Source organism: Trichosurus vulpecula, chromosome 1 (assembly GCF_011100635.1).
Source record: "Trichosurus vulpecula isolate mTriVul1 chromosome 1, mTriVul1.pri, whole genome shotgun sequence".
Classification (NCBI taxonomy): domain Eukaryota; kingdom Metazoa; phylum Chordata; class Mammalia; order Diprotodontia; family Phalangeridae; genus Trichosurus; species Trichosurus vulpecula.
The window spans coordinates 406,688,327-406,832,505 of NC_050573.1; the positions used below are offsets into that span (position 1 = coordinate 406,688,327).

A 144,179-nucleotide genomic window follows, 5' to 3' on the forward strand; every position below is an offset into this window, starting at 1 on the left:
CTTTGGGAACACCCTGTACAAACAGTTTCTGTGTCAGTTTGGTAGTGTTTCCTTATGCCACTTTAGCTGCCTATAAGCACGAATTTCCACCTGTCTGCTGGACTGCCAAGCTGCTAGGCTTGGGACCCTGACCTAAGCCACAGTTGGGCTCCTTATAGCTCCTTACAGACAGAGGAAAGGGGACCCTGTCAGGAACAGACTGGGGTAGAGATTGAGATAAGGATTGTACTCTTAGTTCATTCATGTCTTGGGGGAGGAAGGAGACAATGAATTCCTAAGGGATGTGGATGACACTAAATTGCTTCAGTCATGAGCTGTTGAGAAATTCCACTTGGGCACCAGCCTGTTGGGGAACTGACGAAAACAGTGGCAGATGAAATTTAGTTTGTGTAAATGGCAAGTAATGCAAAGAGACCAAAATAAACCAGTCGAGCCTGATTCATACCCCTTGTGTGCTTGTGGGAGTTCTTCTCTTGAATTACAATGGAAATGAATCAGATGCACCAAAAGCCACGACCAGCTCATGCGTTCAGAACTTTTCTGAGAATAGAGAATAGATCGTGAGCTTGTGATGAGGAAAGCAGTTGTCTGAGCAGTGGTTACGTATTGTTGTAGTTCAGTCATGTTTGATTCTTAGTGACCCCATTTAAGGTTTTCTTGGCAGAGATACTGGAGTGGTTTGCCATTTCTTTCTCCAGCTCATTTTACAGATGAGGAAACTGAGGCAAGCAGGATTAAGTGATTTGCCTAGGGTCACACACTAGTAAGTGTCTGAGGCCCGATTTTGAACTTAGGCCTTTCTGACTCCAGATCTGGTACTCTATCTACTGTACCACCTAGCTGCCCTGTGGTAACATGTAATGAGCATAGAAGGCAAGCTGGTTTTATGGAAAGAGAGCTGGGCCTGAATTCAGGAGAGACCTTGGTTTAAATTCTACCTCCAACATTTACTTGTTGTGGGCTCACTGGCAAATTATTTAAGATCTCTGAGCCTCAGAATGGGGATAATCATGCCTGTGATATAATGTACATAAAACACTGCAAACATTAAAGTGCTGTATAAACATCCAGTATTATTATTAAAAAGCAGGCCGGCCATTGAGTCTCCTTCACAATGAGTAGGCCACAACTAAGTAAATGGCATGTTACCCTAATCAAGTGCAGGTTCTCACTTCCTTAATCCATCTCAGAAAGACAAAGCTGAATCAAAAGAGCTGAATCTCTCAATATGATCCCATGCACTGGATTAAGAGGGTATTGGTCCTCTAGGTTTTGAATAACTCCTTAGACAAAGTTTCAAGATGATGATGATGGTGATGGTGATGATGAAGATGATGATGGTGATGATGATGATGGTGGTGGTGTGTGTATGTGTGTAATATCAATTAAGTTGGGACTTTTTTTGATTGAGCCTTACCAGGTGCAAAGCCCCAGGCCCAAACCCCTATCTACTAAGTGCAAAGCCTATGTGGGCATGAAGCCCTCAGTGTCCTAAGGGGGGTTGCTAGGACCAGAGCCAATAGTAGGAGCCTAAGTTCTGGTCACTCAGATGACGTTTGATGACGGCTAAAGAGTATATAAAAAGAAAGAACAGAGCTATTTGCTACGGGCTCTGAACCACAGGAGGAGTGCCTCTGGGCCAGCCATTGTTATGAGCTCCTGGGCTCCTGAACTCAGATGTTGGTTTCTTGGTAACTATGAACTGTATATAATCTGTTTATAATATATGTTTGTAATTTGTTTGCATTTGCTCTGAAGTTCAGGGTGCTGGCTTTTTCCCCTGAATTAAGTGAGTGATATTTGTATGTTGGATTGAAATGAGATTGTTAACCTCCTAATGCTACTTTCCTTAGTAAAGCATATCAAAGAACCTGTGCTGGCAGCGTTCTTGTTGTTGGGCTTGTGTTGGTCTTTCACCCCCACTACAGCTACTAGTTGAATCGTTGCAACAATGTGGCCATGGAGGGAGGGGAAGTAATATCTTACTAAATACAAGTTAAATGTGCTATGGAGCATGCTTTTTAAACCTATGGCAATGAATGCTTTCTGAATATATTTTCCAGAATTATAGTCAATAATATGCTGACTTAAAGCTGAGGTATCGAACATACTTCAGATTAAAATGTAGCTGGGAAACATTTAATAAAATAAATAAAAATACAATAGGCCATAGATAATGTTAATATATAGTTTCCCAACTCAATTTTCAATCTGTAGGTATCCTTAGTACGATTTAGTGTTCCTCTTTCTGTTTGAGTTTGACACCACTGACCTATAATATGGTTCTAGCTTCCTTTTTACTGCTTTGTACTTTATTCTATTCAAGATCCTTGCTAGACTATAGGGAATCTCTTTGCTATTTGGACTTTTGGTAGGGCGTCTTCCACAATAGTGTTGAATATTTTTGGAGAAATTTATTTCTCTTAGATTCTTAGCCTCACTTGATGCTGATGATCAGAGATTATTGTTAAATCAAGTTAGATCTGTTGTTGCTTCTATCAAGGATCCTTGTAGTAAAGTCTTAGTAACTACTTAGAAGATGTTTATGTGGAGGAAGACTTTTCAGGCTTTTAAAAATTGTATACAGTCAAGTTCTATTTTTGTAATCAGAAAACAACCAATTGTTGTAGTAAAAATAATGGCAATTTTGGGGTCAAGTGACCATTCCTGATAAAACCCATAATAGAGAGGAAAGTCAGGCAAATCCCAACAGATGCCCAAGATTTTGAAAAAGCAGATTTAAAAGGATTCACTTAAAGCATAAGAAAATCCAGTGGCTAAATATTCTGTAGAAAAAGTCAATCCAAGAGGGATGGATGCTCTGAAGCAGAGGTTCTAAAGACACAAGCAGAAACCACTCTGATAAGGAATAAAAGGGGGAGCTACCTAAAGAGAAAACTGCTCTTGTGAATTTTTTTCTTCACTACTTCCTTTTTTCTCCCCCAAACTGAGACTATTAACTCTTTTGTCTCATGTAGTTTTCATTTAGGATTTCTTGAAATATGGCTCTGGGAAACCAGGCTTTGATAAAGCCCATTGGGATTCAAATGAAGCTACTTGACTATGCCTTTGTACCCAAATCACTTTGGCTCTCACTGATTGGTCAGTAACAGGTCCTAGCTCACACCTCGCTTACTCATTGTTTGGGTCTGATGGCTCAGAGTGAGTGTAAAAAGCAATTGTTTCTGTTCTGGCCAGAAACTCTGAGGTCTTCCCCTACCAAACTGATTCTTTTGTGCAGGCAAACTAGGCCATCTTTTGCCTCAGTTCTTACCTACCCTTTAATTACTGAATGCGTGTTGCCTCAGACAAACTGAGACCTGGGAAAGACCTAGCTTGAAAAGGCCAAGGTCTCCCACTGCGTCTGGGAGCATCTCCAGTCATCCTGACTTATGTCTTGCTGCTGGACTCCAATGACTGTGGAGAAGAGAGTACTGCCTCACTTAAATCCAATTCACTTGCAAACGTCACCCTCCCGATGTTATTGCTCCTCTTTGAGAATGAAGGATGGACAACAAATAACACGGCTGCTCTTGGAACTTGTATACCAAATTTGGTTTTAAAGAGGACCTTCACAAGGTCTGGGCATGAAGGTGACTTTGGGTTCTCAGTTCAACATTACTAAACTCTGGCAAGGTTAGAAATGCTAGAAAGGTTTCAGTGATTAAGAATTAGAAGGGATGTTAGAGACCATTGAGTCCAACCCCTTCATTTTACTGATGAGAAAATCGAGACTCATATAGGTTAAGTGACTTTCCCAGGATTATAAGTGTTTAAGGCAAGGTTTGAAGGGAGGTCTTCCTGACTCCAAGTTCAGTGCTTTTTCCTCACTATACCACATTGCCTTCAAGTAGGTTGTTAACAAAAAAACTGTTTTCTTTCCTAGGAAAGACCTAGCTAAACATGGAAAGGCTTGCAGCCTATGTTCACCATTTGGTTATGAATTCTCTGGTCATGGCAAGCCACAAAACAAAGAAAAATACCAGATGGACCTCAATCCACTCTGCGGTGATGGTGGTAGAGTGACACATAAGTGGGAATAATGCTTTAGGAATAGCCCAGTTTTTAGAACTTAGCTTTTTTTTTACCCTAAATGTGACATCTTTGGCCGATGACCAAGATCTCACCATGCTAGTTGCTAGTGGATTATTTAAAAAAAAATTACTTTGACACATTCCTGAAAATACAGCCTTACAGGTTTTGCCTCAAAAAAGTGTCACCCACTATTTCTATGTCAAAAATAAATGTGAGATTCCTTGAAAGATGAAACAAAAGAGAAAACTTGGTTCAATGATCCTCTGATATTTAAAATCAGACAAGGCACAAAACAGGTAGTTGTATACTTGTCAAAAGGTGTTTGGTACTATCATGGAGGTTATCTACTACACAGTCCTAATGGAAATGGCATTTCGTATATAATTGTGAGGTCCTCTGGATGATCATCTTTGAGGATATAGGCTGGTTGCATCCAGACAGCATACTGCAGAGCCTCCTAAGTGAAATCTATAATCATTCAAAAGAATTTGACCCAATCATCTACACAGGAAAAATCCAATTAATGAATATTTATGGTCTAGTCTATGATATGCAGTTGGATGAACAAGTCATCGGATTGATTAGCAACACATGTATCTTGTATAGATACTTAATATCATCAATAAAGTAGTTTCAGTATTTAATTGGAGCGAGAAAGTAGGATGGATTGCTTTTGGGAAACTGTACAGGCCTTTCAATGACCCTAGGATTTTCTCTTAAAAAAATTAATTTTTTAAAAACATCAGTGTTTTTCTAGTGATTTTTATAGTTGTTAGTCAAAAGAGAGATATATGGTGGGCATAAGCAGGCTGCAACATATTACCAGCAAATAATTTTTCAGAAAAAGCAATATAAAGGATGTCATTAGACAAATTTATGACCTAAAAAGGAAGTGAAGCAGTGGATTTATTTTCACTGGAAGTCTTCAAGCTAGATGATCACTTGGCATCTATACTGGAACAGAGTTTGTTTTTTGGTGGTTGTTTTGCTTTTGGTTAAGTATGGGTTGGCTTAGATACCTTTTGAGGTCCTAAGTCTTAGATTTTGTGATTCTATGACACATAGATCTTTTATTTTCCTTCCCTTAGTTAACTCTGTGACAACAGATAAAATAGTCTGCTACTGCTTATTCGTATTTTCATCCAGGATACACTTAATACATGCATAGACCATTCTCACGAAGATTTTAAAGAGATGAGAAAATACGCACGTTTTGGGTAGTTACTGCTTTATTTTCAGTTTCTTTTTGGTGCAGTAGTTCTATCCCTGATGTTTTCATTTCTTGTGTAATTATTTTCCCTGTGCGGCTTGAAAAAGTACTCACTGAGTGCCTTTGAGATTATGCTCTCTTAAAAAACATGGATTTCTTTTGTTTCCATTTTGTCAGCTCCAACCCCTCTGCCTAATTTCATTTTTACCATTTCTACTTTCTCATATATAGCAGATTTCATGTTTGGATATTAGTCTCTAAATGCGACTTCATCACCATTGTTGTCAAGAATAGTTTGCCATAGGAAATGGCAGATCTTTAATATGCATCTATTTGTTGTCCTTTTTGTATTACCTGCAATCTTGATTCTATGTAAATCATGGTTCATGATGCTGAGTAGAGAGTCATGCTAAGCTTCCTATAAGCTTATTTTTTTTTCTGCTGATTTTTACTGTTTAATTTTGTCTTTTAATTTGATTAAACTTTTTTTTTCTCTAACCAGTCAACTGATTCCAAGAGCTAATTCTGAAATAATTCGCATTTTAGGAATAAGCTGTTCCTTGAATGTAAAGTTATAGTTAATTTCGTTTTTGTGTGTGATTCAGCTCTTTTGCACTCTCTTCCTGAAGAAAATTTCCATAATATATAGGCATGAGTAACTTAGATTTTGGCTTTTTTTCTTACTTTTGATTCATATTTTCCAATATACTTTCTCTTGTTCTCATCTTCTAATTAATGTCACTGAATAGCCATCAAACTACATGTGGTATTGGTTTGAAAGATTTTATCAAATTCCTTGTAGGATTTTTCCATTAATTCATCTCCTGCAACCAATTTTGATATATAAACTGTAGCTGTGTTCACTGTGGCACCTTTAAGTATGTTCATTAGCAGTGCTACAAGGAGAGGACAAATACTGCATGTAGTGGTATTTCTTATGGACCCCCTTGCTTCTCCCTGGGGAACTTGTTAGCCATCCTTCTACATACACGTAATTTCTTTGTCTTCTGGTTTCATTTGCGGGGAATATTAATGTGGACATATGTTGGAAAAGGGTCTCACATTTAGAGTACCAACTAATGTTTATAGGTGGCATAAAAGCTATAGTTTTATTGCTTTATTAAATAATTTCCATAACAGGGTAGCCAAAAGAGTCCAGAAATTGCCCTTTTATATTCCTTACCACCATCACTGTTGAAGTAGAATGGGATCACATAGGATCAAGGGACATTTTTTTACTGTTTCATAGGTCAGGGTCAAAATGTCCAGCACGTATTGGTCAATTTGTTGATGATGAGCCTTTTCATACTTAACCTGGGGGAGACTTTGAAACCAGAATTTTTTTGGCTAAGACTGTACTTAAAACTCTTCCAGGTTGGGTGACCCTGCCAAGCCCAGAACATGCTTTTCTTTCTCTTTCTTTCCCTCCTCTCTCCTCCCCCTCCCCTCCCCCTCCCCTCCCTTCTCTTCCTGAAGTTGAAAAGAAGTTGGTTTGCTGTCATTTGAACAATTGTTTCCTCTATAGGTAAAATTTCAATATTAGCTTCCAAATAGGATTAACCATGGAATTCCATAAATGGAAGTTGGAGAAGATCCCCTGAGGGAGATCAATGGCAAACCTCTCCAGCGTCTTTGCCCAGAAAACCCCAAAAGGCCCATAAAGAGTTGGATATCACTGAACAATAACAACAACAAGGGATAAATAAGGCCAGAAGAGCAAGAGGTAGAAAAGATATGCAGCCTTCCAAATCCTAACTTGGCTCTGGTTTTGGATGGAATTCTTTGTTCTCTACTAGATCTTGCTTCTTTTGATTTTCCTCTCCATTTTTATTATAGTTTAAGGATGTTAACGAACTATAATAAATTAATAGTAAAGGAAAGAAACCAAGAAGTGAGAACCTTCAATCAATAGTACACTTGTCAGAGTGGCGCCTTTCTTTTGGGCTTTCAGTGGCTTAAAGTCACAACTTGTGCTTATCTTAAAAATTCCTTCCAACTCTAAGCACTCTAAGGATACAATGGGGTGAGGGATGGGTCAAATAATGCCGACTGGAGATCTCTGTCTATAGTCTCATTCTCGGCTTCTACAAGGGGCATCAGAAAAGGTTCGTTTTCATGTACTTTTATTTTGGAAATGATGAAAAAAGTGCGTAGAAAGGCCAATTAAGCAATAGTTCTGTTTTTCTCTGGACCTTTGGTCTCCTCTTTCCTTTTGAGCTAGGTCAGCCAAACCAAATGCTCGTGATTTACGAGAAGGCTCCTATCTCTCACTATGGGGTTAAAGGGCAGAGTGAAGGATTGCAAAATAACATGAGGGCAGAGCTCTCTGGGACTGTGGTGTACTTGTAAGTTGTCTGAGCACACAGAGCACAGCAAGTCCAATCTAAACATTATTTATAAATTCATTAAAGGGCTAAACAAGATGATAAGCAATAATACAGACTGAAAGTCACATGGCTGCTCTTCAGGAGTAAGTCAATATGGGGGCCTCTGTTGATAAATTTCAGCAAAATTCCTATAGAATTCCTACCTGTACTGTGGTCCTGGAGGACAAATACATCTTGTTTTTCAGATATCTGTGGCCCCAAAGTCTCAGTTTTTTTCTTGGGGGAGGTGTCATCTTTGTTGTTTTTTTTTAATTGTCCTTATAACCTTGGGAAAATTTCTGCACAGGGCAGCTTAATAGGTTGGTACCAGACCCTACTTGCAATCAGACTGACTACAAGGTTTTGAAAAAAAAGGAAAGAGAAATAAACAAGTCACTTCTATTCAAGAGAACTGGAGTTAGAGGCCTGAGAATTTGGGTGTGAGTCCTGGTTCTGACTTTTGCTAGTTAGGTGTTATGGTAATTAGGGTGGGCCTTTTTTGTTTTCTCTTTTAGAATGCTAAGGTAATCAAGTACCTTTGATGAGTCTGCCTTTCAAATGTTATGGCAAGCAAAGTGGACTCTTTGTTGTTTTTTTGTTTCTTTGATTGAATCAAGTGTCTTTGACCAGCTTAAGAAACAAGAAAGCCTAGTTCACATAGATTTGAGTCAAATGGTTATGATCCCCTCTGACCCTGAGAAGGGTATATAAGATCTGAGGTTGGAGTTTTGTTTTGGGGCTCTCACTCACTGGTAGAGGGTCCTGTGATTTGACCAGATGAGACTCTGGGTAGCTATTGTTAAGAGCTTTGAAAATCCAGATGTTGGTGCTTCTCTTTTTGGTAACTGTATGTAATGTTTTGATAAAAGTCTATCTGTTGATCCGTTTGTAGTTTCTGTTTGTATTTGCTCTGAAGTTCAGGATGCTGACTTTTTTTCCCTGAACTGAGTGAATGGTATATGTATGTTTAATTAAACTGAGATTGTTAACCCCTTAAAGTTGCTTTCCTTAGAAAAGCAGATCAAAGAACCTGTGATGAGCAGCCCTCCTGTATGCTGGTGTTACTGGTCTTACACCTCCACAGCAGCTGCTGGCAACACTGTTGTTACACTATGTGACCACAACAAAGTTATTTAATCTCTCTGAATTTTACTTTCATCTTTGTAGAATGGGGATAATAATATTAGCATCATCTGCCTCCTATGAGGAAAGTGCGTGAAAATCTTAAAAATACTACCTGAAAATGTTATTATTTTAATCCTGAAAGACGTGTAGTCTCACTTGAACTTATAGTCAATATTTTCAGTATCCTATACAGTGTTTGTATTACCTCTCTGAAATTCAATCCTCTGTGCTGATCCCATGGGGTCTGCTGTGCTTTTCGCTGCCATTAGCTGTCAAATCCTCATTTGCTTCCTCTGCAGGTATTGGCATTCTTTCTTAAGCACAAGCATCTGGTCACCCCAGGTACTAGTAGAGGAAGTCTGAGTTTCTCTTCCAGTTTTGCCCGGAATTATAGTTATTCCCTACAGAGCTCACTATGTGGTGCCTAAAAGAAGCTTTTATCTACACCTTTTGGGTCTCTACATGCTTATTGTCAGGACTGCTTCCAAAACTACCCATGAAAGATATACTAAACCCACAACAATGGTCCTGAGTGTCACATCTAATTTACTTTCCAGGTGGATGTAAAGGGCTGTGGGAAATATTGAAGAAGTGCCCTCATGGAGAGAAAGAGATCTTGGTGAACTGGGAAAATAATGGTGTCATTAAAAGAAATAGAAAACTCAGGAAAGAGTTGGTTTCAGGAGAGAGATGTTGTGTATAGTTTTAGGCATATTGAGCTGGAGGCAACAGTAGGAAGAAGGAAATAATCATTTATTAAGTGCCCACTATGTGTCAAGTCAGGCAGCTAAGTGGCACGGTGGATAGAGAGAAAGTGAAATTTTAGAGGAAAAGATTCAAGATAGAGAAGAGGAGAGGATTTAGAACTTCAGTCACTTCTGTGGACATCATGTGATTGATGGCCCCTCAACACAACTCTTGCTCTTGGGTTCATATCAAGTGGCAAGAAAAGTTTAAAGAGGGACCTATGCAACATGCTCTTGTATAACCCTGATTCTCATAGTGGTTGCTTCTGTAATTGAGAGTGCCCAGTGTTGCACTGGACAAAGCACTGGGCCTGGAGTTGGGAAGATCTTCAAATCTGGCCTCAGAAATATACTAGCTGTGTAATCCTGGGTAAGTCAGATAACCTCTGATTGCCTCAGTTTCCTAAACTGTAAAATAGAATAATATGATAGCACCTTTTTCACATGGTTCTTGTGAGGATCAAATGAGATAATATTTGGAAAGCATTTGACCAATGGAGCAGCTAGGTGGTGCAGTGGATAAAGTGCTGGGCCTCGAGTCAGGAAGATTCATTTTACTGAGTTCAAATCTCGTCTCAGACACTTATTAGCTGTGTGACCCTGGGCAAGTCACTTTAACCCTGTTTGCCTCAGTTTCTTATCTATAAAATAAGCTGTAGAAGGAAATGGCAAACCACTCTAGTATCTTTGCCAAGAAAACTCCAAATGAGGTCACAAAAAGTTGGACATGACTGAACAACAAAATAAAACAGACACAATAAATATTTGTTCTTTACTTTCTTTGCACTTATGGTGTCAACTTGCATCACTCCCCTTCCTCTATCATCCCACGTCCCCAAACACAGAGTTCCCTCCCCCATGTTGCGAAATTTGTTTTCAGCTCCCTCTCACTTCCTACTTTGATGTTTCCCTTAGCATAGCTTGGGTTCAAGTGTCCTCATGTCTCTCAGGTCATTGATGCAATAACCCAATGGCATCTTTTCCTTTGACAGAGCATTGTCAACATCACAACTTGTCTTCTCCACCATTTTATTCCTTCTCTTCTCAGGCAGGTAACTTTGCTTTTCTGAGCCTCAGTTTCTTTAGGTAGAAACTGAGAGATATAATTTCTAAAATTCCTTTAAGTCCTAAATCAATTATCTTATGATCTAAATATATTGATCTACAAAGGTGGGGGATATGGCCTGACTCATGTGTGTCATCAACCAACTGAATGACGGGAAAATGAGTTTCATTCTGCCATCCCTACAGTGGCTAATCATGGACTTATTTTTAATTCAACTATGCTTTAAAATATCTCCCAACCCCACTCCCCCTTGCCCTCACTTTCTCTATGTAAGCTCCCAGCTTCCACCTTCCTAATACCCACAGCAAAAGCTTCCTGACTCCTAGCTGGTCAACCTATAACACCCAGATCACCTTGTGGCTTTAGCAGGTGCCCTTTAGGGGGAGGCTTTGTGTCCTGTGGATAGTAACTGGCTCATAGATTATGCAGGATGGATTGTGATCTGAACTGCTGTTGAGGATGCTATTCTAGTCATTCAGATTCAAGATCTTGGTGTTATCCTCTACCTTTCACTTTCCTTCATCACACATATCTAATCAACTGGCCCATCTTCCTATCTGTACCTCCATAACATTTCTCACATTAGACCCCCTTCCCCTACTCACACAGCCTCTCTACTAGTTCAGGCCATCTTCTGGCTGGTCTCCCATTATCAAGTCCCCCTGCCCCCATTCCAATCTGTTCATCCTCCAGATAGCTGCCAAAGCAATTTTCCTAAACTACTGGTCTGACTGTGTTGCTTCCTTATCCAGTCTTACCTGAGAGTCCCATTGTAAACACAATCTATGCTCATTATTGGTTCCCTGGGTGACCTTGGCATACTAAGGCTGCTGAGTATGAAATATGATAAGTGGCAATGGGTGAGATCTATCTCCTTGTTCTTATAGTGTCTACCACTAAGTAAACGGGCAGGCAGGATTTCACTATGCTGTGCAAAGATACTTGCTGGTAGCCCTGTTCATAAGGAACTTAACTGTGGCAAGTTATATCTATGTGAGTAGTCCTTTGGGTAGCCTTTTGTTGGTGGTGCCTCAAGACTGGCATGGACTAAAATCAAGGCTACCTTCTCTAACTTTTTGCTTCTATTAAATCTTGTCTGTCTTATGCCGTTACCAGGGGACTTTATGTCCAAGGTTTCAACTGGCTACTTTGTTATAGCAATATCTAAGGTTTGTTTATTTTTTTTAACTTTGATTTTATTTTACTTTTTGTCAAAATTAAAAAAAATCATTTTAAACAAATTTAACAATTTTAATTAACATGTATTGTGTTAATTTTCTCTTTTCTGTTGGGGAAATAAAAAATGAAAAGAACTTTTATAATACATATGCATAGAGAAGCAAAACAAATTCTCACTCTGTCCATGCCTAAAAATGTGTCTTATTTTATATCTTGAGTCCATCACCTGTGGATCCATAGGCGGGTAATATGTATACTTTGTTGTCATATGCCTTGAATTGTGATTAGTCTTTGGATTTATCAGAGTTCTTAGGTCTTCGCTTCAGCTGAAGCCTAATTAACTTTGCTTTAGCCGCTCATTTGAACTTTGCGGGAATCTCTGTTTTAAGGATGTTTCTTATAATCAACATGTTGAATTATGCTTTCTAATCTAGTCTGCTGTCTTCTTCTGTTTAATGGTGAATTCATCCCTTTCACATTTACAGTCATGATTATTGCATATTTCCTTTCATCCTATTCTCTTATACCTTTTCTTCTCATTGGTTCCTGCCCCCTCTTTATAAACAAGGAGAAGGTGGTGAGAGGGAAGGAAGGAGTGTGCTCAGCATCAGTGCTCTAGGTTTGGTATAATCTCCTTCTATTTCCCTTCCCTTCTTCTCTTTCTCTTACCTAAATCCCAGTCACAGCTCCCTAAACTTTCTTTGCTTTCAAATCATTCTTCAAGATCTTCTCTGCTTAGAGTTAGTTTTGCTTAGGACTAATCTCTCCCTTTTATTCTCCCCTCTTCTTTTCCCCCTCTCTCTCCCTTCTTCTCCCCACCCTGCCCTTGTTTCCCCATTTGGTGAAATATATTTTTTTTATTCTGTGTTCTGGGTGTGTATGTGTATGTGTTTGTTATGCTTCTTCCTTTGACCACTTTGAATGAGAGTGAAATTTGAATTTTTTTTTCGAACTGGAAACTCAGTATTTTAGCTATAATGTTCCTAAGAGTTCTCATTTTGGGGTTTTTTTTAGGAGGTGACTGGTAGATTCTTTCTATTCTACTTTGCTTTCTGGTTCTAAAAGATATGGGTAGGTTTAAAAACAATTCTTGAATTATGTCTGTCTTTTTGGGGGAGGGCAGTCATGGATTTCAAGTAGTCTAGTGGTTCTTAAATTATTTCTTCTAGATCTGTTTTCCAGGTCAGTAGTATGTGTATATATAATTTTTTTTTCTTTTTCAGTTTTTTGACATAATTCTTGATGTTTTATTGAGGCATTAGTTTCTATTTGATCCATTTTGATTTTCAGTGAGTGTGTTCCTTGGGTAAGCTTTTGTACCTCTCGTGCCAAACTGCTAATTCTATTCCTAGTTATTTTTTTGAAGTTTAGCTTGTAGGTATTTTGGAGTCATTCTGTTTTTCTGCATTTGGCTTTTAACCATCCCTATCACCATGATAGTTCTTTTTGATGGTTTTCTTTGTTTGCTTATTTTTCCAGACTACTTCCTGGGTTGGGATTTCATTAGGACTGAGCCATGTATGCTACTTGATGGGATATATGGGCTGAGCTTGTGTTCTCTTGGGTTTTACTGCTGCTTTCTTGGAATACTGAGTGTTTTGGTATTTCAGGATCTCAGAGACAGTTCAGGCTGGGGACCTGCCAACTTTCAGTGCCTCTAAATGATCTGATCAATGCCTTCCTGGTCTGAGCTCTGCAAGTTCCTGACTTGGGTTTGGTTCTGAGCAACAAGTCCATGGGCTTGCTTCTTTTAAGAGTTCCAGTAGACTGCTGCTTGACCTAGCCACTGTCAGCCAGTTGCAAAGCTCTGTTAGTTCAGAACGACAGCACTAAAGGCTTCACTTTGGTTTGGTTTCTTTCATTGCTTATTCTCCTGCAGGCTTCAGACTGGACTAGACACTGAAACTGAAAATCTTGATCTGACTTGTTGCCAGGATTAGAGCCATATGGCTGCTGTTTGCTTCTGAATTTGCTCCTTTCTCACTACATAGTTTAAGGTCCACCATTGTACCTCCCTCTGCAATGCCACTTCTAGGCATAGGTCCCCTCTTCAGTCTGCCCTGTATCTGTGTCCTTAAACAGAGTAGTGAGTGACAGAGCTACCAATTGGCACCTGTTCTTGTTTCTTGCACAAGGTCAAACTCCTCTGTGTGGGTCTGGGACCTCTTCTTGTCCTGCTGCATAGCTTCAGCTCTTTTTCAGTTCTGATGCTAGAATGGCAGGATACTCTAGGGTCACCTAAACATATAAAAGGCATTTTCTGGCACTTCAGAGGCTTAACTCAAATGCCCCCCCCCCCCCAAAAGCAATGATATGGGCAAGTTGTTAGAAAATCAAGAGCAATACCATAAGGCTAGCGATCTTGCTTCTGTTGGAAGAATGTACTTTATTCCCATCCATCGTAAAGGCCTTGTTTGCTTGGGAGAGTAGTTGAATACTGCATATATTTTTCTGTGATCAAATTTGGGACCTGAGACAAGTGATGTTTATGATAGGTCTGACCAAGGATCTGAATTCTTGTCCTGGGTCTGTCACAAAGTAGTTTTGTGACTTTGGGGGAAAGTTTTGTAAACCTTCTGTGTTTTTTTGGTTTGTTTTTTGTTTTGCTGGTAAAAGAAAGGATTGGACCATATGATCTCTAAAAACTCTTTTCCAAAACCCAGTGATTCCAACAGTGGATACTTTGGGCACTGTGTTAGGCAAGGGCTATTGTGGCTAAGGGTTAATTTTTTACATTGTATTTGGTGCCTCATTTGTTTACTTCATAAGTCTATGAGGCCCTGTAATCTACAGCAGTAGTATGAAACAAATAGAATAGCGCCACTAATCCATCCATAAGGATCCCTGTGGCTAGCTTTTAGACTTAGTTTTAAAATATATTATCTATGTTTTATTTTATTTTATTTTTTTGTTATATATGTCCCAATTACATTTTAGTCTGGTTCAGACCACATCAGGAGTGTTGTGGGCAGCGTCCTCTGGTTCGAGTGTTTGACACCTCTGGTTGAGTGTACTTTATTTGGAAGAATGGTATAATCGTAGTCCGGGGTACCAAAATCACATACAATGGCTGCGCAAAACAAAGCAAGCAGTTATTTGGCTAAGGTCTATTTTAATTCTACCATATCCCAAAGGTCCAAAGGTCAAGTGAATGGATATGCGGCACAGTACTTTCTAATACTCAATAAATACTAAATGGAATTGAAATCTGTAGGGAGGGTATTAGAGATCCTGGGCTAGTGGAACAGTCTTTGACTTAAGTGCATGGGGAAATCAGCTAACCAGTCAGGCAATAGTTCTTACGTGCACAAGACTATGCTAAATCATTGTGGGGCTTACCGAAGAAATCTAAGTCGTGGAACACGTCCTTGAAGCGCTTACAGTCTTACTAGGGTTTTTCTCTTGTGCCGAGGTAGTTGAACATAACCACATAAATAGCTCTCACATTGTACCTTGTCATCCCTAAAAGTCATCTAACTGAAACCAACCTGTAAGGCAGGTCAGCCAAACCCATATGCCTTGCCTCCAAGTGTTCAAATGGGTCCCACTTAGGGAGTCTTACTTGGTCCACGGAAGGTTCTGGGAAGCCAAACATATCCCCAGGGCTGGATGATTAGGTGGGGTTCAGTCTAGTAACAGAGTCTAGGAAGGATATTAGGACAAAGTAGGAAAGCAATCATCAATGATGTTTGATGAAGAATAGAGGAAAGAGAGTAGTCTTGGAGGAATAGACCAGGTAAAGACCAAAAACAAAAAAAAATATCCCTTACCAAGCTCTAAAATATAAAGAGGGCAGAAGTTTTGGGATGCAGATGAAAAGGAGGCCTATTAGACTTTGAGGTCCTTGAGAAAAGAGATTGTCTTTTCCCTTGTTTTACACCCCTACTACTAAATACAGTGCCTGATACATAGTAGGCATTCAATAAATGCTTACTGAATGACTTTTAGAGCAAAGTTTCTTTCACAAAAAACAAATGATAAATCTTAGCTTATAAATTATATCTGAGAAGAGAGAGAATGTTGTGCCCAATTTGGTAGTCAGGAAGATGTGAGTTCAAATCCTTTTACTTTACTAAATTTGTTTAAGACAAATAAGATCTACCTTGGAAAATTGATTGACCTCTCTGAGTTCCAGGCAAATGTGTTCCATTAAGTTATACGTTGTTGCTATCTCAGTGTAGGGAGATCTCATGATGACAAAACCACAAATCCTTGAGCTACTGAAGACTTAGGGCTAATTAATAGTGATTGTAAGACTACTTGTTAGATGAGAGAGAGGTGGGGACAAAGATGGAAGAGGAAAAGATTCTGTGTGAAGAATGATCATGACTTCTACTTGTGAGTCTTAAGAAAAATATTTTGATATTACAAGATCTTCTGAAATTTTCTGGAGTTTGAGCTCCCTGGAAGAAAGGACAAATCTGACAAAAGCTTGTTGGAGAGGAGGTGCTACCAGGTGAGTCAAAGAAGTGCCCCAGACATGGAATTCTGGGGGCACTAATTGTGTCAGAAGTCAGACTGGTATGGTGGAACCTGAATCTCAAGAGGATTAAGCTACTGCTGTGACAAGATCCTCAGCTCTCACATGCTAGCCTTTTCCTAGGACACTGCAAAGTTATGAGGGATTAGGATGAAGACCAGTTTCAGTCATATAAAAAGCCCAGCAGTTTATTTCCTGACAGTTTATGAACGGTTGCCTATCTCTCTACATCTTCTCAAGAAGGTCTGCATGGCAGCTTCAGCGGCTATCTGGACACTGACACAGGGATCTTCCCTAAGTGCCTGGAGACCTGAAATAGAAGGAAAAGGAAAGGTCAAGAAATGAAGAGGCATTTAGAGACCATAAGTGGAGAGGCAACACAAAACCCAATCTAGCCAGTGCCGCCTTGCAGGGCCAACTCCCCAACTCGGGTCTCAGGTATTAATGACAGCAATTCACATTTATGTAATACTTTTAAATTTTGCAAAACACTTTCCTCACAACCCTTAGAGGTAAGTACTGAAAGAATTATATTTAGTTTATGGATGAGGAAATCGAAGCACAAGGTCATTCAACTAAGGAGTACCAGAGATGAGATTCAAACTTAAATCTTTCCTGATTCCAAGCATAGCTCCTTCCCTCCATTCTTCATTTCTTTCCTCCCTCCTTCCCTTCCTTTATTCCTCCTTCTCTACTTTGCTTTCTTCCCTTCCTCCCTTCTTCCCTTTCTTCCTGTTTTCCTCCCTTCCTCCTCCCCTTCTTCTTCCCTTCCTTTCTCCCCTCTTCCTTTCTTCTGTCCTTCCTTCCTTCTTCCCTTGTTCTTTTCCTCCCTTCTTCCTTTCTCTCTTCCTTCTTTACTTCTTCTCTTCTTTTTTCTTCCCTTCTGTCTTCCTTCTCTTCCTCCTTTTCTTCTTCCTTTCCTCTCTTTATCCCTTCTTTTTTTCCCTCCACTTCTCTTTCTTTCTCTCTCTCCCTCCCTGTTCTCCTCCCTCCTTTCTTCCAATGTTTTTGTAGAAACCTATGTTATTTGCCAATGCTCTCTCCCTCCACCAAATAGAACCTGTCTTTAGAATTAAGAAGGTACAGAGTAGAAAGACTAATACTTATACTTTCTACAGAGTAGAAAGACTAATACCAAATACTAAGAATGCTTGGCCCTGGGTGTATCATTCTGTACCTATAATCTTCCACCACTTTCTGGGGCAGGCATATTGATTGTATCACCACTCTTGGAAAATAAAGATTAAGCATTGTATTGCTCTGAGTCTGAATGTTTCCATATTGCTCTTCTTTACCTTACTGTGGTCACTATGTGACCGTCCTTCACATGCTCCATTCTGCCTCCCTAGTAGTCACTACAGCTCACACTGATACACCACTTTAAGGTTTGCAAAGCAGTCATTATTTAATTTGTCCCTCACAACCCTGTGAGATACGTGTTATTATTATTCCCCATTCTACAGATGAGGAAACTGAGGATCAGAGAGGTTAAGTGAATTTCCCAGAATCACAAAACTGCTAAATGTCCCACCTTTATTCATTACCTCACTTAACCTGTTAGCAGGTGGGTGAAAGGATCCTCCGTTTGTGGCTATGAGGAAGAGAAGAGCCTGGCCTTAGATCTTAGAAAGGGGAAGTAGGTTGGCAATGACTCCTGAGAGTGGGGCTCACTAAATGGTCTTGGACTCTAATCTGAGTTTGGAGTTCTTGAGAAATTTCATTCTCTAAGGATTCTTTAACTTTGATTCAAGTGCATCAAGTAGTGCTATCTTTTTACAGCTTCTAGGTTGACCCAGAGCTCAAGGAAGCACAATATGGCTTCCTTTTTGGATACGTCACTGAGCTAGGCAAAAGTTGTATTTACTTGTACTTACATGAGTCCAATTGTTCTCGGTCCAGCATCTCCAAAAATTGAGGTGTCACATTCTGAATAATGGCATCTAAGTGCAAGAGGAGGAGGAAATATTTACTTCATTACTAGAGGTAACAAATATTTAAATGGGATGGTAGTAGGGGAGGAGGAAGAAGAAATGGGATCTTATTAAAAACAGAGCTATAATTTGGTTATATATGTGGAAGGCAAATTTTCACTTTGGACTTCTCAAGGAGATGTGAGGATGAATGATCTGGATGGAATCATTCAACAAATATTGAGTGGTTTCTATATGCCCGGAACTATGCAAGGTGCCAGGGTGAGAGGCTATGTGCAATCATGAGGGCATTACAAGATCTCTGTCCTAAAAAAGTGCCAGTTAAGTGAGGGAAGATTAGACTAATACCTATGAACAATTAAGTATTAACTAAAGATGCTGTGGGAATTCAGATAAAGAAGAGATCAAGGTGGACTGGGGGATAATTGGAGCAGGTTTAGTGAAAAAAAAAGTGGAACTTGAACCCTAGCATTTTAGAACCAGAAGAGACCCTAAAGAAATCATTCCCTACAGTTCATGGAGAAGGAAGCTGAGATCAAATTCATTTCAGCGATTTAGCCAAGATCACATAACAAGTGCTAAGTGATTCTTAGAGAATGCAGGCTTCCAGTTAGTCAGTCAGTACATAAGCATTTATTAAGTGTCTGTTATATTGTGCTAAGTGCTAGGGATACAAAGAAAGACAAAAAGGAGCCCCTGCTCTCAAGAAGCTCACAGTCTAGTGGGGGTGAAAGCATGGAAGTGACTGTGTACCAACAAACCGTATACAAGATAAATTAGAGATAATCAACAGAGGGAAGGTACGAGGATTTAGAGGAATCAGGAAAACTTCTTATAGAACCTGAGACTTGAAGGAGGCCAGGGAAGTCTGAAAGCAGAGATGAGAAGAGAGAGAATATTCCAGGTATGGGTGATAGCCACGGAAAATATCTGGAGTTGGGAGATGAATTGTCTTGTTTGAGGAATAGTAAGGAGGCCAGTGTTGCTGGATCATAGAGTACATGTTATGGAGTAAAGTATAAGGAGACTAGAAAGGTTGGAAAGAGGCCAGGTTATGATGAATTTTGAATGCCAAACAGAGGATTTTATATTGGATCCTGGAGGTGATGGGGAGTGACTGGTATTTATTGAGTATGACAGAAGAATGGGCTGGAGTCAGGAGAGACTCATGGCATAGAGAACAACCAGCAGATTATTGCAATAGTGCAGGCTTGAAGTGATGAGGGACTGCGCCAGGTCAGGGACAATGTCAGTGGAGAAAAGGGGGTTCATAGGAAAGATATACCTTGTAACTAAAGGTAAGAATCAACAGGACTTGGCAACAGATTAGATATGGGGGGTATGCGTGAGGATCTGAGGATGATACCCAAGTACCTACCAGATTCCCACTATATTACTCTTTCCATAATTGAGAGGAGAGGTCTCAAGAAGGAAGGCATTCTGGCTTGTAGGAGGGTTTGAGTGTTGTGGGCAACATGGGAGACTGGAATAAGCCTAGTATATCAGAAGAGCAGTGAAGAGCAAGTTCTAAATTGAACTTGGAGTTCATGGTGGGGACTAAGAACAACTATGTAAATTTGGATTATAATCTAAGAAACAAGACCCTTGGAGGGAAGGCATTTTCATACGATGGGTAGCAGATACATAAGTGCAGTCTTAGTTTTAATGTAGGAAAATTTTCCTAATCATTGGAGCCAGCCCAAAGAGGAATGTGCTGTCTCCAGGGGTTGTCCATCTTTGGCGATTTTTAAGCAAAGACAGGTCAGCCACTGTCAGGTACACTGTGATATATTGGTGATTCTTGTTCAAGGTTGGAGTAAGCTGCCTCCAGGGTCCCTTCCAGCTCTAAACTTCTGGGATTCTCTGACTCGGGGACTCACAAAAGGTACCCACAAAGGGAGGCAGCCAGGATCTCTTTGTGGGGAAGGGAGATCTTGCCTATTTTTCTGGGACAAGATCTCTTTATCACATTGGGGTTTCACTGGGACTGACACTGAGAAAGGAAGGATCTAGAAGAGAGGGAGGAGAGGCAAGTGGGGCATGTGAGTGACGAAGGAGGCTTGACCTGACCTGTTAGTTTGGCTGCACCACTTCGGATCCCTTCCCAGGAACTGTTGAAGTAGGCAAATGTGTGCGTGTGGAGGATCCATAGCAGGTCCTGATTCTTCTTTGCCTAGAAGAAATGAATTAAGCAGGTAGTATCTGGAAGAAGGACTAGTTGACTCTCTTCTCTCAAGCCAAGATTTAAAAGGGATTGAGAAAATAAGAGAACCTTTATATAGCCTCTATCTGGCACAAAAAGATCTTCACCACCTCTCCCCTTCCTGTCTTTCTAGTCTTCTTGTACTTCACTCCCCTCCATACATTCTGGGATGAGGCTGCACTCAAATGTCTCCATGCTTTTGGAGAATCCTCTAAGACTTTAAGCTGCAGAAAAGATAGCATCCTTCATTGATAGATTTTCCCTCACTTGGTGGTCCCCTATACCAGTGAATGATTTCACAGGTATATAGTCTCCATCCCTACACTGTCCTAAATTCAGTAGTGACACACTGGGCTTGGGGAGGTAAAGAACATTAACTTCAGCTAGGATGTCAGAGTGGAAGGGCAGTGATGGCAAGGGCAGAGAGAAGGTACCACTATCCCTCATGACCGTTTTCTCTCTGTGGTCAGTGTTCATCTGCTCCATTTGCCAACCTGCAATTTTCCCCAATCATTCTGGAGAAGTATGTGACTTATCAGCCTGATGGGCCCCTTTCCTTTCTTAGACCCTGAGGCATTCATTAGCATCCCTGCCCCTTACTCACCAGCTTCATGCATAGATCTCCAAAGAATTCCTTGTCCTTTGGCATTTCCTGGCAGTCAACAAAGCGGTCCAGTAGTGCATGTAAATCTTGGATGCCAAGAAATGGAATACAGGCAGCCAGGGCATCACGGCAAGCCTGGAAAATAAAGTTTCCTGCTTACTCTGACTCCTGACAATTAGAGTGTCTCCATCCCAGCCGAGAGAGAATCCTGGGGAGCAAAGGGTGTCAGAAACAGGAAGTGCCAATGGCACTATGAGTCTTATTATCATTCATTGGTGCTGGTTGTAAAGATGGAAGAGGAAACCCTGAAAGAGATTTGGAGAGACCATAGATATCACAGAAAAGACTCGGAGATTCTGTCACCTGAGTGGCAGTAACAGAGTTGATTCTTCAAGCCAGCAGTGTAGGGGGTCAGCAGGCTCTCTGTTCTCTCTCGGGGGGGGAAGAGAGTAAAGAGGGGTGGGTTTCTGTGCTATTTCACTTACCGTACCTATCTTTGGGTTGGAATCCCAGAGGTGGAGAACGAATGAAATCATGCTCTTTTTAATTTCTTCAGTAAAAAACATTTTCCACCTTTTTCCTGTTAGAGATGCCAGATCTTCAAATAAGAAGAATGCAGTCAGCCTCACATCATCCTGCTCCTGCAGCCACAAAGACATCCTCTAGGTGAGTGAGACTTTAAGCTCCTGGTTCCTCCTCATACCCATCCCTACAGTCTGCAAAGGAGGTACAAGTCCAGGGATTCTGACCCCTTTATGTGACATGGACCTGTCTGGATGTCTAGTGAACCCTTTCTCAGAGTATTTTCAAAAGCAAAAAATAAAATACATAAGATTACACAGGAAATATGTTGAAATAAGCATCTTATCTTATATCTATCTATCTATCTATCTATCTATCTATCTATCTATCATCTCTCTCTCTATGTATCTGTCTGTCTGTCTGTCTATCTAGGCTATCTTGGTTATGGATATACCTACTCCTTCCTGATGCCCCTTTCATTTCTGGAATCTTTTATGCCTGGATCCTTCCAAGTTAGAAACATCCATCTCCAGTGCATCCACTCTAATTGGCACTTTCCTGCTTGTGGCATATGAATAAAGCCAACCATATATACCTGCTAAAGAACCTGTTCCTACCTATAAATCCATAGCTCTCTTCAGTATCCCTGAGATGCTCTGATACATCTAGTGATGGACCCAAGAATCCTATTCATATTCACTGAACCTGGGAAGGCTAAGAGCTCTTAGTGCAACAATGCACTGAGTATAAACAGTGACCTCTGTAAGGTGCTGGCTGCTGCCCTTGTTTGCGGGTTGGTACTGTCCTGGTTTCTTTCCCTTGTTGCTCTGGAGAGGCAATTGTGGTCCAAATGTTGTTCTTGGCTAACCCTTTATGTTGCCACCTTTGCGTATCTTAGGTTAAACTACTTCAAGGTCTTCTTTTGTGTGAACCAAAAATGTGCCAAATAAAGGTCTATTGCTTTGCATTGAATGACAGGTCTAATTCTTCCATAAAGTACCCTTTCTGTCACACTGGTCTGCGGCAATACAAATACTACCTCATAATCATTCATAAGAGTGATTATTTCTGTTGACATAATAGAAGCTGTGGCTGATCATCCAAAAGGCATAAGGAGGAATAAGAAATGGTAGTCAGGGCAGAAAATTGAAGGAGGCATTGGAGATTGTACAATTTACATACTGTAAAGGGAAATTGGATAAAAAAACTGCCTTTCTTTCTTACAAGAGGAGAGCAAACTGAGATAATGATGCAAGAAAAAGCAGTCATATAATCCAACAATTTCTATAGCTTTAAAAAGGACAAAATTGTCTAGGTCAATCTATTGCACATAATTCTACCTGTTGTCTCTTGCTTTCCCACTCTGCTGCTCTGCCTTCCTACATATACCAAGACTAATTCCTGACTCAAGGTGATTTGTATAACTACCGTTTTTGGGAAATCCTAGAGCAATGGGGCTATGGGGATTGAGGCAGGGACAGAGGGCATCATGTCTGGAAATTAGAAAAGAGTGATACAGTATCTATATTTTGAGAAGAAAGATAATAATTCAAAATTACAAATCTATTCCAGAAACTTAAATAAGACAGTGATAAATATAGGCTGAAATAAATCACAAAATAAGTTTGTAAACTCTTTGAAGAAAACAGGCTACATGCATAACAAACAAAATGGCTCTGTGAAAGCCCAAGGCCTATCAAACTAATCTAATTTCCTCCTGTGACAAACTGACAGCGTAGGTAGATCTAGGCGAAATGATAGGATATAATCTAACTTGAGATTCTGTCTTCTATAATGATACTGAGAACATCTCTATTCTACAGCACACAACTGTTATGTAAATGCATGATTGACAGGAAAGTCAGACCCAGAGAACTGATATCAAGGGATCATGTCAAACCGGGGGGAAGAGTACAACAAGTGGGTCTCTGTAGGGGTCATTCTTGGGTCCTGGCTTAAATCTGGTCATCAAGGATGTGTGTGAAGGAAGAAAAGAAGCATGCTCATTTATTTTGGAGAACACACTGGACTGAGTGGGATATGGGCTACGCGTCCTGAAGGACAGGATTCAAATCCAAAATGACCTTGGTAAATTGGAGGTAGTTAAAAGCAAGCAAAATGAAGAAATTTGTTGAGGCTAAATGCTGGACAGTACACATAGGTTGGGGGAAAAAACAGTTTCATGAATATTGACTGGAGGGTAGATTATGGGTAAGTGCAGCAAATAATAATGGACAGGTCATTGAGGTTAACAACTGACCGTAAGTCCAGATTATAGAGCAATGACCACAAAAACAAACAAGAAATCAGAAGGAGAAGGGATGCTTTTGTTCTGCCTACGTGTAACCCCACTGCTTAGCAGAGTACCTGGAACATAGCAGGTGCTTAATAGAGACTTGTTGATTGATCGATAAACAGGAGAAGATTGGAATTGTGAAAGAATTTTACCTTCCGTGTTACATTGAGTCCCACTCCAACCTTATCTAGATTACTTTGTGCAATTCTGGGTTACAGAGCTAAAGATAGACTTGGGAAATTCAGAGAGGTTTCAGAGCAGAACCACAAAGGACTGGGCAATTGGTGCTAGGGGAAAAATGGAAAGAATAGGAGATTTTTTAGTTTGGAAAGAAGGCAGATGATGTAATTATACTTTTCAAATGCTTTAACTCTTATATAGAGCCTGGTGACTAGCTGTTTTCCATCTCCACTGATACCAGAACAAGAGGAAGAAACAGGATTTGGGTTAGACAAATATATGATTTCCTGATATTGGTGGAGGATAAACATTGGAATGGATTACTGAGAAAAGTTACCGAATCTTTTCCTCTGGCAGACTTTAAATATAGAAGGATTCTCGCCTGCCTGGGATGTTTTAGTGATACTTCCTGAAGGCAGGGACATGGAATAGATGAATATTTCCCCGGTTCTATGATCTGATGAAAACTTAGGAGGAGGAAGAGCTAGGATAAATAATAGAAGGAGGGATGCCATCCATCAGGCTGCCCTTCACTCTGCCCTGAGCCTCTCCTGGATCCTGTCTCCACGCTTGTCATCCCGCTCCTCCTGGGGGAGGATTCCTGGATTTGAATCACTTACGTCTTCAAAGAAGGTTCTCGTTTGCAGCACTATTTCTTTGAAGTAGAAGCTCACATCTCTGTCTGTGAGCAGTTCTAGGATTTTTTTGAGTGCCTTCAGGCTTTCACAGATGACTTCTGTGCGGGTCAAATGGTAGAGACCCCTAATGACTGTTTCTAACAGCATCTGCTTATTCTTCTTCACCTGTTGAGAAAAGAGGCCTCTTAATGCTAACAGCTGCCATAGGGGCAGGGGCTATAGGAATTAGGGAGCAAGAAACCTGAAGTTCTATCGGGGCTTGTATGGATTCAAGACCTCCATTTCAGCATTTCACTCGGCATTTCACTTACTTCATTTACTTTTGGCAGCCAGTGGATACATTTGAGAAAAATAATAAAAATCTCAGCTTAAAAAAGTGACAAGATGATGTGAATTCTCTTTAATCCTCATAACTTCTCTTACCTTTTGTGGTGATCCTATGGCCACATTCCCAAGTCCTCTGATCGCCATTTGCCTCAAAGTGGTGTTGGTATCCCAGGCACTCTGGTCTATTACAAACAGAACTTCTCTCAGATTTCCCTGTTTCCAAAGGAGTGGCTCTTTCATGAGCTGAAATGAACATACTCAGCATTAGCCTTGGAATTAAGAGTTTTTCCTTCCTTTTTTTTTAGAAGACAAGGAAGCAAAGGAATTAACTAGCCCATGATTTAGAAATGGTTTGTCATTACTTTGGGGGACAAGGAAGAGAAGAGCTGGGTCTAGGTATGTTGGTTAGCAACTTGGTGGCTGTTTGCAGAAGATGAGGTTTCTGGATATGGACAGTTCTGAGGATGAGGGTCCATATAGAATTCTTTCCAGAAACTTTGTGATATGACAAGATTTGCTAGTGTTGTTGCAATCAGGCAGTAGATTTGTGAAACAGGAAGGCAACAGCTGCTGTCAAGAACTCCAATGAGGGCATCAGCTTTTCTCCCTCTCTGAGGGTGCCTGTTATATGGAACCAATAACACAGAAAGCCTGGACTTCCAGGGTGCCATGAAGGTGGCACATTATAGTTCAGCTTTGTGTTTTGGAAGGTGGGAGAGCCAGAGAGGCAGGTAAGGTCTTTTTGTGATAAAAGAGCACAACTTTGTAGAGTGTGGATACATGTGTGTGTGTGTGTGTGTGTGTGTGTGTGTTTCTTTGGGGAGTGGTTGTTTCCACTGAAAATCTTGCGCATTGGAATGTGCTATAAGAGGCCTGGGGTTTTACACCATCCACCAAAGGGCTGGGCAGTAACGTCTCTATGCTACAAGCAAGGTCAATGACAATTTTAGACTCGACAGTAAATTCGGAGTATTTCTGTCTTTTATCCTGCGTGCCACCGTCAGAATTCATAGAATCCTGAAAGTCAGTCTAACTGGGAAGACAAAGTTCGGGAAATAGTAGTCCATGACATTGTTTTTGTTTCTGACTTGGCTACAAAAGTGGGAATCTCAGTGACAGAAGAAGTCTTAGAGTCTGGAAAACAACTCAAAGTGGGAAAATAGCACGCTGTGAGCCGCGCTGGGCCTTGCCTCAGAGAAGAACGCTGTGCCTGTTATTCGGAGGTTCTCCGACGTTGAAGAAAGTGATGAAAACATGTACTGCATGATGCCTATCATGACGTCTTGTTGCCAGGTGACCAAACTCCTAGAAAAGGCAAGGCCGAGATGTTGACATAGACAATGCACTCCTAAATAGTTAGAGCAGAGCTTCTTAACCTAGGGTCCATGGACCCCAGAGAGGTTTGTGGATAGGTTTCAGGGGGTCGGGAAAAATTATGTCTTTATTTTTCCTAACCTTGAACAGAAATTTCTTATTTCCTTCAGTTACTTAAAAACATTATTGTGAGAAGGAGCCTATAGGTGTCACCAGAATGCCAAAGGGGTCGATGACGAAAAAAGGCGAAGAACATCTGAGTTAGGGGAAACATCAGATACTTTGGAGCAGACAAACTTTCCATAAGAGTGCCTTATAGGAAAGGGAAGTCAGGTGTGGGACTTCTAATGACCTATCTTATAAAACTACCCACAAATAACTCTCGTTTTTCCTGGGTGGGTGAACGGGGTTTTTGACTGCTGATCCTTATGCTTTTCTGCTTCTTCCCACTCCTTCCATTGTGCTCCCTAAGTTTTTCTTTCTTGATCCTGAGTGAGGCAACCAATATAAATAAAGCTAATTAAGATCCCTAATTGAGAGCCCAGGTATGTTAAGTTTTTCCTCCCTGTTTTATTCATTCATTTGCTTAACATTTATTCAGCCTCTAATGTGTGGAAGCAATAGGAAGTTTATAATTGCTTCTTATTTTCTCCCCAGCACCAACCCTAGAGAATCTAACTGTTACCTGGCCAGCACACACACTCCTATGTGGTGTGAATGGGGGCTACTCAGTAGATTCCATAAGTTGTCTCCCTCATCAGACTCTTTAGCCAGGCCCTCTTTTATGGCTTGGTTCTGCACACATCTCAGTGTGTTAGTTGAAAACCTAAAGAAGAGAGCCAGAATTAGAGAAATGAGCTGGCTTAGACTCAGCTCTTTTCACAAATATAATTTTTCATCTTAGGATTAGTAAGTGATGTGTGGTGGAAAATACAACCAGACTGATCCAGATGGACCTGCTGAGATGAGTGGAGGCAGTAAGCAACATCACAATTTCTCACCAGCCTTAGAAATCACCAAAGCTCCAGGGATGGAATGAATGAAATATTGTCTTATTCCTTCTTTGGAAATCTTGGTTAGCAGTGAAATTGAACTGATCTGGAAAGTGGAAGCAAAAGGAAATACCAAGTGCTATTCCATGAAGAAAACCTTTTGTTGGAATATTCTGAGTCCAAGTAAAAGAAAGGGGTGGGAGTGGGCCAGGGGGAAAGGAGAGAGAGAAGTTGAAAGCTCACTATGAGATTTAATGATAATAAAGGGAAGAGAATGAACTAAGCCCATCAAAACAAAAGGGAGGGTGATGAGGGAAATCAGATGGATTTGCAGTAAGCTGCAAGGCTGTATCAGCCCTGGGGCAGAGAAAGAAAGGAGATATTGTTCCATAGGTTGGGTTGAGAAAAAGGCCAGAGGGTATTTGCGGTCACTGAAAAGGCAATTAAAAATATATGAATTTATAATTCATATAATTATGTATGTATACACAAGTATAATTATATAATTTATCATATATGTCTATTTGGAGGCAACTAGGTGGTGCCTAGTTAGAACACCAGGCACAGAGTCAGGAATACCAGAGTTCAAATCTGGTCTCAGATACTCATTAGTTGTGTGACTCTAGGAGAATAACTTAATCGATGTTTGCTTCAGTTTTATTATCTGTAAAATGGGGATAATAATGATAGCACCTACCTCCCAGGGTTGTTGTAAAGATCAGATGAAATAACAAATATAAAGTGCTTAGCATAGTGCCTAACACATAGTAGATGCTGTATAAATGTTAGTTGTTATTGTGTAGGATATTGTAACTCCTGTTAGTAATTAGTAAAGTTAATTGATTTACCATGATATATTCAATTAGAAGCATAAAGAATGATCCAATATATCTTTATATATACATATATATATACATACAGTGTGAGTGTGTGTATGTATGTACACATGTCTGTGTATATACATATATGTGTATCTATCTATATCTATAAAACACAAGATAGCACTATAATGTGGGTAGGATGGTCATTAGGGCTCGGGTCAAACACAAGCCTTGCTTGGGGGTCATTCTCTCTTCTTGGGACACAATGAAACACCAAAGTAAACCCCCACAAGGGGAGTCTGACTAGCATAAAGCAGTAACAGCTACTGCAAACGTGAAATAGTTTCGCTGGGTGATAGGACTGTGGTAACAGATTCAGAGGTACAAAGGGTCTCAGAGGTCATCTAGTCTGACCCCCTCATTTTACAGATGAGAAAAATGAAGGCCAGGGAATTTAAGTGACTTGCTGGAGGACACTTGGGTAGTAAGTGGCCAAGATGGGATTTGAACTTGAGTTTCCACTCCTGGCCACAGAAGGAGTGTATCTCTGCTGGGAGCCAGAATCTACTTCTCTCAAAAGGTCAGACACCACTCAGTCTAGACAGAACTGTGTCCTCTGGTGAACAAACACTCTTGGAGCAGGGAGTGGGAGGGAACAGAAGGGAGCAATAATACCCACTATCAAAATTTCAACTTATCATGGGACCGCATACCTTATAGCCCTGGAGTAGAGATGGGGGTCCCCTGAGGAACATCTACCATACCAGCGCATATGGACAGGCATAGTCAGAGACCACACACACTGTTCTCTTTCCCTCTAGAAATCCAGCACTGTTTAGTCCTTTCTTCTTCTCTGCAAAGGTTCCATGTGGCCAACCAGGCACATGAAGAAAAATTATAGCCTGAGACTATGAAGTCCTAGCCAATTTCACAAAAATTTATGAAGTGCCTATTACGTATAAGGCACTGTGCCGGGCATGGGGAAACAGATATGATTAAAGCAATCGCTGGAGCTCCCATACTGCTGGAGCTGGTGGGAACTGTGTGGAGGCTGGAATGGAGAAGGCACAGACTGGAGGCAGGAAAAACAACTAGGAGGTGATTATGGCATTTTAGGCAAGAGACAATGAGGTCCTGAATTAGACTGGTGGCTGTGTGGAAGGCTAGAGAGGGATGGATGGGAGAGATGGTATGGATATAGAATCTGTTTATAGGGAATCTGGTCCCTCATGGTGAACCACCTGCTAAATGGACAGGCCCTTATATTTGTTTTGTTCCATGACAGAGACAAGGTCAACATCTAGTACCCTGGAAAGAGCAACACGTTTGTCATCGGAAGACTTATGTTTGAATCTGAGTTTCTTTTATTTACTGCCTATGTGACTTTGGGCCAATAGAAGTAGGGTAAGCTTCTATTTCCACATCCATAAAGTGAGGGGACTGGATGAGCTAGGTAATTCATCTCTAAAATCCCTTCCAGCTCTTAATTTCATGAACCTATGATGTGATGAAAGCAGTTATAGGAGACTCCCTCATATTTGTCATTTACCTGCAGGGATCTCCCTCCTGATGTCTCTGTCCCTGCTGCAAGGCCCTCCTTCTATCATTCGAGGTTGGGGTTGGCATCTTTTGACCCAATGTGTAGCTAATGAGCTTCAAGAGTAGGTAGAAAAGCTCAGCATATGACTCCTTGATATGAATGCCCGTCGATACCACCTCATATATAGCACAAGCAACCTATGAGGAGAGAAAGAATCCCCTTGTCAAGAGGTGGGTGACTTCTCTTGGGAAATTCTGAGGAAAAGAACAACAGATATTATTGAAGTGCCTACTTATCAAGGGCTTTGGGCTTTCTGACTAGATCTTCTGAACTCCCTGTATCCTTCATGCTCATCTTGTGCTAAAATCACTTAACTAAGGTAGGCTTTTGCCATGTTTTTTCTTCTGAAAATGGTCTAATCAATACCAGAGTTTTCCCCATTCCTTGAAATTTTGAAAAGGGAAGGATTTTTGATGTTGCTACTGTTGTTATCATCGTTGTTGGTTCGTTTTTTATAGGGTTGTAGATGAAGCAGAAAACACAGGCTTTCTTCGGTCTGATGGAAAAATTGGCTTCTCAGTTTGAATCATCAGGGTCTTTATCCTAGCGCATCGTCCACAGACAAAACTATTGCTGCACCTGTTCCATAGACATTGGTGCTGAAATTGGATCGGCACTGGAGAAAGGGTGTGGATAGCAAGAAGCTGCAAGTAGATGAGACTGGGGAGATGATTGAGCTTGGGTACTCATTCAACTTAGCGATGAGTAGTCTAACTTACTGCAATCGTCTCTGGTTCTGCTATGTCATTCTCCAGCCCACTCTCCAGTTTATCCATTAAGGCTCTTAAGAGCTGGGTGTTGGAGGAACTATCCTCAGCCAGCGCCTTCCACAGTGCTTTTATGTCCCTAGAATTGTGAGGAAGTGGAAAATCCATGAGGTAGTTCCTGAGTACCACAAAACCTACCATTAAGTTACTAATTATATTTTAAAAATTACCAAGTTTTTTAAAAAATTTGTTAATTCCTTCCCACTTTGTCCTGGGGAAAGGGGAAGAAAAACCAAACTCTTGTAATATATAAGCAGTCAAACAAAATTAATTCCTATATTGGCCAATGTATGTATCATTCCATATATTAGTTTATCACTTCTCTGTTAGGAGGTAGGTAGTATTCATCATTGGCCCTCTGGAATCATGATTAATTATTGCATTAATCAGAATTCATGAGCCTTTAAAATTTTTTGATGTTGTAGTATGGAGAGTTCTCCTGGTTCTGTTCACTTTACTCTGCATCAATCCATATAAGATTTTGCAGGTTCCTCTTTTATTTCTTATGGTACAATAGTATTCTGTTACATGAGTATATATAGTCAATCTTTAACGTTCTCAGGAGGAATGTTCCTAGAAAATGGCATGAAAGTAAAAAATGCGTATGTGGATACATTGAACCTATGGGAAATGAGGGCTAGGTTCTTATGACCACTAAAAACTTTAATCTTTCACTAGAGATTGCTGAAAATACACTTTTCTGTGTATCTATCTTTATAATAAAACATTAATTCTGATAGTATGCACTTTTCTTAACACAGTAATCATGAAATATCTGAGAGAAGATGTAGTACACAAAATAAAATTGGTAACATGTAAAACATTTTTCTTGATAGTAATTCCTTAAACTTCTGTAACCTTTTGTATTAACATCTTAATAAAAACAACAATATTGATTTCAGACAATATTTGCTTTTCACTATACATGAAATCTATAGTATCATAAATGGCATACAGCAGATAAAATTCTTAAAACTAAATAAAACATTTTCAAACTTGAATCTTACTTTTCATTGTGTTGGATGGTAGTGTGAGGGCATTGCACTATATTGCTGTAAACCTCCCTACCTTGGCCACCCTCAGAACACCAAGGGAGAGGTTGCTGGGACTTTAACTGCTGCTTTTGGGAGGTGTTGAGACTGTTGAGGTCTCGACATTACCTTGGAGACCAAAGGATTGCACTGTGATTTCGGTATGTGATGGCAACATAAAATTTGAGTTTTAAAGGCAAACGATCAGTATATGCAACAAATGCATGGGGAGCTTTTTACTCTAAAACAGTAAGGTGAACAAGAACAGTGAAGTGTCTAGTAGAATACCTAGCCCTTCATAAATTTGTGCATGTTACACCTGTCATTTTTTTCTACATAGCCACAAATGTGCATACTTGTCAATGTGAAAATGAGGTTACTGATAAAACCACACATGCTTGAAGTCACAAAAGTTAAACGTGCAAGTGATGAAGATTGACTGTACCCAAATTTGTTCAACCATTCCCCAACTGGTGGCCACCTCCCTATTTTCCAGTGCTTTGCCACTACAAAAAGAGTTTCTATAAATGTTGTTGTGAATGTAAGATCTTTTCTTTGATCTCCTTGGTGTGCAAGCCCAGTCATGTTATCACCCAATCAAAGGCTATTTATAATTTATTAATGACATTTTGAGGAGGAGACAGACCATACTCTTCACATGGGAGACACTGAGGATTTTTGTTTAACCAACCAGAGTGCTCTCAAGAGCACAAAGAAGAGATGATTACCCAGTCTATATGTTGACCCTTAATCTTTCTCTTGAGGTACAATTATGAATCACCAATTGCTTGTTGCAGGTCTTGAACTGGATTTCCCATAGACATCTTAAACTCAGCATGTCCAAAACAGAATGCACTATTTTTTCCCCCAAAGCTTCTTCTCTTTTTGACTTTCCTCTCAGCCTGTGGGCTATCTTTGACTTCCCCTCTTACCCAGCCAATAGATCTAACATTTCCACATTTTTTTCATTTATTTTTGCAGCATCTCTCATATATTTCGCTTTCTTTCCATTCATATAGCTACCACCATAATTTAGCCCCTCATTGACCTTCCAGACTATTGCAATAGCCTTCTAATGTCTAGTTACTGATCTAATGGTTGTAGGATGCTCTTTTCCCATTCCAAATCTATCTTCCGCTAAGTTACCAAAGTGATTTTTTAAAAAAAGGTGTTATTCTGACCATGTCATCTCCCTATTCAATGAGCTCTAGCGGCCAACTGTTTTTTAGTAACTCCAGGATCAAATATAAACTCCTCTGTTTGATATTTAAAGCTCTTTATGACCTGGCTCATTCCTATCTTTCCAGTCCTCTTACTTTTCCTTATGCACTCTATGATCTGGCTATACTATCTTGTTATATATTCTGTGATCCAGTTATATTGGCCTTCTATGCTTCCTCAAACATAACTCTCCATTTCCCATCTCCCTGCCTTTGCATTAGCTATCTAAATTTCTGGGAATGCTTCACCCCATCATCTCTGCCTCTTGGTTTCCTGGCTTCTTCTCAGATTCAATTGACATCTCACCATCTGCAGAAAGCCCTTTCTAGTCCCCCAGCTTTTTTCCAGTTGCCCTTTTCTGATTATAGAAATTTTATTTATTTTTTATTTATTTTAAGTTTCATCTCTATTTTATTTTATTTTAATTTATTTTTTAATTTTTAAATTTAATTTATTTTTATTTAATCTCTTTATATCTTGTACATAATTACCTATTTACATGTTCTCTACTGCATTAGAATATAAGCTCTTAGAGAGTAGGATTGTTTTTTAAACTAAATTAATTATTTTGATTTAATTTTAAATTTAATTTAAATAAAGAAAGTAATTTATTAAATTTACTTTTATTTAATCTCTCTATATCTTGTATATAACTACCTATTTACAGGTTCTCTATTAGAATATAAGCTCCTGGAGGGTAGGGACTGGTTTTGTTTTGTTTTGTTTTGTTTTTACCCTCATTTATATACCAAGCACTTGGTAAATCCCTGGCAACAGTGAACACTTAATAGATTGTTGATTGTATTTTTGGGGTGGCAAGGATGACACCCACAGTTCAAGGTATAGAAAGACAAATCACAGCTCAAAACCAGAAGAACTTCCTAACAATTAAAAAACCATTCAGTTCCCAACTGTGTAAAAGTGGCGTAGTCTGCCTTAGGAGGCAGTCAGTTCTCCATCTTTGGAAGTCTTCAAGAAGAGGCAAGATGGTCATCTGTTTGGCAATGTTGTGGAAGGCTTCAGGAAGGAGTTGGACTAGATGAATCATGAGGTCACTCCTAACCCTAAGATTTTATGACAAAAATCTTTATCAAGCATGGAACTAAGAAAGAGGAGGAATACAAACTGCTAAAGATATATCTCAGGATGCATTTTTTATATTACATTATATCTCATCTACTAATATGTATATGAATAATTTAGATAAGATATTTTTCTTCTAATGACTGAAAAATTTCCCCGTATTTTATATCTATTGTTATTTGGCTTTTCTCTAATTTACTCATTTTTTTTTATCCTGGGGAGATTGATGCTCCATACTAGGACAGAAGGAGAAGTGTCAACTAATACCTACCTATCAAAGGGTAGAGGCTTATTCAGGAGATTGCAAACAACTGCCTCAAGGTGGAAATTTGCTATCTGGGTGATAGCCTGTAGAACAAAATTGAAGTTTTGTTCCTTAAGCCTGAGGATGGGCATGTGACGATAAATTGAGCTCAAGATATCCAACAACTGCAAGGAAAAAAATAATAAAACTAATTACCACTTTTTTATGAATGTGATTTTTGCATATAAATAGTGAAAAATGGCTAGGCTTCGGAAAGTCCCATCCATTTTATGGGTCCAATAATCTATAGTTGGTTAATGAATAATAATTATCCAGACATATGGTAGGTGTATTTCTCAGTCATGAGCCTTCTTCCTGAACCAACAGTTGGCACTCTAGACAAAGATAGCTGAAACGATAGTAACTGAGATCATGAGCTACCAAAAACCATGCTATTCTTTGCAAGGTTCTTGAATGCAAGTTCACTTTCTTGTAACATTCTTGTCAAATCATCTGTGATGATTGTTGTCTATAGTTAGCTTTGGAGGATGCTCACCTTTGGCACTTTTTGGGCCATTCCCATCTCAAATCTCATTTGTCTGGTTGTAGTATGGTACTTGAATATAGTGAAGGGCTTATTGGTCCTCAATACCTTACTTTTTTGCTTGGTATTTCTTCTTTTTAGTTCCAAGTAAGAGAACATCTTTAGGAATCTTAAAGCTCAAAATGGATTAACAGATGATGCTTCATTTCTGAATAATAATCAGTGTTTATTTATGCATGTGTATAGCTGGGAATTGGAGATAGTTTCTACTGTCAGGAAAAAGTCCTCAATGTGTGGTTATGTGAGCCTCTGAGAGATGCTGAAATGGCACATCTTAAAAGGACAGCATTACTTTTCCCTTGACTTGGAGGATAGGAGGATAGGCAGGCTATGCACATTGGTATGGGGGTGAGAAGAGATGCTGGGTTCATGATTCGAGAGAATGACTGAGAGAGATGGAGGGGGTGTCTGGAAGCCAACCACCACTGCTACCATGAATCACCAGAAGAAGGTGATGGCTTTCAGGTTTGCCAGTTCTTAGAATTCTCTCTGTCCTGTTCCAGACACATTCTCCAGATGACGACAGACCTCTCTGATGTTTCTATCTACTTTCAACAAGTAGCTGCCTGGGTATCTCTGAATAGGGAGTCCCCAGTCACTCTCACTCTTCTTTTTTCTCTGTCAATTATTGGATGACTTTTCACTGGGTGACAGGGCACAAGAAGCTGCTTCTTCTGTAAAGGTCCAGCTCACTGGAAGGGATACAGTAGTCTCCCCAACTCTTTTGTGTCTACATTTTTTTCTCTTCTTGATTTCCCCCTTGAAGCCCCAAGTAAGCTCAAAATTCCCTGACTGGGTAGCTAAGTCACCCTGTCAGAAAAAGTCCTGGTAGTAATGACCCAAAGCCCCTTCCTTGAATCTCAACTAGCCTCTAGTTCCCTTGGGGGGTGGGAAACCTCTTTTTATTGCTATTATGAATAACACCAGTCCTCAGATCCAGGCTCCTTGTTCCCTTCTCCCAGTGCCTGGTGCTGCTAGACCCAGGTTAAGAACACCACAAAAATTTACGAGACTACCGATTTGGGAGAGGTTGCCCAGTCTGTCCAGGGATCCACCAGGGTACCTAATTCCACCCAGGACTCCAGTGGGCCTAATCTGTTTCCATCTTTAACCATGACTGCCCTGCAATCTTTCTTCAATAAAGCTAGCTTTCTTTACTGTCTTATGAGTTCCATATTTCCTCATACTGGACACTGGTATTCTGAACCTTCATAAATCTGAATTAAGACATTCTTCCTGAAAGTAGTCTGGCAGAAACTAGGCATACCTCAACATCTCATACTGTATACAAAGATAAATTCAAAATGGTTCAGATTAGGCATAATTAGCTTAGATAAAATGGTTTAGACAAAAATGGTTTGGATAGACATTTAGACATAAAGGGTTATATCATAAGCAAATTAGTGGATCATGGAAGGAATTTCCTGTCAGAACTATAGACGGGGAAGAGTTCATGACTAGAGTTAGGGAGATTCACAAGAAGTAAAATGGATAATTTTTGATTACATCAAAAATGGTTTTCCACAAACAAAACCAATGTAGCTGAAATCAGAAGGAAAGCAGGAAACTGGGAAAAAAATTGCAGCAAATTTCTCTGATAAAGGTCTTATTTCTCAAATATATAGGGAACTGGTCAAATTTACAGGAATCAGAGTCATTTCCAAATTAATAAATGGTCAAAGGATATAAATAGATAGTTTTGAAAGAAATAAAAACTATCAATAGTCATATAAAAATGGTCTATCACTAAGAATCAGAGAAATGCAAATAAATACTCTTGAACTACTACTTTACACTCATCAGATTAGACAAAAAGAGAATCAGACAAAAAAGAAAAATGACAAGTGCTGGTAGGGGTGTAGGAAAGTAGATACACTGTTGTATTGTTGAGGCGGGGGAGGAGCAAACTAGTCCAACTATTTTGGAGAGCAATTTGTTATTATGCCCCAAAAGGTATGAAACTATACATATCCTTTGACCCAGTGATACTGCTACTAGGCCTATGCCCTAAAGAGATCAAAGAAAAAAAAGGGCTGATATGTACAAAAATACTTATAGCAGCTCTTTTTGTGGTGGCAAAGAATTGGTAACTGAGGGGCTGCGCATCAGTTGGTGAAATGGTTGAACAAGTTATGGAATATGAGTATGAGGAAATACTATTGTGCTGTAAGAAATGATGAAGATGATGGTTTTAGAAAAACCTAGGAAGACTTATATGAACTGATACAAAATGAAGTGAGCAAAACCAGGAGAATAATTTATGTAGTAACAATATTGTGCCCACGCAAAGATTATAGGATCATAAATTTATTGCTGGATGAGATCATGAAGCTAAGTTCAAACCTCTCATTTTACAGTTGAGGAAACTGAGGCACAGAGAGGTGAAATGACTTCCTCAGGGTTACATAGTTACTAAGTGTCAGAGGTGGGCTTTGACCCAGATCTTCCTGAATCCCAGTCAATTTCCCTATGCTTCTCTCCCCCCACCCCTTTCTCCTCACCCTACTTCTCTTCCTCCTTCATGCCACTCTCCCCTGCCCTCCTCCCATAACAGCTTTCAGGCTTACCTCTTTTTCCAAGGTAGCTCCTACTTCCTTTAGGATAGTGATTACCCACACGCTACATGCCTTTGAACATTCAGAGTTGAGGTTCTCCATACCATCTAGTGATTCTTCTAGGAATGCTAGGATTTCTCCGTTGGGGATGTATTTGCTAACAATCTAGGATTTCAGTCAGAGATATTGATTGGTGTTATTAATCATGCTTTCTCACTAGATTGAATTTGATATTGCTTCAGTGTCCTAACATTTATTTGATTTTTCTAAGCCTCTTATACACACAGTATACCCTTTGATTCCCATAAAAGGGCTTGAAAAAAAACAAGGCATTATTGCATTCATTTTGCAGATGAGGAAACTGAGATTCAGGGTAGTTGGTTTCTGGCTCAGGGTCAGGAGCAGTGAAAGGATTGGCAGATATCCTTCAATTACAAGGGATTTTTCTAAGTAGCTTTTCATTGAATCAGAGTTACGGGTGGAAGGGAACTTATAGGTCATTTAGTCTACCCCCTTATGTTAGAGATGGGGAAAGTGAGATCCAGAAACATCAAATAATATATCCAAGTCAACACAGTAGTACATGGCTGTGTTGGTAAGCAAAATGGGCTCCTTAGCACATAGTGCCCTTGAAGAGTTTGGCTTTAGTTTGCTTTGAGTAATTCAGTATATTTCATTGAGCCTTACTAGGTTCTAAGCCCCAGGCCCAAACCCCTACTAGGTGTGGAACCTATGTGGGTGTGGATTGGTGACTGGGGTGGGGCCCAAGGTGGGACAGGCCAAGGGGAGGTGCTAACTCCAGAGCCATGCCCTATTAGGTGTTAACCTAACCTATGTGGATGTGAACCTTCCAGGGTACTAAGGGGAGGGGCTAACTCAAGAACCTGAGCTCTGGTCATTCAGATGATGTTTGATGACATCTGAAGCCCTATAAGGAGGGAGGACAGAGCCATTTGTGCAGGGCTCTGAGATGGTGTTGATGAGGAGACTCCGGGCAGCTGTAGCTAAGGAGCCCTCCAGCTTGTAAACCCGGATGCTGAGACTTTGTTGAACTCTGGTAACTATGTATTGGGATTTGAATCAGACAAAGTCTGTGTGTTGATGTTTGTAATTACTTTGTATTTTGTTCTGAAGTTCAGGGAGCTGGCTTTTTCCTCTGAACTAAGTGAATGATATTTGTATGCTGAATTAAAGTAAGCTCATCAACCCCTTCACCTTGCTTTCCTTAGTTAAGCAGATCAAAAGAACCTGTGCTGTTGGCAGCTTTCTGGGTGCTGGCTGTGGGTGCATCTTACACCCCCACAGAAGCTGCTAGCTAGATTGTTGAAACAATGGCAGAGACTGGCTTTGAGGCAGCGGTCTTTTGCCTCCAAATCCAGCACTTACTCTATCTACCCATCATGTTCTGATATAAGTTCAGATTTATTGAAGGCCAACAAGGCTGAGGAGGGTGGTTTTTTAAAAAACATTTCTAGCTGCTGCAGATTCCATAAGGGGAGACAGATATTCTTTAGTGGGAGAGGAGGATAGGGTTCTTAACAATGGGCACAATTTGGCAGGATTTGGTGTTTAAAAAGAGACCACTGCCTCTAAGAGAATGTCATGTTTCCATGGATAACATCCTTCCTCAGAAAGGGAATCAGAGCATCTGGAGGTAACTGATAGACAGAGGGTTGGAAAGCATGAGCACAGAGATATTTCATGGCAAACGGGAAGAAATGATCATGGGGGAAGCAGGGAGTAGTAATGAGCTGCATATTCAGGGACACAGGAACATTTCTGCTATAAGGACATGCTTTTATCCTCTCTGCCTCCTCTAGGAAGGTGAAAGGGACAAGATCTACAAGGCAAAAACATATAAACTGTTTAGAAGAGGGAACTCAAAATAAGTACTTTGGTAGCTTTAATTCTATGCAGAATTCAGAGAATAAAGATGGAATAAATAAGTATAATGACCAGGAATCAAAGAATAGCAATAGACAGAATAGACAGAAAAGGAAGAGAAATAATTAAGAGAATAAGGGAAATAAATCCCTTTTCAGAAAAAAGCACAGAAATTAAGAAAAATGATAATTACTGAAATAAGTTAAATGGAGAGGAGAAAGAGTGGATTTTACTTGACAACTTAGCTGATAGGAAAAAGGGAAATAAATAACTAGATTAGAGGAAAAAATAAATGGAATTATCAAGTTAAAATACTCCAAAATAGGGAAACAGGAGATAAACAAGAAGGGGTGGGACTTGAAGGTGAGGGGAAAAAGCCAGTGGGAATAGGTTTGGCTTAAAGGAGATTAAGCAAAAATAGAGTTGAAGTATTGTCTTTACAAAGGAAGAGGAACAAAAACAAAATCTAATTTTGAAAAAAAATAGACATAAATGGAAGAAAATAAAAACCATACTCTCATAACTTTAAATATGAATAGATTGAACAATCCAATAAAATGGAAAAGATTGGATAATATATATGGACCAGAGGAATGTATTTATGGGTTCTTTATTCTAAGATCCTGCTTTTGGCAGATGAAAGCAGAATCCTGTGAAGCTTTCAGGAGCCATTTCCAACTAGGCAATACTAGCGATGAGACAAAAATTTCTTAAGGAGAACTGAGGATACCTATTAAAATATGAGGTTTGGTTACTTAAGGTTAATAACTTTAACTTTACCATGTCTAATAATAAAAATCAAAGCTAGTATTAGGGGTAGTTTTCATTGCACCTTTGCATTAGCATTTACACAGCTCTTTATGGTTTGAAAAACAACTAACATATCATCTCATTTGATATTCCCAACAATTCTGGGAGTTAGGGATTATTATTTTCATTTTCAGTTTACAGATGAGAAACCTGAGGCAGAGAAAGGTTAAGTGACTGGGCCAGGGTCATACAGCTAGTAAGTGTCTGGGAAAAATTTGAACTAAGATTTTCCTGACTCCAAGTCTAGCATTCTATCCACTATGCCACCAAGAGCTCTACTTTAGTGTTTGTGACAATCATTAATCAGTCAAGACCAAAGCAGTTACAATGCTGAATTGTGTGTACAGAGGACATTAAAGAATGCTTGTCACCCAAGACATTTGTATGAGTGTAGTGTGGAGTATTTCTGGCAAGTTTTTATAGATGAGGAAACAGCTTCAAAGCAGTTGACATCTAACTCTGGCTCAGGAGTAGGGACAGAGAGGTATCATCAATATAATTGCAAGCTGCTTTCCAGAGCATAGGACAATCATAGATTTAGAGCTGGAAGACACCTTAATGGTCATTGGGTCTGATCTTTGAATTTTTCAGATGGAAGAAGTATGAGACTGAGAGTGATGATATCCACAACTAGCTATTTTAATGATAAAAAGTTCTTTTCAAGTCTGATTGCTTTGAGGCAAGGGGGTCCTTAGCTTGTAAATAGCCAGATCAAAGATGGGGAGTCTGTAGCCCCAAAGCCACCTGTGGCCCTCTAGGTTCTCAAGCGTGGCCCTTTGACTGAATCTAAACCTCAAGACCACAGGTTCCCCACCCCCGATCTAGATGATTTTTATAGACTTAATCAGGAATAGTATTCCAGGATTTAAGAACCATTCCTTAATTAATGAGTGGTCAAAGGATATGAACAGGCATTTTTCAGATGAAGAAACCAAATCTGTAAATAGTCATTTGAAAAATCCTCTCAATCACTAATAACTTGAGAAATGCGAATTGAAACAACTCTGAGGTACCACTTCATATCCATCAGATTGGCTAAGATGACAAAAAAGGAAAATGAAAATTGTTGGAGGGGATATGGGAAAATAAGTACACTGTTGGTAGAGTTGTGAATTAGTCTAACCATTCTGGAAAGCAATTTGAAACTATGTTCCCCAAAGTATGAAAGGTTTTACTAATACCCTAAAGAAATCAAAGAAAGAGGAAAAGGACCCATATGTACAAAAATATTTATAGCAGCTCTTTTTGTGGTGGTAAAAAATTGGAAACTAAGGGGATGCCCATCAATCCGGGGATAGCTGAACAAATTACGGTACATGAATGTAATGAAATGCCATTGTGTTGTAAGAAATGGTGAAAGGGATGGTTTTAGAAAAACCTGAGAAGACTTCTATAAACTGATACAAAGTGAATGGAGCAGAATCAGGAGAATTTATACTGTAATAGCAATATTGTAAAGAGAATCAACTCTGAAAGGCCTAGTGACTCTGATCAATACAATAACCCACAACAATGCAAAAGGGCTTATGATGAACCAAGCTGTCCATGTTGGGATAGAGAGCTGATAAGATTCAGACTGCCGATTGAAGCACATTTTTCTTTTTTTCTTCCCTTTTACGGAGGGAGGGAGACATGGCTAATGTGGAATATTGTTTTGCAGGACTATACATATTTATAAAGGGTTTTGTTTTCCTTGCCTTCTCAATGGGTGGAGGATGTGGAGGAGGAGGGAAAGATTTGGAACTGAAAATAAAATTGAATTAAAAAAATTATTCCATTGTATTCAACAGTTAGGAAGTATTATGCCTGCCATACTTTACCATTTTATTTATGTTTATCATGATATTTGCTTACTGGTCTGGACATATGTATCAATTTTGTACAGTATTTAACCCTTGGGTACGATCTAATCTTTACATTTACCTTCTTTGTGGCCTTCTGGTTGTTCCCTTTACATGACATCTCATTCTCCCCCTTTATGCCTTTGTACATTTGGTCCCCACTACAGGGGCTCCTGCACCTCTTTGAATTTGCAGCTCTATTCAAAGCACAGATTAGAATCTATATTATATATGAAACTTTTCTTTGTCCCTCTAGTCATGAGGATTCTTTCCTTCTTAAAATTACTTTATTTCTATTACTTTGTCTTTATTTAGTTTTGTGTGAACTATATCCTCTCTGCAGGCTTTTTGAGGACAGAGACTGTTTTCTTTTTGTCTTTATGTCATAGCCGTTAGCATTTTGTCTTGCATACAATAGAAACATAATAAATATTTGTAGAATGAATGAATTTTGGTGGGCAGCCCAGTGACCCCTCTTAATCCAGTGGATCATTTAGGGTTGTGGGATGATTACTAATAAAGCTGTGTTCTGGGTTACTCAGAGGCACAGTTTAAAAGTGACTGTGGGTGAAAGAAATATCTCATGAGCTAAGAAAGAGTTCCCTTTATTCTCCAGCTCCATTCCTTCACCAAAATTACCTTAGCCATATTAGATACAATCCAGAGCTGGATGTGGTTATCAGTAGACTGCAATCCTTCCTGCAGATGCCTTAGTTTCTCTGTTTCCTGGGGCAGATCTAAAATCACCAGAGGAAAAACAGGGTCAGAATTCAGAGTGTGTTAAAGTTAGAGCAAGAGTTCTTAACCTTCCTGTGTGTGTCGTATTCCCCTTTGGCAGTCTCATGAAGCTTACTGATTCCTTCCCAGAATCAAGCTTTTAAATTAATAAAATACCTTCAATTGAAGGGAAACCAATTATATCATAACACAATTATTAGAATATAAAAAAAAAACAAGTTCATGGACTCCAGGTTAAGAATCCCTGGTTACAGAGACTACTTATACTGTGATTTCCCAGCATATCAGCTGTAGCAAGACTTTGGCATCTTAGTTTAGGGCTGGTTATTATGCTTATAAGTCTCTATTGTGTGTGTGCAGTGCTACACGTGAGATGTGTTTCAAAAGCATTAGATAAACAGGCAAAGGTCATTCTGAGATGGGTTTTCCAGAAAAAATTTTATACGTACACACAAATATATACATACACATATGTATGTACATATGTGTGTGTGTGTGTGTGTGTGTGTATGTATATACCAGAAAGGAAGCTAGTGTCTTGCCAACTTATCTGAAATATGAGCTGACTAAAATATTCTACTCTAGTCAAAACCAACCAAGATTTCAACTTTCTTCCTGCTGGGTCCCTCAAATGTCCTCTGCTATATCATTCACTCAGTTTCAGTCTCAGTCATGATTCAGAAAAAAATATTTCTTCAATAAATAATAGCACCATTTTCCAAGGGAATTTTGAATCTTATTTGTTTATCCTTTTTCACTTTTCAGTCATCCCCAACATCTCTCAGCTTATATAAACTGAAGTTTCCAATTTAGAACATCAATACCTCTGAATGATCACCCCCATTTGGATAGATAGTTATAAGATTATTGGTGTTTGTCCTGTCTATTTGCATGTCAGAAATCTGCTCTCTCTCTTTCTCTCTCTCTCCACAACACACATAAATGCATATTCATATATGTGTACATATATATACATATAAACATGTATTTACATATCATACATGTAAATTGAAAATATACTAATTGAAATCTCATACCTTCCCCCCACATATATATGTATAATACCCATCCAATGACACACAAATATATGTGTGTGCATACATGTATGTTTGTGGTAAATGTATATGTATGTGTGTATATACGTACACATACATACATAGTGTGAGATCGCAATTAAAAATGGAGAAACTGGTGTTTTCCCCCCAGTTCTTCACCCCTTGGTCTAAATAAATGGTGCAATATGCACATTCCGATGTATGTTGAGAAGCTGTAAGCAAGAGACTTTTCTCTTTAGTATGGCCAGACTCAATAGAAAGCTCTATTTGGCTGTTGGATTCTGCATCTGGCCTCTGTCCAGGGTTATACTTTGAATGCTTATTTTAGATAGAATTTCTTTGCCTATACTTAGCGATGTTCATGTAGGGTCATGCTATTCAAGTAAAAAGAACCCACAAAGGCATTTTTTCATATTCAACTTTGAAATACATCTAACCTTTGAAAAGTAGTGCAATTTAGTATTAAAGAAAACCATGTAGCAGAGGAAGTTATAATATGACCGGCTGCACTGTGCTTTAATTTGAAACTCATAATATTTAATATCTACTTACTAGTAGAAATTTACAATGCTTGGTTAGGAAGAGAAAGAAGGAGTTGGGAGGGGAGAAGGAGAGAAGGAATATTTGACAGCAGAAGAAAAGAGACAGTCGTCTTTTTATCAAGTGGTTTCCTCATGTCTTTCCTCTCACCTTTGAGATACAACAGACCAATTACAGCATCAGCAGCCCATAGACGGATGGTAGGTAGGGTATCACCACAGTGAGGTGCAAAAAGTCCAAGAAGAGGACCCATTTTAAATCTCTCTGGTGACTATAGAGAAAGAACAAAGATAACCTCAAGATTTCTCACACAGGAAATGACATTCCACTATATCCTGGACATCACATTTAATTCCACTCATTTCTTTCCCACAAACCCCAAGGATTAAAATGAGATTCAAATTTTCCCTTAAAAAGAGGTTAGTGGTCCCCTCTCATAACAGCAACCATTTAAGGTCCACGGGGAGAGTCATCTCATTCTGTGCTTGTCATTCTTGGACTCATGAGTTTGGGGAAATCCTCTCTTCAGTAAAAATATATTTCCTTTGGGGGTAGAGATTTCAAAAAATAAAAAAATAGAAAAGCCTTTTATGTTTTCCTAAAGACTTTCAGTTAAGTTTTCTTCAGATTCATTCATCTAAAACAGACTAGTCTACTTACTTCATTACTACTGGTCAATGCCTTTGAACAGATCTGCAAAGCTCTTTCTCTTTCCCATTCTTTTGATGAAACAAACCAGATTCGCAGAAGCTATTGGTAATTAAGAAAAAGAAGTAGATTGTTTAGTTTTAGTTTTCTTCATCACAGAACTCTCTATCCTTATTTCTCTGTCTTTCTGTTTCTCTGTCTTCCTCTCTGTGTGTCTGTCTGTGTCTCTGTCTTTCTGTCTCTCTGCCTGTCTGTCTCTGTTTTTCTCCTAACTCCCCTGGCCTTGCCCTCTCTCTAACCGTGGCCATGGGGAAAAAGCTCAGCATTGCTAAATTATGAGTATCCTTAATTTTTTTTTAACATGTGGAAGGAATCATCTGTCTATCACTGGGGGGAGAGAGTTGAGGCTGACAGTAATTGTTCTTTGTATGAATGTGTTATCTCTTCTTCTAGGTTGTGACGATTGAGGACAAGGACTGTGTCGTTTACTTCCTCTTTATTATCCATCATACACAACATGCAACATCATGCTGAGCACAGAATAGAGGCTTAATAAATACTTGTTGGACAGATGAGTGAGTGGCAGGAGCAGGAACGTAATCTGAAAGGAGGAGGATGTTATTTCTCCCTTTTCCCACAAGTCAGAGAAGCCTGTGAAACAGGTGGTGTGGAATAGGAAGAAATAAAAGAGAGTTGGACAGAGGGGGACCAGAAGGGGAACAGAACAGGTTTGGGGTAATGGGTGGAGAGTCAGAATGGAAATGAAAGAGAATAGTCATCAACTCAAATGGGGCCAACTTACATTAAACATTTCATGACATTCTTCTGGGTCTTGGCTACTCCACACCAGAGTTCTCATAAGTTTCCCAAGGGCATCCATGGATCTTCCATAGAGAAACTGAAACCAGAAATGAGTCTGTGGGGCTCAGCTTGAGCCAAGGTAGCTGTTGTCTTACCATGATTTTTTCAGAGAATGCTAAAGAAGATTATAAAAGCAAGACTGCTAGACTTACAGTTGGAAGACTTGGGTTCAAATCCCAGTTCTTCAATTTACTATCTATATGATTTTGGACAAGTCACCTAATCTCTCTGGGTCTCAGTTTCCTCTTCTGTAGGAGAATGGGGCTGAATTGGAAATCAGGGATTCTTAACCTGGGGCCCATGAAGTTTTTGTTTTAATTTTGATAAGTGTATTTTAATATAATTAATTTTCTTTGTAATCCTACATATTTTATTTTATGAATTTAAAAACATTATTCTGAGCAGAGGTTCATAACATCCCCCAGATTGACAAAACATTTAATGACAAAAAAGGGCAAAGAACCCCTGAACTCGAAGATTTCTAAGGTCCCTTCCAGGATCAATCTAATGATACTATTGTATTTGTTTAAGGAACCCAGACCTCCTTCCTTCATACTTGGATGTGTGCTTTGTCCTCGGCAGTCTGTCCATCTTCTATGAGTTGAGTTAAATGAGGAAGGAGAACGAGACTCCGGAGACTCTCTTCAAGGATATTTAGGTTGTCATTTATAGGTAACTGAGGTTTCAGTTTGCTGAAATGAAAAAGATATAGGGGGATGCATGTTAGACTAGGAATTATGGAAAGTAGGAAGAGGAGGTAAATGTGACAAGAGTCACTTCTCTGATCCTAAGAAGAAAGGGTATATTTTCTTATAGATGAGAATGGAGAAGGAAGTAGTAAGGACAGGAGTAAATGTATAAACTGGGCAATATTTGTGATATCAAAGAGAGGGCTATACTGAATCTGTCTTACTCAACACATTTTCATTACAGTTTATATTTAACTGCTAATTTTCTCTTGCATTTGTTCATTTTTTTTCTTGTATAAAAAGCCTACAATCTTGGGAACAAGGATGCCTATTTGTTTTGTATCACCAACTATGTTTGCACTAGTGTTACGTATGCTTTCAGTAAATAATGAACATCTCTATGCAATGAATGATAAAGTTCATGCCAGTTTTCTTTTTTAGGCAAATAGAAGGTGTTGAAGCTAATCCAAAGGAATGAGAACATTTTTTAACCTAGAAGATTAAAGTTTGCTCCCAGGCAAACCCTATAAAGAATGTGTATTTGTACTCCTTATTTCATTAAAGTTGACTCTTCTGACTGGTTAGTTGCTCCTTGATAATTATCCCATACATTTAGTTTGTTATCCTTTTGAAAAGAGAAGCAGTTTCCAATCCAAATCACATTAATGGAATTCTGGTTTTTTGTTTTTGCCGGGGCTAACAAGCAACCCACTGATCTGGGATGAGGAAGGAAGACAAGAGCAATGAGAGTGAGTCCAATACCTTAGGCACTGAATAGCAATTAATGCTTTCCATCGAACAGGGCTAGCTAAGGAATCCAGAGGTTCTTCTCTGATTAAATCCTGAAACACAAGCAAAGAGGTGAAATGGACTATAAAGAATTTTTTTGGGGGGAGGACTCATCCCCTTGATTCCTACTTCAACTATCATGGTCTCCCAGGTGCTGCTGCCTCCTTGCAGCCTCGAGGAAGACTTATTAGTGGGAACTGAGGCACTGGCTCCCTCATCAAATGAGATAATATTTATAAGGCTCTTAGCATAGTGCCTGGAACATAGCAAGCACTTAACAAATTCTTATCCCCTTCCCCCTTTCCTCCCTTGGGGCTGAGCAGTTTCAGTGTTTCATATTTGTCCATTTTTAGACAGAAAACCCTGAACTGTTAAACAACAGAAACAACAAACAAAAGTCTAAGAGATGGTCCAGTGCACCTTTGTACACTCACCAGCATGTGTCCAAGGAGTACTTCCTTACTGGTAAAATTAAAATTCAGTAGTTCTTCAGTGTCCCGAATAGCAATACAAATTTCAGTGATACTTTTTGTGAAGCTCATTTGCAGATCCATGTTCTAAAGGGAAATAAAGCATCATGTATGATAAATGAATTACTAGTAATGAGGTACTGGATATAAAAGATATCTTTGATGTCCGTCCCAAGAAAATCCAACCCACCCTTTTCATGTATTGGGTTCCTTGCCTTGCTTCTACATAGAAGAGTCCAACTTTCAAACTCTACTGAATGAAAAAGTTGTGAAGCCCCTTGAATTGCTTTAGAGCAGGCTCAGGTTCCACGGCTCCAGAACAGGAGATATCGCTAATTACTGATTCTATTGTTGGGAACCAAATCAAGATGATATATAATTCTGAATGATTTTTATAATAGACACTTATATAGATAGAACAACAGAAGCATAGAATTATAACTCACCTTGTTTAAAACAGTCATTCCCAATATCTGAAAAGTCAAAGATGAAAGCAAAAGCTCAATGAGTGGTTATGGAATAATCAAGTCTTTTTGAAACTAGCTCCTGATAGTTCCTGGTAGGGAACAATGAAGCATGATTCTACATCCTATCAGTGGCTTTTCTCAATTCTCTCAAATTTGGAATCCTCAGAGTCAAAGTATCAAGGGCTAAGTATACTTTTCAGGGTAATTCTTGACTAACTAACCAGCGAAATGCAAGTTAGAGAACTATTCTAAGAACGTCAGGGTTCAGAATCAAACTACAAGTGTGAGCCTTTGGATTTCAGTGCCATATGATTAGTCTAAAAAACTATTTCTGATAATGGGAGGGAAAAGGGTAAAGTTCTGTGGGAGAAAAAATGGAGCTGGAAGTTCATGAAATTTAATGCAACTGGGTAAATGAACAGAAGAGAAACAAACAAAACCAAAGCTATAAAATTACAATGACCTAGCATTACCCCCCAAAAAGAGAAATGAGAATGTACTTCCCTGCCTTCTTTACAGAAGTGGTGGTGTGGTCTATGGTTATAGAATAGTGTGTGTAAAGTTAGACTTGGTTGATGAGTTGTTTTCAATTTTTTTTGTTATTGTGACTTTCTAGCAGGTAATTTTTTTAAAAAAAGCTATAGGATTGTAGATGATGAGGGAGAGATGACTCCAGAATTTTTTTCTTTGGAGGCAGTTGGGGTTAAATGACTTGCCAAGGGTCACATAGTTAGTAAGTGTCAAATGACCAAGATCAGGTTTAAATTTAGGTCCTTCTGACTCCAAGGCCGGTGCTCTATCCACTATACCACCTAGATGCCCTGACACCAGCATTATTGATGGCTATAAAATTTAAACTGAAATTTTTCAGTGAGTGTGTGTGTGTGTGTGTGTGTGTGTGTGTGTGTGTGTGCTTGTGTGTGTGTGGTGGACCATGATTTTTTCAGGGCTAAATTTCATGCAACACATCAACTTTTTTTTTCTTTTATACTTTTCAAATAATATTTATTCTTTCTATATTTTCACTTTTTCATCATACACCAAAAATATCAGTAACAAATAGTAATTAGTGCACAGTGCTTATGCTGTGAGGAATAAGCTACAGTTATTGTTCTCAAGGACCTTACAATGGAGTTGAATGGACAAGACACAGATGACTATAATGTTAACTAACCCCTCCCCCAATATAAGATGTATCAATAAAAGATTCATTGCTGAAGGAATTATATACACACATTAAATGCAGAGGTCAGAGGAAGATTAGATCAACATGAGCCAGATTCCTTTGGGACAGCATCATAGAGAAAACTGGGTTTTGAAGGACTTGAGTAAGCCTCCAACCTTTCTTACAGAGCATTTCCTTATTTTTGCCCCATTCCCTTAGGTTCTTTATCCCAGTTTTCTTGAGGCTGAGCCATTAGGGTTCACAGCCCGAGCAATCCTCCTTTGACTCTAAGGAATGAATGCCTGTGAACTGAAGACCCACATGGTTCCTTGAACCTCACTTGGGAAAACCCTGAATTAGACCCCATAGGCGTACTGATGTTGCTGATTGTTACCTGACAGCTGGAAGTATAGAGATTCAGTACTTCAGTCACAATGTCTTTTTCCACAATAGGGAGAAGTTGTCTTTTAGGAGACTGGAGAGCCACAAATCCATAAATTGCCATGAGGTCAATCTTGGTCAATATCTTCTTTCCATACAAGATAGACTAAACATTAGGAAGGGGAAATACGACAAAGATTACTGAGTCAATTTCTTTTTTCTCAGGCTATTTTCTAATTTAGAAAGCCCCATTTTCTGCTAACTATAAAAGGGTTCCCCCCAAAAGAATTGAGGTGATAAAACATTATTCTCCTATTTATAGTACCTATTTAGGGTTAGGTAGCTTGTAGACACTCAATACCTGGTAATTGATAATGAGAGTTATACTAATTGGGACGCTTAAACCCTTTTCACCAGAGAAGCCCTGAAAGTGGCATGCATATTTGAGTGGGTTTCAGGGTTCCTGAGAAACCCAGAGAAAGACAGACACATACCAATCTCATTTAGACTTTCTTTACTAGTATCGGTAATAGAGATGAAGGGGAAAATTTGTTATTTGTCGTATAATTCCATATAACATCACTGGGAAAATACCAGTATTTGGAACACTAGGAAAAAAAAGACAAATACCCCACTGGACAATAGAAAGATGAATGGTGGGCGTAAGCAGGTTACAACCTGCTACCAACCATTTTTTTTATAAAGGGAGCTTCCTCAATAATATATTTTGGTACATATGATTGAAAAAGAGAATAGTAGTTCTCCTAATAGGAATGAGAAAATTCAGTCCAACAGGTATTTATGTAAGTGCCTACAATGTGTTAGGTCGTGGATGGGAAGCAACATTTAGATAAGAAGCAGTCCCTACCCTCAAGGGTGTTATAGACTGGGAGGAGAATAAGACTCATAGAGAGATGACTATGACAGGAAACTTTTAAAGAATGTGTGTCAGTGGGACAGCTAGGTGGCACAGTGGGTAGAGCACCAGCTCTGGAGTCAGGAGGACCTGAGTTCAAATGAGGCCTCAGACACTTGACACACTAGCCATGTGACCTTGGGCAAGTCACTTAACCCTAATTGCCCTGCCTTTGACCCTCCAAAAAAGAAAGTACATCAGTGCATTAATCAAGAGCAAACCAAAATGCTGCATTGAAGCCTGAGAACACTCATTACCCAACAAGGATGTCAAAGGATAAAAAGAAATTTTAAGAGAAGGAGGAGGGAGGACACTCTGGGAAACATCACAAAAAGAAGGCAGCATAAGCTGTGAGAATAAAACATGGAGAGTAGGACAGTTTCGCTCAAGTGTAGTGTTCATGAATGTTAAAAGATGAAGAAAAAGGCCTCCAGTAGATTAGGTGAACGTTCTGTGGAGTTTGTATGGAAGGACATGGACAAGTATAGCATAGGATGAGAAGGTATGGAGGGCTATGATTATGCATTGGTGGAGGGAGTACCCACCCTGGTGAAATGATGGCTACACTAAAACGCTAAGGTGCCATAATCCAAAAATTAGAAGAAATGTTACCTGATTCAGGCCTCCTCTCTTATATTCACCAGTAGGTAGTCTTCTATTCCCCTATCTGAATACCTTTGGTGGTGGAGAACACACTACTACTCCCTGAGGCCTTCCATTTCATATCAGCAATACTGTGTTAGGAAGTTCTTCCTTGTGGTAAACCCAGAGCTGTCTCTCTTGTATTTTCAGACCATTGATCCTTGTTAATAATAGCTGACATTTAGATCCTATTTTATATTTCACTCTATTCTCAACCCTTTGCAACCTGGCTTCAGATTCCACCATTCAACTTGAATTGCTATCTTTAAAATTAATAATAATAGTTTTTGTTCTTAAATCCAATAGTCTTTTCTCAGCCATGATTGTTGATCTCTGTTGATCTCTAACACTTAATTACCTTCTTTTCCTACTGAATTCTCACTTCTCTCTGGATTTTGGTGACATTGCTTTCTCTTGGTACTCCTCTTATCTATTGGTTCTCAGGGTTTTTGCTTTGGGAGGTTTTATTTGGTGGTGGTTAAACAATTTTAAAAATCATTATTGGTGTTTTTTGTTGTTGAAGTTTTGCTGGATTATCATCCATGTGCTTCCTCCTGTACATTGGTATTCCTCAAAGCTCTGTCCTTCATCAGTCAACCAGTCAAGTCAGTCAACAAGCATTTATTAAACACTTAACTATGTATCAGATACCATGTTAAGTGTCATTACAAAGAAGGGCTAAAAAAATGTCCCTACCTTCAAGGAACTATATTTTAATGAGAGAGACATGTAAACAATTAGATTTTAAAACTTTTAAAAATTATCGATATTTTTTGTTTTTACATTACAAACATTTACAAACATGAGACACATGTTCTTGTACATATAATATCTTTCCTTATTTCTTTGATCTCTTTTGAATGTAGAATAGTGGTATGGTTGGGTCAAAGGGAATGCACTATTTAGTGACATTTTGTATATAATTCCAAATTGATTTCAGAATGATTAAACCCATTCACAGGTTCACCAGCAGTACATCAACGTGCCTATTTCTCTGTAGACTCTCAAGCATTTATTGTTTTCCTTTATTGTCATCTTTGCCACTCAGATGGGCATGAAGCAGCATCTCAAAATTGCTTTAATTTTCATTCTTCCAACCAGTAGTGATTTGGAACATTTTTTGATATGGCTATAAATAACCTGGGTTTCTTTCCATGAGAGCTGCCTATTTATATCCTTGGACTGTTTATTAATTGGGAATGGCCTTTGTTCTCATAAATTTGAGTCCTTAGAAATCAAAACTTTATCAGAGAAATTTTCTACAAATATTTTCCCAGTTCTTTCTTCTAATCTTAATTAATTTTAATTTAATTTTCTATAATTTTACTATTGGTTTGTTAAAATTTTTTATAACAAAATCTATTTTATTTTCTGTAACGTTTTCTGTCTCTTGTTTGGTCATGAACTTTCCCCTATCCATTGATATTCTAGGCAGTTTTCTGCCACATTTTTCTAATTTGTTTGTTGTGCAACCTTTTATATTTAGGTCATGTATCCGAATGGAGTTTGTCTTGACGTGTGGTCTGAGGTGTTACTATTAATTCTAATTTCTTTAATACTGCTGTCCAATTTTCCCAGCAGTCTTTGCCAAAATAGTAAGTCCTTGTCCTACTAACTGATTTTTGTGATTTTTAAATATTTGAGTACTAGGTACATTTGCTTCTGTATGTCATCTTTCCCTCTAAACCTTCTTTTCTTCCTAATTTCCCTATTAATGTTGAGGTTACCACCATCCTCCCAGTCAGCTAGGCTCCCAACTGAGGTTGTTTTATCCTCATTTCCTCACTCTCTCTTTCTCTCCTTTTCCAGTCTGTTGCTGAGACCTGTTAATTTTCTCTTCATAACAGCTCTCACCTATGCCTGCTTCTCTCCTCCGAGCCTGCCGGCCATCCCGGTGTAGGCCCCTCATCACGTCAAGCCTAGACTATTATAATAGCTTACTGATTTTTTTTCCATGCCACAAGTCTTTTTCCACTCTAGTTCATCCTCCATTTTGTTGTCAGAGGGATCTTCCTGAAGCAGATATTTGACAATGTTACCCTGCACCCTATCGCTTCAGGGGTGGAATTGGGGAGATCTTGGGAGAGGAGAGATCTTCATCTTCTGGCTGGTTTCTGACCTAGTTCCAGACAGATTCTTTTCAGGGAGAATTCCCTGGAGAGACAGAGAGGGGGAGAGAGATTTGGGGTGGGGAGAAGAGAGACAGAGAGAGACAGAGACACAGAAATAGAGATACAGAGACAGAGACCTACAGACAGATTCTAGGAATCTAGGAATAAGCTGACATGTAGAGGAGCCTACACCTTAATCATGTATGTTCTCATCCCCAGTCTACTGGTTGAGCTGAGATATTCTGCTCCAGTGGGAAAGCTTATTCACTCGGTGAATTGTTGGGTATATTATCATTTGTATATATTTTCTGATTTCTTATTGTTATTGGTTTGGATAAATATATTTATTTGCTATTTGATCTGTGTTTTCTTTGTGGAACTGGCATTGGTATCAAGGGAGTCAAGCATTGAGTATACAGCTTGGGGCATTCCTTCCTCTTTAAGTGACAGTGATCAGGAGCTCAGTTTGAACTTCAAATTTACCTTCCCTGCACTAACAATACTCAGAGGAGAAGATGGACGTAATTCTAGCCCAGTCCTCCCTCTCTCTGAAGAGATCAGAGTAACCAGCCTTTGGTACCATCCTCCTCCTTCCTCTCCTTGCAGGAAACAGATGGTAAAGGTATCTCTTCATGTCTCCCTCCAATCCACATTTGGAAAGACTGATCCATGTAGGCACACATAAGCTATGTGGGCAATACAACACAAACCATCCATCACATTTTCTATCCAGTAAGTTTGCTGAAGTTACTGTTTGTTACTTTTTAGTTGAATTTTTAGGGCTTTTAAAATATGCTTTAAAAAGAGATAATTTTCCTTCTTCCTTACCTATGCTCATTCCCCCAATTTCATTTTCTTGTCTTATTGCTAATGTAGACACTTTTAGCGTGATATCGGACAGGAGTGATGAAAATGGACATTGCTGTTTTAGCGCTGATTTTGTTGGAAAGGGATCTAGTTTTATTTTCTTTCAAATAAAAAACATTATTTCTCTCCTTCCCACTGCCTATACTCCAACTGAACAAAAGAAAAAGAAAAACTGAACTCTTGTAGCAAATATGCATAGTTAAGCAAAACACAGCATCGACAATGTCAGAAAATGTTTGTCTTGTTCTGTTAGTTGAGTTTGTCCCCTCCTTATCAGGAGTTAGGTTCCATGCTCACTCGTTGGTCCTCTGGAATTGTGTTTGGTTATTACATTGATCAAAAATTTTTAAGCTTTCAAAGTTCTTTTCTTTACAAAATTGTGATTGTATAAAATGTTTAAGTAGTTACATCAAGATATGTCAGAGTAGATGGAAGATTATTTTATGAGGGGAACCTCTTGCAGCTGAGGTGTCTGGCAAAATCATCCTATAAGAGGTGGCATCTGAGTGGTGTCTTGAAGAAAGTCAAGGCTTCTAAGAGGTGGAATTGAGGAGGGAGAGCATTCTTGATATGGAGCATGGGGTGTCATGTGCAAGAAATAACACCAGTGTAACTGGATCATAGAGTTTGTGGAGAGGAGTAAAATCTAAGACTGGTTATGTAGGAAGAGCCCACACATTGATGGGCTTTAAAAACTAAAAAAGAGGTGCTTATATTTGATCCCGGGTGTAATATCTCCCTCTAGCTCCACTGCTCCTCCAGGACATACCTGTACTTGCATTTGATTAGAGGACTGGATGAAGAAAAACAAAACTCCTCCCCAAACCTCCCTTTAGAGGAAAGCCCAGAAGCTCAGCCAACTCTTTATTTGCCTCCAACTGCACTGTGTGATTTTGACTCCACTACCATCATGCTCTTGCACTGAACACCCTCCAACCCATCCTCTTTTCAGCTGCCTTTTGTGTGTTATCATCCTCCATTGAGGCTCCTTGAGCAGAGAGATTGTCTTTCTTCTTCTTTGTATCCCCAGCATTTGACACATAGAAGGTATTTAATAAATGTTTATTGTATTGTAATATGGAGTCACTAAAATTTATTGAATAAGGGGGTGACATGATCAGACCTAATTTTAGGAAAATCACTATGGCAGCTGAACAGAAGAGGGATTGAAGTGAGGAAAAACAAGGCAGAGAGACCAACTAGGGGACTACCTTAGTAGTCCAAGGGAGAAGTGATGAGGGCCTGAGCTAGACTTGTGGCTGTGTGAGTAGAGAAAAAGGTGTTGGAGGCCAGGGCATCGGTGAAATTGGGGTGGCTCTGGTTAATCTTCCACACCACCAACAGGAGCTGTTGTAAGCCAAGAAACTTTAGAGTAGACCTGGTATAGTTTGAGGTAAGTTTGTCTTCAGTTGTATTGGATTGGACCAAGCTGTGAATCTTTTGGACAAGGAGAATATAAAAGTGATTTTTAGGACTTTGGTGGAGGAAATCTGGGTGACTGGGAGGATGATGGAGACCTCATCACAACAGAGACATTCAGAAGAGGGGATAGTGTGTGTGTGTGTGTGTGTGTGTGTGTGTGTGTGTGTGTGTGTGGAGACAATGGGTTCTGTTTTGGCCTAATTATTTGCTGATTATTTCCACATGGATATTTTGTAGGCTTCTTAAACTCAACATAGCCAAAATGAAACTCATTTTTCTTCCAATTCCACATAAACACACTCATGTTTCTACTTCACGTTTCCTGTTGGAGTACTACCATCCAGTCACCCAGGTTTGCAGTCTTGGAGATATTTTTTTCTTTTCACTTTCTCTTACTTTCCACTTACTCAAATATAATTGGGTGCCAAGCTTTGTTGACAACATCTTTCACATATATTCTCTTCTCTCTGCTCACATATCTACTTCTTAGTCCAGGCTCTAATTACCTCTAGTCTGGACTATTGTGTTTGTCCTTCGTTCACAAAGAGGACCATTACATCAGGGAGATGATGATATGATTTGCAGTTGACTTTGATTTGAGTGAGTGAGGGTTTCCTCCTAAATAGTGTCACTATATCAAGGTTTCCCTCTCTACAATCAATCACACAGCTGCCACAATGATATTCCTTAAAGATTAGATGGTATTATATTACTCTCCTGATCGAGAAGCTTTAGAAGCTTCCTCTTATGTCTAGGGAAAACAGCATCAAATATGTAGGGCATTTAAAGACTTCCACAGCTGGATTTCAAACTGTCTTTCTAGATTGATTTGACATCACTTCTCATATATTCTATGTCCTAGCTACACTCTTACTTGCCCTTGTACTTGATGTTTCATTTCCTTCCTGCCTCTATGACTTTGTCCAAGCTTCTCCCCACATCTGGATCCCCTCCCTCCTCACCTCTGACTCTGGGAGTCCTTAGCTCCCTTTCAGGCTCAGCTTAAGTGCTTCTGCCTAGAAGAGGGCTTTCCTGATCCTGCCTCCTTCTTCATGGTTAGTGTTCTCTCCCCCCCCCCCCATAACCTTACATGCACTTTTCAGATAATTTACATCTCTCTGTATATCTGTTTTCCCCCTCTCTTCCACTCCTGACCAAGTAGAATTTAATAAGTTCCTCAAGGATGGAAACAGTTTCGTTTCCCCAGTGCCCAATACAATGCCTTGTACAAAGTAAGTACTTATTAAATGCCTGTGAAATTGAATCTTCAAAATAAACCTGGGAGGTAACAGGGATTATTATGTTCATATTAATGATGAGGAAACTGCAGTTCCGAAAGTTAAGATAACTATTGTCAAAGCGGAGATTTAAATCCAGATCTTTTCCTGATTCTCAGTCAGAGTTAGCTCTAAGGAAGAGTTTACTCAAACTATACTAGGTCTACTATATAGCTTCTTGGCTCTGTTACAACAGCCCCTGTTGGTGATATGGAAGATTAACCAGAGTTTCCCCAATTCCACTGATGCCCTGACCTCCAATATGTTTTCTCTACTCACACAGTCACAAACCTAGTTCAGGCTCTCATCATTTTTAAACCGTGGACTACTGAGGTAGCCTCCTAATTGGTCTCTGCCTTATGTCTTTCCCCACTTCAATCCTTCTTCTGCTTGGTTGCTATGGGGATTTTTTTTATTACATCATCCTAACTTTTTCTATTTTATGGTTCTTTTTTGTATAACTATCCTTTAAGAATTTGAAGACAGCTCTGGTTTCCCATTTAAGTCTTCTCTTATAAAGGATAAACATCTTCAGCTCTTAGAAAATTATAGTATTTCATGCATAGATCTGGAAATCACTATAGAGGCCATTTAGCTCAATTGTTTCCTTTTGCAAGTGAGGAAATTTGAAGTCCAGAGATCTTTAGTGTCATGGCCAAAACAAGGAGGAAGTCCATACAATCTCATCCTTGACTCCTTTCCTACTGAAATATGTGCCCAGAAATGAGTGCAATACTAAAGAGATACATACTGGCCAATATAGAATACATTGGGAATATTTCCTTGCTTATATTAGACTTCTATTTATATAGCCTAAGATTGTATTAATTTCACAAAGCTAATTCCCATTAGTTTGCAGTCAACTCAAATCCAGAAGTCCTTTTTAACAGGAGCTCTGATCTAGCCATATCTCCACTCTTCTGTGCTCACACTTTGGGTTTTTGAAGTATAGTACTTAAGATTTCTACATTAGCTCTGGTCTTTTTTTCCAACTTACTGAGGTATTTTGGGATACCTATTCTGTCATTCAATGAATTGAGCCTATTTCCTAGCTTCACATTATCTACAAGGCTCAAATGTGTGTTACCTATGCCTTCTTGCAAGGTATAGGTAAGCAAAAAAAAGTCAAATGTCATAGGACAAAGGACAAGAGTCTCATAATATGCCCCTGAAAGCTTCAGTCTAGGTCAGGGATTCTTAGCCTTTTTTTGCATCATGGACCCCTTTGGCAGTCAAGTGAAGTGTATGGAACCCTTCTCAGAATGATTTTAAATGCATAAAAATAAAATACATAGAATTATCAAGGAAATAAATTTTATTGAAATATAATTATCAGAATAATTTTTTTAAAAGCCACAAGTTCACAGGTCCCAGGTTAAGAACTCCTGCTCTAGGTAACAGTGATTCATTAGCCAACACACTGACTTAGATCATTTAACTGGTTACCAATCCACCTGACTGTACCATTTTATATTTCCCTATCTTGACCACAGGTGTATAACTAGAGAAGCTAACAAAATATATGCATAGCTTCCCACTTCCCATTCTCATTTCCAAAAGACCCTGTTTTGGGCTATATCTCTGACATGGTAGAAGGACGTAGGTGTTAGTCTAAGGAAGCAGTTATGGTTTACTCCTGACATTACAAAGTAGTTTAAGGGGAAATTGTGTCTTTTACCTTGCAGCGACTTGCGAAGGACTTCCGATCCGCTTGGAATTCTTTAAGAACCTTTAAAACAATATCCATATGATTCTTGGCACAATATCCCAGAATAGAAACAGTCCCCTAGGAATTGAGAATCATAGAGTATTTATTTTAACCTAACGTACACCATATTTTACACTTGGGGGGCTGGTAGTTTTCTTCCTAGATTTGATAAGTTATTTTGCACTCACCTTTGAATTCCTCTGGACCCTGCTGACTCATCCTCATCCTGACCATTTTCTGTCCTGCTGTTGCCATTCCACCCTCTAAATTGGACTTCTAAAGACCATACCAGAAGAACTTAATACCTTCAGCTCTGAACTCCCTGTGGCTATGCAGTCTCCTATTTACTCTCACCCTTTTCTTTCCTGGTTCCCTCCAAAAATACAATCAGGTCAACATTACCCTGACCTCTCCAGAAGCCACATCTACGGACTGCCTTCTCATTCCACTCACCTTTTCCTGGCCACTACTCGCCTATCAATGTCTTCTCTATTAGAATTCACATTCTTTCAACCATGATTCCAGAGGACTGGTGATGCTAACATGCCAACCAACTCTTTACAGAGAGGTAATGGACTCAGGGGGCAGAATAAGACAGAGATGTTCAGACACAGCTGACATGAGAATGTGCTTTGTTTGCCTATCTATGTTTGATTTGAGTGTTTTGTTGTTTTTGGTCGTGTTTTGTTTTTGTTGTTGTTGTTTTCCATTGGGGGCTGGAGTAGGTGGGAGGGCAAGGAAGGATAGCGATAGTTTGGCAATAAAGGAGAAAGGAAAGAAAAAGAAAAAAAAGAAAGAAAACAGGGTCATTGAGGCATAGATATATATTTAAAGCAGAGATAAGAAGGAAGACCAGAAAGAAACAGAGGCAAGCAGGGCAGCTTTGAAAGCTTTAAATACTTAAACAGAAAAGCAAACTGTATATACTAGAAATCTGCATTTTCATGTATAACTCTCATACCATTCTACTATGTTTATGGAAATGCTTATTTTTATTTTAAGTTCAGAGTAAAAAAGAATTAAAAGTCATTAGTATAAAAATGAGTGCAAGCTCCTTGAGAGCAGAGACCATTTTACTTTACCATTTTAACAAGATTAGTTATGTGGCTTCCCAACTCAACAGATTAGCAGCAGCAAATTAGCTGGGGCTCTGCTCTAGACAGGTACATTGACAACAGTAGAAAGGAAGAGTTGGCAGTCTATTAGTAAAAGAGGAAGCAGGAAAAAAATCTATGAAAAGCAGATACAACTCAAAAAGCATAACACCTGAGGGGGTGGGGGTGGGGTGAGTTTCATGGGGAAGAAAAGAGTTTTCCAAACTTCATCAGTCCTTGAAGGTATCACTATATTACAATAAAGGATAATAATTCTTTTCATAAGGGTTGAATGATCAATATACTGCTGATCACCATACCCTATGAAGGCAGAAAGATGTGCAATACTTTTTAGAATGTTTTCCATGAAAAATGTTGTACAAAGTTGTATGGTTCAGTTTTCTGGAAAATTCCCTAATGTACAATAGCTAGAGGCATGAGATTTTATTGTCATTTCAGTGGGAGGTTTGGAGGATATGACTCAAACCCACGAAAACAAGGAGTGCATGTGTGGAGAGGAGATAGAAGGTTCCTCTACCTCTCTCTGGTCCCCCAGCTGGCTGGCATTGAGTAAGGTATACTTCAGCTGGGCAGTTACAAAGTTCACATCCTGGCAGCATGACAAAGTGGTTCCCAGAGCCTTCCAAAGGAATTTCTGGGGGAAAAAAGGGAAAGACAAGCATCAGGAAGACAAATGTTTCTGTTCCTTTTAATTGTTATTCTGTTCCCCTTATGCCTTCACTTGCTTTATTTTGACTCTGTAAAAAAAACCTTTAATGTATTTTTGGAAGAAGGTGGGGAATATACATGAAATAATAATCATTTTTGAGGATAACAAAGATTGCCAGAGGAAAAGCAAAGAGTTGAAATTATTGTTTGAAGAGAAGACTGTGGTTTAACTTAAATGTTCAACGATAGGATCATTTTAAGCACAGTTTTTACCAGCTGTTCTCCATCTTGACTGAGGACAAGTAAAAATAGGAATGTGAGCCTAATTTGGGACAGGAGAGATTTTAGTTACTTTAGCCTTGATGATCATATCTGACTATAGACAGCTCCACATCCATCTCTATCCCAGGAAGGGGAATAAGGCAGCTGGAAATGTCAGGAAGAGGTGGCACCAGAGTCTAGCATGTGCTGCACGGTAGCCACCTCTGTGTTTTCCAAAACATCTCTCTCTTTATAATGACAGACATTGCTGAGTGAAAACTGCATAGCAGAGGAACAATTGAGGGTGAGGAAATATGAAATATTTCTGTTGGTTTAAAGCAACTGCAGGTTTGAAGATAATGGCTTCATTTACTCCATCTGCTTTAGCCTCTTCCTAGCTCTGTCCCAGCTGCTTCTGTGAATTTCTAGAGGGAGAGAGGCCAAGTTTTCTTTTTCTCTTCTACCAGAAGTCATGAAGAATTCAGAGCTAGGGCATAAGAAATCAAAGGAAGACTTGTCTTTTGTTAATAAGATCCTGTTATAGGTTAAAAAGTTATTTTCTTGATGAGGCTAGAGATATAGAAGAACTTCATAGGGTCAAAGATTTAGAATCGAAAGGGAACTTAGAGATCAATCCCCTCATTTTGCAGGCAAAGAAACTGAGACACAGACAAGTCAAATGGCTTGCTCAGCATTAAATAGCTAATAAATGTCAAAAGCAAGGCCTGACCCCCAGGTCTCCCTGACTCTAAGTCCAGTGCTCTATCCATTACACCATGTTACCTCTCAGAAACCTTAGTGGAGGATGGTTCCTCACAAGAATATTTATGGAGTTTAGGAAATATTCTTCAATGGAATTTTTCAGTAACACAGTGGATACAGAACCTAAGATAGTTTAGGCACAGGTATTCTTGGATACCTGGAGCTCAACTTGATGGTTTCTTGTTTTTTTCCCCAGGTTTAAGTCTATGAATTTATTCCAATTATACTGGAAAATAATCCTTATTAAGAGCTCGCCCATCTAAATCTGAGAATGAGGCATCTTAAACTAGAATGATGGAGAACAGAGGTTATCACCAAGAAGAGTTTTATTCTCTGGTTTGACAGCAGACAACTGTAAGCAATAATTTTACATTCCAAATAAAATGCTGGGTCACATGGCAACTACTTTTCTCGAATACTAGCTTGCTAACACCAGGAGCTAATTTGGGAATTTTAGTTGAGAACTGACCTTCTCAAGTGAGGTGTTGTAATAGGCCCCCATCTGCTGCATGAATTCATGGGTCAGTTGAATACTCCAATTTTTGTCATTGATCTTCCATAAAGATTCCCTTAGAATCTGTTAAAGGAAGCCAGAGTTGGAAATAAGGCAAAGTTTATTGCTGTGGGCTATTTTTATTTTTCTGGTACCTCTGGTTTTAAAAATTACATATATAAGAAATGAGAGATATAAATAATCCTAGTGGAACAAACTGTCACTTTGGAACTCTTCCGCTCATTTCCCAGACTTTTCCCTAAAACTTGGTTTTACATGAGAGGACAAAAATGAAAAGAAGACCTCCTCTTGAGTGTACTTTTTTGGGGACAAGTTGGAAAATAGATTAGAAACAAGATCTAACTTAATTTCAAAATCAAGTTGAATTTTTTCAAAATTGGAAATAAGTTTGGGAAAATGCATTTCTCAAGATTAGTTCTTTTAAACATAAAAAAGGAAGAAAAAGTTTTGAATCATAACAGTAATAGCAAACATTTATATAGTGTTCCAAGATTTAGTAAGTACTTTATATAAATAACTTTACTCACCAATCAGAGCCCTTATTACTCATCTTTAAAATGTATATGTGTATATGCATATATACACATTTATTAAATATTTCCCAATTACATGTAAATTTTTTTCATTCATTTTTAAAAAAATTTTGAGTTCCAAATACTCTCCCTCCTGCTCCTCCCCCTTCCCTTGAGAAGACAAGCAATATGATATTGATTATACATGTGAAGTCATGTAGAACCTATTTTCATATTAGCCATGTTACAAAAGAAAGCACACACAAAAACCCAAAGAAAAACAAAGAAGCCCTCATTACTCATCTAATAATAACTGTCCTGTTCTATTTACCATCTTTGTGACTTCCCAGACCATACCAGCTTTCCCTACCCACTGCTCTCCTATGTGTGTCCTCTCCCCCATTAAAGTGTAACTTCTAATGTCCTAGTTTTGTGTTTTTATTCCCAGTGCTTAGCCTAGTACTTGACACATAGTAAGAGATTAATTAATTAATTCATAGAACAATTCAGTCCAATGATCCATTTATTGGCCATGAACTATATTAGGTGCTAGGTATAAAAAGACAAAAACAAAACAATTCTTACCCTCAATGGAGCTTACTTCTTGTCCCATTTAAGGACAAGAAAAACTCATTTGTATTTTCCAAAATCTATGATTCTTCCATTTAAAAGAATTCAATCTAAACTCAGAAAAAAGGAACCTGTTAAAAAATGAAAGGTAGTGGGGCTATTTCCAGATTAAAATCCTCCATTCTATGGATCTTCCAAGTGGCAGAAAGGAAGGATGGTCTATGGAGACTGTTCATGAATAGTTTAGGATGATAACTTGCTCAGGAAGCTATTTGTAGATAGTTAAGGAGAAGGAAAGTTATTTACTATGAAGATTAAAAAAGAAAATGTCTGTCAAAGATACTCTCTTTATGGTAGAATATCTATATCTAGAGAAAGCAAGGCAGGAATTTTGCATAAAGGAAGAAATGGGATGGCAATGAAGGACATGTTAACTGGACAGATCACACATCTGGTCATGGAGGCTACAGAGTCATTTTCAGATGCCACAGGCTGAGGAAGAGAAGGTTAGAGGTGAGAATCCTCTCTTGATCTGGCACAGAACCATCATATCTGTTTTAGACACAACATCCTCCTGCTGTCAGCGATCAAGCATACTGTCATGATTTGGATGTCATTCTTGGTTTATTCTATTTCTCTAAAACACTGTTTTGAGGATTGTGATTGAGAGAGGAAGATTCCATGTGAGGAGTTTGGATTTGTGATTCTCTCTGATTCTTGGGCTTTGGTTACAGTTGAGAATGGGTTAAAAGTAAGAGTTTAAGCTCCCTTAGGAAAAGGACTGCCTCAGTTTTGTATTTGCATTCCCTATTTTACACACACACACACACACACACACACACACACACTCTTGTTGCTGCTGTTCAGTTGTTTTCAGTTGTGTCCAATTCTTTGTGACCCCTTTTGGGTTTTCTTGGCAAAGATATTGGAATGGTTTGCCATTTCCTTCTCCAGCTCATTTTACAGATGAGGAAACTGAGGCAAACAGGGTGAAGTGACTGGTCTAGGGTTACGCACTTAATAAGTATCTGAGGCCAGATTTGAACTCAGAATGATAAGTCCTCCTGACTTTAGGCCTGTCACTCTATCCAATGCGTTACCTAGCTGCTGTATATAGGTATGCACACATATGTATGATGTATGTGTGCATATGTACACACATTTGTATATATATATATATACACACACATATTTGTCTATCATAACGTGTTTGAACTTATTTCCTTTCTTTGTGTGACTAGATGAAGAATGTCTATGTAAGGAGGGGAAGCCTAGAAAACAAAGATAGGGAAAACATAACAAAGGTATAGAGAGAGTGAATTGACATTTAACTTCAAAGTCCACACTCACTTTATCAACATGAAGGTTATAGGTTGATGTACAAGTTGTCTAGCTCTGTGTCAATTGAGAGAATCCTTAAGCAAACAAGGAGACCCCAAAGTCAATAGGAACTGACAGTGTGATAGAACCTCCAAGGAAGCTAGCATGATGTGAAGTTACATTCTGCCTTGGTCAGACTGCATGTGGAATGAATACTCTGTTCATTTTTAAGTGTTATATTTTAGGAGGGACATGAAAAAGTAGGAGATCATCCAGAAGGGAACCACTAGTGCTGTAAATGGCTCTGGTATGGTGCCATGCAAAGCCGAAAGATCTGGGTATATTTAAGCTAAAGAAGAAATTCCTTAGGTGGGCATGGTATCTTTTTTCAGGTATTACAGAGATTAGACTTGTTCTGCTTGGATGCCTTGTGTGTACAGAAGATTAGATAATCTTTTGAGGTCCTTCCCAATATAAAATTCAGTGAAAGACTTGATGTCATATCCTATGGAATTATATTTTTTAGGTGGGAGTTTACCCACTTCTTGCCCTTTGGACTTGAATTCTCTTGTGTAGATATTAATCTCTATCTAATTTCACCTGAAAATATCTGGCATTCTAACCAAAAGCCCCGCTCACCTCCAGCAGCATTTCCTCCCATAGTGTGACTTTATAACAGTTTCCTAGAAAAAGAAGTTGATTTGATGACTGCAAAGTAATCACAATTAGAGCAGATTCACAATGTCCAATTTCCCACCATAATGGTTCATTTATATCTAATGAACATAGCTCATGCTTAGAGGGAACTTAGATGTTGAGGTTAAAACAAAGGATAAAAGAAGGACATAGATTTTGGCATGGTTCATGACTTAACTTAGACCTCCTTTATTCTAAATCTGTTCCACACCACAGTACCCAGGAAGCCCAATCAGGATTTGTCCAGTTTGTCAGTATTCCATACTGACTTGGGTAACCTTTGAATGTTGTCATCATTGGGGGCATGAAAAATTCCTTTGTATTTTGCAGTACTTATAATTTTTTTTAATTCAACCTAAACTGGGGTGGGGGGGGCGGGGGGAAGAAGGACCTGTTATGACAGTCAGTGAAAGGGAGTGGGGCTATTTCTAGATTAAAATTCATGCCCTGAAGTAGGGATTCTTTGAGAGGGATTGGATCCCTTTTTTTCTAGGACAAGTATATCAGGAGCCTTTTGTAAATGCACCATTCTAAAATAAGCTGACCTTAGGGCACCTTTGAATCATCTATCTTGAGTAAGTTTGTTAGGGATACAGATAAAGGTTGGTGAAAGTCTGCTGGTGCTCAGGAACTATAATTACAGAGTCATTGGTCATTTTGTCTGTTTCTGTCTATGTGTCCCTGCTTTTCCTTTTGGTGGAAGGGACTTTGACTAGCCAGGAAGCTTCACCCAGTGAATACTGCAATTCATTCTAAACCTTCCTCCTTGCTTAAGAACAACTTCTCAAATAATATCAATTTGGCAAATTTTGAAGTGCTGGCCAGGAGGAAAGGGAACCCCTTTCCATATCACAGCCCATGGTTTCTTGTTTCCTTTCTTATTTTCTCTATGGAACATAAAAATGACCCTGTTATCTGCATCATGATATGATTGCTGTATTAAAACTATGGCTTCTACCTGTTTCCTTCAATTACCATTTCCTGGAATGCTGAAATCCAGAAGAAAACAGTAAAAATATGGTCCATTCCCTTCCTGCGAATAGGCAACTTGTTCCCAGAGAAAGAGATATGTGGAACCATTAGTAGAAACAATTTGATTCATTCAATTGACATAAAAATCCAGTGATACTATTGTCTAGAAGTAATAAGATTATTTTAGAGTTCAGCACATGACGCTGAATTCGTTTGGGTCCTTTTTTTTTCTTTTTGAATGTAAATCTGACCCCACTTCCTTTGTACCTTCCAGAGGGAGAAGCAGCTGAGGGATGAGTTCTTTCCACAGTTCTATCAGGTTTGGGTGGATTATACTGGACAGGTTCTTTAGGAGCCCTACTGCTGCAGTCCCACATGGAAGTCCCTCACTGGCCAGGACAGCAATCACCTACAGATGGGAAGAGAAAATGGTTATAATGGTTCTCTTCTAGTGCATTCATTTCCTTTTCATCATAAATTCTGTTTTGGATTCTCCTAAATCCCAATGTCTGATCTTTCCTCTTGCCAAGGAATTAATTGAAAGAGAAAGATCAACCAACTCACAATCTATTTCACCTTCGCTTCTTTCTCCCTCCCAGTAGGACTATGAAACTTTCCAGTAGTATATATGCAATTTGAAAGCAGAGACCATTTTCATTTCTTTTTGTCCTTTATATATCTAGTGCCTACAATAAAGTTTTCCTTAAAAAGTACTTTTGAATTGATTTGAATTACTAGAATCAAAAAAGGAAAAATGCAAATGTGAATTACTCTGGGAGTCATCACATAGCTACTTTTATTCTTGAAAAAGGGCACCTGATAAATTGATGCTAGATATATAACAGAATATACAATCCTTCAATGAGAGAGCTGACCAACAGCAGTGGAGAGCCAGCCAACAGTTTGCAGAGATACTGATTTACTTTATTTTTGGAATTTTTATTTTTTTTTATTAATAATAATGCATTTTCTCTCTTTCTCACTCCTCACCCCTTTGCCCCCATGTTGGACCTGGAGTCAGGAACACCTGAGTTCAAATCCAGTCTCAGGAATTTTTTAGCTTTGTGACCCTGGGCAAGCCACTTAACCTCTGTCTGCCTCAGTGTCCTCAACTGTAAAATGAGAATAGTAATAACACCTATCTCATAAGGTTGTTGTGAGGATAAAATGAGATAATGTTTGTAAAGCACTTAGGATAGTGCCTGGTAAATGGTAGATGCTTAAGAAATGCTTATTCTTTTCCTCTATCACTTCTTTCTCACAACCACATTGGAAAAAAAAAAACTTGCAATAAGTATGTACTAGTTTGGCAAAGCAAATTCCCACATTGGCTATGTCCCCAAACATGTCTCATTCTGCATCTTGAACCTGCCTCGTGTCTGTGGATGGCATTCATTTTTTACCGTCAATCCTCTGGAGATATGTTTAGCCACTGCATGATTAGAGTTAACTGATTTATTTTAATAGTCATCCTAAAACTGTTCACTGATACTTCACTTCAAGGATTTGTGATTTCATTGGTGTGGATCCTCTTTCCATGGATTCAAATCTATGCCTTAGAAGAAAGTCTTCATGAACCATGATGATTGTGCCCATTCCCCTCTTGATGGCCAATCCTCTGGCAATAAACCTAACTTATCTAGGTTCAGCTAGCTGGGTGCAAGGATGCCAAGCTCATGTTCTATTACAAGGCTCTGAATCAAAGCCTTTCAAGCTTGGTGGTGCCTGCTGGGGTTTGCACCCCACTGGTCATAGCCTTTGTAATCCCATGGTCACCATGAAGAAGCTCTGAAGTAAGACTTACGTGGAGCAACTTAATTTATTATAGGTGAAACTAATTAAGTAGATGAGAGAAAGATCCCATCATTCTTGACTAGGCTACAGACACAACAATTCTCAATCAGTCTCATTGGTACAAATGACAATTCTACTTAAACAACATCAAACAGAACTAATTTGGTACACACTTGCCTGTATCCATGTAAGATCATGAAGTCATGGATCTAAAACTAAAAGAGATATTAGAGATCATCTAATTCTATTCCTTCCTTTTTCAGGGGAGCAAATGGATGTCCAGAAAGGTTAAATGATTTCCCCAAGGTCCCATACATAGTATAAGCAACAGACCTGGGATTTAAAGCCACTTCCTCTAACTTCATCACAGTGTTTATCCCACATGTTCCTCCCCCTCTGTTAAACCACACTCACCAGAAGTCTGGCCAGCAGCTGTTGGGCTGAAGGAAGTTTCACTAGAAAGAGAAGTTAAATAGTAGTATTAGTGGGACTGGAATGATTCAGATAGATTCAGAGCATGTTTTTTCTTCAATTTAGTTGGATAATATAAAAGAACCATGCCTTTCTGTGAATGTGTCTATGAAGAGAGAAACAACAGGTTTTTTTTTTAAGTACAAACCTGGTCCAGCAGAGACGACAAGAGCTCTTGACTCATCAGCATGCTGCTTCTTCTCCTCTGCCATCAGCAGGATCCTAAGGATATTAAACAGATAGGGCAGAACTCCAGTATATTCCATTGGCACCACAAAAGTAAGGAGTTTTGGCCATAACACCTGTAGAAAAGATAGCACAAGAAATCAAGCCTAGCCTAAACCGTTCCATTTGAGTCTGTTTATGGTTTGCTTCCTTTCTGTTAGAAAGCTTCATTAGCATTCATTTTTTCCCTGTCTCTATCTCTCTCTTGATGGCCCCAGTGGGATCTCTTAGCTCTTCAGGTTAGGAATATTGATTGTCAACTTAGCCTAGGTCTCTGGAAAAAAAGTATACAAGTACAAATTTACAACTGGTTCTATCCAGACTTTCAACTTTGTATTCATTTGGACCTTTTCTCTTTCTTATCTTCTCTATCTGATAAATCACTGTCTAGACAATTCTTTCTTCTAATGTCTCTCTAATGAGTCTTTCCTTTCTCACTTCCACTCGGTGGTACCATTGTAGTCCAGTGTCTCATAATTTCACACCAAACCTTGAATCTAGATTATCGCAACAGCTCTTATGTAGGCTCCCTGCTTCTAGATTCCTTGTCTCTCTCTATCCCTTCCACTTAACAAAATAATCTTTCTAAAACACAGATTTGTCTGGAGATAAAACTTAAAAGTTGTTTTAATTTGCATTTCTCTTACCATTAGTGATCTGGAACATTTTTAAAATGTGATCATCTATAGTTTTCAAATATTTGGGGATGTGTAGACAGTTTAGTCACTTTTATTTGCATTTCTACGAAATTGAAATCCAGAACACTTAAGCTACTTCACAGATCTACAATTAGCGCATCGGTCTACTTATCTTCCCATAGCCCTTCCAACACAGACTGTTCCAATCTTTTTTTAAAATCTAATCTCTGACAGTCAGTGAGGATAGAATCAGAACAGAAATGTGAGAGTGGAAAAATCACCAGTGGAAGTCAGTTATCCAAAATATGCAGGGAATTAACATAAATATGTAACACCCTAACAGTCATCCTCAATAAGCGATTATTGATTGAATTAACCCTTTGAGCTTAGATTGTTAACTCATTTTTCTAAATCTTTCACTAGCAAGCATAGTACCTTGCATATTACGCCAATATTAATTAATTGTTTCAAGCATAAAATATAAGAGACACACTCCTTATCCCCACAGAATTGCATACCAAAAGAAGAGTCCTTAAGAAATGTTTGGAAGCAAAGGGCAGAGCCAGGATGGTGGAATAAGCAAGAAATTGCCTGAACTCTCCCAAATTCACCTCCAAACATCTATAAAATTACACCTTAAAATGAATTCTGGAGCTGCAGAACCAACAAAAGGATGAGGTAAAAAAATTATCTTGCCCATGACAACTCAGACAATCCACATGAAAGGTCTGTCTCAGGTAAAAGGGGACTACAGTCCAGTGTAGGTGGTGTCTGGGCAAGCCAGCAGTAGGCCGTACCCCAACAAGCCAGCTGTGAGGACCCAAGCTTGCCCTGTGCCCCTGACACGGCAGGCCAGGGGCAAGGCCCCTTTTCCCTAATGCAAGAAGCTTGGGATAAAGCCCATTACACTCCAGGAGCAGAGTCCAACTTTGACATAAAATTAAAACTCATAAAATAGGCTGGGAAAATGAGCACAATCCAAAAAACTCATTATGGTAACGGAGGAAGATCAAAACACAAACTCAGAAGAGGTAACAATGTCAAAACAGTTACATGTAAAATCTCAAAGAAAAATGTGAATTGGTCTCAGGATGAAAAAGAACTTCTGGAAAAGCTCACTAAGGATTTTAAAAATTAAATAAAAGAGGTAGAAGAAAAATTGGGAAAAGAAGTGAAAGTGATGCAAGAGAGTCAAGAAATGTTTCAAAGCTAGTGATAAGTGCAAATATATGGATTATTTGAAAATAATCCATTTTGCAAATAGTCATATCCTAATTGTTTAAATTTTTGAAGTGTGTTTTCATTATGAGCCACATTGAAAACAATGGGTGAAAATGCTCCCAAATATTCTGACCTCCTGTCAGATGCCCCCAAATTGGCTGCTTTTGTAACAGTGTTTAAAATAAAACACATTTGGAAGAGGTTTTTTTAAAAAGAGAAATATTTGCTCACTGAAAAAAAAGAAAGCTTAATTAAGATTTTACATTAGGATTACATTAGGATTTCTATTAGGATTTAGAATATTTGTGTCAGATTCTGTCCAGTAAGTTACAACAAACTAAGAGAATGTGAGAATGTCTATATTCTTTTATTGTATAGGAGTTGTGCTATATGAAATATTTCAATAATCTAATGGACTTGATTTCCTCAACAGCCCATCCACACCTTCATATGCTATAGGATTCTTATCCACAAATACATACGTTGTGGCTACTAGTACAACTCTTGGACTGTCTATCCTTCATTGTTCATGCTATCCTTTACTTTCTTGCTAGAGGTCCTTGGCAATATCTTGAATGACACATCTTATACACAAATCATCACTGTTATATACTGCAACCTACTAATGTACAACACAGATCTCCCCCTATCATTAGGGTACAATGTCCACTCCAAGAGGGACAAAGTTCACTTTTATAATATGAATATTTTCCTGGTGATGTTTTAGATGGCTCAAAATCATGGAATACTACAGGCTCAGAAGACTAAAAATTGCAAGTACCCTTGTAAACTTTATACCAGTGGGTATTACTAGGATTCCTGGTAAATTTCTAGAATGTATTATTAAACAGATAGTGAACATCCAGAAAAGGGAACTGTGAACAAAAGGGACTAGCATGGATTCATCAAGAACGAGACCTACAACACTGGCTTCATTTTCTTTCTTTCTTTTTTTTGATAGGCTTATTAGATTTGTAGAGAAGTAGAATACTGTAGTTATGATTTTGGCCAGGAATTTGAAGAAGTCTATCATGATGCTCTTGTGGACAAAATGGAGACATGTGGGCTAGCTGATAGCACACTTATGTAGATTCAGACATCATTGAATTATTCAACCGAAAGATTAATTACTAATGACTTCAAGTTTGCATGGAAGCAACATCTTGAGGGAAATAATCCAAAGATCAGTTCCTTCCTTATTTAATATACTTTAATAAATATTTGAATGAAGAATGGCATACTAATCAAGTCTGCAAATCAAATGAGCTATGAGGAACACATTGGATGCCAGAATAAGAACAGGGGTGGGGAACCTACAGCTTTCTAGGTCCTTGGATATGGCTTTTTGGCTGAATCCAAGTTTTACAGAACAAATCCTTTTATCAAGGGGATTTGTTCTGTGAAGTTTGGATTCAGTCAAAGGGATGCACTTGAGGACCTAGAGGGCCACGTGTGACCTCAAGGCCACAGGTTCCCCACCCCTGTTCTAGTCTGTCAAAATATTTTTAGAATCTTAGGCCAAAAAAAAGAATCTTAGGCCAAACTTAATAATATTAAATCTAATAGGGGTGAATATGGTCCTACTCTTGGGTTCAGAATGTCAACTTACTCTTGGGTTCAGAATGTCAACTTCCTAAATACATATGAACAAGGAAGGCTTAGACAATTCTTCATCTGAGAAAAAAAAATCCCTGCAGTGTTAGTGGGCACAAGGTCATAATATCTCCACAGTGTCACATGGCAGTAAGAGATGCTAATACTCCCTTAGGCTTCATTAAAAGAGACACTATGTCCAGAATGAAGGCACTGGTAGTCCTATAGTATTTTGCCCTTGTTCTACTATGTTTAGCTCTATTGATAAGGTAGAGAGTGTTCAGAAGCTGAAGAAGGGAGAAGGACCTCAAGATGTTGCAATAGGAGAATCATTTAATGGAAGTGAGGATGCTTAGCCTGGATAATAGAAGACTCAGGGAAGGTCTAATAGCCATCTTGAAGTAATGGGAGGGCTACAAAGTAGGATCAGTGGATGAAAGTTTCAGAAAGGCAAATCAGGCTACATGTATGGAAAAAAATCGTAATAATTAAAGCTATTCTCAGGTGGAATAGGGTGCCTTGGGAGTGGGTTTCCTTTCATTCAAAGTCTGTTAGGGAAGGCTAGATGACCACTTGATGAGAGGAAATGTGGGAGGGATTTTTGATCAGGTATAGACAGTTTTGTTTACAAGAACGTAACTTTAGAGAATTTCAAAGAGTCAGGAGGAGGAAGAAGAGGAAGAGCCAGTGAAAAAGGCAGGAAAAGAACAGATAGAACAGTAGAAGGAGAATTTGAAGAATGCATTGTTATGGAAGCCAGAGAGGACAGAGTATGAGTAAGGAGGAGATTTATAGAGTATCAAATGTTCTGGTTAGTGAAAGGATTGCTGATGACATCACATACATAAAACATTTATTAATTTCTGACTGTCTTAGGCACTGTGCTAAGAGCTAGGATACAAATTCATGTAAATAAGCCATTTTCTGACATCAAGGGATTTATTTTCTAAAGAAGGGAGAGAGCACATAAAGTGAAAATGGAAGGGGGGAGGTATGGTATGCATACAGGAGCAGGCAGGCTGGGAAATGAGGTGGAGGCCTGGCTTCAGGGAAGATAAGGTGAGAGCTCAACAATTAGAGCCCAAGGTGGTTCCAAGAGCAGAGTTCATGGTCCCAGGAGGGAGGAAAAGGAGATTATGTGGTCTAAGTAGAGAAGGCATGGTCCAATGACAGAAGTGCAATTAGAGAGAACAGCCTTAATGCAGTGTGGAGAGGGAAGGTAGATTAAAGTAGGCTGAAGAATGGTGAGAAAGTGGAGACATTAGGTGTTGACCTACTTTTTTCAAGAAGTTTGGGAGTGAGAGAAAGAAACTCAAAGAATCCTGAAGAACATTATAAACATGAAAAGAAATGCTGAAATATTGAATGGACGAATCATCTATTGTCAATTAATATCTATTTGGACTAAATGAGTAACATCAGTTTGTCAAATTATTAGATTATCTATAGGCAACAACCGGAAGGATCTAGATGAGGTAAGGGAAAGAGAAAGGCTGGGAGTGGGTAGGACCCATAAGTCTAAGAGGGGCTTTGGGCCCAAGGTAAATTAGGTGACTAAGCTGCTTTTATTCACTTTAAAATCAAATCCAAGACTCCAACATTAAATGTGACCACTTACTTCATGATAGACTCATATTATGGCTCACCAAATATGGGGTGAAAGTCTTTTTATATTTCCAGCTGAGTTGAATTCTACATAATAGCTCAGTGTACAAGAAAGGGGTATGCCCACCAAAAAAAGTTTAACCTCTAGCCCAAGGACAATAATAAGAGATTACTTACTTGGGGCATTCCATTAACTAGTGGGTCCAATCCCTGTAGAACTTTGATGGTCATTTCTAGGACAGAATTTTCTGCCATTAAGTTCTCCTGGATGGTGGGCTTTATTGGATCCACCTTTAAGAAAGACAAAACTGGTCACTTGCTGAGTATCAGATCCTTTAACTATCTTTCACTTTGGCAAATCTTTGGTGGATGATATACTTTAAGAATTTAGACTAGATTTAAAAGGGTTGGAGATTTGTGGATGCTTTTGCAGATATAGAACTTTATCCTTGATGCCTGATCCCTACTTGGCTAAAAAATTCTATCATTATCTGACACATGCCTTTTTATGTCGAGTCTTCTATATTGGAAATTTTGCGGTATTTCTCTGTAGCATCAGAGAACTATTGAATCCAAGAATTGAAAGGGACTTTGGAGGTCATCTGAAGAATGAATTCCTCCCATAATATCCCTGACAAATCATTAGCCTTAGGAGACTTACCACATGATAAAAAATTAGGCATAGAGAAGTGGCTAAATTATATATACACCATTCTCTGTGATGCTTAAACTGAACAGAATCTTCAGATAGCTTAATGAGGCCAGAGGAAGTGGGTGTTGCCCACTCAGCAAGTTTAGCTATGTCTGATCTTTTTCTTATAATGGCCTACAAGATTGTGTCAATCTGTCTACTCAAGGACAAGAAGGATTTCTTGATTTTGTTGTTTGTGTGGTGAAAAGATGCTACAGAATAAAAGAAAATGGTTTTGATTGAAACAGAGAAAACCTGAATTTAAGCTATTTTGTCTCTAGTCTTTCTCACATAGCACTAGAGCAGAGAATCATCACTTAGCCAGAGTCCAGTTGTAACCTCAGAGAGCTTATAGTAAGCTTCAGTTATTTTATTGAGGTGTTTCTTTTTGGGGGTGATGAGTCAGTTACTGGAATAAGCTCTGGCCCATGAATAGACTGAAAACACGGCACTCAGAATCCTACCAAATTCCTTCCGGAAAATGCAAACTGGAAGAAGATGTATTCAATCAGTTGCCATCCTTCACTTGCTTCCAAGTAGCCCTTGTCACACATGCTCTGGATGAGGGAGAGAGTAGAAAGCCTGACCTAGAGTGATGGAAACATGTATAGGACTTACAATGTTGGATGGAGCAAGACAATTTCTTTTACTGTCCTGAATCACTCAAATAAGGTGTTCTTCAAAAGTCAAGTGGGTAATGAGAAAATGCTGCTAGCTATTCCTTGAACATGACTCCCCATATCTCATCTCAGTTCCTTTTTGCTTGCCCTTCATGCCTGGAGTGCTCCTTCTCCTCACCTCCACCTCCTGGCTTTTCTGGATTCCAACAAGACCTAGCTCAAAGCCTGTCTGCTATAGGAGCTCTTTCCTGGTCCTTCTGGTTAATGTTGTCTGCTCTGTATGTTATATGCTTTCCCTCCTCACCCCCATTAGAATGCTGTTTAAGAGCAGGGCCTCTTTGTATCTCTCAGTGCTAATTCCCCCTTGCCATGTCATTTCAAATTCTATGACCTTCTTTGCAGGATAAAATGTTACTTCTTCTTTACAAATGCTGAGAGTGGTGGTAGCATGCTCAAATCTTACCAGTCATTTACTACATAATAGTGAATTAGTTTATCTGGTTGCTTTCCTTTCAACCAGTTGAAACCCATGCACTTCATTGGTGGACAGCAGCAGAATATTTGAGTATAAGACCCTGACAAGGGAGGGCAAGGACAGGCAGGAGTAGGCAGCCTAAGAATGCTAGGCATAGAAAGAGGAGCTGAGATAGTATCCTATACCTTACAATTTTCCTTGGATCAGCTTTGCCTTTAAGGAGTCAGCGGATTTTTCTTTGGTCCCAAATTCTCCCCAGGAACTCTCTGAAACATAACCTGGCTACTCACTATGCCTGATACTGTAGAGTCAATGAAGCAATAACTATGTATGGAGCATCTATGATCATTTTAAAGGCAGTCACCATATACAAGGAAGAAACTTACTTACTAAAGCCTCTCAGGAGAATTTTGGTGCATAGATCATCTGGGGGTTAGATGTACTACTTTCACCTAATGTGACCTCATATAAGGCCTATATTTTCTATAGTTGAGGCCTTCATCCATCAAAAAACTATATCTGAGCATCACCTATCTGCAAGGTACTTTATTCTATTTATGATAAGAACAAAGAATGAAAGTTTGTTTACTAGGTATAAAGGAGAAAACTTTAATGTCTCACTCTTAGAGATTTCTCCAGTATTTGCTTCTATGCCAAATTCTGAACATACGTTAGGAAAAGTAGTAGGCAGTTTATTAACAATTGAAATGACTCGGGGACAAAATTAATCCAAGTGTTTCCCACCACATTTTCTTCTGAGGTCTGTGTCCTCATTAGAATTTCAGTTGTGGAGTGGATTTTTTTTTCTTTTTTAGCAAAAGGGGAATTGGATTTTGGGCACTGTGCTTGTGACACTGTTGTTTTTGTCATTCTCGTTTACAGTTTAAAGTTTCATGACCATTTCATGCATTCCTCTCCTGACAAGCAAATGAAAGATCCAATCCAACCTCTTACTTTTATACTGCAATCATCCATGACGAGTTTGACTGTCCTTTCAATTATAGTAACATAATCCCTCAATTTGGGCTCTGAAAAACACAAAGACAGAGAAGCACTAGTAAGCAGAAGTCTAAACTATTCTGAGACTCAAGAGAACTCCTCAGAGATTCAAAGATTATCCCAGTCTCCTTTTCCAAAATCAAAAGTAATATTTGTTACTGCCATATTCTCTAGTTTTAGTTCCCCAACTTTTTACTTGTTTTGGTTGTTCTCTTTTGAACCCATTCTCAATTGCTCTTAAACTTTTTAAAGTGTGGTGTCATTGACGCATGTTAGTAGGTGCTGCTGGACAAGGTGACTGCTTTTATTCCTTTGGGTTCCTTTTAGTGGTTAATTTTTTTTGTTAAGTTCCCATTTCAAATATATGATTTGTGCCTAATTTGGCAGCAATACATAGGCTGCAATTTGAAGAACTTTTAGCCCCTTGTCTTTTCAATGACTCTAAAATCCAGCCCCAAATCAAAAACAGTCCCCTAATGCCATCTCATTCAGCTGGTTTTTTTTGGAGGCGGTGGGGAGGGAGGAGATTACCTTATAGACTGTACAGGATCTCTTCATTTGAATATAATCTGGTTCTTATTTAATTTTTAAAATAATAACACTTTTATCTCTGACTTGATCCCTGACTTGGCTTGGTATTGGCTATTTGTACTCTCCATTGTATTAAATGCTTAAAGTTGTTTTTCTTTCCTATGTATGATTTCATCCTCTTCTGTTCTACCTATTTCTCTAATGAATTCTGTCCTTCTGCATTCTTATCCTATACTCCAATGCATGACCAGCTTGTCAGGAGACCTGACTCCCAATTATGGCTCCAAGATCAAATTTAAAGTATTTTGTTTGACATTTAATATTTTTCGTCTCCTGAGCCCTTCCCACGATTCCAGATCTCACTCGATGTGGGCTCTTGGGAAAGTCTCTCTGAGTCTCAATATTATCATCTGTGAAATAGAGATAACGATACCTGCACTGCTGTCCTCCAAGGGCCATTATGAGAATCCAAGGAGATACTATATGTAAAAGTGCTTTGAAAACAGTTATATAAAAGTTATTTAATGACTTGTAATCAGCAGCAGCTGTAGCAGATGCAGCAACTTTTTTTTTTTCAGCTGGTGTATGCCAGTAGGGATGTCAACAAACAATTGATGCTCAGACTTGTGAAAATCCCACATCTGCTTTGAAAACTATTCTGTACAAATGTAAATGCATCATACTGACCTGCAGAGGACAGGGTTGGATCTGGGTGGGGTGGCGTGGTCAGCAGGTACTGGTTACACTTGCTTGGGGAATGGGGTGGGGCAGTAGCCCACTCTGCAATCAAGTCTTGATGTAGGGATGGGGGATCAAAATGAGGAGGATGCTAGGCTGGACTAAAGGAAGTGGGTGGAAGAGAGGGATGGTTTCTAAAAAAAAATTGGTCTTTATGGAGGAAAAGTAAAGCTCTCACTAGCTATCCAAACTAACAATTTTCTATGAACATGACAGAAAAAAAAGTGAAATAAAAAATATATTTTGAAAAACACAAGAATCAGAGGCTCAATAACACTAGAGTCATGAAATGATAAAAATAAGTCCTTGTCTTAATGGAGCAGAATATAAAGGAGTATGCTAGATTTTGTGGCAAGCTTCTGGATCTAAAGAAGCCTTTCAGATTTCAGTTTCCTTTTACTTACCATCAGCGGAGATGGCAGATCTTAAAAAAGAGAACGTTCCCACTCGGATGTCCTCGCTGCCGATTCTCACTTGTTCCTCAAAAAATTCCAGCAGGTCTGCTGTGTTGGAACGCACTGCAGGAGGGGAGGAATACGGGGTCAGTGAGGACTTAACCTCATATCAAATCATCCATACGAAGAAAACAGCTGACTACCAAAGCGAAATCCCAGATTGTGGTATTATGACGAGCAAAAATTACAGAATTGGAATTGGAAGTGACCTCCAAAATAAAGGAATTTCCGGCTGGAAAGGACCTTACAGGTTACTTAGTTCATAGGATCATAGATTCAGAGGCCAAAGGGCCCTTAGGACTAACAACACATGGCTATTAATGTCCAAGACAGAATTTGCTCTCAGAACTTTGACTCCTTCATTTTTTAGGAGGAGGAGGAGGAAGCAAGATGAGGGAGGTGTAGTGATAAGACTACAAAAGTAGTAAATGGCATCACTGGATTTCTAATAGAGGGCACCTGATTCCAAAGTCAGTGTTCTTTGCACACATCGTAGCTGTCATCTAACAGGACCCAAGGCAGAAATTCTGCCTAAAACATCTCCGACCACGGTCAATCCAACCTCTGCCAGACCACTGCCAGAATCTGCTTGGTAGGCAGCCCATTATTCCACTTCAGGACAATGTAGTTATTCGGAGGCTTTGCCTTATGTTCAGCCCACATTTTCCTCCAGTCCCCTACTTTTTCCATTTAAGGCTGCACAGAATAGGCAATGCTCCTCTCTTAGTAATTTTGTCACATTGTATCACAATTTCTTCAGTGTCACAGAGTCATTGAGACCATGCTTGGTTTCTATTCCCACCTCCAGCTTCTGCTTAGTGGTATTCTGGTGGTTACAAAGGATACAATCAAAACAGTCCTTTCCTCCCAGTAAGCGTACTTTTGTCTGTTCACTGACTGGTGGAAGAGCTGGAGAGGAAGGAAGGAATTTATTATGCGCTTCTCTCTCTGGACAGACACTGTCCAGGCATGGCCCTCAGCCCCAGACTGTATCAAAGCAGTCACCAGGGCTCCTTCATCCCAGCTGTCATTGTCATCGACCAAAGATTTAAAGCAGAAGTTAAAAGTCATCAAGGTATCTATGAAAAACAACTTACAATTCACTGATTCTTATGGAACCGCTGGTGTGTTTGTAAGGTCACAAGTAAGCATGTGTGTTTTAAAGAAGGGTGTGGGCACTTTAGTAAAAGTTGGATGGGTAGAGAGGTAGGATTCAATCCAACTCAATTTGAAAAGTATATTTAATACCTATATCGGCCCAGTCCTAACTAGTCATGTGAGTCTGAAGCCATGAAATTATGTCTCTTATTTCTCTGAACTTTTTGAAATTTCTTTTCCTAAAATCTTAGAGGGCATCTTGGGATGTTGAGAAGTTAAGTGTCTTGTCTGGGGTCACACAGCCACTATGCGTCAGAGGTAGTATTTAAGCTGAGGACTTCTCAATGTTGAGGCTGGCACCTGACTCACTATATAACACTGCCTTACCAAGAAATGATAGCCTAATCTAAGAAGATAATTTGCAGATATAATAGCTAAATTGTTCTTGATAGTCATTGAGGAATTTTGGAAATAGAAGAGGTATGACAGATGAACAAACATCGTCTCAATTACTTAAGAGTAGAAAAAGTTATAGAATAGACCAATCAGTTTGACATAACTACCTAGAAATAATTCATAATAGATCATAAAATGTATTATCTGCAATGACTCAGAAGGGGGGAAAAGTAAACACCAAGAACTAAATGGGGTCACAAAAAGTCATAGCAAATTAATCTCATCCTCCTTTTATTTATTTATTCATTTATTTGTTTGTTTTTGTGAAGAGTTAGCAGACTGGAAGATGAGAGGATTATCACTGATAAAACATACCTGGATTTCAGCAAGGCATTTGACAAATTCTTTTCTGATATTTGTGTGTACAAGATGAAGAAATGTAGCCTAGATGATAGTATAACTGAGTGTGCTTATACCTTGTTGAGTAACCATCCAACTGTACTCAGACTGCAGCTTTAATGGATTGATGCCAACCTGGAGAGACATCTCTAGGGCCACACTTTGGACTCTGTTCTTTATTCTGTCCTGCTCATCAATTTTTTTATCAACGATTTAGAGGAAGATGTGACACGCTTATCAAATTTGCATATGACACAAAGCTGGGAGAGATAGTTAATTAAGTGGAATTCAGAATCAGGATCCCAAAAGACTTCAACAGGTTGAAACAATGCGTCAAATCTAATAAGATGAAATTTAATAGAGAAGACATAAAATCCTACACATCATTTTAGAAGACACTGCTCAGGATGGGATGACCTGGTTTAAAGCCGGTTCATGTGTGCAAAGTCTTAGGGATTTGATCTGATTGAAAGCTCAATATCAGTCCATAGTATAATATGGCTGTCAAAATTGCTAATGCAACCTGAGGGCTACGTTAATAGAGTTATAGTGTCCAAAACAGAGGAGGCTATGGTTTTGTAGTACTCTCCACTAATGAGATCACATTTGGAATATTGTATTCATTCAGTTCTGAGTGCCACATTTCAAAGTAGACGTTAACTAACTGGAGCACATTCAGAGGAAGCCAACCATGATGATGAAGGGACTCAAAACCATGTTAAAAGAAGGCTGACAATCCTGAGAGGTATTTATTGTGGAGAAGGACAAACAGAACATAATTGCTGCCCTTTAACGTTTAAAGGGCTGTCTAAAGGAAGAAGGACTGACTTTTTCTGTATGATTTCAGGGGAAAGGACAAGGATCAGTGAATGGAGGTTATAGGGAAGAAGATTTAGGGTACACATGAGGAAAAACTTCCTAACATCTAAAGATCTTCCAAAAAAATGAAGAGTTTCATAAAGTAGTGAGCTGTTGTTGTTTGTCCTTCATTCTCGAAGAAGACTGTGACATCAGGGAGCAAGTAAATTGGATTTAAGTGAGGGAGGGCTGTGCAAAGTCACTAACTTCACTTTCTCCCCTGGAAACATCTGGGTCCAGTGACAAGACATAGATCGGGATGACTGGAGATGGCCCTGGATGCAGTGGGAGACCTTTTAAGCTTAACAGGTCTCAGTTTGACTGAGGCAAGGCCAATCAGTGATTAAGGCTAGGTAAGAAATGAGATAGGGAATGGCCTCTTTTACCTAGTAAAAAAAAATATCAATCTGGGAGGGAAAGGCCCTCAGGGGAGGTGAGTACTGTGTTACTGAAAGGGTTTAAGTAAATGTTGGATGACTATTTGTCAATGATATTATAGATAAGATTCTTTTATGAATTAGAAGGTTGGATCACATGACCTTTAATCTTCTTTCCTTTTGAGAGCCTACAATTGTCCCTACAGAGAATAAGAAACATGATAGGAGAGATGTTCCCAGCTCTTCAAGGATGTTACATTATTAGTTCACTGGGGAGATAGGCAATATCTAAATCAAATAGATAAGAAGACAATTATGCCATTCAATGGTAAAACGTAGGATAGGATCCTATTGGAATTCAGAGAAGGAATAGTATGTGTACCAAAGTAGCTGGAGCCTTGCTTCGAGCAACAGGTAGGATTTCAACTTTGGTGTGAAGAGGTAGAATTTCAAAAAGTAGAGAAGAGAGGGCAGGACATTTACTTGAGGTTTTGGAGTGGGACAGTGTGACAAAAGTGATGAAGTGGACCGAATGGCTCATGCTCAAGGAAGAGTGAAGTGACGGATTTATCTGGAATGGAAGTTTTGTCTTGATGATAATGGCAGTTAGAGTTGAATAGGAAAGGATGGGCAGTTTAGACAAAGAGGTAAACTTTAATTTTCAGATAGCAGGGTGACAACTTGAACAGAGTGATAGAAGAATATACGTGTTTTACATTGTTTCTGGGAGCTATTCCCATCTCTCGCAACTCAGCACTTACACCTTTTCAGGTTGGAGCCCCCTGAGGGTTGACTGTGGTTTCAGAGGGTGGTTACTACTTCTGATTCATAGTTTCTCTTTGGATCTAGACTCCTGAAACTATAGCTCTCAAGCACTGACCACTGTGTTGATCTTTATTAGTCAGCCACTAGTTACAATTAGTTCGAAGTAAAGACCTTTCCTAAGATGGTCTCACACGTGCACAAGATGTCACTGGTAAAAGTGGGAATATAAACAGCCCTGGTTGCTAGGCACAAATGTAAGGAATATATGTGACCAAAGCAAGTCATCCCTCTGTCACTTCAGTACCCCAAAATCTTTTTGTTTCTCATGTTTTCCATAGTCGGTTCTCTTTTCTGCTGTCAGGAATCAACACTCTTTGGAGTTTTCTTCACTCTCTGTCTGACCCTTGCTGGATTCAATGACTCCTATTAGGTGAGTAGTTCTTTTGTAAGACATCACAACTGATAGACTGGGGAAAGAGAAGAAAAGAGTGCTTTCCTCCTGCTGCTGCCTTCTGATAGACACACAAGGATTGGACTTCATAAAGCTGCTTCTTGCTTCAACTACCTTGACTCTCTCTAAGGATGGCAAGTTTGATGGTTTTCAGGCAAAGAATATGAACCAAGGGCTTTCCTAGGAAGGGCTTTCCTAGGAAGAAATTTAAGCTATTTCATACCTATCACATGAGCAAAACTGACAAAAAAGGAAAATAATAAATGTTAGAAGGATAGGAACATTAATTCACTGTAGGTGGAGCTTATGAATTTGGTCCAGACATTCATTCTGGAAAACAATTTTGAACTATATTTAAGAAGTTACAAAACGATGCGTACCTTTTGACCCAGAGATGCTGATTCTAGGCTTGTGCCCCAAAGCAAAGGAAAAAGAAAAGAAACTATATTTGTACAAAAATATGTATTACAGCTCTTTTTGTGGTAACGAAGAACTGGAAACTAAGGGAGTCCCTGTTAACTGGAGAACGGCTGAACAAATTATGGCATATGACTATAACAGAAGAGAAACTGGTGATATTTGTGCTTTGCAGAGTGAAGTAAACAGAACCAGGAGAACAATTTCTATAATAATAACATCGTAAAGACAAACAACTTTGAAAGATTTAAGAACTCTGATCAATGCAATGGCCTGTCATGATTCCAGGTGACCCATTATGAAGCATGCTACTCACCTCCTGACAGAGAGGTGACGGACTCAAGGTGCACAATGAGACACATATATTTTGGACGTGGCCAATGCAGGAATTTGTTTCACTTAACTATCCATATTTGTTATAGGTTTCTTTCTCTTTCACCCCTCCCCCCCAATGTGGAGCAAGTGGAGGGAGAGAAATTCGATTTTTTAAAATTAAAAAATAAAGGCTATTAGGGGCACAGACATACTTTTGTTAGCCAATGGCAAGTTACTTTTCCAATTCATCAGAGAAATGCCTTTATACTCCATGTAGAACTAATGGGGACCTGAAAGATTTTTCCAATGACTTGGATGATAGCATGAATGTTGTGCTTACCAAGTATGCATATTATAAGAAACTAAAAAGAACTGTTAAGATATACAACAGAATTAGGATGCAAAAAAAATTAAGTTGAAACAATGGGCTGATCCCAGTAATATGAAATGTAATTGAGATGAATATAAGTTCCTATACTTTAATTCAAAGAGTCATCTGTGCAAGAACAGGATGTGGAAAGGATGCATAGACAACAGTTATTGTGAAAAAGATTTTACGGTTTTAGTTGGTTGAAAATTTAGAAATGATCAACAATGTTGACTAACAGCAGTCAAAAATTCAAATGAAACCTTAGGTTGCATTATAGAAACAAGGAATTCAGAAAAAGGGAAGCAATAGTATATCTGTCCTCTGCCCTGGTCAGAGTATACTTAGTATTCAGTTCTTAGCACTACATTTTAGGAAAGATACTAACAAATGTGAGAGCATACAGTAAGGGAATCTGAGATAATGAGATGACTGCAATTCATCTTAAATGAATTTTAACCTGGTGAATAGAAGACCTGGGGGAGTGTGTTATTGCTAAATATTTGAAGGGCTTCCATATGGAAGAGGCCTATATTTGTTTTATGTGGCCCCAAAGTACAGAACCAGGAATAATGGGTGGAAGTCACCGAGAAGCAGATTTCATATTAATGTAAGCAAAAATTTCATAACCCTCAGAGCTGTTCAAATGTAGAATGGGCTGACTTGACAGACAGTGAATTCCCCAAAAAGAAAATCTTTGAGCAGAGGTTGGATAAACACGTTTTCAGGGATGTTACAGAAGGCCTCCTGTAGATGCGTTCACCTCCAAGGGGGTCAGGTTGGTTACAAAGGTCTGAATCAAGCACTGAATAAATGAGGAGTTGCTTTGGAGAGAACTGTCGGCATCATGGAAGACTATAAGAAGGAATCCGAAGGACAGTATGAAGTGAAAAGAAATCAGTAATGTGCCCGTCAGTCTTTTCTTCATCAGCATCAGTCAACGTTTTTATTGAGGGTGCACTGGGGTCCCATTTATACTAAGTTCTTGGCACTCTGCAAGGTTTTCTGCTTCCTACCAGATATTCTTCTTACCCAGAATGAGGAAACATTGCACAGCTTCATTTTCATTTTCCTTCACTTTAGACTCTGAGGTGTCACAGATCTGTAGAATGGAGAGGAATAATTATGAAATGGAAGTGAGGGGGTGGGGTGGGGAAAGCTATATTGTTAGAGAAATAAAGACACAGATCTGCTTACCTGTTGGTGTAAGACAGTAAAGATGGCCCGTTTTGTGTTCTTCGGAATGTAGACTTCATAAAGGTAGGCTGCAGCCAATAATTGTTTTAGACTCTGAAATAATAAATGATTCATGTTTACCCAGCACTTCTAAGTTTACAGTGGAAGCTGCTCAGACAGGTTACCTGGCAGATGCATGTGGAATAGGAATATAATGTGCAACAGTGGATTAACATCATTTTGATAGGCACAGCGACACAGAACCCTCTTGGGGTACAGGGCTTGTGCTTGCTGCTTCTGGTCATTTCTGGAATATTTCTCCACCTTAGTAGCCTCATATAGAGACCACATAAGGGAATCAAGCATCTCTGTTACCTAGCTTCACCTCTTTTTATATTCATCTTAAATACAACTGTCTAAACTTTTTGGATCACTAGAACATAAGATTTTTTTTAAAGTGAGAAGGGGCCTTAGAGAAATAGAGTCCAATATCCTCATTTTACAGGTGAGGAAATTGAAGCCTAGAGAGGGTGAGTGACTTGCGAAGGTCACAGAGTAAGCAGCAGAGATGAAATTGAGGCGCAGGCTATTTGCCTTCAAATCCAGTGCGACTTCTCCAAAATTGTACCACCTCAAGAATGCCACCCGTTACTCTTCAGTACAGTCTGTGGGTGGGTCTTAGAACTTGTTCCTTCAGTGACTGGCTCCTGACCTACCTGAGTGACATAGAAATTTGTTTCAATATCCTTATATTGGTTTAAGAGCCAAGACACATGGTGCATAGCAAACTCCTGGAGGTCTTCCCGGTGAAATAGGAGGGCCACTGCTGGGCCATGAGCCTTGATGATTGCTTGGTTGATCTGCAAAAACAGGCATAAGAAAAATCTCTAATGCTTAGTTATTCTGTTTCTCTAAATGGACACAACTTTCTTTAGAGCCCCCATAAGACTCCGTGGGCTTCAAAATTCAACCTCTATCATCCTTCTTTGACATTTGTAGCCAGGTGAAATCAGACGTTATTGTCTTGACCCAGTCAGAGAAGAGTATGTGACTTTTAAAATAATGCTTAGGTTAGGTTCTTTATATAGTTGGAGACAGTGTAGAGGGGTTAGGAAAGGAAGAAAATGTTGTCATAAACTCAAAATTTAAGTACTATGTATAAAATAATTTACAAATGAGTATTTTGATCGTTATCTCTGGCATTATATAAAATCAGAATTGAAACTTTACCAGACATTTCATTTTTACAGTTTTATTTTGAAAAGGTTTTTTTCTTCATGTCCCAAGGGAAAATAAAGCCTAAAGGAATGCCTCTGTTCATGTGTGAAAAGAGTTCAAGACGTCCTAATGAACTTATTTGATGACTTAAAGTATGAAAAATAGATGAAGAAATAACACTCCCATATAGACCCCCACTACTTCTAATATAAGAGGAGAAAAAGTATAGATGCTGCTGTAACTAGATGACTTCATGGAATATAATTAAGCATTCTTGGAAGATATCACAGAAACTAAGCAAAATTAAGCACTTGGAGATAGAACAGAACAACCTCTCAAAGCTGGGTTTAAATGACTTGAGTTTCCTTTAACTGATGTATTAAAACCATTCACATTATTTCTTTGGAGCAAATCCAACAGAAGGAAAAATGAAGAAATTGGTGTTAGTAAACTCTATAGCTTCTGAATGGAATTGAATGTTGGTAGATAGCCTCATAGAAGGACAAGCAAGCTGGCTCACACTGCAGAAAAGCAGGGTTAAAGCCACTGTCAGAAAGGGATAAAGTTTGGTCTCTACAGAAAGAAACATCTAGGAGTCACGTGATTAGAATGGAGTGCTGAGAAAAGAAGAAACAATTCTCAGAAAAGGGAAAAGTCAGTTTCAACTGGGTCTGTAATCAAAAGTAGGGCAAAGGGTAAGCTAGACCTGTAGCACCCATGCTTGATAGCTTCATGCATAGTACCTGACACACCCCACATAGAATTAGAGCCTCATAATCTGTACATGTGTCACATGACTGGAAGGGGGATCATGCCAAGGAGCAACACTTAATGGCAATATATGGAATATTATACCCAGAAGAGCTGGGACCAATCCCAGCTTTGAAGGGATGGACCAGGAATGATTGACCTTATAAAAAGCTTCTTTTGCTTCTGTATCTGGGCCCCTGGTGCATTCCAGCCTGGGTGGCCCGTTTCTTGAGAGCCACATTAAATCTTTCCTTCACTCACTCCTGTGTAAAAATTTTATTTATGGACATTTCCAACACCACTTACAGCTCCTACTTACTTCATGGGTCATATTCGTTGTCCACTTGTCCATTATGAACCGAAACAGCATGTAGATTTTATCAGAGAGCCGGCTGGCATTCATTTTAGGGTAAGGAAATTCTTCCCAGTGGTTGATATATTTGAAAATGGCCTTACTGAAGTTCTCAAGGGCTGCATTTCAAAGAGAGAATTGGAGACAAATCAGGAAGGGATGAATAAAAGGCAGGTGGAGGGAGGAAGAGAACTGATCATAGATAAATCAATGTAACAAATGGCTTTAAAAAGTTCACAGGCTGAAATGGTAACATTAGAGCCACTAAATTTGCATTTAGCTCCATCCTTATTTACTGATAACAGTTGTCTCCAGCCATCAGCAAACATAAAATTGATAGCTAACACATGCATGTTCACCCCCCAACATAGATTCCCATGAAATACTCCAGAAAAGAAAGTCAAGGCAGAGAATACTACCTGTCCCGGCTGATTTTCATTCAGCCTGAAGCCTTATTTCTAAGTCGGTCATCTAAGCCAATGATTATTTCCATAGCTCAATAATAAAGTTTTAGCAGTTGCTTCTCAGTGCAAAGTCACTTGCTTCCACCAAAGTTCAATCTCTTCTGGACTTCATGATCTCCAGAAACTCATTTCATATGCAAGATGTTGCTCTGCAATTCACACCTCCTCAGATCATTTCCTACCCCAGGTGTAGGACTTCATCAAGCCCCAGTTCCAGGTGCCCTTCCTGCCCCCTCCTCCTTTTTTTGTGTTGTCTTTCTTCCATCAGATTATAAGCTCCCTGAGGGCAGAGACTGTCTCATGCTTTTTTTTTTTTAATATCCCCAGCTCTTAGCACAATGGCTGCCACACAGTAAGTGCTCAAAAAACGTTTATTGATTGTGACTTTTAACTCACGTTAGGATCAGAGTTCACCCTGGAAAGTTTCCTTTAGTGGTAGTAAAATGAGAGAATGTCTTTATGAATTCTCCTCTTGTATCATCTCAGCTATTATAATGGAAATTGTATCTGGCCATTTGGAAAAAATAATTAACTTACACAGATATGATACTAAGATATTCAAGCCCAGATTTTACTCCTTTCTTTAGCTGTGGCCAAAAGTGGCATTTTTAGATGCCTGAGTAGTATAAGTGAATTAGTATAATGAGAATCCTAGCTGTCTCCAAGGCTAGAAAAGGAAGTTAGGCATTCTCCAACTTTATTGAGAATAAGACAAGTAATGGGCCCAAGTTTAGAAGAGAGTTTATTGAGAGGTAGGTATTTCATGGCAGTATAGTGGTTTCTTGAGCGTTAGCATGGATTCTGAAAAAAAAAGCCTAGTGATTCTCCTTTCCTCTGGAACTTTAATCATAAAATACACGTCTACCTGCCCAGAAAAGGGTAACAAATGAGATTTCTGGATGTTCCAGCTCTTTTTTTTTCTATGACCTTATGATACTTTTTCCTTCGGTGAGACGGTTAGCTAATGACTAGTAAAACATTGCATTCTGAGGTAGAGATGGAGATCAGTGTAAATTCTGAAACCCACTTGACTCCTATGATTATAAGAATACAATGTTTTGTGGTCAAACTGAGGAATGAGAGATAGTAGGGGGTGTAAAAGGTGAATAGTAGGAGAATATATTTTTCACTAAAAATAAATAAAAACTCTTCCATCCTTGTTACTCAGAAGAAGAAACTGTGTACCTTCTGGAATTTTATTAAATGAGAAGGAAGCTGAGGAAATACTCACCCATACAGAACGCTTTCTTCATCTTTTCTTCTTCAGCGAACCTTACCATGGTTTGCATAGTGAGTAAGGTCATAGTCATGAATGGTATGCTCTCAGATACTGCAGAGAAGAGATCAAAGATATTACCTTCTTCCACTGGATGGTTCTTCACATTATTCTCCCTGCACTTGAGTATCCTATTAATATCAGGAAGGTGTTAGCAACATAGTTTGTGGTACAGGAGGGACTAGTGGAGAACGGATTGGAAGGGAGGGCAGAAGAGTTTAACTGCTGGACTCTCTTGATTCTCTACTTGAGCCTCTTCATGCCGTGCTATAATTAGAGAATGAATTGCCCCTTAGCTACATCTGGTAGACCAGGTGTGTACTTTGGCAGATTCAAAAACATCCTAGGTTAAGGACCTAGACTTTGCAGATCTACATGAAAGCTTCTCCTCTGCCTCTCCTTAGGTGGCCTCCTCCCGATTCAATAAAGTGAGGGTTGTTGGTTCACAGCTAATTTAGCTCCTTTGGTGATTGAGCCATGTTAATAAGGGTTAGGTCGTTAGCTTAATTGTGGTGTAAGTTAGTTAGCTTTGTTTTCTTCCATGGTAGTAATGATAATGGGCATTGATAAAGCACTTTGAAGTTCCCAAAGTGAGCCTCACAACTCTGTGAGGAAGTGCGATAGGTATCTTCATCCCCACTTTACAGAAGAGTAAACTGAGGGTTGGGGAGACTGAGTGATTTGTTCTGTGTCACATAGCTTGGATGTTTCAGAGGCGGCCCCTGAATCCAGGCCTTCCAGCCCTGGCCAGCTACTTTACGTGCCACCAGAATTTGGCCAAATTGAGAGAATCAATGAATCATTTCAGAAAATATATTCCCAATACTTGTGCAATGAAAATCTGCATACCTTACTGATGATGCATTAGCACTGTCATCTTTATAGATAAAGGACATCACAGAACACCTCTATCATAGCATCTTATTCTATAACATGGAAGCAGATTTTCCTTTCTCCTTTTACATACAGCTTGCTATCCCAGCTAGGGGTACATGGAAAGGTACCTGAACCACTGGTAATTAGTTTAGTTTGGGTTATGTCCTAAAGAAAGTGCCATTTACTCATATTTTTCCAACAATGAGATAGCAAGACTGGCAGAAGGACTGTACCATGGCTGGTTGCCAGTTCAGCCAGGGCAAGGACTGTGAATTCATCGGGGAGCTCCAGGATCTTGAAGTGTCTTTGTATTTCATCCATCACAGAGTTGAACTCATGGTCAGCAAGACACACTAAAACCTCTCCGGCTAACATTCTGATTTCTCTTGAGGCCTGTGAAATAACCACAATGATGGCCATGATGAAAGAGGTAGTATCATATAGCTCCACACTAACACTCTATGGTTTACAGACACTTTACATATTTTATCTGAGCGGATCCTTCCAACATCCTTAGGAGGTATGGGGACCACACTGACAAGAGCTGTACTCACATCATTGCTTCTCATGTCCTTTGAGGCATGAAAAATCATTCTTTGAATAGCTGAGGTATTCAAGTTGTCATTATTCTGAATAATGGTAGCAAGACTACTGTAAATGTTTTCCTGTGAACACACAAGTATGAAAACAGAAGTGAGTGTTGAAAAATCCTAGTAATCAGATGATATTCAGTGCTAAGATGTGGATAACAATGCTTATTGATCTCTACCAGAAAGAATACCCTCAGGTTTCTACATTGCTTCCTGACATATTCTTAGAAATGATAGCTTATATTCATAGATTGAATATAAAGATGATTTTAGTGTTTGTTGTTTAGTCATTTTTCAGTCACGTCTGACTCTCCATGACCCCATTTGGGGTTTTCCTGGCAAAGATACTCGGCTGGTTTGCCAATTCCTTCTCCAGCTCATTTTACAGGTGAGGAAATTAAGACAAATGGGCTTAAATGAGTTAATTGCCCAGGGTGACACAGCTAGAAACTGTTTGAGCCCAGATTTGAACTCAGGGAGATGAGTCTTCCTGCCTTCAGGCCTGGCGATCTATCTGCTGTGCCACCTAGCTGCCCCTGAGTTTAGAATAGATAGTTCTGAAAAATAGCATACATCTTTCATCCTGTTGTGATGGTTTAGGCCTGAGAAGGAGCTAGATCAATTCTCAGCCTCTTTAAAATTTTAAAGGGCCTAATCGTCCTCATTACTTGTTGTTGCTCATCCTTTGTTTTGAAGGAGAACAGAGACAACACAGGGGATGTCTTGACTCATGTATGAATTAGATTGAAGAGGAGTCATGCAAAGTAGTCAGCCTCACTCTTCCAGAATCAAAGAGATCCAAAGGTAAAAAGTCAGGACAACTCAGAGTGCGATGGATGATCTTGGCGTCTTTGATGTCTGACCAAGCTCTAAGAACTCTACGGCTTCAGGTTCAATGGTCTTCATGGACATTGGAACAAATTGTTATCATACCCCCCTAACTTTCCAGGGAGTTTGGGGCCTGTTGGCTACACTAAACTATGTTGAGTGTAACCTCATTACTTATGGCCATGGAGCAGATTAAATCTTTTTGGCCCCATCTGTATTGCAGAGCAGGGATGGAAGCATTGTGACATACTAATTTTGGATCTGGAGTCAGAGGTTCTGGGTTCAAATTCTGATTCTGCTGCTTAAATGTGTAACCTTATGCAAGTTATAAGGTAGAAAAGATTCTCAGGAGCAGATGACCTTTAGACTCCCAATTCTTAGATTCTATGATCCTCTCTGTGCCTTGTTTTCCTCATCTGTAAACTATGGGGTTGGATTAGAATGTAAACGCCTCGAGGATAAGGATTATTTTATTATTTTCATTTGTATCCCTAGGGCATAGCACAGTGCCTAGCCTATTGTTGTTCAGTCATGTCTGACTCTTCCTGACCTCATTGGGGGTTTTCTTGGCAAAGCTATTGGAGTGGTTTGCCTTTTCCTTCTCTAGCTCATATTACAAATGAGGAAACTGAGGCCAACAGGGCTAAGTGACTGGCCCAGGATCATGTGTCTGAGGCTATATTTGAACTCGGGTCCTCCTGATTCCAGGCCCAGCACTCTGTCCACTATGCTTTATAGTTGTGCACCTAGCCAGTAAGTGCTTAATAAATGTTTGTGGATTCATTGATGGACCTATATGTAATACCTAAGTTCCTTTATAGTTCTAAATCCTATGATCTTAAATGGCTTCCCAGTGGGCTGGTAGTGATCATGTTCCCTCTTTCCCTAACCCAAGACCCAACAGAGAACTTCAGACAACAAATATTTAATACTTAGTAAATGTATTCTAGAACTCGGTTGATGCCACCCAAAGAAACTAGCTTATTTTCAGAATGTGACTCAGGCACTAGTCAGGATGGGAAGTACTGAAAACATAAAAATTGTGATTTTTCAGCATTTTCCACAATAAATTCAGTTTTATATTCAATCAATAGATATGAGCTTTTACCTTCTAAACATATGTCAGCAATGTGGAAATATAAAAGTCTCTTTGATAGAGAAATGTTAATAAATTTAAATCAAGACTGAAATGATATGTAAACCAGTCAGAAAGGCTCCTATAATGAGGACTCCTGGTCTAGGAGAGAGATTTGAAGGAACAGAACAGAAGTTCGGGGTATTATACCATGTGGCCAAAGGAATTTTTCCACTTTTATTAAACAAGTGCAACTGATAAAATTAAACTATTATTTTCCTAAGGGAACTCTTTTTAATTGACCTGAGGTCTGAATAAGCCTACTAATTTAGGTATCAATTCAGTTCAATTTAATTAAATTCAATGAACACATAAAGTGTCCATGAGGAAGCAGTTACTGTGCCCTCATCACTAGGAGAATCACTTTTCTTTCTACTCTGCCCTTCTACCCCATCTCCCAGCTTATTTATTCAAGCCAAACTTGTGAAACAGGCAAAGCCCATCTTTGTGGAAAAGTCTGTTTTTCCCATTCAGGTGTATGTAATATTTAATAGGGAGGCTTCCTCCATAAAAATCTTACTCTGGAGGCTAATAGTGTGGAGGTGAGCTGGAATTGATGAAGACTATGCTAGTGATATTAAAGCTCTGGCTGAGTCCAACATGTTAGAAAGGTTTCCTTAATGCCACGACATTGAGTCTGTAAGTCTGAGGACCAACCTGGCTAAAGACAAAGAGGCTCGTCACCAGTAGTTTGGTCACTGGGTGATGAATTTTTCAACCATGACAAATCATAGAAGAAAAAAGGTAGAGACTGTCTTAATCTCATATGCCTCCCTTCTGCTTTTGTAATAAAAATGGAGTGGTGAAAAGAGGGCAGAGTGTGCTAAGAATGACTCACTTAAAATTCTTTTTTATTTATTTAAGATTTTATTTTTCCCCAGTTACACGTAAAAACAATTTTAACATTTGTTTTTAAACCTTTGAGTTCCAAATTTTCTCCTTTCCTCCCTCCCCCTCTACCCCCGCTATTGAAAAGGCAAGCAATTCGATATAGATTATACATGTGTAATCATGCAAAACATTTCCTTAAGTCATGTTGTGAAATAAATCACAGACAAAAAGAAAAAATAAAGTAAAAGAAAAGTATGCTTCAATCTGTATTCGGACACCATCAGATCTCTCTCTGGGGATGGAGAGCATTTTTCACCATAAGTCCTTCAGAGTTGGAATGACACACTTTGTAAGTGCGGCTAGGTAGTACGGTAGGTAGTGCCGGGCCTGAAGTCAGGAAGACTCATCTTCCCTAGTTCAAATCTGACTTTAGACACTCACTAGCTGAGCGATCCTAGGCAAGTTCTTGAACTCTGATTGCCTCAGTTTCCTCATCTGTAAAATAAACTAGAGAAGGAGATGGCAAAGCATTTAGTATTTTGCCAAGAAAACCCTAACTAGGATTGTGAAGAATCAGACATGACTGAAAATAGCTCAACAACAATAAATATTAACTTCATCGTTGATATTCAAAATTTCATTGTTGGTACTCAAAATTTGAGATCTTTCTCCAATGACCAACTGACACAGAATTTGAAGAATTAACTGCATCACTATTGACATTCTGATAAAATCAGAAGACAAAAGATGCAGTCAAATTGGAAATATAATTGACAGCTTCTCCTTATACAGATAAAACCAAAGGAATTGATGAACTTGCTCTTATTATGCACCCAAAGACATTAAGAAATATCATTTCATGGTCCACTGGATCACCTTGTCTTATAGGTGAGCATAAGCAAGAAATCCACTTTGAAAAGAATTAAAGCTTTTGTGCTAACATCTTTGATAGAGGTAGAAAATTCTATCGATCATGTGATAAGATCCTTTAAACCAAGTCAAAATATAACGATATTCAGAATGAAAGTAGGAACAGGGGAGGACAGTGAAAAGTTCATTGGAAAACATCATTGGGTTTAAGAAAAGAAAGTGACCAAAGACTTGTAGAGAACTCAGAAATTTCAAAGCTATATATCGCAACAATTTTCTTTAAGAAAAACATTAGGTGATAGATACGGCAAGCACCAAACGATAACTCCAAAAATGAAAGTGACTATATTTTAATGTATGAGACACTATTAGTTTCTGGTGTGGGAATTGTACCAGTATCAGTTGTAGTCAAATCACCAATTAGAACAAAAGTAAATATCAGCATCAAGTTAGGAGAAAGCGTATAAAAAGGAAGAAGATATTTTGTAGAATTGCAATAATTTAAACCTAAAGTAAATGCTAAATGCAATGGAAATGACAAAAGGCAAATATAATTATTTGAATTTCACCCCTACCTGGATGGGCTTAACAGATGCCAAATAGTTTCCACAATGGGAGGTCAAAGTAGTCCAGAAACCACCTTAGTCAGCAAACACTCTCATTACTAAATATAGAGATACAGAGCCTGGCCAAAATGCTGGAATAGGAGGAAGTGCTATAACTCAGCACTCCCAACAACCACTTGAACAAAGAATTCAGATGAAGTCCAGACCAAATACTGGTTAAAAATCTAAGGAGTAACCATAGTGGGTCATCTTTTTAGTATAAAATCATACAGCGAATCAGAGGCAAGTGATCATAGTATAAACTATGGGCAAAGGGTAGACCGGGATCTTGGATTCAGAGGGAGCAGAAGAGAACCCAAAAAAGGGTTGAGGATCTCAGATTACCAATGGTCCAGGGACCTCAGCTCTGTCACTTTAACCCAAGAATGGGACCATGGACTCAGGAGAAATACTAGTTTTGTATGCAAACTTATTTGTTAACCATTACTAAAGAGAATAGTGGAAGATTATATGCAATATTGCTTCACAAAACAGTGAAAATCAATGCCAACAAATAAGTCATCAGAACCAGTTAAACCATACTATTTCAAGAGAATCATTCATAGATGAATTGTCAAAAGAACAAATAAATTAAAAATAGAACAAAGTTGCTATTGATCCTATAATGATATATTTTCATTATTAATGACAGTGGAACACCTATATTTTGACCCTAAAATATCAAAGAGAAAAGAAAAGAATATAAGAAGATGAAATTGGGAGAAATAGTTGGATCAGACCAAGTATGCAGATGAATTCCATACTAGAGGTAACATAAATGTGAAATCATTGAGGGTTCATTTTACATAATATCTTAGGGAGGTGAAGATACCAACAGAATGGGGAAAAATAAGACTATACATCATTACTCCAAAAAGATGACAAAGAGGACATTCATAACTACTGATTCATATTCCTAATTTCTCATCTTAGTATAATATTCTTTATAAGTATGATCTATAAATGTATCTAGGATATTGGTGATAAAAATATGAGGAGGGGGATGGGCAGATGTTTACAAATAATTCCCTATAGCAGATCACATATTTATTGTCACACAGTTGACTAAAAGATAGCATATAAAAGTCTGTTCCTTATTTTTTAATTACTTCATGCCCCCAAAGCATTTGACTTGGTAAAGTTCAGTTCTAAAGGTCCTCCAACACAGCTTGAAGTTCACTTTGAGATCATGTAAAATTATTTAATAAATCCAACTACAAAGACCATTCCACTCAATAACCTTCTAGTTATTGAGGCATAATCCAGGCAGATATATGCTTGGCAGGGCTTTCATCATTGTCATGAAGGGCATCTGACAGTTGAAGTCTTCCAGATGATCCTTTTTTGTGGATAGCATTGTGATAACTGTTATGAAGCCCCCCCAAAGTCACAGTGCCTCCTCAGTGAGAGCTGTAATTATTCAAAAGAGATCAGCCTAACAACTCATATAAGAGGAAGCAAATGTGTGAAAACTCCTATTGTTGAGAATATGGCATGCAACTCAACAGTCAATACATTTAGTTAGTCCACCTGTAGTATATATGCCTAAACCAGACTCTGAAGATGATTAAGAGACAAGCCTGAATAGTCTAAATTGTGCAGTGTTTTTTAATGATCCCAACTTGACCCACAGTACAGAAATTTATCTTTTCAAACAAAAATATTCTTCTTATGATGCCATACAGTTATGAGTCTTGTAATACCACCAGCTCAGAAGAAGCAAAGTTGCAGATTAATCGACAAACAATGGAGAAATAAATTGCAGAGTGAATGTAAGTAGATTAGAACATTTCTGACACTTTTTACACAAGAAGTAGCTGAGACTTGGGGTTTCAGTAATGCAGGGGTCTGTTCTAAAACTTAGAGCCTCAGTTTCCTGGAGGACCGAAATGCTACATGACATTTCTAGGATCACATAGCCAGGAAGTGTCAGAGGGTAGACGTGCACCTGGGTCCCCCTGACTCTTAAGTCAGGTTTCTATCCACCATGCAGTGATGCCTCTGGCCTAAGAGACAACATCCAGGGCTGGGAAGATAAATGGGCCTATTAGAGCCAGGGAAAAGAGATGGACAGTCTGGGTGATACACTAGCATCCGTGAAATATAGAAAGAACCAGTAGAACCAATATGCTTCTAAATACTTTGTATAGGACCTATGGCAGAACATGTTCCAGAATCACCCAGGACAAGAGAGCACAAATAAGTTGTAATCTGTGCTAATGGAGAGAGGGAATGTTTACATCAATGAATGAGATCATGAAGCCATTGAAGGATTGAAGAAGGACCTCTTGGAGCCTGGACTGACTTAGAGACTCAAAGGAATGAATATCTAATGGTGAGATTTACAACAAGTCCATGGAGGAAGATGTTCTGAGACCTTCCCAGGAGCTTCTTAAATTACAAAATTTAAGAGGCTTCCTATTTGACTTATTTGTAAGGTTGGCTTATTCTCCCCTCTCTTGCTGTTAAGATTCAATAAAAGTCTTAATTTTATTAGATGGTTACATTTACTTATATTTTAATTATCACAAAATATAGCACTCACATACTTCAGTACCTCAATAGTTCCCATATTTCCATGCCTCAAAAGAGCTGTGATTTCTTCAATGTGGGTATTTTTTTCTTTTAAGAAGACAAAAGCTTCTCCATTAATAGTTTCATGAATTGTAGTTAAAAATAAAATAAATAAAATAGCCACCATCTGATGGGCAGTTTTTTGCTGGTGAGCCTGTATCTAAACTTAGCCATTGCCAGTTGCACATTCAATCTTTTCCACCTTGGTAAGACATACCAGAGTTGATGTTCCACTGGTCTTGCTTTTGACAACCCGAGAGCATCTCAACATTGTGATAAGGGATGAATTAGAGCATAAATTTAGTGGTTTGAAATGGGACATCAAATAATGGCACTGAAAAGAACTGGATTCTGTGGTTGTTAAAATATCATCCAATGCAATCATTTAAATATAATTATGATTTCTATTAAAGTTGTTTTTTCGTGGTAAAGTTAGCACCATGTGAAGTATAACTAATCTGGAGATAAATGGAAGTTGGAAAGAAATTACAGTGCCTAGGCAAAAAAAGAATGGTGTGAAATTCTACAACAGATCTGAAAACTGTGAACAAAGATGTATTTCTCTGTAAATTTCCATTCCTTTATCTGTAAAATGAAGGTTTCCTTTTTCTTTTCTTTCTTCTTCTTCTTCTTTTATTTTTTTAACCAAATAATCTCTAAGGTCTCTTCCAAGTCTAAACCTATGATTCTACAGTTAGATGATTTTGTAAATTTACCATACCTTGCCTTCATTGTCCTCCTTGTCCAGCATACCAAGAGTGATGTGAATATCTCTGGAAATTTCTGCAATGCAACCAAAAGGAGACACTGAGCTATTTGCTGGAATGTCCCAGGGATAATCATTATGAAGTTTTTATTTATCTTTGGCAAACATTTTGCCAAATATTTATTAAGCTTATGATTTGTGTGATGGGTATACCAGGAAAAATAGTTATGACATAGGCCTTGCCTTCAAAGAGCTCAAAAGATAATAAAGAGGATACATGTTGGTATAGACCTGTGATTTCATCAGTTCAGGTAGCTCTTGGTTCTGAGGCTCCCTTCAACAATTCAGATCAGAAGCACATCTCCAAGGGTGGCTATGGGGCATGAGCTGGGGAAATGAAAATTTAAATGACTTGTCCATAGTCACACAGCTGGTGTGTGCGAGAGACAAGACTTGAGAAGCCTTCTGATGTCAAGAACTGCTCTTGATCTGCTATGTCGTGAGGCCACTTGGGGGTTATGCAGTTCTTAAGTCAAGGTATCCAGGATGAGAACAGAAAATGTACAGACAGCTAGGTGGCACATAGGATAGAGCACTGGCCCTGGATGAAGGAGGACCTGAGTTCAAATCCAATCTCAGACACTGTGTGACCCTGGGCAAGTCACTTAACCCCGATTGCCCCACCCCCAAAAAAGAATAGATAAGATGTTCAATTTCTATTCATTGGTCAGATAAGTGGCTACTCATTTTCTCCTTGTTCCTACATTCAAAAGGCACTAAATCCGACATCCCATGGGAGCTTTCCTTCTCCCATCCATAGCTTTATCCGTGACTGACTACTTTAGTCCTTGTCATGATTATCCTTAGGAAAAATGACTAAAATTATCTCTGGCGATCTCCCACTTCCCCCTTTTAATATCATTCTTCCATAATCTATTCCCCACCCCCAACTTTTGTCCAGGTGCCTCTTCTCTGTCTTGTTCCCACAGCATCTTCTTGTCAGCTGACTATCAACCAGTTATCATTGATAATGTATAAACTCTCTCCGGATATTACTGTCTTAGTAAGACATTCTGGAAGATTATATAACCTTCAATGACCAAAGGAATAAATCTCTAGTGTTGGAATTTCAGGCACTGAGATGCTTGTTGGAAGAGGTATTTGGGGACAAGGAGCCCCCCTCAAAGAAACCATCAACATTAGTCCCCATAGGACCATTTCTAGCTACCTTTAAGGCTAGCCCTTATTGGTCCCAAAGAAAGACAGATTAATCAATGCAGACAATAAAATTTCCAAACCTTTTTAAACTCAAACTTGAGATACAAAATTCATGACTGCCATTGCACAATGGTATTGCTGGATCTCCTCGTATCCTATAGATATGTCCCTTTAGGTTGTAGATTAATCAAATCACAGATCAAGCTTTATAGGAAAGCTCACTTTTTAAAGGAACCTAATAATTTGCTTTCTGGAAAGCAAATGTTCATTGCCTAATTTACTTGTTTTCTGAATCTGTAATTTTTTATACAATATTGGGTTTCTTTAAGAGATATACTCTTAGGCTTAGCAATTATGTAAATAATATAAAAGCAATTTTGTCAGTTGGAAGCCATGAAGGATTGTAGAGGCTAATTAATGTATTGCAAAGCAGAAGTATAACTTTCCTTACAACTTCAGTTTAAGTGTTAAGAAGTGAGGTGCCTGGTGATGATGAAGGGTTAAAATTATGTTGAGCCTCTACTCAGGTCATTCTTAGGGGGAAATTTTTAAGAAAAGAACAATTTGATTAAATCTAGAGCCAGGTACTGTTTTATGAAATAAGGAAGGGGTAGAGAATGGGTAGATCTTTTTCCCCCCCATGAAGCATGGAGGACTGAAGTTAAGAAGTATACTTTTGCTTAAAATCTGGGTTAAATAGTTTATTTTGTAAACCCACTGTCCCCAAAGTCCTATACACATCTCATTAAGAAGAACCCTTTCCTTAGGGAGAAGAGATGCTGCTTTTTGGATAGAAAGATAGATTTCTAGTTTTCATTTAGAGTTAATTTCCACAGCTACTTAAACCAGGTACATATTTCCTCAAGGTGTATCAGTATTTTTCTTTCAGATTTCTTTTAACAATGTACTAGCTGAAAGGCTGTTTCCTCTTTCTTTATTCCATATACTCCAGGAAGAAGCAGGGTAGAAACTGACCCACTGGTTTGGAACATTCATAATTATATTGACTATATCATTTCTTTCTTCTTTCAAATCCCTCTCTGTTTGTTACTTGAAAAACTTCCTGCATACTCTCTCCTTTATGCAGTTATCTCCAAAATAGTCTTGAATAGTTAAAATTAAACCAGAAAATTTCCTTTAAAAAATTTGACCCCCTCATACTCTGGTGGGCAGCAGCTTTAAAGAGGTAGAAAGCCCCAAAGAGTGCCTAAAGTATTTAAGGCCGCATACAAATCAACGTTAGCATAGGTATGCAGGAGCAAAAGGAGGAAAGTTGTGTACTCAACCTCCCTTTAGCACACACTCTATTAAAATATTTAAGGCTTAGAACATTCTTTCTCCTTTTTCTCTTCCCTCCCCTTTTCCCTTTCTCTGTTTCTGTCTCTCTTCATCTCTCTCTCTCTCTCTCTCTCTCTCTCTCTCTTTCACACACACACACACACACACACACACACACACACACACACACACACACACACAAGAGATATGTCTCAGAAGGTGAGGTTCCTTACCTCCAGTTTCCTCCATGATGCAGGCCGCGATTTCTGGTTGTTTCACTGTCCCCTTTTTACTTGAATCCAGAGGCAGCTTTTTTAAACACAAATGATTAGGTTAAAGAATCCAAAAAAAAGCAGGTTCACAAGTTTCTCACAAATTGCTCACGATATTTTCTAACAATAAGCCCTGTCTCCACTCGGTTGACACTAAGGTCTGAGAGCCATCTGGGATGTGGTTGCTGGTGAAGAGAGTGTTACTGGATGGTAGCGCTAAGACATCTTGCTTCTGAGCTGCTGCTGACCCACAAAATGGCTGCATTTCACCTTGTGTTGTCCCTTTAGTGGAGACCACAGCATCCAGAGAAGATGATAGTATAGAGAATGGGGCTCGGACCCAGGGCACAGGACAAAGGAGCTCTTCTCCTTGAGCCTGGGTCCATTAATCAAGTGAAAACAGAGAGAGATTAGACACAATTTGGTTTGGGAATCATTTTCCGTGATTGTTTTTCCTGGCTTGAGTGTTAGGGAAGCCTCTCCGGTGGTCTTGTAAGTTGTTCTACTTGGTGACTGTCCCACAATCTGCTCACGCTCAGTGGGAATAGAATTTCTAGGGTGGGCAGTTGAGAGGAATGTGTAACTGACAGCACAGTGGAAAGTCCACTTCCCAGACCTCTCGGTGACTGTCCCTTGGCCTTGTTTCTAATCTTACATTAACTCTTAATACCTCAGCCCTTTAGCCCTAACTCTACTCTTAGCTCTTCTTCCCAGTCAACCTCTTGGCTTCCTCCTATCATAGTCTTTTGGTCTTTGTCTCTTTCCTTTTTTGGCACTTGAGGTGGTTATAGACCTACTTCTGGCCCTAACACTTGCCCATCCATGATTTCCTCCAGTGCTTGAGTTGCATGCCTTAGTGATAGGGTTTGGAAGGGGGTAGCAGAGGGCCATCCACAGGACTGGATCGTGAAGAAGACTTGAGATAAATTTATGGGGGCCACTCTCATATGCAATGATCTCCTTGGGCCTCAGCTGCCTCCAGAAGTTTTTCTGATGGGACAGTATACTTCCACTTAACTGTTGTACACTGGTATTATGTGAGTCAATTATATGATAACATCTAGTCTAGAAGATGATCAATGATAATAGGTCAGATTCTCTCTCAGGGTCCCTGGGTCTAGTTCCTTATCCAATGAAGAATTAAGGATTGGCCAGTTAACTAAAGGATTGTTGGAAAGCAACTTCCCTTTGCCTTCTCTTTCCAATGTATTTCTTTTCTATCGTTAGGGAGCCAGTTGTGAAATGCATATATCAAGGAGTGTCTGGAAATAAATTTAGAGGACTCTGTACTGCTTACTTCCCTAAAGGGGGTCATAGAGTCTAACTGTAATCTTTCCTGAAAATTTTTAGGGCTTCTGAATCAATGCCATGTCTATAATAGGAATCAATAAAAAGAAAGCTACCAATGTATGTACTTACGATGCTCTATTTCATAGTAACTTTGGGAAGGTCGACAAATGGTTATTTTTGCCTGACTGTACATAGAGTCATTTGCTTTAGAGAGCACAAAGGCAGCGAACTTCTTTGGTTTAGAGCCTCCTTACTTACATAGACTACTTCAGTTCATAAATGGATTAACACTTCATCATTGTGAGTGCCACTTCTGCTGAAGCAGGTTGTGATCTATCCATGCCTTCTCATTCAGTTTGATTCTTGGTCATGTCATTCTATAAATCTTTTCTGATTATTTACCCAAAGTGCTAGAGGCCTTCTTCAAGGTCTCTCAGCATTCCAGCCCATGTACCAACCAGGTTTGTTCATTCTTGCTTTTCCTGTATGACTGGTCTATGTCTTTTCTCTGATCCATTATGCCTACCTGAATGATACCTTTTGGTGCCACTTTTTTGTGTGTAACATTGTAACATTATTTGCAACATTGCTGCATCTCCATTCTGTCTACCATATGGCTTTTTATTGACTATATTTAGGAAAAAAGTTTGTGTTTAATTGCCTTGACAAATTATATATAAATTTAGATAGTTATATTTACAGCAAAATAAAACACATTATAATATAATATGAAATGAACATATGTAACATTAATTTTGTTGTCATTGTGGTTATTATTAATTTATTAGAATAGAACTAGGACCTGTTATTTTACTGGTAAGGGAAGTCTCGATGAAATTTCTCTACCAATGTAGGCTGAAATTTATTTTGCAACTTAGTCTCAGAGTTTTCTAGACCACTAAGACATAAAATGACTTGCCAGGGTTAAATAGTCAATAGTTATAGAAGCAGGATTTGAACACAGGTCTTCCTGGCTCTTGCCAATTCTCTATCCAGTACGCCACAATGCCTCCTCTAAATTTTATAAATAAATATGTATATATTAAATATAATTTATCAAGCCAACTAAATAATATATACTTTCAAAATGTATTCATTTATCCATTTCTCTTTTCAAAATTTAACTTTGCACATGGGTTTCCCCCACCCCCATCTGCAGAATTGTAAATATTGTTAGGACCCTATCAAAGTTTCTTTTGGCCTCTTTGACACATCCATTTCCTAGTGTTTACCATGTTACCAGACTGGAAGAATAAAGGTTTTATTTTTTTCTTTGTTTCAGTATGTGGCAAGTGTCAAATTCTAAGACTTAAGAAAATGGAATATATTCTGATCAATGAAGGATTATTTCTCAAAAGTTTTTAGTGAGGCAGATAGCCTTCAGGTTGCCTGAGAGACAATTCAGAAGCAATTTTCCTATTTCAGTATACAGTGTTAATGACAATATCATTTCCTGGAGTTCTGATTTTATCCATTTATATAGCTAACAGACACCAGAATATTAAATAAATAAATAACAATCATATCCCAGTAAAGGTAGAAATTGAGTATAAGACAGGATAAATTTTTGAAAATACCAGACATACTCAAAAGATTTCACAATATATTTTATACATAACTTTAAAATTAGAGAATTGGTCAGATAGATTCATAAAAATGACTTTTTCCTATAAATTTGCCTGTGAATCTATTAGATAAAAACCAGAATTGGAAAACTGTTAAGGAAGCTTACAATTCACTAAAACTTTAACCTGAATCCTCAAGTAGGAGAAATTCTTTCCCCCTTGTACCTACCTTTGCAGAAAAAGAGGCATTTCACTTAGAGTTATGTTGGCACCACTTTTTTTCACTCTTTTAAAGGCCAGGATATGAGCTGAGCAGAGGAGGGCATTCTGCCTTAGCTCCATATGTTAGCTACAGCTCAGTGGGAGCTACTTACAGTAAGTAGCAATGAAAAGTGGTACTCAATGAGAACCCTGCTGTCTTACCTGGTCAGTTTACTTTCCAAGGCAAGAAAGTCGATTAATGCGCTGGTGCATATTAAGATGATGTTCTAAGGAAAGAATAAGGGCTTTCTTCTGAAGTCATAGCTTACTCTAAAGCCAAAAATTTAAAAAAAATATATGTATGTATATATATATATATTCACACAGTACATATATATACCTCTATACCTATACATACATGTATAGGCATGCACAGATGTGCACATATAGGTTACTCTTAGTTACATTATATGTGTGCATGTATATACATGTGTGTGTACATGTATATATCTATATGTGTATATATACACATATGTATGCATGTATATACCAAACTTATAATTAATTTAATTTTTCATTTATGAATTTAGATCCACTTGGAGCTTATAAGTTTAATATTGATATTGGTTCACTGTCTATGATTTCTTTTAGTATAATGAAATTTCCTTCTTTATCTGATTTTTTTGTCCTTTTGAAAAAGAAAGACATAAAAAACTTTAACAAAAGAAGTTGGAGAGAAGAGGAAGGCGGAACTTTGAAAGTGAGGGGAAAGATAACTAGATAAAATAAAAGAAATTAATGTTAGGTAAAAGTCCCAAGGTAGGGGAAAAAGATAAGAATGTGGGGAGGACTTGAATTTTTGTTTTTGCTTTGTCTGATTGCAACTTCTGCTTTTTTGGATTCACTTGATGCATAATAATTTTGTTCTATTCCCTCATTTTTATTCTGTGCATGCCTTAGCCTTTTTACATATTTCTTGTGAGCAACAGATTGTTGGGTTTTGTTTTTATATCCAATTTGTCATTCTTTTTTGTTATTGTTTCGTTGGATTGTTTAATCCATTCACACTTAAAGGTATGAGTTAGATTTATGTATTCCTCCATGTCATTTTCCCCCTGAATCTGATTTTTTTGTTCCCTTTTCTGCAAAGATACTACTTTTTAGATTTTTAGTTATTTTAACATAACTACTTTAAGGCAATTCTATACCTATAGTTGACTTCCTTTAACCATCAAGTCCTCCCCACTTTGTTACCTTTTCCCCCACTTTAAAGGGTTACCTAATTTATTAATTTTTTTTGTTTTATCTAGTTATCTAATTCTTCCCTTCTCTTCTCCCTTCTATTCCAAAGCTAAATAAAATCCCTCTTCCTCCTTTCTCTTGTTTGTTAGGTTTTAACTTTTTATTTTCTGCATATTTTTCTAAAAAGGAAGGGAGGAAACAAGCATTTTTAAAGCACCTACCCTCAGCCAGGTGCTCATTGTGGGTAGAGAGCCTCCCAAAGCACAAGGCCATGGACTGAGCAGCCTGACTTGGTGTACACCAAGTGGCTCTGCCCAAACCCTGTTCCCACTGCCAAGATTCTGCTCCTGCCTTTTGATTACTCCTTCTCCAGGATGTATTGCCAAGTCTTCTCTTCAAAAATAATATTTCTCCTAAGATAATGACATTTAAGTCCAGAAAACATAGACACAGTCTACATCTGTGGGATAGGTAACATCTGCTTAGAGATGAAATGGACATAGACCTGTACCTGTGGATGTGAGCACGTTTTCATAGCCTCATCCCTGGAATACATCTTGAATCCCTAACTTCCTTCAAGGCTCATCTCAGGTGCTATCTCCTATGGGAAACCTTTCCTGGTTACCTGCTGTAATTTAGTACTTTCTCCCTTTTTAAATTTTATTATATTTATGTATTTGTTTAAATATTCTATATCTCTCTACTAGCATAGAAGGTTCTTGAGGGAAATGACTGTTTTTCCTTTTGTTTCTCTCTCCTGAGTGTCTAGCAAGCACAGTGCCTTATAGGTGCTTAATAAATACTTGTTAAATTAAATGGTTGTGGAAGCCAGCTATGCTCATGACTTTGGTCAAGGGACTTTTTAGCTATAATTGGCTTTGGATCATCTATATGTATATCATGATAGACTGAAGACAAGAATGTAAGAACAGGTCCATTAACCTGCTTGTCATCCAGGTAGCAGAGATGAGGCTTTTAAGCAGGGATGGGTTATAAATATTTAACAACAACCTGGGTGGGGGAAGGGGAATGTATATAGGACACACTTTAAAGTTTCATCTGAATTATTAAAATTTTCTCCATAATTTTTTAAAGGCTAGGTAATTAACAAAATACTAAATCAAGCCCTGATTTGTAGCATTTGCCAATTTCCATTGTGCAAAAGTTCACAATGAAAATTTAACAATGGGCTTTCAGAGCCAGCTTGAGCTCCTGGTTTTAAGTCTGAGTGTCCCCAGTTTTGTTCTTCACTATATCCCTTCCATTAATTCATGCAGGCTACCCCATATCTGAAATATATTTCTTTTATATCTTTCCCATTGAGATCCTTCTCTTAATGTGAAGTCTAGCTCAGTTGCTGTTTTTTACATGAAGCTTTTCCGTTAGCTAATAATAATCTTTTTTCCCTCCAGATTTTCTTAGGCCCCTTTGGATCACTTTCTTTTGCCCTTTTTATACTCTACTTGGTCTAATTCTCTTTTTTTTGCACACATCATTGCCCGTCCTCCTTCTTAAAGAATAAGGGCAAGATGAGTACAAAATGTGGTATATATAAGAGGAAAAGGCTCAATAATGTAACTTTCCAAATTTCCCCAAAATCTTGCTCCTTGCTTCTCTCACGTAAGCCTCACAGGACTGATGAAATAATAATGAACTTGATTAAGAATATCCCAGCAGCTAGTACCCAGCAGGAACTGAGGAGGATGCTGGGATACTGCAATCATTAAGGAGCAGAATTCACTTAGAATGAGAGAAGGGCAATGATGCCCATGTTGACATGGCCTCAGAGTTTGTGGGACTTAGACATCAAAGCAAATACAAACCAGTCCTAATTTATTACTCAGATGAGGAAAGTAAGTCCCAGAGAAGGAGTACCCTCTCCATGCCAGTGATGAAAGCCAAGGTAGTTGATTACAAGCCCACTGCTCCTACATTTCCTTAGACCAGGCAGAAAAGCAGGTTTGGATGTCTGTGATTCCTTAAGTCATTGGCAATCCATGTTGGCATTTATGGGGAACTTCACCTCACGTTTTAGAGCTACCAATCTAGGGGAACATATTGACTGGGGAGGAAAAAACAGGCCAATTATACTATAGTGTTCAGTTGGAAACCCTTGCCTTATAGATGTTTTGTCTCAAGGGTCTTTCTCCCTAATATACTACCATGTATGATTTATGTTTCCCATCTTTGAGAGAGCCATGATTTCCTTGGCACGTATACTCCCTTTACTCTGTAAATCTCAATGTAACATCCATTCCACTCTCTCTGATTGTCCCCAATGCTGCTTGCTCTTAGCATTGAAGATTTAACTGGGGCCTTGGTTTGTCAGGAAATCAGTCAATCGAATAACCATTTATTAAGGGCTTACTTTGTGCTAAATGCTGTGCTAATGAAGAGACTCAATAAATCAATAAACGCTCGTTAATTCCTATCACCTACAAGGCAGTAATCTGGGCTCTAGTAATAATTCAAAGACAAAAATGAAGCAGCTTCTTTGTAAGGCCAATCAGTAAGTTACCATAATACCCTTGTAATGGAATAGGAAGATCTTCTCCATCTATTAATAGGTTAATGTGGCCACATGTGTTCAGCTCACAGCTGTGATATATCCAGAGTCACGTAGAGCCCATGGTGGGGCGGGGAACTTGCTTAAAGAGGAAGCTTGCTTATGGGGGAGGGGCTTGTTTGCAGGAAGGCTTTCACACCTTTTGGTAGTTAGGTACTGAAGCATGTAGGTTGTGATGCCTTTTGAGAAAGTGTATGTATTCTAAGAGCTTGGCATTTTGTTTTGGGGGCTCACTCATGGGAAGAGTGTTCTTGTGATTTGGCCAGAAGGGACTCTGAGTAGCCGTTTGTTAAAAGCACCGCCTCGGTCCCCCCCTCCCTCCCCCTCGGATACTGAGATATTGATAACACTCCCCCATCTGGTGCTTTGTAGGTGGCTGTATTACTTTGTTCAGACAGATTGAAGCTGTCGGTCTTTATGCTAATTTCTCTGCTTGTATTTTCTCCAAGTTCAGGGTGCTGACCTTTCCCCTGAACTAATGAATATAATTAAAATAAGATTGTTAACCCCTTTGAAGCTGTCTTTCCTTTAAAAGCAGATCAAAGAACCTGTGCTGGCAGGCCATCCTGGTTGTGCTAGGGTGCTTGCTGTTACACCCCTGCCCTCATGATACATTCTATCCTTATAGTTAATATTTGTATAGATTTGTATAATGTAGTTAATATTTGTGTAGAACTTTACAGCTTTAAGAAGTTTTTGCATAGACATTTTATATTGGGTTACTCACTCCCTCTCCAGAAAGTGTTACCACATGTCCACTTTCTGGTAATAATATTTCTCCAGGAACAATCATTTAAATCTAGAAAACATAGACATATACAGTTTACATCTATGGCATAGATATTTCCCGATCTCATATTTTATCTTCACTCTATTCAGTAAGCAAGGCAGGCATTATCATCCCCATTTTACAGATAATAACAGTAGCTAGTATTTATATAGTACCTTAAGGTTTGTGAAGCACTTTACATTTTATCTCACTAGATCCTTACAACAATCCAGGGAGGTAGGTAGGCTCTGTTACTATTTCTGTTTTACGGGTGGGAAAACAGAGGCTGAAAGCAGTTAAATGATTTGATTAGAGTGATACAGCTATTAAATGACTGAGTCAGGATTTGAATTCAAGTCTTCCTGATTCCAAGTCCAGCATGTCAATTCACTATACTACTTGGCTGTGGCAAGATGAAGAAACTGAATCTCAAAGAAGTGAAATGCCTTGTTGAAGTTTACACAGTTACTTAGGGGCAAAGTTAATGACTACAATCCACCTTTCTCCTAGTGACTGATTCACCATATCTTGTTAATGACAGCAGGTAACCAATGGCTATGAGATAATGTGCTTCTAATTGGCAGTTTTGTGATTAAAGTTTTCAAATAGAGAGACTCTTTCAAGAGGTTTGACTTGCAGAGAAGAGTGGGTTGCTCCTGAGAATTAACAGGAGGAGATAAGAGGAAAAGAAAGGAAGGTTTATTTAGGTGGTGAAGGAAAAATAAAAGAAACAGCAGACAGTAAAGGGGTATATTGCTGTGGGAGATGGGAACAATAAACAGCAATAAGATGGTGAAGCCTTATCTCACTCATATGAGTAACTTAACAATAAAAAAAACTTGAACAAATTGATATGTATGAATTTTTAAACCCCCACAAAACATAAGCATGCAAACATGAACAACACCTAATTCCCAGAGGTTTGTCTAATTTTGATTTAAAAGGGGCTGTATTATATTTAGCCTTGCACCCCTACCAGGAAAACTCTGATCCTTTTCATGTATGTCTTGCCTTTTGGCAAGCGATGGCAGTATCCCAGCATCCTCCTCAGTTCCTGCTGGGCAATGACTGCTGGGATACTCTTAATGAAGTTCATTATTATTTCAGCAACCCAGTGAGACTATCATGGGAGAAGCAGGAAGCAAAATTTTTGGAAAATCATATTATTGAACCTTTTTCTCTTATTTATATCTACTACTTAGCTAGTTTCATAGAGAACCCAGTTAGAGCAAAATTAATTGTTATATCACTTTGTATTCCTAAGAGGCTGAACTCAAGTACTTGGAAACTGCTTGGCTGACTGCCTAGCTGGGAATTCTTCAGGGAATGTTCTGGTTGCACACCCAAACAGAAGATTGAAATCAGACCTGTAAAGTTTGGAAATTATTTGAGAGAATGCTAGAGTGGGGTCAATAGAGTCTTTTTGGCACCTACCTGAGCAACACGTAAGAGGCTGACTATTCTCCTTTGAGACTAGAATGTATCCTACTCTAAGTCTGAGGTAATTAAGAAACCCTCCAATCAAGAGGCAGAGCATTGGAGAGAGGACAAGGAGCATCGTGTTAAAATAATGACACAGATTCAGTTAAATTCAAATAAATAGGCATTAAGGGCACCCTGTGTACCATGAGCTAGACTAAGCCCTGTGGAGGATTGAAAAATGAATAAGACATGACCCTTGTACGCAGAGTATCCTCAGAATGTGTGTCTGTGTGACTTGGGCTTTTATAGCTGGAAGACTTTTTGGACTAGAGACTCCCTCTATCCATGCAGATGGACAACTGCTACATAACTTAGAGTTTTAAAGAGTCGCCCGAGTCATTGAGAGGTTAAGTGATTTATCTATGGTAATATAACCAGTTTGTGTCAGAGGTAATCCTCAAACTCAGGTCTTCCTAACTCCAAGGTTGACCCTCTATTTACTACAGGGAACATGCGCACGTGCGCACATGCACAGACACAGACACAGACACACAGACACACTCACACACCCTTTCCCTACAAATAGTTCCCTTCTACACTCAATGAACCTTCCCTACTTTCCTCCCACCACATATACACCCAAACACACACTTATAGAGCAGAATTCAATTAGCGCAACACCTGCATGGAGAGATCATTTTTAGGTAGGAGCAGAGAGCAGAAGGAAGAAGGTAAGGATCAGAGAGATCTTCATGGAGGAGAAGGCACGTTAGTTAGGTCTTGAAGGAAATATCCTAAGAAGATAGAATGATCTCCCTTCTTTAAGTCTCTCCTCACTCTAGTCCATCTTCCACTCAGCTCCCTATTATCTCTAGGATCATATATAACATGCTGCTTTTGGTGTTCATCAAAGTCATTTGCCATCCCACTCCTCTTTCCCTCTTCCCCCTTCTACTCTGTGATTAAGTAACATTGGCCTCCTTGATCTTACTTGCACAAGATGCTCCATCTCCCAACTCTGGGCATTTTCATTGGCTGTCCCTCATGCCTGGTATGCCTTTCCTTCTCATCTCTGCCTCCTGCCTTTCCTGGCTTCCTTCAAGTCCCAGATAAAACCCAACTTTCTACAAGAAACCTTTACCAATTCCCTTAAATTCTAGGGCTTACCTTCTTTTGAAAATGGCCAATTTTTCCTTCATATAACTTTTTTGTACATAGTTTATGTGGTGTCTTGCCCCATTAAGCTGTGAACTTTTTGAGAGCAAGGACTATTTTTTTGCTTTTCTTTGTATTACCAATTCTTAACACAGTGCCTGGAACTGCCTAGTAAGTGGCCTTGGCCAAATTTGAACTCAGGTCTTCCCCCACTCCAGGTCCAAGGTAACAATCCCTGTATAACATTAATGGGCCATTTACACAGTAAGTGTAAGTACATTCTAGTCTCAAAGGAGAATAGTCAGCCTCTTACGTGTTGCTCAGGTAGGTGCCAAAAAGACTCTATTGACCCCATTCTAGCATTCTCTCAAATAATTTCCAAACTCTCCAGGTCTGATTTCAATCTTCTGTTTGGGTGTGCAACCAGAACATTCCCTGAAGAATTCCCAGCTAGGCAGTATACTAATTCATTATACTAATGAATCTAAATTCTTCCCACTTAATATTGGATGTGCAAAAGCCCATCACATACACAAAATAGCGAATAAACAAACATGTTTCCAAGCAAATAGCCAACAAAAATCAGAGGTTGTGGTTCAGTCATATCCAGTTCCCTGTGATCCCATTTGGGTGGGTTTTTGTTTATTTTTTGGCAAAGATACTGGAGTGGTTTGCAATTTCCTTCTCCTGCAAATTTTACAGATGAGGAAACTGAGGCAAATGGGATTAAACGACTTGCCCAGAGTCACACAGTAAGTGTCTGAGGTCAGGTTCAAACTCATGGAGATGAGTCTTTCTGGTTCCAGGTCTAGTGCTTTATCCACTATGCCACCTAGCTGCCCTCCCTAGTTAAATAAAGTCAAGAATAAAGAGTAAGAATCAGGATCCATGTATGAGAAAAGGCTGAAAATGTTAAAACATCCTGTAAAGATAAGTTGGAATTATTTGTAAGATGTAAATTTAAGGAGAGAAACTGTTTATAGGAGTGTGAAAATAATGGGGATTTTAATGTTCAAATAATCACAAAATCGTATCATAGGGAAGAGGGATTACACTTGTTCTGCCTCTCTCCTGAGGGGAGATAAGTGGGGGAAAATTACAGGGGAGTAGATTTTTATTCAGTATAAGGAGAAATTTTCAAATAATTACAGCTGTCCACCAATGTGATGAACTTCCTGATCACAAGAGGCATTTAAATGGAGTAGGGATGAGAGAGATGGAAGGGACCTCAGAGGCCATCTAATTCAATTTCCCCTCCTCTTTTTACAGATGAGAAAACTAAGTCCAGAGAGGTTAAGAGATTTGACTAAGATCACCCAGAAAGGAAGTAATAGAGATGTATGGTTGAACCCATTGACCCCAAAGCCAATGTCCTTTCCACTGTATGGTTCTGTCTCTTTTTGAGGTTCCTTTGAACTCTAGGAGTAAATGATTCTAGGAGCTATCTCCAACTGATCACATCTGAGAGAAATTAATGTATTTTGTTATTTTTAGTGATGTTTTACCCCACAAAGCACTTAATCTATTTATTTAGATTCTGCAAACAGGTTGGGTTCTCTTCTTCCCACCCTATTTCCCCCCTTCCTTTTGTATACTCTACTCCTAGATGAAAGACCTCTTCTGTGTGTTATTATATTTGTGAAGTCCTTTTATCTCTTCATTTTTGAAATAACCTGACTGGCTTATTTGCTTCTGTTTTGTTTCTGTTGGGTTTTTTTGAAGTCTCTTAGAGGTGAAATTATTATTAGTGACTCTCAGAAAATCCTTTCTCTCTGAAGATCCTGAAAGGCCTGCCCTAGACAAAACCATGATGGTCTTTAATGAATGTTTCCTTTTCCTTTAGGAGTTCTCTTCTTTCCTTCTCTCCCCCTCTTCTCCCACCCCCAGGTCCAATCCAATTCAATCAACATTTATTAAAGTGTTAAATAATTAATTATTTTTATTCTGCATAGGATGCACTTAATAAATACTTGTTTCCCTCCTTCATTCCTATCATGGGTACATAGTTATCTGACGTCAACAAATTTGAAGAAGAAACAGGCTATTACATATTTGTGGAGGAATATAGAGGAATTAACTTTTAGCTTTGTAACTACCACGTACCAGGTAGTGTGCTAAGCACTGGGGATACAGTTCATAAAGAGAATGACAGTTTCTACTCTCAAGGAGCTTGTATTCTAATGGGGGTGGTGGTGGAGATAACACACAATGGGAGGCAGGAAAATGGGATGAAACTAGAGGGCACCTGGCATCTCCCCTTGCTGTTGCCGCTGCGGGTACTATAGCTCATCTCAGTGTCAAGTAGCTAATCTGATGAACTCATTTGTTTTTTTGTTTGTTTTTGCTCTGGATCTATGGTTTTATTATTAGAGGGGATTCCTGGTGAAGAAAGTCATTCTTTTAATGCCAATTGGCATTAGTCTGCAACTTAGCAGCTTAGGGAGTTCACTGGACCTCTGAAAGATTAAATGACTTTTTCAGGGTGATACAGCCAGCATGTGTCAGAGGTAGGATTTCAACTCAAGTATTCTTGATGCCAAAAGGCCAGTTAGGTAGTAGAGTAGATAGAGTGTGGGGCTTGGAGTCAGGAAGACTCATATACCTGAGTTCAAATCTGATCTCAGACACTTATTAGCTGTGTGACCCTGGGTGAGGCACTTAACCCTGTTTGCCTCAGTTTCCTCATCTATAAAATGAGCTGGAGAAGGAAAGGACAAACCATTCCAGTATTTTTGCCAAGAAAACCCCCAAATGGGGTATGAAGAGTTGGACATGACTGAAATGACTAAATAACAACAAAAATTTTCTTGAAGCTGAGACCAACTCTGTATAAAATTACCCAGTCTATGCCTCCAGAGACGTTTGTCCTATTTACAAATAGACAAGGTAACACAAGCACTTTATAATTGTCCTGAAGACAATTACTTTAATATTATCACCTAAGCATTAATGACTCTAATCATAGGAATTTCAGATTACAGGTAAATGGGCATTTAGGGTTTGGGAAACCAATTGTTATGTGCCCATATATAGAAATGGCCCTGGGTATATTTAATGAGTTCTTGCTTTGCTGACAATGAACTTTTTCAAGGCATAAAGGAGTTAATGCCTACACTCTTAGTTAGGCATAGTTTATTCACGAAAGTGTGATTCCCTGTGCTCCTCTGACTTTTGATAATCTTATCATCTTTTCATTGTACCATGATCACTATAGATTGAAGAATTTTCCTCTCTCTATATTTTAGTGTATGAAATTATATGCTCTATGAATTCTTTCTTCACTGCATTAAGTTGTGTCTAGCACTCTATCAGATTGATCCTTGCTTCTTTTAAAGATTGTGTAAATTTGGCTCTGGAGGAATTAACATGGGCAAAAATTCCATACATACATGCCATACCATGTCATTATACATTATACATTATAATATGGTGATAATTACATTTACATATTACTTTTATACTTTTTTTCAAAACTCTCATCCATCCTCTCCTTTGATCCCAGTGACAGCTCAGCAAAGTCAATGGAACACATTTTAATGTTGAAATTTTACAGATGAGGAAACTGAGGTACCAAGAAATTAGGTAAATTAAAATCTTACAGCAAGATAATAGCAGAGAGGGGTCAAGAATTAATGTCTGCTAACTCCTGTGCAGGTAGGTGGCACAGCAGATAGAGGACCTGGCCCAGCATCAGGAAGATTCATCTTCATGAGTTCAAATCTGGCCTCAAATACTTACTAGCTGTGTAAACCTGACCAAGTCACTTAACCCTGTTTGCCTCTGTTTCCTCATTTGGAAAAGGAAATGACAAAGCATTTCAGTGTCTTTGCCAAGAAAATCCCATATGGGATCACCAAGAGTCAGACAGGACTGAACAACAAAACTCTCGTGTATTAGGAAAGTATCTTAAATTTTTCATATTAAAAAAACCCTTTTAGCATCAAACAATTTTGCAGACTCCCACATGGAATCCTGTCATCATTTATTGATTAAGAAAATGCATAATAACTAAATGACAGTGCTTGGTGAGCATGTGCTTTTACAACCTCCTTATAAGTCCAGGTCAGGATGACTATACTAGAAAACCCTGATGAATTTGTCTTTCATGAGGCTTTATAGTGCCTTTCAAATGAGATGTTTTGTTTTGTTGTGTTGCCTTGAAATCACAATTAGTGAGTAAGGCATTTAAATTAACATTTACCACATATTTGTCGTGTTTGAAATAGAAGCATGAGAGTAAGAGGACTCTGCTAGTAGAGTTAGCATTGAGACTAACATTGGAAGCAAAGAAAGGACTACATAGTGATTTCAGTTTAAAACATACTTCTCAAGTACCTGTTCTGTACTAGGCCCCCTGAGTATGGAGGATACCAAGACAAAAACAAACTAGTCTCTGCCCTCATGAAGCTATCATTTTGTTATTTTATAGAATTACATACAAACACACAAAATATTCTAAAGGACTTATTCTTCCTTTTTATCCCTATCTTGTTTTCTGGTCTTTTGTAAAATTTTCTTCATATTGATCTTTATTCCATGGAGTTTTGATTTGTTTGTTTTATATCACACATACCTTCTCTTGTCATATCACGCTTCTTTTGCTTTTATTTATTTTATTTACATCTAAGTATGTGGCAGGAAGATGGGGCCATTTTTGTATGGACTGATGATATGAAGTGTATTTTTTATTTCCACCTCAAGCCTCATTGGCTATGTGTAATGGGGCAGCAGTTTACTTAAGAGGTTTGATCCCACAGTGGGTACCTGTGGTAACTACTTTATAGTGTCATTTATGAGGGTCAAATCCATGTATGTAAAAAAATCTTTTCATACATCAGAACTGTCCATTATAATTGTATTGTTTGTTTTATGTCATATTCTACTCCTCTCTCATCACCACATGGTCTTTCATCCATACTTTTTCTCTAGACTCACATCTATGTGCAAGGCCATGGAACATGGTAGCTGTTGTGGTTCCTAGTATGGGTTGTCTTGTGTGTCACTATGGGTTGCAGACGATTTCTTCTGATAGTGAAGATGATGGGGCAGATGAACTTTTCCATCATGTTACTGTTGGTTTTGCTGGTTGTATCTTTTGCAGACTTGGCCTCAGACTCTCAGTTTCCAGGAAATTGGAATTGACCTAGTGACAGCCACTGGCTTCATCATTAGGCACTAAATGTTCCTTTAGTAGGGCAAGACTCCTGGGAGGCAGTAGAAGGATTGGTGGTTATCCTTGACCTAATAATTATCATGTTTGTGGTCCTTCCCTTGGGTATAATGAGAATGAATTTCCTCCTTGGAAAGTAGCATGCAGAAATACAACTGCAGTAATAAAAAATTAAAAAAACAAATCAGGATTATATCAGCTATTAAAAAGTGTGTTTCCCCTGGGTTTTTTATTTTTTATTTTGAGTTCCACTTTTATTAGGCCCTATAAAGCTTTTCCAATTTTAAGTTTCACAAGGAAGAGAGCTGGAGCTGCCCAATGTCTTTTAAAATATATGTACTTTGAGTCCCTGGAGCACAACTGCACTCTGCATAGCAGAAGACTACTGACTTGGGCAACTTATGCTTTTACTCCTGTGAAATAGAGTAGTATGTATGACTTTCATCAGTTCAGAAGTAAAAGAACTCTTGAGGAAAATAGCTTGATATTGGACATGAAGGTTCCTCTCCTCCCAATTTCAATCCTTGGAGGTCTGCAGAACCCTTTTGGAGGATCTCCTCCTTGCCTCTGATCACAGTCTCTAGCATCATATTAGGGCAGGGTATGTCAGTGATGAAACAGAGCCATACTGTGGCATGTTTTCAAAAGCATCATGTTTTCCTGTTTGTTTGTTTTTTAAGCAAATAGTGAAGAGGCTTTATGGAATCATACAGATGCAGAACTCATGACCTCTAATGTCTTTCAAGCAAAAATCATGTTATTTAAAGTGGTCCTAGTATAGTCTGGAAAGACTCATTTTTTCTGGCATAGTCTTTCTCCATCTCTTCCAGGTGTTATTAACCTTTTTTTGGGGGGAAGACAAGAGCCATTTTGGCAGGCTAGTGAAGATCTCGGACCCTTTCTCAGAATAGTTGCTTTAAATGCATAAAATTAAGCATTTAGTATTAAGAAGGAAACCAATTGTTTTGAAATAGCTATAGAAATATTTCATAAATCAAGTTAATGGACACCAGGTTAAAAAATCCCTGACCTATGTCTGAGTCACGTCCCTCCTGTTGCTTTGTAACCCTTTCTTTTGTCCTTTCCTGGTAACACTCTATCCCATTATGTGACTTTGCTTTTCCTGATCTCTCCATATCAGGATCTTCTACATCTGCAAGGCTCCAGGCTAGATATTTTTAGTTTCCTGGATGATTTGCGCCTCCATGCCCATGCCCTCAGAAGTGGAAAACCAATCAAACTCATTTGAGTAGAATCCTCTCTTTTCCATAAAACAACAGAGCCACCCGACTGAATTGTCCTGATGCATGGAATACAGATGGACATCCAGGAGTTCCAAAGAGAGTTTGGTGTAATGAAGCATCACATCCTGGAAGCAGCCATCTAGCTGAAAGACCATTGTGCATTCCCTGCTCCACCATGGCTTGAAGACCATCAAGCTGAAGCTCTTTGATAACATCTCTAAGTGTGTCTTTTCTCTACTCTTCCTACCTAGCCTCCACATTGGAGGTGACAGTTACAAGCGAGTGTGTGTGTGTGTGTGTGTGTGTGTGTGGTGTGTTGGGGATGTGCTTCCCTAGTACCTGTCCCTTGTTGCTTCAGCCTCCTTCTCTGTGCTCCCTCAGGCATCTCCAATTAAACTACATGACCTTCCTTTAAATATGCCAAATTAAAGGGTATATTCATTTCGGCATTGATTGGCTAGTCTAATTTGAAACCCATCAGTCACAGCAACAGACACCAGCAAGACCTCTGGTTTGTAGTCCTCTAACTCAGTAATAAATCAGTAATCAGTGAATCACAAACCCAGAAGTTATCTCTTAGAGCCTTTCTTGATGAACCAGCAAAGTCTATTAGTTTCACATCACTCCAGAAAAAATTCTTCAATTATTATCCCAAATTTACTTACTGGCAACCTCCTAATTTATACATTTTTTGGGCATAAAATACAAGGGTCTGGAAAAAATTGTGATTTTTAATGAAAGCCATATACCTCTAAAAATAAATATGTATTCCAGGCAAACTATTCCCATTCCTCTTAGCTGCCAGCAGACTGAAGTCTAAAATAAAAAAGAGATATTGCAACCTGGGGTCACATTAGGTAATATCTGCAACCAAATTGACATAGCAGACCTGGATATGAAAGCTGGAGAAACAAATTTGTTGTCTTTGCCGAGTTGTCAAGAGGTATGTCAAATTTCCATCCACACATAAAATCAGTGTTTAGAGGGAATGTTTTGAAAGCTGACAAAGGTCATTTTTAGCTATGAAGGGATGCCAGACAAGACCCTGTATGAAGGAAGGAGGTAAATGAAAACTTAATTCTTTTATACAAAGTGGAGAAAATGAACCTGGTGGGGACATATCTGTCTCTAGTGTTATTATCAGTATTGTTTAGCACCTTTTCATTTCCTGGACCTCTGCATTTTGGAGATTTTCTTCACGACTTACCTAACAGATGGAGATAAGGGGCCTTAAATAACTATTTGCATCAATTACAGATGAAAAATCTGACAATGTTTTGCCTGAAGTAACAACAGCTGAGGAAAATTCATGAGAAGAGAATGGAAATCACTTGAGTTCCAGTTTGGTCTGGTCACATATTTTTGTGGTAGGCCATAGTAAGCTATGGCTAGGTCTATCTCCACCATAAAGAAGGGAAGTAGGTCAGATGGAGTACCTAGCATTTCAAGGGGACATTCCTAGACTGATATGCAGATAGAATGTCATAGGGCAAATCCCTAGCCTATAGAACAGATAGGATTATAAGCCACTAAGAGTTAGGAAACACTGATGGACAGTAGCCTTACTCCCATATAGTCAGCCACAGCAAGAATGCTCCTTCATTTCATGCATAACTGAAGTCTTTGCACTGATGACACATCTGTTAGCCCTCAGGACATATAAAACTGTGGGTTCAGTGCCTCATTAGATCTTAGGGTTTCCAAACTCTGTGCAAGCTGACACCAGCCATCAGCCAATCTCTCAAGCATCATTTCAGGGGAGGAAACAGAGATCGGAGGAGATTTGGGCATTCAACTGAACCAGAATCAGAATGAGCACCAGAACCTGAACTATCAACACTAATTTGTGCTTTTTATTTAATACCTGCATTTTGATAAGCTAAGTAAACCGGATTTTTTATCACCCCTTTTCTTATATGGAATCATTCATTTGCACTACCCAGATGCCTAGGCTTTAGAGTTGCCTTGTAGAGGGAGAAAAATGGCTCTTGTGCAGTAGTTTCAGCAGTGTCGAATAATATAGAAAGGAAAAAAAAACCTTCATTCTGGGTCTCTGGGACTTTCAGTACTATTCTTACAAAACAAGAGAAGACTTTTTACCTTCCCTTTGGGCATCTTTAAATTGAGAGAAATCATTTTCATTATTTGCCACCTAGATTTTCTTTATTTGCCATCTAGATGCTCTATTCCATACTAAAATACTTTCCTAAATAATTGACCACAACAAGAATTGAAAAGTGTGTGTATGTGTATGTTTGTGTGTGTGTGTGTGTGTGTGTGTGTTTGTGCATGCGCACCTGTGTGTGTCCAAGATAGAGAAGTTCAGCCTTCAGACAAATTCTTGATTCTTCAAATAGAAGAAGATGGGGGATAGTCTGAATGGCATCTGTGTACCCATCTTACATAAGATTCCAGGAGTAGGGATCGGATATTGAATGAGACACTGGACTGATAGCTAGTATTTGTATAGCTAGTGCTTTACAAATATTGTCTTATTTAATTCTCACAATAATCCTGCAAACCAGGTACTATTATTATCCTCATTTGATAGTTGAGGAAACTGAGGCTGAGAGAGTAAGTAACTTAAGGGTCACACAGTATCTGAGGCAGGATTTGAACTCAGGTTTTCCTGACTCCAAGGTCAATACTCTGTCCACCGAGCCACCTACATACATCAACACATAAGGTAAAGATCACAGCTGCCCTCAAGGCACTGAAAAACCTCCTCCTGCCCTCAATGATTGCCCTCACCAACCATCCTAAAGACCTGAAATTCTACTGTGAGAATAACTCCTTAAGGGCCTTCTAGGTTGTGTGTGTATTTTAACTAGGAGTTCAAGTTTAAGTGGGAGGAGTAGTTGCATTAGCAACACTAGCTTCCACGTTTCAGCATATTTGGTTGTATCTGTTACTACTTATTGCCACCTCCCTTGGCACAGGCTGCTTAGTGAATAGTACATGCTGTGAGTCAGTTTTGATGGGGGAGGAGGTAGGGAAAGCCTGAAAGTATACAGTACTGACCCCAAATGATGGAATGTCAAAGCAGTAAGCTTGTGGGTTCAGGACACTTGGAGCACAGGGTGCTCAAAGAAGGGACTAGCATTGGCGGGTATGGCATGGTAGTAGGGAACAAAAACCTCTCCTAACAGTCTTCCTAGAGTTGGCTCTATGTCATGTGGCACTGTATCAAGAGCACCTGACTTGTAGAGTGATGTGGTAGCCAAGAATGGAATGTAAATCATATCAAGAGAGGCATAATTTCTAAAAATCAGATGGGAGATAGCTCTGCCATGTTTTCCCTGTTCAGCTCACAACTGGTACCGTGTTCAAGTTCTCAAAAGAGCAAAAGTGCAAAAAGGACACAGTGACTTCCTGCCAAGTTGGCTGCTTGAACATGAGGCAGGATGTTCAGCTTCCCCACAACTATTCCAGCAAAACCTTAAGTTCATACCAGAATAATGGTCAAGAAATCCGATAAGAAATTAAGTGATGTTTTTCACCCTGAACTGCACAAAGCCAGTCAGAAGCACACTGGCAATAGAAAAGGGGGATGCTAAAGCAAAGTACCAGAGGGACCACAGAGAAGAATGTAACCTGCATGGCCCTGTGTCTAGACTAGAGGCCCAAGAATGTAAGGCTTTACTGAGAAGTCTCCAGGGTAGTAAGAAAGCTCCAGGTGGGGATTTTGGAAGAGCCTGCAGAAGAAACAATCATTACAATGCTCAGGCCAGGAGACTTCAGGCCCAGGGACTCTGAGGTACCTAGCAGCATGTCTTGGGATAACAAAGAAGGCCCTGAAGATTCAGCATTATGAAACCCCAAAATCCAGGGAGGCTTAATCCTGGGAGGTTGAGATCAGACCAAGAACCCAGGGGACAGAGGACTATTCCTAGTGCAGCTAACCATCCCACTCAAATTCTGAAGTTACAGAGCTTGACCTATGTATGACCCCATCTCTCACCCCTGTCACATAGGAACTGATGCCATGAGGAAACATTTGCTTTGAGAGATACCCAGGGGGTAAACTCTAAGGAGTATTATGAGCCCCACAACAGATCAAGCCTCAGAGAAGAAAAAAATGTCCTATTCGGAAAGATTGTAGGAGTACCTAGAAGAAAAGAAACAAGATATAAATAAAATATAATAGCCAGGGAGGAAAGAATCATAAGGAGAATAGTTATCTTAGAAAAGATAGTGGAAAACTTCACTCAGAAGCTAAATAGCCTGAAAATTAAAATGGACGAAGCAGAAATCAATGACTCATTAAGATAGCAAGAAACATTAGAACAAAATCAAAACATCAAAGAAAAAAAGTAAGAACTGACCTGGAAATAGATGAAGGAAACAGCATCTAAGAATGATTGTAATATCTGAAAAATCATTATTTAAAGAAAAAGATAACACATTTGAAAAAAATATATAGATGAAAACTGACCTGAAATCTTAGTACAAGGTGAAAATAGAAAGAATCCACTGGTCACCCGCTGAAAGAAAACTCAAAATTAAAATTCTCGGTATCATTGCCTCAAATCTAGAACTTCTAGGCCAAAGGAAAAAATATTATGAGTAGCCCAAAAGGAAGAGTTCAAGTACCAATTAGCTACAGTAAAGTTCATATGAGATTTGGTAGCTACCATTAAAAAGGAGAGAAGAGCTTGGTGTTCAATATTCCAAATGGCAAAAGATAAAGACTTGCAACCAAGGATAACCTATCCTGCAAAATTAAATATAATCCTATTTAAGGTGGGGATGTGTGTGCAGAAAATGGATCTTTAATGACACAGCATTTCTAAGTATTTCTGATGAAAAGGCCAGAACTAAGTAGACATTTTGAAATAAAAATGCAGGTGCCAAGAGAAACAGGAAATAAAAAGTGCTTGATTCCCCAGACTGGTATTTAGGGTAGCTTCACCTCCCTGGTCTGTCCTTCTAGTTTGACTGAGATCAAATTAATTTGTTCATTCAATAATAATTATATTTTAATATAAATTTTGTTGATATGATTTGTTTTTCCATGATGATTTCTAGAAATTCTGCCATTTTCCCCACCTCCAGATTGAACCCTCATTTATAATAAGGAAAAGTAATTAGGCAAAATCATGCAATGTGGAGGGATCACTCTGAGGTTCTATACAAAATCCTTTCCTACTAGTCCCCTTAACTCTCTCTACCTTGAAGAGACAAGTATTGAAGGATAAGTATGGCATGAACATCTGTTGTGTGCAACCATGTTTATGGTTGAATTACATCAAGACTTCTATGAAAGTGAGATAACCAGCTGAAATTGGTTGGTTGTTGTCCTTTGTTCTCAAAGAGGACCAAAATAACATCAATATGTTAGAATCAACTTACCTTGTGTCTGACTGAGTCTGATCAGATCAATGTGAGCTCAGAATGTTCTACCACAGTTTGTACACAAATAGTCCATGTAAATGTTTGGGTTGGATTCTCTAAATTTGTACATCTTGTGTTTCTTTTGAGCTGCTTTAATTCTATTTTGCTCATAGAGCACAACACCTTCTCTGATGAGGGCATGACATGCTGAGTGGTCCTGTGCCAGTATCTTCCATGTCACACAATCAGTTCCAAAGTTCTTAAGAGAGACCTTTAGAGTGGTATTACTTCTTCTGACCACCATGTAAATGCTTGCCCTGTGTGAATTCTCCATAAAATAATCTTTTTTGGCAAATGTTTGTTTTGCATTAGAGCAACATGGCCAGCCCATCCAAGTTGTGCTCTCTGCAGCAGAGTTTGAATACTTGACAGTTTAGTTGGAGAAAGGATCTCGGCATCTGCTATTTTATCCTGCCTGGTGATCTTCAGAATCTTCCTAAGACAATTCAAATGGAAGTGATTGAGTTTCTTGGCATGGTGCTGTTATACTGTTCAGGTTTCACAGGCATACAACATGACTTTTTAAAAAAATTATTATTTATTTATTTAATATTTTTAGTTTTCAGCATTAATCTTCACAAGAGTTTGAATTACAAATTTTCTCCCCATTTCTAGCCTCCCCCCCATTCCAAGATGGCATATATTCTGATTGCCCCTTTTCCTAGTCAACCCTCCCTTCTGTCACCCCATTCCCCCCCATTCCCTTTTCCCTTACTTTATTGTAGGGCAAGATAGATTTTTATGCCCCATTGCCTGTATATCTTATTTCCTAGTTGCATTTATAAACTTTTTTTTGAACATCTGCTTTTAAAACTTTGAGTTCCAAATTCTCTCCCCTCTTCCCTTCCTACCCACCCTCCCTAAGAAGGCAAGCAATTCAACATAGGCCACATGTGTATCATTATGCAAAACCCTTCCACAATACTCATGTTGTGAAAGACTAACTATATTTTGCTCTTTCCTCTCCTATCCCCCTTTATCCAATTTTCTCCCTTGACCCTGTCACTTTTCAAAAGTGTTTGTTATTGATTACCTCCTTCTCCTATCTGCCCTCCTTTCTATTATCCCCCCTTTTAATCTCCTTCCTCCTTCTTTCCCGTGGGGTAAAATACCCAATTGAGTGTGTATGTTATTCCCTCCTCAGGTCAAATTCGATGAGAGCAAGATTCACTCATTCCCCCTCACTTGCCCCCTCTTCCCTCCCAACAGAACTGCTATTTCTTGCCACTTTTATGTGAGATAATTTACGCCATTCTATCTCTCCCTTTCTCCCTCTCTCAATATAGTCCTCTCTTATCCCTTAATTTGATTTTTTTTTTAGATATCATCCCTTCATATTCAACTCACCCTCTGCCATCTGTCTAGAGAGGTTAAGTGATTTGTCTAAATCTCTAACCAGTCAGAAGAGTCAGAATAATTTTCAACATATAGTCTTAGAGAGTTGCCTAGGGCACTGTGAAATTAAGTGACTTACCTATGGTCACACAACAATTAGGGGTCACAGGCAAGACTTGAACCCAGGCCTTCTTTACTCTAAAGCCAGCTCTCTGTCTACTGTAACATTCTGTCTTTTATCATCCACATAATGGCATTTAAATATGTGACAAGAATAAACTACATCTGAATGTGGGTATTTCTTCCTTTACATAGTAAAGAGTCATACTCTTTGGAGCTAGAAGAAACTTTTGAGACCATTTAGTCCAAATCTCTAATTTTTTGGAGGTAAAGAAATAGAGAAACAGAAAAATGGTGTGACCTGCCCAAGACCACCAAACCGGGATTTGAAGCAAGGTCTTATGATTCCAAATGTAAAGTATTTTCCACTATTTCAACCACCTTTAAAAATAACTATTTTAAATTTATTTTTAACATTCATTTAAAAATATTCCAAATTCTCTCCTTCCCTCCAGTCCTTCCCCACTCACTGAGAAGGCAACCAATATAATATCAATTATACATATGAAGTCATGCAAAACAGATTTCACTATTAGCAATGTTGTGCCACACCCACCCCTACCCCCGGCCATATGCAAGAAAAACAAAGGAAGCTTTTAAAAAGGCATGAATGCTCCAATCTGTACTCAGAGTTCATCCCTTCTGTCTCTGGAGATGGATAGCATTTTTCATCATGAGTCCTTTGAAATTCTTTTGGATCATTATATTGATCAACTGCTTTTAAATAGATGCATTTCTGAAAGTTTTAAGCGTAAATCAAATAATATGTTAAATACATTTGGAACTCATGTATTAAAACAATTCTGTGATGAATCTTTCGGTAAATCTTTTCAAAAATAGGATTTTTCACACATTAGATTTTTTTTGATAGAGTAGAACATACCTGTAAAATTTCCATGTACTTTTCTCCTCCCATTAAGTGCCTGATTGTAAGAATACATCAAACCATTTCTCACTCTTACGATTTACTTATCCCCTACAATATGATGCTGTATTCCACTTACTGTCAATGTTAATAGAAAAATTGGCCTTGCCTTCTTTCTTCCAGGAAAAAAAGAGGCACAGTTATGATACTATAGAAACTGGGGAGGGGGGTAAAGGGGGAGAGTCATGTGGGTTTATCAAAGCCATTTTAAAGGTAAAGTATTTCAGGAAGACCTTGGCCCAGGAGGGAAAACTGATCCACTACAACTAGAAAGAAGAAGGCTAGCAGGGAGCTGGTAGGAGTCAGTCACTATAACCCTTTTTTTGAGCTAGCAGCTTTGTGAGCCAGTAGGCACTGAAAGCAAATGAGGCAAAAAGCAATTTTAACAGTCTGAGCCAGAGCTGTCCGTTCAGCACCACCCAAGTCACTGAGCATCAGAAACATGGAGAGATGAAAGGAGCAAACTTGCCTTTACATACTGGTGCCCTCAGGTTCATGCCATGAGATGGAAGGAATTATAGGCAATAGGAAGAGCCCTCTGGAACTTCTACTAATTACCTCTCCTTGATGATGTTTGAGATGGAACTACTGTATACAGAAATCTCAGCTGTGGTGGGCGTTACGTTAGCAAGTGTTTGCTGTGTTTCTTTTACAATGCTTGGAAATAATTTTAGTGTGAAAGAATCCTTCCTACCCAAGAACCCATACCAAACTATACTTATACCAAGAACTTCTCCATCTTGTGCAATAGTGAGAGAAAAAGCTACCATACCTCTGCTACAGACACTAAAAGGCAATCAGGATCACATGGTCCATTTCACTGATCTGTGGGGGATGGTCACCAGCCCTCATTTCTCCTTGCTGAAATTTATTTAAAAAAATTAAAATTTCCCATTTTGGTGGTATATTGGGCCATGACTCAGGAAATCTGAGTTTTAATCTTTTCTTCTAACTACTAGCATATGTCTCTTTCCTTTTCTGTAAAATGGGGGTAAGAATTCAGACATAATTTATCTCACAGGCTGTTTTGGAAGATCTGAGGCTCATCAGGGAAATAGGGGTTGTACCACTATTCATTTAGTCTTCTTGTAGGAACTGCTTGACATGCCAGAAGTTTTCATATGGAAACTACAAGCATCAGGAATCAGAACAAAAGAAGGGGTAGGGAGAGATCTCACATAGCACCAGGCCTTAGTAGGAGCTGGAACCTGAAGAAAAAGAACATATCACAAGCACCATTTTCTTCCTGTGCATTGGCTGGGGAGGAGACAGTAATGGTGTCATTTCAAAAGTGCAGGTTTAGAGTTATAGGGTTTGGAAGAGACCTCAAGAGACGAGCTGTTCCACTTCATTTCCCCTAGTCTCTTCATCTAGGCAACATTGGCGATCTTAGAAATTTACAGTTTCCAATGGTCATAGTGTAGTGTAACATAATCTGTTCCCACGTGTGACAATTATCCTGCATACAATAAGACATGTGGAAAAGGTAAGTCCTACAGGTGGACTCTCAGCCATTCAGCTCTCTCTCTCTCTCTCTCTGTCTCTCTCTCTCTCTCTCTCTCTCTCTCTCTCTCTCTCTCTCTCCCTCCCTCCCTCCCCTGTATTCCAGGGCTCTGTCCAAGATATTTGTCAAATATCTGCCTGGCCTCAACCTACCAGGTGCTCATTCTGTTGTGTCTAATATCAGTTGATTAAATTTTAATATCATAGTCAAGAAAAACACTCTAATTAGATTAGGGAAAATGTATAGTAATACAAAAAAGATAGAATTCATTATCTTTCCCTCTTCAAAACAGTCCACTCTTCAAAATCTCCCTATTGTTACTGTGGACAACACCATCTTCCAAGTCACCCAGACTTAGAACTTAGGTCTTATCCTCAACTATTCACTTGCAATCACCTTACACATCCATCAGTTGCTAAGTCTTGTCCTTTCTATCTTCACAACATCCCTTTATATATATCTTCCTCTCTACACTCATAAGCTATAACTCTGATTAACCCTTATCACCTCATGTCTGGACTATTGTCATAGACTGCTGACCATCTGCCTCAAGTTTCTCCCTACTCCAGGCCATCCTTCACTCAGCTGCCAAAGTGATAATTCTAAAACATAGGTCAGGAAACACCTTCCCTGCCCCTTCTCCATACACTCTAGTGGCTTTCTATTACTTCCTATATCAAATATAAAATAATTTCTTTGCTTTTTTTAAAGTCTCTCACAACATAGCCCTTCCTAATTTTATGGTCTTCTTATACTTTACTGCCTTTGGCTTACTCTATGATCTAAAACACAGGCCTTCCTACTGTTTCTAGCATACAATATTCTATCTCAGAACACTGTGACTTTACACTGCTTGTCTCCTGCCTCAAATACTCTCCTTCTTTAATTTCACTCCTTGTCTTCCCTGGCATCCTTTAAGACTGGTTCTAATCCCGTCTTCTGCAAGAAGCCTTTCCTGGGCTTCCTCCATCCCCTTCTCTTTGAGATTATTTCCTATTTACACTGCATTTACATTGTGCATGTACAGATTTGCTTTCATGATGTGTCCAGGGACCACATTAATCTTTTCTTTGTATCTCCATCCCTAGGCTTGTTGATGAAAAAAATCAACAAGAACTAACATAAATCATCCATCTACATTAACCACCAAATTTCATCTTCTATGTAATGACCCTTCCCTCATTGCAGTCCCAAATTAATCTCTCTAACCATTTCCTAGCACTGCCCTAGTTTATAGTACTGTGAACATGGGATGACAGAGGTTTAGCTTTACTATGGTTACTGGCAGTCCCCAGGAAACATCAAACCAAGACTTCAGATCTGCATCTCAATGGACGTGGCCCATACAGCCTGAAACACCCCTGAACGCTGCTGAATCAGATTAAATGTAATTGGGAAATAGTTAGCAAAATAAACAAAAATATAGTCATAGAGAAGACTACATTTTAAAATTAAGTCAATATTCTGTCCATAGGGATCCTTAGGTATACTTTAGGGGCTCTGTTTCTATCTGAGTGTTAGACCACTGCCCAAGGGTAGTAATAGTGATGCTAGACCAAGTCAAGAAATATGGCAGGAAGCTCCTGCAGCTGCTTCCAGAGCTCCAACTGTGGCTGCTTATGGCCCCAGGCTCACATGGTGGGAGGAATCAAGCAGCAGATCAGAGCAGCAGTGCAGGGAGTGCTTTGCTGGTGCAGAGGCAGGGTTCTCTTGTTTGCTCCACTTGGATCTGCGTTGTGGTCCTAGTTGGTGGCTCTTGAGGGAGGAGGAGCACTGTTGTGGCAGACTTTGTGGTGACAGTGGAGTAGAAGTAGCTCTGAAAACAGCAGCACAGCCCCTAAAACTTGGGACAAAGTACTCCCTACAAGCAGTCATACCCTGACAAAAGCTCAAGGGTCAAGTAGTTGGCTGGGAACATGAACAGGCTGTGAAAAAGGACTCACACTACTGAATTTTTTTTGGTGACAAAGAAGATCAAAACATACAGCCAGAAGAAGTCAACAAAGCCAAAGAGCCTACATCAAAAGCCTCCAAGAAGAATATGAATTATTCTCAGGCCATGGAAGAGCTCAAAAAGGATTTGGAAAAGCAAGTGAGAGAAGTAGAGGAAAAATTGGGAAGAGAAATGAGAGTGATGTGAGAAAACCATGAAAAACAAGTTAATGACTTGCTAAAGGAGACCCAAAAAATACTGAAGAAAATAACACCTTAAAGATAGACTAACCTAAGTGTAAAAAGAGCTCCAAAAAGCCAATTAGGAGAAGAATGCCTTGAAAGGCAGAATTAGCCAAATGGAAAAGGAGGTCCAAAGGACCACTGAAGAAAATACCACCTTAAAAATTAGATTGGAGCAAGTGGAAGCTAGTGACTTTATGAGAAATCAAGATATTATAAAACAGAACCAAAGGAATGAAAAAGTGGAAGACAATGTGAAATATCTCATAGGAAAAACCACTGACCTAGAAAATAGATCCAGGAGAGACAATTTAAAAATTATTGGACTACCTGAAAGCCATGATCAAAAAAAGAGCCTAGACATCATCTTTCCAGAAATTATCAAGGGAAACTGCCCTGATATTCTAGAACCAGAGGGTAAAATAGAAATTGAAAGAATCCACTGATTGCCTCCTGAAAAAGATCCCCAAAAGAAAACTCCTAGGAATATTGTAGCCAAATTCCAGAGCCCCCAGATCCCGGAGAAAATACTGCAAGCAGCCAGAAAGGAACAATTTGAATATTGTGGAAACATAATCAGGATAACACAAGATCTAGCAGCTTCTACACCAAGGGATTGAAGGGCTTGGAATATGAAATTCTAGAGGTCAAAGGAGCTAGGATTAAAACCAAGAATCACCTACCCAGCAAAACTGAGTATCATGCTCCAAGGCAAAATATGGATTTTTCAATAAAATAGAGGACTTTCAAGCTTTCTCAATGGAAAGATCAGAACTGAATAGAAAATTTGACTTTTCAAATACAAGAATCAAGAGAAGCATGGAAAGGTAAACAAGAAAGAGAAATCATAAGGGACTTACTAAAGTTGAACTGTTTTGTTTACATTCCTACATAGAAAGATGATATGTATAATTCATGAGACCTTTCTCAGTATTAGGGTAGTTGAAAGGAATATATATATATATATGTATATATATATATGTATATATATATATGGACAGACAGAGGACACAGGGTGAGTTGAATATGAAGGGATGATATCTTAAAAAATAAAATTAAATGGTGAGAGACGACTATATTGAAAGAGGGAGAAAGGGAGAGATAGAATGAGGCAAATTATCTCACATAAAAGTGGCAAGAAAAAGCAGTTCTATTGAAAGGGAAGAGGAGGCAGATGAGGGGGAATGAGTGAATCTTGCTCTCATCAGAGTTGACTTGAGGAGGGAACAACATACACACTCAATTGGGTATCTTACCCCACAGGAAAGTAGGGGTAAGGGGATAAAAAGGGGGGATGATAGAAGGGAGGTCAGATGGGGGAGGAGGTAATCAAAAGCAAACACTTGAAAAGGGACAGGGTGAAGGGAGAACACTGAATAAAGGCAGACAGGATAGGATGGAGGGAAATATAGGTAGTCTTTCACAACATGATTATTGTGGAAGTGTTTTGCATAATGATACATGTGTGGCCTATGTTGAATTGCTTGCCTTCTTAGGGAGGATGGGTGGGAAGGAAAGAGGGGAGAAAATTTGGAACTCAAAGTTTTAAAAGAAGGTGCTCAAAAAAGCTGTTTTTGCATGCAACTGGGAAATAAGATATATAGGGAATGGGGCATAGAAATCTATCTTGCCCTACAAGAAAATAAGGGGAAAGGGGATGGGGGTGGTGTGGGGTGACAGAAGGGAGGGCTGGCTGGGGAATGAGGCAATCAGAATATATGCCATCTTGGAGTGGAGGAGAGGGTAGAAATGGGGAGAAAATTTGTAACTCAAAATCTTGTGAAAATTAATGCTGAAAACTAAAAATATTAAATAATGAAATATGAAAAATAATACTTGAAAAAAAGAAATCATGTTGGTGACTCAAAAGAGGATGAATTAGAGTGGGGAGAGACTTGAGGCAGGCAGACCCACCAGCAGGCTATTGTAATAGTCCAAGTCTGAAGTGACGAGAGCCTCCACAAGAATGGTGGCAGTGTCACAGGACAGAAGGTGATGTATTTGAGAGATGTGCAAAGGTGAAATTTTTGGGCCTTGGCAACTAGTTGAATTGTGAGGAACTGAGGATGACATCTAAGTTTTGAGCCTGTGAACCTGGGAGGATGGTGTTTCCCTCTACAATAATAGGAAAGTTTTGGAGGGGGGAGGATTTAGGGGAAAGATAAGTTCAGTGTTGGACATGTTGAATTTAGTTTGAGATATCTGAAATGTAGTTGGAGATGCAAGATTGGAGGTCAGCAGAAAGGTTAAGGAAGTATAGGTAGATTTGAGAATCATCAGCATGGAGATGGTAATTAAATCTGTGGGAGATAATAAAATCATCAAAAGGAAGTAATATATAGGGAGAAAAGAAAAGGGTCTAGGTCAGACACATATGTTTAGCAGGCATGACCTGAAGGCAACTGAGATGTAGCAGTCAGATAAGTAGAAGGAGAACCAGGAAAAAGTGGAGTCTTAAAACCCAGAGAGAAGAGAATATCAAAGAAAAGAGTGATCAACAGAGCCAAAGGCTGCAGAGAGGTCAAGAAGAATGAGGATTGAGAAAGGATCATTGGATTTGGCAATTAAGAGGTCATTGGTAACTTTGGAGTGAGCAGTTTTGGTGGAATGATAAAGGTGAAAGACAGATTGTAAGAGGTTAAGAAATGTGTGGGGCAGCTAGGTGGCTCAGTGGATAGAGCACTGGATTTGGAATCAGGAAGACTCATCTTCATGAGTTCAAATGCAGCTTCACACACTTAGTAGTCATCTGACCATGGGCAAGTCACTGAACCCTGTTTGCCTCAGTTTCCTCATCTGTAAAGTGAGCTGGAGAAAGAAATGGCAAAATACTCTAGTATCTCTCTCAAGAAAACCCCCAAATGGGGTCACAAAGAGTCATGGCTGACTGAAATAACTCAGCAACAACAAAAAAGTAAGTGAGAGGAGAGAAATTAAAGGAGCAGCTAGGTGGTGAAAATAGTTAAAGTTCAGGGTCTGGATTTAGTAAGACCCAGCTCTGGTCTCAGACACTTAACAGCTGTGTGATGATGGGCAAGTCATTAACTTTTGCTGCCTCAGTTTCCTCATCTGTAAAATGAGGATAATAGTACTATCTACTCATCAGATTTGTTGTGGGGATCAAATGAGATGATTGTAAAGTACTTAGCACAGTGCCTGCATATAATGAGAAATATATAAAGTCAGCTATTGGTTTTTTTTCCTCTACTTTTCATCTACTGCCCTGCTTGGTTTCAGTTCCTCATCACAAGATACCCCTCTCAGGTTAAGCTTATTGCTTCTAATCTCATCACCATGAAGCCTTGTTTCAGGCCTTGTCTGATACCACCTACCTCAGTCTCCTCTCCCCTCTGATTGGAGGGATGGAAAGTGGGGTACCAAACTCCTCCCAATGACTTCCTTTATGGAGGGCAGAAACTGGACTTTTTTTTTGGCTCACTCTACTCTGCTTCTACTGCCCTGTTTGGTTTTAAATACATGGAACAAGATATCTCTAGACTTCTCATCCTTTTTTGACTCCTTTCGTGTGTTGTCTTCTCCCATTAGATTGTAAGCTCATTGAGGGCAGGGAAGTGTTTCTTTTTTTCCTCTTTAATTATATTTCCAATGTTTACCACATTGCCTGACACATAGTAGGCACTTAATAAACATTTGCTAGTGCATTAAAGGCATCTATTATAGATTGCCTTTTCAATGAATTTAGCTATAAAGGACAGAAGAGATAGAGGCCAATAGTCAATGGGGATGGAAAGATCAAGTGAGAGTTTTTTTTAAGGATAGGGGAGATACGGACATGTTTATAAATAATGGGGAAGAATCTGATAGACATGGAAACAAGGATTGCCTCACTGCAGTGAGGGCTGAGTATAACATAAATTTGTAATGGCCCAGTCAGAAAAGTTGCATGGTTTTCTCCTTTATTGAGCAGCAGATATATTGGAGCAAAGATGGCAGATACTGTAGGTCACCCATGGTCTGAGGCTTGGAGGGGTGCATTATGATAAGATAGTAATATGATAAAGGACTCAAGAGAAGAGGATAGTATAGAGCTGTATTGGTTTACCAAGAGATCAAAATGGGGAAGTAAGGAGAGAATGGCTATTGCAAGGGAGATGGCACAGGAAAGAACAAAGGGATTGAGGGATTGGAGGTCAAGTTGTGGACAAAAATTAGGATTTGGTAAGGGAAAGCAGAGGGAGAGATGGAAAGTCAATAAATAATGGTCAGATAAGGGGATTTTTGAATTCTTGAATATAGAAGTTGTATACTTGTCTGTGATGGAAAGATTGAGGGTATCACCATCTTCATGTATGGCTGAAGTGGGGTGGAGGAGTAGGTCATGGGAAATAAGTAGATTGAGGAACTGAGTGGTTGAGAGTACATTTATAGGGGTATGGATGTGTGTGTCGTCGTATATGGGCATATATACATATATAGTATTCACAAATTTTAAAGTGCTCCATAAATGTTGGCTATTATCATTATCTCACCTTGCCATAATTGTGAGGACCATAAGGGGGAAAAAGATCATAATGGTGATCATAGCTTTTTGCCAACATCTGCTGTCAGAGAGGATAGAGAAAGTCTATGATGAATTTGATAAGACCCTTCAGACCAACTCAGAATATGCCTCAATTTGTGGTAAATCCACTAGAAAGGAGGACTCAAGGTAGGATAGCCAAAAAAGTTGGAAAATGTGCTTAGCAATTAAGAGACAAAAGCCTTATACTGAAAAACCTTACATCTGTATATTGCAAATAATTTTTTTCAATAAGAAGCTTAGAAGACTGATCATAAACACGTTGAGCTCCAAACAGCACAAAAATGTGAGATTTTGTCTTCATATATTGGAAATAACTGATTACTGATTAGATAGTCATTTCTTTATTGAGCTTTTGTTGTGCAGTAAGACAATTGATTAGTGAGAGCAAAGGTCAAAATCAATGCTAAACTAGAAGAGAAAACAGATGAGAAGACTATAGTGCACAAATTACAGTAATTGTAACCTGACCAATTTTAATTAGCTGCCAATTGTGGGAGTAAGCATAAACACAAGGGCACTGACTTTGATAATCAACATTAAAATGACATTTAACTGATGAAAAGCAATCACGATAATAGGAGGCCAAAAGAGCCCACAAATCACCTCAGCCAGAAGACATGTGTTCTCTTTGCCAAGTGGAGAGAAATGGCAGCCAGTGTCTATGCTGATTTAAAATATTTGCTCATTTGCAGAACATTATAGAAGCAGTTGATAGAAAATTACACACAAAAGAGCGAAAATTAATATAGGGGAAAATAAGTCTTCAGAAAGATTGGCATTAGACTCAAGTGAGCTGGATCAACCTAAAAGCATTATAGGTGAAATGGGGTGGACAACAAATAGATGCAAAATGGAATAGTTTTGCCGGCATTTCTGCAGTGATCCATTCTCATCATTAGTGAAAATGAACCTTCACATCTGAATTCTTACTCCTCAAAAATTAGTATGTTTTATTGGAAAGTGAGACATAGACCTTAAGATGGAAGAATGATTGGATCAGAGCAAATACCTACCAAAGGAATCCATACTAGAAGTGAGGACATTTTGAAAGCCTTGAACTATCCTCTGAAGACATATTTTCAAGAGGAAAAGATACTAAAAAGAATGAGAAAATTATGGATGATATTATTAGGATAAAAAAAAAGACCAAGAAAAAAGACCAGCAAAAACTACTGAGATTGCGGTCCTGCTATTGCCATATAGTCAGATGTGATTTCCTTTTCCTTTTCTTCTTGTCCTTAACTTCATTCTGCAACTCCTTTTTCCTTTGTTCATTTACAATTCTCTTTGTACTCTTTCCAGAGTATTTCCTGACAATGATCCTCTGTTTTAATCTCATGCTTTTTTATTTTCAGTATTTATCACAAATGGTTTACCTTAAGATTCTTGGGTTCGTCCTCTTTGGGCCCAGCTCTTCTTGCTTAGGTGTTGAACTGTGCACACCAGCTAGCACAGTGCTCTGCCCCCATTTTTGTACCAACTCCCCCTCAAATATTTGAGCCTATTATGGACTAATATAACTGCATCCTGGAAATTTGGTGCCACTATTTGACCTTTAAGGGTTCTTTGACTACTGCTTCTCCAGAAGGTCCTTTTTCTTATCTGGAGCTTATCACCAAGACTCTGGCCCAGAATTCCACACCAAATCAGAGGATAATCTATTAAATTTCACAAGCACTGGGACTTCTGCCTATGCCAGATAGCCCTAGGCTACACAAGCTCAGGATTTGGATGCTCATCCTTACATATCACCTTGCTTTCCCAAGTTCTTTGGATTACATGCTTGCTTTCTTCTGTGATATTTTAATCTATCACTGAAGTGGACAAGCATATCCATTAGGTCTATCGGGGACGAGATGTTCTACAAGGCAGCCTAGGAGTCCAAAATTCAGTCTCTGATTAAAAATGGCCATTAATTATAAATATCAACAGTTGACAAAAGAAGGATTTGTAATTTTCTGTAGGAACTCTCTCCCTCTAGACAGATCCAATCCTAAAGAGTTAGCTGAGGCATATTGAAATTAAGTGACTTGTCCAGGGTTACAAAATTAGAAAGTTCTGGAAGCAGAATTTGAACCTAGGTTTCACTGATTCCAAATTCAGCACTACATCCACTGCCCCAACGTTACCTCCTAGAATTTGATAAGCTTATCATGAATAAAAAAATTGGGGAAAAGATTCACTATTAACCAAATGCATTTGGGAAAATATATTGGAAATTTTGTGGCAAATGGATTTAAAACCACATCTCACACTATGTATATCAGTGAATTCTAACCAAAGAGATGCTTTTACATAAATTGAACTATTGAAAAGAAAAAATGGAATAATGTATTTATCTCAATAGTAGAGACCAATTTTTTTTAGTCCACAAAGAGAAGGAATTATTAGGAACAAAATAGAAGTGCTTAGCTACATATAAATTAAAAAGGTTCTCAAGAATAAAAACAAGATAATGAAAACGTTATTTATATTAACATCAAATGTCAGATAAAACTGTTGCTGACATGTTTATGCCTATCTCAGTACATATTTATGTCTGTATTTACTTCTACATATTTAAAAATTAACAGAGGTAAAACTCCCACTCTACAAAGAAGGGGTAAAGGGTCAATGGATATTTACCAACAATTTTCAAAAGAGGAAACATAAATTGTTAATTATCACTAGAAAAAACATCAAACCAGAGAATCAAATTAGGACTTCTAGAGATGGAACCAGGATAGCAGAATAGAGAAAGCACTCGGTCAAGCTCTTCCAACATTCCCCTCCAAACACTTTAAATGTAATTCCTCAAATCAAATTACGGAGTAGCAGAGCCAACAGAAGATCAGAGTATGACATTCCTCCAGCTCAGGACAACTTAGGAGGTCCAAAAGAGAGATCAGTGACATGGGAGTGGATGTTAGCCCAGAGCCCACATGGATGAAAAACCACTAGTGGGACTAGGTGGTAGTGAAAAAAGCAGTAGCAACTTTGGGAGCTCTCAAGCCAAAGACAGTAAATAGACCTGGGGACTGGTCAGAAAATTATTACAGAGGATACCTGTGCTAGCACTGGATTTAGGACCAGACGCTTGTTTGGAATATCCATTGCCTATATTTACTTCTGGATCATAGTTCAGGGGTGGAGAGGAGCACTTTTGATCCAGAGAGAGTAAGAGGCCTGAGGAGCAGTATCACTTATGATCACAAGATATTAGAAATACCAAGGAACGGTATCACTTCCAGCCCCAAGGGATCAGGGCTCCTGAAAAATTGTATAACATCTATTCTCAAGGGATCAGGGACCCTAAGGAAGAGTATAATTTCTGAGCCCAAGGGATGTGGGAACCTTCCTGAGTAGTACCAGAGTACAGACCAAGAGAGCAAGACCACACCTCTTCCCAGATCACACCACCTTGGAAGCACAGAATAGAATTATGGAATGAATTGGAAAACAGAATCCAACAATATGTTGTTTATAAGAAACATACTCAAAACTGACAGACACAGAGTTAAAATAAAGAGCTAGAGTAGAATCTATTATTCTTCAGCTGAAGTAAAAAAAAGGCAGGGGCAGCAATCATAATCTCAGACTAAGCAAAAGCAAAAATAGACCTATTTGAAGAGGATATGCAGGGAAATTACATTTTTCTAAAAGGCAACATAGACAATGAAGTAATACCAATGCTAAACATATATGCACCAAACAGTAAAACATCTAAATACTTTATAGGAGGAATTACAGGAAGAAATAGAAGTAAAAATAAGCTACTGGGAGACCTCAACTTTTTCCTCTAAGAGTTAGATAAATCTAACCATAAAATAAATAGGAAAGAAGATGAGGAGACAAACAAAATCTTCAAAAAGTTAGATATGATAGACCTCTGGAGAAAACTGAATGGAAATAGAAAGGAATATACCTTTTTGTCAGTTGTACATGGCACCTTCACAAAAACTGACCATGTATTAGGGCATACAAAACTCACAAACAAATGCAGAAAAGCAGAAATATTACATGCACCCTTTCAGATGATAATGCAATAAAATTACATTCAATAAGGGGCCATGGAAGCATAGATTAAAAATTAATTGGAACATAAATAATCTAATCCTAAAAAATGAATGGGTCGAAAAACAAATCATAGGAACAATCAATGATATCATTAAAGGGAATAACAACAATGAGACCACATCACAAAATTTGTGGGATACAGTCAAAGCTGTTCTTAGGGGAAAATTTGTATCTCTAAACATATTTAGATATATGTACATATACATATATGTGTATATATATATACATATATACATATATATATATGTATATGAAAGAGCAGATCAATGAATTGGACATGCAAGTAAAAAAATTAGAAAAAGAAATGAATTAAAAATCCCCAGTTAAACGCCAAAATGGAAATCCTGAAAATGAAAAGAAAATGTAAAATATTTGGGGGTCTACCTGACAAGACAAACCCAGGGATTATATGAACTCAATTACAAAACACTTTTCACACAAAGACAGATCTAAAAAATTGGAGAAATATTAATTGCTCATGGGTAGACTGAGCCAATATACTAAAAATGACAATTCTACCTAAGTTAATTTGGGTATTCAGTGAGTGTTCAGTGGATATTCAGTAATCAAACTACCAAAGAATTATTTTATAGAGCTAAGAAAAATAAAAACAAAATTCATCTGCAAGAAAAAAAGGTCAAGAATATTAAAGGTATCAATTAAAAAATGTAAAGGAATGCAGCTTCGCAGTACCAGAACTCAAACTGCATGTAATCATCAAAACAATTTTGTGCTGGCTAAGAAATAGAGTAGTGGATCAGTGGAACAAATTAGGTTCACAATACAAAGTTTCAAAAGACCATAGAAATCGAATGTTTGATAAACCCAAAGAGCTGAGCTTTTAGGATAAGAACTCACCATGGGACAAAAATTACTGGGAAAACAGTTCTAAGTAGGCATCTAGGTGGCATGGTAGATTGAGTCCCAAGCCTGGAATCAGGAAGACCCATCTTCCTGAATTCAAATCTGGCTCCATACACTTACTAGCTCTGTGACCCTGGGTAAGTCACTTAAACCTGTTTGCCTCAGTTTCCTCATCTCTAAAAAGAGCTGAAGAAGGAAATAGCAAATTATTCAAGTATTTTTGCCAAGAAAACCCCAAATGGGGTCCCAAAGAGTCAGACACCACTGGAAAACTGGAACACAATTTGGCAGAAACTAGGCTTAGATCAATATCTTACACCATATACCAAGATAAAGTCAAAATGGATAAATGACTTAGACATAAAGAGTGATATCATAAGTAAGTTAGAGAAGCATAGACCAATGTACGTCTCAGATCTTTAGGTAAGGGAAGAGTTTATGACCAAACTAGAGATACAGGGGATCACAAGAAAGAAAATAGATAATTTTGATTACATGAAATTTAAAAGCTTTTGTACAAACAAAACTAATGCAGTGAAAATTAGAAGGAAAACAGGGAAACTGATAAAAATTATCACAGCAAATTTCTCTGATTAAGGCCTCATTTCTCAAATATGGAGGGAACGGAGTCAAATTTATAAAAGCCAGAGCCATTTCCCAATTAATAAACAATCAAAGGAAATGAATGTGCAGTTTTAAGAAGACATTAAGGTTATCAATAATCATATGAAAAAAACTCCAAAGCACTAATAATTAGAGATATTCCAATTAAAGCAACTCTGAGATACCACCTCATGCCTCAAGTTTGGCTAACATGACAGAAAAATGCTATAGGAGATATGGAAAACCTGGGACAGTATTGACTGTTGGTGGAGTTGTGAATTGGTCCAAGCATGCTGCAGAACAATTTGGAACCATGCCCAAAGCTGCTATAAAACTGTGCATATCCTTTGGCGCAGCAATGCCACTACTAGGCCTGTATCCGAAAGAGATCAAAGAAAGGGAAAAGGACCTATTTGTACAAAAATATTTATAGCAGCACTTTTATGGTGGCAAAGAATTGGAAATTTGTGGGATGCCTGTCAATTGGGGAATGTTTGAACAAATTATGGCATATGAATGTACTGGAATATTGTGCTATAAGAAACGATAAGCAAGATGATTTTAGAAAAATCTAGGAAGATTTATATGAATTTATGCAAAGTGAAGTGAGCAGAATCAGGAGAACATTGTACACAGTAAAAGCACTATTGTAATGATGATCAATCATGGAAGACTTAACTACTGTAATCAATAGAATGATTCAAGACAATTCCAAAAGACCCATGGTGGAAAATGCTATCTAACTCCAGGGAGAGAATTGATGAATTGAATGAAGATGGAAGCATACTTTTTTTCAAATTTACTTTCTTTTTCTTTTTTTTTTGGTCTCTGTTTTCTTTTGCAATATAACTAATGTGGAAGTATGTTTTGTGTGACTTCACACGTATAATCAATATCAAATTGCTTGCCTTTTCAAGGAGGGGAGAAGGACAGGAAGGAGGGAGACAACTTGGAACTCAAACATTTTAAAAATGAATAATAAAAATTTTACATTTAATTACATAACATTAAGAAAGAAAATATATTAACAAAGAAAAAAACTCATAGATAATCTAAGAGGCATAAATAAAAATAAGTCCCACCTCACATCTTTGAAATTGGCAAAAATAATTAAGAGCAACCAAACAAAGCTAGCAAATTTGGGAAGAAACCAGTGCATCATGTACAGCTAGTAGAATGGCAAATTTTAAAAATCTTTTTGAGAAATAATCTGGCAGTACACAGTAAAAGTTGCAAAGAATAATCACAGGTAAGTCCAGTAAGTCCACTGTAGCAAATATAAATTGAAAACATTATCAAAAACAAATAAGTTACCTATCCAGATATTCTTGTAACATCCATGTTTGCAAGCAGTTTAAATGTTCAAATGCAGTGAAATGGAAGGTTAAATATATTGTAGTCTATTTGTATAGCAAAGAAAACCTATGGAAATATATTTGTAATATTAAAATAACAACATCAATATATTTATAATATAACACATAAGACAACATAAACATATTTATAATATCATAATATGCAACAAATAATTATAACTAATATATTTAATAGTGATAAATACTATACAACAAGCCAAAAACATATGTCAGAAACAGAGGGAAATAAACACTGTGACCTTGTAAGAGGAAAAGTGAATGAGAACAAGTGGAAAGCGAATCTTAAATGAGGCTAAGCCTTAGATGATTAGACTTTGAGCTATTAGGGATATTTAAGGGTCCTCAATTCAACTGTCTCATTTTACAGATGAGGAAAATGAGGCAGAGTGGTTAAATGAGTCATCTAAGTTCACACAGGTGGCACAGCTGAGATTCCGATCACAATCCTGTGACTCAAACCTGGCACCCTTCTTTCTTTGCCACATTTCGGTGAAAAGTTGTTAGGATATTTGCCGTGCTAAAATTAATCTAGCTATAAATAGCTACTAAGTAAGCTTCACTAGTTATATTGATGTCCAATATTAAGTCACATTAATTTAATTTGTTAACAATCCATCCAGAAACCCCCTTTCAAGCTTAAAATGGCACTTAAGTGTAAACTTCATTCAGGTGGTCCTGCAGGGGTTTTGAATTCTTAGTGATGCACAGTTGCTGATGCAGCTTTCTGTGATGGTTAAGGACACCTCAACACAAACCTCAATGTGACCAGTAATTTAAGACACCTACAATTACCAGAAAACAGTTATTTCTCTCAGAGGTCCAAGTCGGACCCTCTCTCCCCCAATTTCCTAGTAAAAATCTGGCTATGTAAGCATTTATAAATATATGGGGCTGTAGCACTTTTCCCAAAGGCTCCAGATCCCCTCCTGCTTCCCCCAGACAACTAGTCAAGAGAATATAGTTATCCCTTCCACATTGCTGCTCTCCCCATCATGGTTTCGATATATATTGCGGGTGGGCATAAGAAATTAAATGGGAATTTTTTGGGAGTTTTTCAGAGGCCTCAAACAACAGGCAAAGGCCAGCAGATGACACAGAGGCTGTGACCAAATACTTAACCCAATTTTACAATAAGGTGCTGTAAACACTCCATAAAAGAAAAAGAAAAAAATCAGACTTCTTCTCTGGTGCAAAGGGAGGGCCAAAAATCTTTGCACAGATTTTCCAGATCATGTGGGACCCTCACGATGTAGAAAGGATAACTGTATTAGCAGTTCCACAGGATTTGAGGTGGATGGGAAAACAGGAACTGTTAGACTTTCTGCTTTGTATCCCCAGTGCTTAGTGCCTGAATAGTTAATACTTATTGAATTGAATGGAATCAACCGTGGTCAGACACAGAGTAATTCTGTACTTAAAGAGGTTGGTGGAAAGTATGTGGAGCCTGCTCAGTTCTTCCCATGAGCTCTTACCCACCCGCCTTCACCAGCACCCACCCCACTTTTGTCAGTGCTCAGAGGTGACTGGGGGAAGGGCAACTGCTCTCTGGGTTGGTGCAGGTGTGATCTTGTTGTTCAGTTGCTTTCAGTCATGTCCGACTCTTTGTGCCCCACTGGGGGTTTTCTTAGCAAAGATCCTGGAGTGGTTTGCCATTTCCTTCTCCATGTCTTTTTACAGATGAGGAAACTGAGGCAAATATGGTTAAGTGACTTGCCCAGGGTCATACAGCCAGTAAGTGTCTGAGGCCAGATTTGAACTTAGGTCTCCCGGATTCCATGCTCAGTGCTCTATCCATTTTGCCACCTGGCTGCCCCAGATGTGATCTTACTCCCAGAAGCTTAATCTCTCTGAGCCCTCAGTGTACATTCTCTTCTCTTATTGAGACTATAGGGATCTCAAGACTTTAGAATAAGGATTTGATGGGGCTTTTTTTTTGAGGAAGGGAGAGGGAAGGGCTCCTGGACCTAGAACCTAACCATACTCTACTCCCCTTGTACATTATTGTCATCAACACCCACGCTTCTGGACAATAAGTCTTCTCAAATATGCTGCTGCTATTGTTCACTCCCCTTTTATTGTTCCCTCCTCTTCTCCTTTCCCATTCCTGGACTAACTCTTACTTGTTCATCTTGAACTTGGCTCCTTATCAAACTTCCTTCCACATCCCCAGGGCTATTTTATATCACCGTTCCTGTCTGGACTAGAGAATGTCCCAATGCTTCCTAAATAAGCCCCCATTTCCACCCCATGTAACTGGCAGCTGTGAACAGCTGTGTGTCCTCACTACCTCCCACAAACAGCTGTTTCCCTTTTATCTTCAAAAGACTCTAACAAGCCCAACATTTTAACTTCAGTATTGACTCGGGGATGCCATACTGCTGCAAATTTCAAAACACCACAATGTCTGAAGAATCAGAAGGATAAGAGGGAGACCTATGAAAGGCTGGAACAGGTCTACTCTTTGGTTAGCTACACTGCAAAGCCTGAGGGGCTTTGCCCCAAGGGAGAAATGTGTATGTGGGCAGCTAGGTGATATAGAGGAAGTTCCATAGCATAGTGGGTAGAACTGGACTTGTAATCAGCCAGATCTGAATTTGAATCCTGCTTGGACACAGTAGCTGTATAATCCTGGACAAATTACTTAACCCCTCTATGCCTACATTTTCTCTTCAATGAAATGATGGAGTTGCACTTGATGGCCTGTGTGGTTTCTATGTCTATGATCCTACACCCCTATAATTGTTCCAGCTTTATGTCTATGATCCTACACCCCTATAATTCTCCCTGTGATATCCTTCATCTAAGGGAAGGAAGGAGAGGAACAATTCAAATCTCTGGCAAGTTGGTCCCAGAATAAAAAAATAAACAAACAAGGATGGGGCCTTCTTTGAGAGATGCTTACCTCCATATCCAGTATGGCCTTAGGCAGAGGGATATCATAGCTTCCAGTCAGGGTTGGGCCAAGAAGTGGTCCCTAAACTATCCATTTCTCCTGGGAAGAGGAGGAACTTCAGGGCCCCATTCCCTCTGGTAATAGGCACTGGTGTGCTACAGGGCAAGGAATATGCTTCCCTATGGGCACTTCAAGGGTATGTTGTGTTCAGGGAGATGGGGCAGAGCATCTCCTAGGCAGTTTTTCTCCTAAGTGGTGGGCTGGGAAGTAGTCTCTTGGATTGTGAAATACCTCCATCAGGCCCCCACTATAACTGAATTTGCCTCAGACACTATAATCCTATATATCTGCATGTGGTATATTACCAGTGATGATTTATGTGTGAGGAGTGATGTTATCAAGGACTTGTATAACTGGGAAATAAAGTAGGTGGTTTAAAAAGGTTAGATTTAGAGGCAGAAGACTTGAGTTCTGATTCCAGGTCTACCACTAATGAACAAATGAATGAATGAAAAAGCCTTTATTAAGCTGTTATACTGTACAAAACACTGTGTTAAGCACTAGAAAATTGAGAAAGCATTCCAACTTTCAAGGTGCTCACATTGTAATGGGGGGAGTACAGTACAGATAGGAAGTATGTATTCCCTTTGACCCTGGGAATATCATTTATCTTCTTTTGACTCAGTTTCCTCACTTATGAAATGAAGAGTTTGGATTTAAATGAACTCTGAGATTCCTTATGGCTCTAAGTCTATGTAGTGAGATAGAGCACAGTATTGGCCCCCACAGTACGTCAAAAGATCTAGGGAAAGACCTCTAATATATTGGACTGTATTTCTTTGGAAGATTATGGGAGGACATTGAGAAGAACTGTCCAGGATAAGAAGGTATATATGGGTTGTTATTGTAATTCACATCAGGGGAAATATTCACATCCCTGAAATCTCAGAGCCAATGAATAACTGAGATATTGTTGTTTTTAACAGAAATTATAGTAATCAAGCACCAGAAGAAAGACTGATTGCCTGACCCATGGTCATTGCTAGAAGAAAAAAAAACTATGACTCATTTCTTTTAATGGGAAGAAGAGAATAATGGCATCATTTCAAAGGGGCAGGAACATCAAATTAGTGATTCCTCTTATTTCACATCAGCCCAGGGGGAGAATCTATGTATAGTCTTTAAAGGTTAGCCCAATCCCTTAATCCTTCTAGCTCTTGTGTCTCTTGACTTAAGGCTACATAAAAAACTATTGCAAATTCCATGTTCATATATTGTGACTCTGAAGCCCTTCCTTATGCTTAAATACATCACAGGTGTATCTATTGGTGAATGAAAATAAATACAGGAAAAAAATAGATTTCCAGCCTTAATTTGTAGGGATTGAAAAATGGTCAAGAAAGTGAGAAAATCAGTGTTTACCACTGCAGCAATAAATAGAGAGTAATATATGAGAAA

General features: G+C 38.8%; 1 protein-coding gene across 1 annotated transcript; it reads right to left on the reverse strand.

The window, feature by feature from the left end:
* Positions 1–16,371: 16,371 nt before the first annotated feature.
* On the reverse strand, positions 16,372–100,574 carry MROH2B (maestro heat like repeat family member 2B). Its single transcript, XM_036746584.1, has 43 exons — positions 100,422–100,574; positions 100,271–100,346; positions 97,557–97,654; positions 89,957–90,067; positions 89,636–89,795; positions 88,482–88,580; positions 86,754–86,905; positions 85,183–85,326; positions 84,488–84,580; positions 84,323–84,392; positions 77,797–77,910; positions 76,079–76,152; positions 74,494–74,616; positions 73,516–73,629; positions 68,205–68,358; positions 68,000–68,040; positions 66,059–66,200; positions 64,763–64,806; positions 61,677–61,784; positions 60,054–60,170; positions 58,392–58,499; positions 49,492–49,644; positions 47,912–47,938; positions 47,430–47,552; positions 46,969–47,048; positions 46,074–46,209; positions 45,459–45,554; positions 44,669–44,758; positions 44,159–44,279; positions 42,315–42,412; positions 37,153–37,305; positions 34,009–34,166; positions 30,355–30,481; positions 29,585–29,772; positions 26,908–27,048; positions 26,099–26,213; positions 25,005–25,151; positions 24,564–24,746; positions 21,431–21,586; positions 20,946–21,080; positions 20,209–20,311; positions 18,082–18,147; positions 16,372–16,517 (listed from the first exon to the last, which is right to left on the reverse strand). The coding sequence occupies exons 1-43, from the start codon at positions 100,572–100,574 to the stop codon at positions 16,411–16,413; spliced, it is 4,998 nt and encodes a 1,665-aa protein (XP_036602479.1). The 3' UTR covers positions 16,372–16,410.
* Positions 100,575–144,179: the final 43,605 nt, after the last annotated feature.

Excerpts from the sequence above, each read along its gene's own strand:
- MROH2B (XM_036746584.1), bottom strand. The coding sequence starts at position 100,574 with ATGCAGCCATTTTGTGGGTCAGCAGCAGCTCAGAAGCAAGATGTCTTA. Across the intron at positions 88,581-89,635 it reads TGAACTGGCAACCAGCCATG|TATCTGAGAGCATACCATTC; the intron begins GTACAGTCCTTC and ends TCTTCTCTGCAG. Across the intron at positions 76,153-77,796 it reads ATCTGCCATCTCCGCTGATG|AGCCCAAATTGAGGGATTAT; the intron begins GTAAGTAAAAGG and ends TGTGTTTTTCAG.